At 52.4% G+C, this 130376-nt stretch overlaps 5 protein-coding genes across 14 annotated transcripts in view; 2 read left to right on the forward strand and 3 right to left on the reverse strand.

Moving 5' to 3' along the window:
- Window positions 1-10539: 10539 nt before the first annotated feature.
- LOC101912445 (G-protein coupled receptor 12-like) lies at window positions 10540-13487 on the forward strand. Its single transcript, XM_055818160.1, has 2 exons — window positions 10540-10845; window positions 11924-13487. The coding sequence occupies exon 2, from the start codon at window positions 11926-11928 to the stop codon at window positions 12970-12972; it is 1047 nt and encodes a 348-aa protein (XP_055674135.1). The 5' UTR covers window positions 10540-10845; window positions 11924-11925; the 3' UTR covers window positions 12973-13487.
- A 5911-nt stretch (window positions 13488-19398) lies between these two features.
- Window positions 19399-45956, reverse strand: LOC101912273 (actin-binding protein WASF3-like). 3 transcript variants are annotated; one of them, XM_055818358.1, is made up of 9 exons: window positions 45793-45956; window positions 33864-34022; window positions 32291-32425; window positions 32000-32153; window positions 31546-31663; window positions 31165-31340; window positions 30503-30763; window positions 29690-30072; window positions 19399-29080 (listed from the first exon to the last, which is right to left on the reverse strand). In XM_055818358.1, exons 2-9 carry the CDS (start codon window positions 33994-33996, stop codon window positions 28923-28925), a joined length of 1518 nt encoding a protein of 505 aa, XP_055674333.1. In that variant the 5' UTR covers window positions 33997-34022; window positions 45793-45956; the 3' UTR covers window positions 19399-28922. The 3 variants fall into 3 exon arrangements, with proteins under 3 accessions (XP_055674333.1, XP_055674334.1, XP_055674332.1); XM_055818359.1 differs by lacking the exon at window positions 45793-45956 and adding an exon at window positions 45552-45664 and having other exon boundaries at window positions 31225-31340; XM_055818357.1 differs by lacking the exon at window positions 45793-45956 and adding an exon at window positions 45552-45664.
- An 8078-nt stretch (window positions 45957-54034) lies between these two features.
- On the forward strand, window positions 54035-97040 carry SLC16A2 (solute carrier family 16 member 2). 4 transcript variants are annotated; one of them, XM_055818405.1, is made up of 8 exons: window positions 54035-54380; window positions 80878-81022; window positions 84955-85417; window positions 85873-86016; window positions 86541-86769; window positions 87924-95974; window positions 96209-96337; window positions 96899-97040. In XM_055818405.1, the coding sequence occupies exons 1-6, from the start codon at window positions 54050-54052 to the stop codon at window positions 88142-88144; spliced, it is 1533 nt and encodes a 510-aa protein (XP_055674380.1). In that variant the 5' UTR covers window positions 54035-54049; the 3' UTR covers window positions 88145-95974; window positions 96209-96337; window positions 96899-97040. The 4 variants fall into 4 exon arrangements, with proteins under 4 accessions (XP_055674380.1, XP_055674379.1, XP_055674381.1 ...); XM_055818404.1 differs by having other exon boundaries at window positions 96209-97040; XM_055818406.1 differs by lacking the exon at window positions 96209-96337.
- Window positions 97041-101144: 4104 nt separating this feature from the next.
- Window positions 101145-120886, reverse strand: RLIM (ring finger protein, LIM domain interacting). 4 transcript variants are annotated; one of them, XM_013297832.3, is made up of 4 exons: window positions 120706-120886; window positions 109239-109427; window positions 108307-108390; window positions 101145-107455 (listed from the first exon to the last, which is right to left on the reverse strand). In XM_013297832.3, the coding sequence occupies exons 2-4, from the start codon at window positions 109405-109407 to the stop codon at window positions 105921-105923; spliced, it is 1788 nt and encodes a 595-aa protein (XP_013153286.1). In that variant the 5' UTR covers window positions 109408-109427; window positions 120706-120886; the 3' UTR covers window positions 101145-105920. The 4 variants fall into 4 exon arrangements, with proteins under 4 accessions (XP_013153286.1, XP_055674378.1, XP_055674377.1 ...); XM_055818403.1 differs by lacking the exon at window positions 120706-120886 and adding an exon at window positions 120027-120160; XM_055818402.1 differs by lacking the exon at window positions 120706-120886 and adding an exon at window positions 119992-120160.
- Window positions 120887-126679: 5793 nt separating this feature from the next.
- The window catches only part of LOC129785613 (uracil phosphoribosyltransferase homolog), a 7097-nt gene continuing 3400 nt past the window's right edge, over window positions 126680-130376 (reverse strand). The window contains exons 1-5 of one of the 2 annotated variants that reach the window (XM_055818408.1): window positions 129836-129931; window positions 128918-129079; window positions 128052-128150; window positions 127983-128020; window positions 126680-127367 (exon numbers count right to left, since the gene is read on the reverse strand). In XM_055818408.1, the coding sequence (XP_055674383.1) occupies window positions 127299-127367; window positions 127983-128020; window positions 128052-128150; window positions 128918-129079; window positions 129836-129845 (378 nt within the window). In that variant the 5' untranslated portion in view covers window positions 129846-129931 and the 3' untranslated portion in view covers window positions 126680-127298. Of the gene's footprint in view, window positions 128151-128917; window positions 129080-129835; window positions 129932-130376 lie in introns of those variants that run through there. The other variant, XM_055818407.1, reaches the window with a different exon arrangement.

Below are 130376 nucleotides of genomic sequence, written 5' to 3' on the forward strand. Positions count from 1 at the left end.
CATCCTCCTCCCCAAGCTGTCTGGAAACATTGCCGGGAGGTTGTGTGTAGCACTAAGGCATATGTAGTGTGTAAAACATAAAAATGACCTTGGCACTGGTTTCTGCAGTTGAGACAGCAGGTAGCTGCTCTGGCACATGGCCACCCTGCAATGCCCGGTGTGGGTTTCATGAGGACAAACCGTGCTGGGGCTGCTGGCACCAGGTGCTGGGTGCTGCGGGGTGCCCAGCGCTGCTGCTTACGGCTCTGCAGCTCACCCCCAGCCCGTGCTCTCTGCCGTCATCTCTGCAGCAGTTTTCACCCGTGTAAACTGTGCCTGGAAATAAATAAATTGTGGGCTCCAGGCTGCTGCACAGCCGTGACGCCGGCTTAGCCTCTTCCTGCCTCCTTAATACCTCCCGGTTGTTTCTGCTGGGTCAGAGGCAGCAAGTGTGGGAGGAAAGGGATGTCTCCCAAGCAAAGGGGATGTCCCAGGTTTGCCCCTTGTACCCCTCATCGCTCAGTGCAGGTGGGATGGGTGTCCCCCCTGTGTGGGGCGGTCATGCCCAGGACAGCCAGCCCCAGCTCCCTGCTGAACCCCAGAGCAAGCGGAGCAGTGCCCATCCCTGCTCCCAGGTGCCGTATTGCACCAGCAGCATCACCGGGTCCCCGAGCCACCGAGCCATCGTGAGTCATGCTGCAGCTCAGCACACGCTGCCATCCCCGTCAGCCTGTTTGCAAACAGAGAGGCTGAGAGCCGCTGCCTGGGAAGCGGCACCGCGGGGGTCGGCGGGATGGGGGCCCCAGGAAGCCCCCCCAGCAGTGGCGCAGGGTCTGGGGTCTCCTCCTGAAGCCAGAGCCGTGCCACCAGAGACCAACACGCTGAGGATGACAGCAAAATGGGGGTGTCTGCGCTGGCCCCTGTGTCACACCTGGGCGTGGGGGTGGTGGGGCAGAGCCACATCGCTGTGACCGTGGGGCCAGCATGTTGCCTCATGCAGGTTTTCCCCATTGCATCTCCTCCGGTGACAGCCGTGCCCCCCGATGTCCCTGGAGCTGCTCCAGGACCAGCTGTGTTAGAGGGTTTCTGGCATGGAGGAAGCCGTGGGACCCACAAGGCTTGTGCCAAGCGGCCGACGGAGCAGAGGGCGCGATGGCCCCGTAATTCCCTCTTCAAGGGCATAGTGTTGCCAGCATGAATAATTCCCAAACACTTGGGGAGCTTGTGTGGTTGGGCTTGATGGAGCCATGGCTGCTTGGAGGGCACAGGGATGGCAGGAGGGAGCCTTCCTGGTGCTGTCAGTGCAACGGTGGCAGGAGGGCACCCAAAACCATGCTCTTCTGCAATGCCTGCCGAGAGGCGGCAGGCTGGTACCCAGCAGATTCGGGGCTCCCCCGGTGCCATCCTCCTTTTATATTTCACGGTAGGATTTGTGAAGGGGAAAGGATGCTCCTTTCTGAAACCCAGCGCTGCTGGGAGCCCATTAAGGAGCTCTTCAAACCCCACTCTTGCAGGAGAGAACAAGTACGACCCTTTCTGGAGAGCATGGCTGAGGGCCGGAGGTTTCTCCCCTCTCTCCTTCCCACCATTAAGAGGCACCAAATTCTCTTGATTCAAAGGAAAAAGTGTGAGTGGGCAAGCTGCATCCCCAGCAGGAGCCGTGGGGCTAAATATAGCCCATTTACACAGAATGAGAGCGTTGCGGTGAAACAGCATCGATGAGCGCTATGGTGGTAATTAGCAGTTCCCTAATGAAGAACTGGGAAAGCAGGGGGTGTCCCGGGGGAGAGCAGCGCCTCTGCCAAGCATTGTGCAAATGGTGGGGGGTTACCGATGGCAGCAGGGGTCTGCAGGGATGGGCCTGGCAGAATTCCCCCCATCACCCCTGTAGAAGTGGCCGGGAGCCTCCTCTGGGACTGAACCAGGGAATAAATCCCCCCATCCAGCACGGGAGAGAGGAAGGTGAAGCAAAGGGCCAAGGGTCCGAGCGGGCACCCCTGGGAGGTGCCTGACTGTGGGACGGGGATGCCCCTCAGCAATGACATGCAGCGGGGAGAAAGGCTGGCAAGCACCGAGCCGGGAGGAGATGGGTCCCAGGGACCTTGGCGGCTGGCCTTGGTGACCCGGTGGCCTCATTTCCAAAGGTGACAAAGCCACAGCTCCCCCGGCGCTGCCAATATCGCACTTTTGCAAATGAGGGCACCGGCTGCGTTGCAAAGGGATCAGCCCTGGCACTCCCAGGAGCCGCATGTTTTCCTAGGATATAGAGGGCCCCGGGAGGGATGGGTATTTAACGAGCTGGTGGCAGGGAGCTCATCAGTGTCTCCTTCCATCACTGCAAAGCCACCACAGCCCCTGCAGCTCCCCATTTCCCCGTGGTACCCAAGCCCAATGTCAAGCACTGCACTCATCTGTATCCCTCCCTGGTCCCCGCCACCTCCCAGCCCTGTGATGTCCCCAAACTCAAGCTTGTCCCACACTCGGGGATCTGCCCGGGCATCCCTGCACCTCCACGGCTGGGGAAATAACCGGGCATATCAAACTGTGTCAAAAAGTTAAGAGTGAAGGGGAGTTTGGCCGGGAATTGTTTGGAGTTGTGTTTTTTCTGTCACAAGCAGTGATTAGGGTAACGAAGGGATCCTCTCCCCTCTGGTGCCATCCCTATAGCAACCAGCAGCCTCTTCCCGTTAAACAAGTGACTCATCAAACGTGATTACACTGGTATCAGGGAAGATGATTGTGACTTCTAGCTCTGACAAGAGAGCTGAGTTTCAGGAGAAAAAAAAAATTAAAAATAAGGCAAATAGCTCAAAACTGGATGGGAAGGTGCAGTCCCATGTCTCATCCTTCCCATCTGTCCCACCACTCTTGCCCTGCTTGGGGACTCCCAGGTGGTAAATAAAAAGGCAGATCAGACGCAAACAGCCTCTGCGCTGCGAAGCGTGAATCCCTTGTGGCTTGGTGCTGGCGGTGGGACCGGCACTGCGAAGTGAAATCCCCTGTGGCTCTCTGCCGGCGGGCGGTGGGTGCAGGACATCAGTGACCATGGGGTGACACGTCCCTGGGGCCAGGCACGACCTGTGCCGTGCACCCTGCTTCTGTCTGTGCCATGCATCATGTTCCTGTCCATGCCATGAGCCCTGTTTCTGCCCATGCCACGCATCATGTTTCTGCCAAGGCCACACATCGTTCATCGTTCCCTCACCATGCGAGGGAAACTGCTGCTCTGGTCCCCGAAACTCCCACCAAGACCTACCTCCTCAATCCCTTCAATTTGGCAGGTTTAAAGTATTTGGAGGGTCTTTCCCCACTGCTAGTTCACTACTTTCTCGCTTTCTCTGCCAAGTGCCTTTCTACCATAAATTCAGCGCGGGAGTCTTGGGGGGTGATGTTTCTCAGCCAAGTGACCTCCAGCAGCGCTGTGGGGAGAGGCACAGCACAGCTCTGGGGTAAAGTCCCCAGGGCAGAGGGAAATCCTTTGGGAATAGAGGCTTTCCTGGTTTAAACCCCAGCCTGGAGGATGGAGAAGGCAGATTCCCAGTATATTTAGCAGCTCCCCACTCCAGCTGGGTGTTCGCACTCCTGGAAATGTCTCTTTTACCCTGGGAAAATCCCCTCCTACTGAGACGCAGCTCTGGGCAGTGGTGCCCAAGGAGAAAACATAATGTCCAGAGGGGGGAAAACACCTCCATACATCCAAAATCCAGGTGTGTCCGGCTCAGGCTGAAGGTTGGGATGAGAGCCAGGTTGCTGGTGAGCCTGGGTCCCCCAGCAGCCATAGCCTGCAGCAAGGCTGCCTGCAAATGCCAAATGCCCCCCCATGCCTGGGGACAGGCAGGGACGGTCACCACCCCTACTGAAATATTCACGGGCACAAATGGCATCACCTGCATAATTGGTAAGGGAAGGACCTCACGCCTGCGCCCTGGGCTGGGGGAGCAACCCAGCCTTTCGGACGCAGGGGGCTGAAACCTGCCTTTTCCGTGTTGTTTCTGCTACTAAGAATTTTAAGGGCAACCGGGCATTTTTAGCTCCTTTTGGGACTCATCCTGCTGGGCTGGGCAGGGCTCTGGCTTGGGCACACAGGCAGTGGGAGGGCGGGGGGAGGCAGCATCTCACTCAAGCCCCAGGGGAGCTGCTCCTGTCGGCTCCCGGCTCTTGGCTTTACCCCGTTATAACTCTCCCTAACTCAAGCTGGGTTTTTTTTCCAAGCCAAGCAGTTGCTTTATACAAATTATTTCACTTACCAGCAAGCAGCTGTGACCTTTTTCCAACAAAGTCCTAGCCTACCCCATATTTCAGACCAAGGCTCTGGACCTGGGAAATGTGGTCCCCAGCCTAATTCCAGGGAATGTGCCTGTGCTTGGGAGATGCTCAGTGGGGAGCCCGGTGCCATGACTCCACGTAGGATCCTGTTTAAATGTCAGAAGCCAGAGTTAAAATCAATAAATAGAGAAGACCGGCTGTGCTTGGGCGAGGGGGTGTTGGAGCTGCCTTTTGCTCGACTTCAAAGCTGAGAACTTGTTCCCCGGGTTTTATGAAACATGATGTCCTTCCTGCTCAGCAGGAAAGGAACTGGGGAGGCTGGAGGTGCTTTGAGTGCTGCCGTGGGGGGCTTCTCCCCACCGGGTGGGCTACCTAACGCCCCTCTGTGCTGGTTCATTGGGAGGGATCAGCACAGGGGTTTAGCGCTTGCAATGGAGCAACAAATCCATCCCCACCAGCACGCGGTGGCTGCAGATTTCTTTCGGTGCTGATGTATCATCGGCTCCAGGGCAGCCAATGGCTTTGCTGCATGGACCTGGGACCTTCCTGGTCCTCAGACCTGCATCTTTGCCCAGTTCAAGTGTTACAGTGGTCCCAGTGTGGGTGCAACAGCCAAGCTCCTCCGGAGCAGCTCGCTCCAAGCCTGGTTTTGGAAAGCTCATGTTGGTGGCAGCAGGTGGCGGGGAGACCAGCAGGGAGAGAAGGCTGCCCTGCGCTCGGCTGCAAGACGACTCCAGGTTTTGTGGGCTTTTTAAGAATCTTTCTTATTTTGCTCCTTCCAAACCCACAGAAAAACTTCCTTACCTCTGTGCTGCATCAGGTAACTTAGGTTATTGCTAATTACTAATTATCACAATTGTTTGCCTTAATATTCTGCCTTGCATCCTCTCTCAGTGCACTCTCCCAGTGTTGCCTATGGCTTGATGAATGGCAGCATGGGGGAAACACAGTTACTCCTGATGAGGTAGCCAGCCAGAGCACCAAATTCAGCCTGGGAGAAAGAGGAAAACATGGTGCAAAAGCCCTTTATTTCAGAAAAAACACCCTGCCTCAGAAGCCCTGCTCACTAGAGCTGAGGTGACATATGGCGGCACAGTGCGTGCCAGCAAAGGTGCTTCAAAACGTGTTCCTCTGGCTCAGGAAAGCAGTGAGCTTAAGGATTTGGAGCAAAATTGAGAGGAGAAGTCAGAGTGAGCCTTCAAATCATGCAGGGCTGCTCCTTCCCTCCTGGCACAGCTTGGCATTGCCCCTGCTCGTTTGCCCTGGGGGTCCTGTCCCCGTGCAGGTGCCATTTGGGTCCTGTCCCCGCACACGCACCAGTGGGGTCCTGTCCCTGAGCACGTGGCCATAGGGCCCTGTCCCCATGCCAGCGGGATGCAGGGATGCAGGCTGTCCTCAAGCAGGGGTGGTCCTGGGAGCCCAAACCTGCTGCTGGAGCCTGGCTGGGCCCGGCCCCAGTGATGGGAACCCCAACAGCCCCCTGGGCCAAACCCACCGAAGCAGTTCTGTGCCAGCCGGGGTGCAGCGCACTCCACGTCCCTGCTGTTAGCTGCCCCATGTCCCCTTGGTGCCCGCATTCCTCTGAGGCTGCCGCTAAATGGGGGAGACTCCCAGCAGCGGGATGGCTAATTGCAACAGTGCAGCGAGACACGGTGGCCCCACCATCCCCACCCTGGACGACACCGAGAGAGCTCATTCTGCTGCAGGGAGATCTCACACATCCCCACAGCACGGGGCAGGCTGGGACCTGTGTTCCCTGGTGCTGCAAAAGCCAACTATCCATCCATAGCTCTCGGAGAGGTAAAAATAAGGTTGCAACGGTGCTGCTGCAAGCAGGATGGCAGAGGTCACTTCTGCAAGGGGGGCCCTCCAACGGGCCTGTTCCAGCTACCTGTGAGTGATTTTTCAGCCAAATCAACTGGTTTTTGGCAGAGCCAGATGATTTTACAAGTCAGGCTCCTGCCTGCCTGCCTCCACCGCCTCCACTGCCTGGGTTTGACATCAGCACCTCAACCTCCAAGGCCACCACGGAGCCCAAGTCCTTCCTCCCACCAGGCTGCAGCATCCCAGCCCGGCTGCAGCCCGGCAGCCGAAGCAGCACCAGGAGAAGTCTCCGCTCTGCAGCAGCAGCAGTGAGAAAATGGCCTCATTTCCACCCTGTAGCCGCAAAGATTATGCAAAGCCTTTGAATGTAGGACTTCACGCGCTCTCCAGCGGCGCACGGCCCCCGACAGCCCCATTTTGGGGAGGCTGGCGGGCGCCGCATGCTTGTTTGCCACCCTGATTAGTCAGCACTGCTAATTATAGCTGCGCTTTTCCTTCTTATAGTTCTTCAAGCACCGTTGGAGTAATAGGGAACAACAGAGGCGCTGAAATAAGGCTGTGTCCGCTCGCTGCGGAAAAGATGCCAGTTTAAATACGGGGATGAATTTCCAGCAGCGTGGCTTTGCGCACCCGTCTTGGGGGTCTCCAGGCAATGAACACATGGGATTGCCAGCTCGGCCATGGGATGCTCTGGCAGGAGTGGGAGCTAGGGTGGGAAAATCTTGTGTGATGCAGGGAATAATGATGCTTCCCCAAAGAAAAGGAATAATGCTGATTTTAATGCTTTTAGAGAAGAAAGTGATGGAAAATTGCACCATATCTATTTTATCAAATGTATCCCAGGCATGGTTTTATTACAGCCCACGATGGATAGTGAAGGATGCCCAGACAGGCTCCCCGCACAGTCACAGAGCTGGGGCAGCACCTGGGAAGCCCTGTGGCATTGCCAGCCATCAGCGGTGGCACGGGGCTCGCCGCGTAGCCCAGGGGAACTAAACCCAGCTGCCCGCTGGCTCGGTCGCCTGTGGTTTTTAGGGCATTTCAGTTGCTGTTTGCAAAACCAACACACAGTGGCAAAAATGCTGCCAGACCATCCGCTTCTGCAGATCATTGGCATCGTAGTTAATCCTCTCAGTGAGCTCGGTACCACCCGTTACGTCTATTAAACAGCAGCCCTTGTCCAAACTCCGGTTACCAGCTCTGCCTTGGATGGCCAGGTCATTGGCAACTGCCACCCCATAACCCACCCAGGCATTCGTTAGCTGCCTCTTAAGGCCACCTAATCACCCCACAGACCCGCCTATAGAAATAGCTGCAGTGAAGCAAGTCAGAGATGGGGACAGACATTCAGCGGCTCCCGAGTTCATCCCCTGCCTGCCAGGCAGCCACGTTCCCAGCCACTTGGTTTTTAACCAAAAAACCACCTTTTTTAAGGCAGGATGAGACCCAAGCCAAGCCCTGCTGTGGGTTGACAGCACCCCACATCCCCACGGGGCAGTGCCGGGGGAGGACCGTGTGTGGTGTTTAGCACTGAGCTTCCTCCCAAGGGCCAAACGCCAAGGAGGAAGATGAGAAATGAAGATAGGACACGACAAGGGAAAGCCTTCTCCTTGATGAACGGGATTCCTGGGTGACGATGGTGGCCTCTCGCTGTGTAATTACAGTGTCAGCCTTTTGCTGGTGTCTTTGATTAGCTTTGATTTTTACTCCTCACTATTGAGGCTGTAATTTGAATATAGATAAAGCATACTTAATATATTGTCAAAATGTTCTTGTAGATACCCAGGGAGCTCAGAACATTATATGCAACTATAAAAGGCAGGTGTTCAAATATTACAATTATGAAGTGTAGTAGCACGTCCTCACAGATGCAACACCGCTTGCACTCGGGGCAGCTTGGGAGGTGGTGTGCCTTGGTTTAAAAATGACCAGATAATGTCATTTTTGTCACCAGTGCCTTAAGGACACCACGACACTCCTGGGGTGCCCCGGCAGCCCTGGCACAATTTCCCCTTTCAGACAGACGTGCCAGCCCCTGTGCAGCTGCTGAATCCTGTAGAGTGGTGCCCAGCATAGGCACCGGCTCCGCTGAGAGGGCATCCTGGAATATCCTCCTCGGTATGGGACCAAAGGAAGAGGAGGACAGAGATGTGTCGGCACAGCCCTGAGAGCTCCTCCAGCCCATTTTGCCACCCGGAGGAGAGACCCTGGGTGGGGATGCAGCCTTCAGCAGCCAGCCCCGGGGCCATGGTACCCAGGCGTGGGGCTGCTTGCACAGTGGGACAGCAGCAGCAGAGTTGCGCCTGCTGAGGTTGGGCTGTTTGCAGGGTCCGGGCAGAGCCCGGCTGCAGCACGGGGGAGAGAAGCAGGGAAAGCTTCAGGTTCTTGCCTGTGCCTCCTGGCGTGCCGCCAGCCCGGTGCACCGCTGTGCACATGGGGGAGCACAGCGCCATGAACCCCAAAAAGATTGATCAGAGACATGGAGCCACTCCTCACCGGGCTGTCGCAGGAGGGCCAGCAGCCCCGATCGCTGGGTGAGAAGCCCGTTGTGATGGGTGCACGGGAAGGGGCATGTCTGGAGCAGAGGGGACAATACCTGCCGGGGACTGGCACTTGCTGAAGGATGTAGGAAACACATCCTGGGGTTGTGCCAGACGTGTGGTGGGATGTTGAGGGGAGGAACCAAAGGTGGGGAAGGGAGGCAGCAGGGTGGTTTGGGACTACCAGGGCCAGACTGGGGACCCGGCCATCAACCAAGAGACCCAGGTGTTTGAGAGAACCTCTGCGACTGAGACCACTGGAGGGGTTGAATGCTGGAGGGAACGGGAGGCCCAAGCCAACTGCCGGTGGGACCATGGGGTTTGGGGGTCAGCTGAGACCTGTTGGTGTATGTGTGTCCATGCAAGAGGCAGTTACAGACGAGAGAAACCATGGACCAGACTTGGGTAACTGGGTGTCTGAGGACACTTACTGGGGGGATGCGCGATGCACCTACACGTCCCTGTCCCTGCTCAGCCTTGCTGCTGGCAGGAGCGGGGGGCTGGCACTGCAGCAGGCCCCCTCTGCCAGGCAGAGGATTTGGCAGCATCTGGTGGGGATGGCCCTGCTGCTCAGACCTGCAGCTGCTCGTGGCCCATCAGCCTGGCTGGGCTGAGGCCACCCGCACTTATCTCAGCCTGGGAGCCCTGGGTGGGCTGTGCCCCTGCAGAGCCCCTCGCACGGCCCTCACATCTCCTCTGCTGCGAGAGCTCAATCTGGCCCATCTCTTGCACCCACCTCCTGGCAGAAGCAGCTGCCGATGGGAGTCAATCAAAGCTCCTCGCCCGCCTCCCCTTTCCCAGGCAGTGCGTAATTACTGGGAGCGGGAGCGAATTCATTCAGCTCTTTGCTCAGATTTCCTCCACCCCTTTTCATGCTGCTCATGTCACTCGGCACACAACGGCGCGCAGTCACGCGGCTGGCAGCCCCAGGTAGATGACGATTCCAGTCCCCTGGGACGGGGCTTGGCCTGATTAAGAATCCAGATGCTCCTAACTGGGGCGACTGGGTTCAGCCCAAACCTCTAATATTCACCTAAATATCTTTGCGCATCAGGAGCTGGAAATCCTTCCCAACATTGAGCTCGCTGCACTGCATAGCCACAGTCTGGAAGAGAGAGGGGGATGAAAGAGTAAAGCTGGAGTGTTATGAAACCAGTAGGGAAGGGGGGAGAAGATGTAGCTGAGATACTGTGTATCTGGGAGCTGAGCATCCCTGCTTTGAAGATCCTGCTCCTGTGCTGAATCGTGGAGCCATTTGTGGCCAGAAAAATAATCGTGTCTTTGGGATTTGTTCCTTTTCAGGCTGATCCTTTTCCAAACAGTCAGGAAGGAAGCCTTGAGAGGGGGTGGGTGCCGCAGTGCAGGGAGAGGGACAGACCCCCACACCCATGGTCCTTGGGCTGGTCCCCCCGTGCAGGAGGGCAGGTGCCAGACTGGGCAGCCCATGCGATGCTCCCAGGTGTTGATCCTCCTCATCCTGGCTTTTACGGTGGCTGGAGGGAAGCCCATGAGGGGCGAAGGCTCTGGGGTGTGAAATCCCCCCCGCGGGGGGATGCATCTGCCCCAGCCCGGTTGTGCAGGGCCCCCCGAGCACCCTCGGCTGCCGGCTCCTGGGGGTGCAGGGGAAGCGGCGCTGCCATCCCTGGGTGTTGCCCTTGACAAGCAGGGCAGCCATGCCGCGCCATGCCGGATCACCCCTGTTCCCTTCAGCTCCCCGCATCCCTTGGCACAAACGATAAAAATAAACCTCACCCGGCCGCCTTTGCGAGCTGCCGGGGCCTGGCTGGCGCCCAAGCTGCATCCGCAGGACGCAGGTGCAGAGGGCCCCGACCTTGGGGAGGTGCATCGGGGTGGCGGGAGAGCTCATGAATGAACGCGGGGCGGGTGCAGGCATGGGTGCGTGCGGGTGCGTGCGGGCGCGCGCACCCCCTCGTGCCCGCGGGTGTGGATGTGGATGTGGAGCAGGGAGCCAGCCTTGTTGTTATTCTGATCACAGCGGCTCTGATTCACAGACTTGGATCATGAATATAAGTGAAGACTTTGACGTCAGAGTTGAGATTTATCAGCAGATCCAATGGGGCAGGAATATTAAGTGCAAGTCGATGCCAGCTATCTGCCAACGTTATTAGCAATGCTCGCCGAGGAATGAGGCTTAACACCAAGGACTGGAAGGACTGGGAAGGAAAAAAATAAAAACACGGGGGGAAGCAAGCTGATCCTCGAGCATTAAAGCCAGGTAAAACAACAAGCCCCGGTGGTGGCGGCTGCCCCCCGGGCTGGGCTGCATGCAGGAAGGGGCGATGCTGGCAGCGGGCTGCGGGCAGAGCCCCCCTCCCCTCCTCCGACCTTCACACCTGCCCGGCCCGGGGAGGGGGGGGCAGGATTTACCCTGCCAGGGGGACCGCGCCGAGCAGGGCAGCATCTTGCAGCTGTTGGCAGCTGGCTGGGAGCATCTTGCACCAGTCTCCTCCAAAGGCGGGGAAGGGAGGGAGGCAGGAGAAAGTTAACGCAGGCTGTCCCTCGCCGCTGCCCCCCCCTCGCACCCGCGGCTCCGCATACATGCGGGCTGGCCTATTAATAGTATTTATTTTTACTCACTGCGCGCAAAAAAGAAAGGGCTGCGGGGGGTGCGGGGCGGGGGGTGCGGGGCCTTTGCGCTATAAATAGGCGGCAAAAGGTACCCGCGCCCCGGGGGAGGGAGGGGGGACGGGTGCGCAGCCCTGCGGCTCCTGCGCGGGGCAGAGCGCATGGGGGCTGCGGCCGGCGGCGGGGCGCGGAGCCGTGCCCGGCCTCAGCCCGGCGGGAGCGGCGGGAGCCGGCGGCCGGGGCGCCCCCGGCGCGGGGTGCGTGCGGTGGGGGGTGCGGCGGACCCCGGCCCGGGGTGGGGGGGGGCACCTCCCGGGGAAGCTGCAGTGGGGCAGGGGGAGGCGGCCGGGGATGCGGCGGGCGGGGGCGGCCCGGTGCGGGGCTGCTGCGGGGGGTCCCGGGGCTCCGTGCGGGGTGGGTGGCTCCGGAGCGCGGTGCGGGGCTCCGGGGGGCTGCCCGGGCTCGGGGCGGGGGTCGGTGCAGGGATCCCCGGGCTCAGTGCGGGGCTCGGTGCGGGGATCCAGCGGGGCTCCGTGCCGCGCTCCCCGGGCTCGGTGCGGGGCTCGGTGCGGGGGTCCCCGGGCCCGGGGCGGGGCTCGGGGCGGAGGTCCTGGGGTTCGGTGCGGGGCTCCCCTGCCTCGTTGCGGAGCTCGGCGCCTGTCCCCGCCGCCCGGTGCCCGTGTCCGCCGGCGGCGCCCCTGACCGCGTCCCTCTGCCTCTCTCCCCAGCGATGCTGCACGGCCCCGCCGCCATGGGGGAGCCGTGGCAGCCGCAGCCGCAGCAGCAGCAGCGGCTCCCGGGGCTCGGCAACGGCTCGGAGCCCAGCGCCTGGCCCTCGGCGGCGGGCGGCCCGGGCACGGCGGCGCCGGGCGGCGGCGGCGGGGCCGGGGGGACCGTCAGCCCCTGGGACATCGCGCTGTGCGCCACGGGGACGGCGGTGGCGGGGGAGAACGCGCTGGTGCTGGCCGTGCTGTTCTACACGCCGAGCCTGCGGGCACCCATGTTCCTGCTGATCGGCAGCCTGGCCCTGGCCGACCTGCTGGCGGGGCTGGGGCTGGTGGCCAACTTCGCCGTGCGGTACCTGCTGCGGCCGCCCAGCGAGGCTGCGGAGCTGGGGGCGGCGGGGCTGCTGCTGGCCGCCTTCTCCGCCTCCGTCTGCAGCCTGCTGGCCATCACCGTGGACCGCTACCTGTCGCTGTACAACGCGCTCACCTACCACAGCGAGCGCACGCTGGGCTTTACCTGCGCCATGGTGCTGCTGATGTGGCTGCTGTGCCTGGGCGTGGGGCTGCTGCCCCTCCTGGGCTGGAACTGCCTGCGGGACCAGAGCGCCTGCAGCATCCTGCGGCCCGTCACCAAGGACAACGCGGCGGTGCTGGCCGTCACCTTCCTGCTCCTCTTCGCCCTCATGATGCAACTCTACCTGCAGATCTGCAAGATCGCCTTCCGGCACGCCCAGCAGATCGCCGTGCAGCACCAGTTCATCGCCACGGCGCAGGCCACCTCCACCCGCAAAGGGCTCTCCACCCTCTCGCTCATCCTCGGCACCTTCGCCCTGTGCTGGATCCCCTTCGCCATCTACTCGCTGGTGGCCGATTCCAGCTACCCCGTGGTCTACACCTACTCCCTGGCGCTGCCCGCCACCTGCAACTCCCTCATCAACCCCATCATCTACGCCTTCAGAAACCCAGACATCCAGAAGTCGCTCTGGCTGGCCTGCTGCGGGTGCATCCCTTCCACGCTCTCCTCCAGACCAAGGACATCCAGCGACGTGTGAGGACTGAGCACGGAGCGAGAGGCGCTCCCTTGCTCTCCTCCTCCTCCTCCTTTTCCCCTCTGTTATCGTTTCCTACCGGGAGGAACACCCCGGGCCAGCACATCTCGTTCCATGAAAAGATGGCCAAAAAGAGAAAAAAGGAAAAGGGAAAAAGAAGGGGGAAAGAAAGAGAGAGAGTAGAATGATAATGGTTTCCTTTTAGAAATGTTATTTTCTTACACATTTTATTTTTTATTTAAAAACACAAAACACCAAAAAAAAAAAAAAAAAAAAAAGAAAAGAAAAAAGAAAGGATCCTCGTACGATGGCGTTTGTCTCCTCTCGGGGTAAGGAGCCAGGGGAGCAGAGGGCTTGCCAGCCCTGGCCAGGTGGCTTCCACCCCTCCGGGACATGTCCCATGAGTGGCAGCCACTGGGAGCCACAGGAACCAGGGTGGAAGGGTATTGGTTTTCCCCCTGGCGGGGCTGGTCCCCACATGTGGGGTTGTTGTGCGGGGTGCCCATCCTCCTAAAATCAGGTCTTGCAATGCTATGCAATAATTTGGGATGGGGGGGAGGGGGAGGGGGGGGGCAGAGAGCTTTGGCTCGGCAGGTGGGCAGGGGAGCGCAGGGATCCTGGGGGTGGTGGGGTGGAGGGGACCTTGGGACACACACACAATGTCTCTCTGTTTCTATGTCATCTGTGAAGCACTTTGAGAACCTGTGGGGTGAAAGGCGCGCTTTAGGGGGTGGCTGCTGTTTTGGGCTGTTGCAGGGATGGGGTACCTGGGGAATCCATTCCCCCCCCCAAAAAAAACCCCAAACCAACAAACCAAGGTGACTGTGGGCGGGATGAGGGTTCATGGTGTGCAGGGGGTGACAGCAGCTGGGGCGCCTGCACCCCAAGGCTCTGGGGAGCTGAGGAAGGGCTCCCCTGCCTGGTTTGGGGCCCTGGGGTGATGCACTCCCCCAGCTGCGCTCACTTCCACACTGATTGTTTACATGGGGTGGGATTTTCATCCAAAGACGGGTCTGGGCTTGCTGGGGTCCCCAATGGGAAGCCACTGGAATCACACATGTTATTCTGGATGCTGCCAGTTTTACTTGCTTCATTAGAGAAGCTACGGTACCCTCACATTCCTCTACTGTATCATGTGCTTTGTGGTGTTAGTGAGACCATGATGAAGTGTCCTTTATCTTGTGCTTTCTTTTGGCCGAGAAGTGGAATAGTGCATTCACTTAAAAAGCAAGCAAGAAACCAAGCAACCTTCAGAAAGGTGGCAGGGCTTGGGGGTGAAACATCTTGGGTGGCTTTGGGCAGAGGTGGTGGATGCTCTTCTGGGACCCGGCATGGGAACAGCTCAGTGGTTGCACCAGGATCCCCCCTGCCAGCTGAGCCTGGTGTCCCAAACATGCTGCTCTCCTTTAGAAAGATGCTGTGGTCTCCAGCATCCAAAATGCCACTTTTCAAAGCAGGAGCCAGGTTCTGCCGCACTGTGGGCAAAACCGATGAAGGTTCCTGTCACCACAATCCGACGGCACCTCCGCCGCCAGACCACAGCGTGTGTACACCGTAGTTCCGTGGAAAACAGAAATGTTCTTGCTTTGTGAGGCTGTAGTGGTTACAAAGCCACTTTATGGCTGGATACAGACACAAGTGTTTTCTCTCTGGATCCATGCAATGAATTTCTCGCTCCTCAGAGCTAAGTGCACATGAGAAAGCTATGACTGTCCAAAGTGTGCCTGGGGCTTGGATTTAATGTCTACCTTTGAAAGGTGGCCAGTCTCTCTTTTTTTAAAAAAAAAATTCCTTTCTCTTTTGGATACCTTGGGCAATGGGCAGTAGGCACAATGTCAAATCAGCGTCATTGTCAAATTGATTGTCAAATCAAATATTTAAACGTAAATATATAAGAGAGAGAGTAATATATATAAAAAACTTTTCTCTGCTCATTGTAGTACTTCTGGCTTCTGTAAGCACAGCCAGGTCCCTGCAGTTCCTTAATGTGAAAACTCCAGACAGGTTTAGTTCAAACCATTTTTGAAACATTGTGAACATTGTGAAATGTTTTTATACAACCGTGTCAAGAAGACAGTATTTGTTTCTCTGGGCAGCTCATTTTGTATCTTTAAATGAAATGTAGTATTAACTTACCAGCTCTAGAGAAACCTTGACAGAAAAAAAGTTGCATTTTCTTGGCTTTCCAGTCAATTCCCTATTGCTGAAGATTTTGATTTTAGCAATGTTCTTTTTGGAGTTTAATTGTATCCTTGAAATTTGTCTCAGTTGGAGGGACCCACTGATGAGCTTTGACAAAGGCATACAAGAGCCAGTGGAAAATAATTTTCCCCTGGCCCTCCACAGTAGTAGGAAAAAGATTTGGGATGTGAGGAGCTAAAGCGGAGGATACAGTCCCTGCCGGACAGCTGGGCTGGAGAGGAGGTGGAGATGTCCTCGCTGAAATGCCTGGGGCTCACCCAAGCACATTTACAGCAACTGTGGAAGGAGAACTGCTGCCTGAATTCTGCTCCTTGCACCAAGGAGACTTTTATTCTGCTGCACTAATCCAACTCGCAGTCAGTACCAAGATGTGGCACAAGTATATTGTGTCCTTAGATTTAGTAAATAAATTAAATGCATTTTCTAGGTGTTTTTTCCTTTGCTGTTTTTCCTCTCCTTTTTTATCAGTGGAAAGAGGGGAAACCAAGGAGAAGTGAGGAAGGAGATAAACAGGTATAAGTTCACCTGCCAGGCATTGTGTTGTGGAAATCTCTGACCATTTAACCACACCTTTGCTTTGGTTTTGGTTTTTAGTTTGGTTTTTTCATCAAGAAAATCTTTTACTGGAAAAAGTCTTGAGTGACAATGTTGGACATCAGTGAAGATGTAGGATGTTGGATGTTGGAGCCTCCTGATGCTGGACATCAGGTGAGCTAACTTAAAACCTTAAAATACTTACCAAGTCGGTAATGCTGTGTGCGGGGTGGGAATGCCCTGGGGTTTGGCGTCCTTCAGAGCCGGCTTTGGGATGTGTCTAGTACGGAATACGGGGCCTGGCTTTGGATGAGGTTGTGTTGCCATAAACAAGGAGCAGCTCCCGTGAACGTAATGGTATCACATGTGGATGGGGCACCAATGACAAGAGGAGCACTGGAAAACAGAAAGGGTTTTCCCAGCACAGTGAATCCTCTGTGGATTCACTGTGGATCCCAAACAGCTGCAAACATGGTGGAAAGAGCCAAGCAGCCCTCGTCTAGCTCCTGGGCATCACGAAAAAGACAAAGAGCAACCAGAGTACAACCCATTGCTCTCCATTTTCTGGCATTGAATGTATTCATAAGCCTCCTCCGGCTGGGGTTCTGAAGTCACAAGTCATTAGAAAAGTAGAGGTCTACAAAAGCCATTGCTTTAATTATTGTGCTTTTCAGATGGGCTACAAGGGGACAGTGGTAGTTCTGCGAAGCACAAGGTCTTTAGCTGGTGGAAATTTACATGTGTCCTTTGATTTCCACCAAGCCTCTGTGGCCATGCCAGGTGGGAACCAGACCTGCTTGGAGAGGGCTGGTTAGCTTTTAGTTGGGAAGACCTCTGTGTCCTCACCCTGGCGAACAGCCCGGATCTTGCCATTGTTCCTTCAAAGACTGAGCTTTGAAAATAGCTTTTGATAAAAATGTGAAAGGCCAGCGCCTGGTCCTGCTTACACTTGTGTCACTACTGGAACCTACAGGAGCTGGTCTAGCTCTACAACAGCAGAAACAGGCAGAAAATTGGTGCTGAGCAATTGTATGAGGTATCTAACCAGCCCCAAGCCTATGGCAGAGACCAGCATAGCCAGAGAAATGAATCTGCTGCTTTTTTGGTTGATTTACTTACAGGTTTCTGCTTGCCTTTGGCTTTTCTACCATGAGTTGGTGGCGAGCAGAATATAGATATGAAATATTTTCTGTGTCGGTGGCTGGCTGTTTTGGTCAAGGTGATGAGGGAAGGGCAAAGATGAGAAAGAAAGAGAAAACATTCCTCAAATATGCTGTGCGAAGGCCAGGGATGCTGTTGGACGGGACATAACCACAGCTGCACGGACGCCCTGAGTTTTGTGGAGATGTGCTGGGGTGGGTGCAAGCTTGTGCATTTACAACAAGCCCTTGTCCCTGTCTCAGCATGGTTCAACTGAGAAATTTTTAAAAAAGGCTAATAAAATGTATAGACCCAGCAACAAAGTTGCCTTTTTTTTTTTTTTCTTTTTTCTTTCTTTTCATTTTGTCCTATTTGGGACTTTGAGCTGTGAAAATGTCTCTTTTCAGCCAACTTAATTTCAGTAACCAGCAGTAAATATCTCAAGGATCAAAGTCCTGATGTGGCAGCCACAATTTGCTCATCTCAAACAAAGAGTTGGAATTGATCTTTGAATAAAAACCCAAGAAACCATTACTGTTCTCAGTAGGTGATGAAGTACCTCTTTCTTGTAGAAGCATCAAATTTGGGGTGGGGAGGCCTTAAAAAGCCATTGATCTTGGTAATCGCTTGTATTGATGTGTACTGACCAGCATCGACAACTCACGTAATTGTTTGCAATTAATTAACAGTTCACTTTAATTGTCAGGAATAATTGTTTGATGCACATTGTAATCCTTGTAACCCCTTTCATTCACACACAACTTTTTCTCTTGGTGAGGCAGTCACGCTGCTGTACAGCTGACAGCTTCACTTGGGCCATTTGTACCTTTTCTGTTAACGATGTCATTGCCTGCTGCAAAATCCCCTGAAAGCCACCCTTCCCACTGTCCCTGCAACCCTGGGAATGCAGCTTTCCTATTCCCATTGGAAAACTCTGCAACACAGAGCATTACAGAAATAAAACGGATTTTTGGTAGGGAAGACCCAAATCAGAACGGGTGGTCCAAAACTCTTTTGTCCCTCACTTTGAGGGATGTGAATAAATTGTCTCCAAATCCAAGGGGAAGAGTTGCCTTCACAAACTCTCCTTGGTGTCGAGTGGAACTGTGTCTAAACCGAGGTTATTCCTTCACAATTTGAGCACGCTGCAGCGGGCAGGGTGCTGGATGTCCGACAGCGCATCCATCAATGGATGCTGAAATCACAAGCACAGGTTATGACCTTATTGCAGGATCTGAGAGTTGGAAAACACCTGGCTTGTCCCTGGAAAAGCTCTTTTCCAGCTGGGTGGTATCTGGCTGAGGATGAGAGGCAGTGATGGTCACTGCTGGCAAAGCCAGCGTCCTTTCGCGGCTGCTGCAGCCTGGCCTCTTGGCTCTGCCTCACCTCTCCTCTGCACCGCGCAGTGACAAGGACTGGGTTCCTTCCTGATGTCCCTCATGTGTAGGTCAGAATCAGGCCCCAGGCAGGATAAACAGCATCCTTGCTAGAGAGCGGATCCTCTAGCTTGGAGGGACGGATGAGTTTCTGGTGGCAAAGCTCAGTGCGAGACAGCCAGGCTGGGTGGCCCGGGGCCAGATCCTGCCCTGTGGCCACCAGTGCAGCACTGAGCCGCCCTCCCAAGCTCTGAGGGGCAGGTCAGCCCGGCCAGGCGTCGGGCAGTGTCTGGCAGAGTCGCCTTCAGCAGCGCAGACGGACAGAGTGGGCAGATCACTGCCCTTCCCCATCCTGCCTCCCACCCTCTCCGCTTCCCCAGGAGCAAGGCCATTTCCACAGCCATCAGGACAGCAGCTTATTTTGATGTAAGTGTTTTCATTAGCTTTTTAACTTGACTGGGAAAGTTGATCTCAAAGAAAAATGTACAATTATCATTCAATTATGGTTAAATCAAGTCCCTTCAATGCACTTTAAGAACGAGTGAAAACAAATCAATGCTGTTATTGCACTGTATCTCTATTGTGTATAATATTATACATTCATCTGTAAGAGTAATTTATTTTTATTACTGTAAATAAAACTGTTAAAGTGATTTGTCAAAAGGATATCCAAAAATGGGGGGGAGGGGGTGTGAAATTAAAACATTTTAAGATCTGGGCTCCTGCCCCAGGTATGTGCCATACTGTGCGTGTCTGTGTTTTTATTTCAGCTGAAGCAACTCTAGCACAGGTTTCTACTTCCCCTCACCCAGGGTCTGTGTTTCCACCTGGATTGCGATGAGCTGGTCGAGGATAAGAACTGCTCGAAACATTGGTGGTAGGTTGGGAAGGAACAGCTCCTGCTGCTCGGAGCCTCCGAGCACAACGATGGAGCCTTCTCCCTCAGCAAGCCATCCTCTGCCCTCTGATTACTCAAGCGGTCAGGGATTAAATACCCGTGGGAGTGAATTGATCTTTGAAAGCTGGTTTCTCCAAATGAAGTGTTACAGAGATATCACAGCTTTCTGCCGCTTCTTCTGTGCCCTGGCCTCTAATAGAGAAGGGAGCATCACAGGGCTGATAACGCATAGCAAATGAACCCAGAGAGGGCAAGCCGACAAAAAGCTGAAGCCAAATCTACTTTATCCTCTTAAAATCTTTATTTTTTAATTTTTTTTTTAATAAGCACATGCATAAAGTGTCAACAGTTTGGGATTAAGATGACATTTTTTGAACAAATGTAGTTACAAGCGGTGCTTCGGGTCGTTTCGAGTTTCCTCTCTACACTGTACAGAAGAAAGCTCGTGTTGCGACCGACGCAGTCCCTACCTTTCCATCATCGTGTCACGACAGGCAGAACCCACAACACTGGGGAGAAATACACTTGTTCACACGTAGCAACTGGGTACGGTAGATAGATACAAGCAGCAACATCTACTCACCTATTGACTAAGTGCACATGGTTAAAAGACCCCATTAGACAGTGAACATCTCCTTTTTTAATGTCAACTATATAATAATGGAAATCAAGTTACGGCCTGTAACGGGTGACCCTCGGGAAGATGCCCTTCTCCCGTCAGCTGCTTCTATCAAACAGCAAGTCAAAGGAAATATGGGTAATACTTCTGCCAGTATTAACAAATGAGCCTTTTTGGGGCAGCCCCACCGATGCTGAGCACCCCGGGAAGCCAGCCACAAGGTGCCACCAGGCTGGCACCTCCCTGTCCCTGCAGAGCTGGAGCCAACCTCCGTAAGGACCGGCCACAACCCTGGCTCCAGGCTGTATGCATCATCGGCTGGTGCCAGAAGGGGAGAAAACTGCTTTTAAAATGCTCGGCTCAAGCTGCCTGCTCCCAGATGTTCTGTTTTAGGAGGTCTGGTTGCCCCAGTGCTCCAGGAGGTCTGCCTAGTTTGTATCTGCTGAGTTTGGGTAGTGCAGAGGGGGTTTTGGGGTGTCTGGGGTGCTCCCAGCCCAGCCTGGATTAGCCTTGGTCCCCGGGCTGCCGGGTACAGGGAGCAGGGGATGGTCCTCACCTGCCTTCATTGCCACCCAAAATAATGCTCCACCAGTGCCCGGCCCCAGCCAGAGGTGTTGGTGTCCCACAACAAAGTGGTGACGGGGTTTGTTCCCTCCCTGCAGGCCCACCATGTCCTCTTGGGGACTGTCCCGTGCCAAAGGTGCAACGTTTGCACGTGCACCCGGAGATGTGTGGTTGGCGGAGCAGGTTTTCCTTGAGTTGGCCACCACTGGAGTAAGCTGCTCCCAAAACTACCCCTGCGCAGCTGTGGGGGTAAAAGCCTGTGCACAAGGAAGGAGGAATCCCAGCGGATGCCTCGGGGTCTGGGCAGGTCCAGGTTTCCACCCAGGTGAGGACAAGCTGAGCACCAGAAACGCTTGGAAATGCTCTGCCCTGCCCCAGCTCAGTGAGCCCCCCCACCCCGGGAGCCCCCCGCTCCTCGGCCATGCCACGGGGACCTCCAGAAAAGGCACTTGTGTCAGTAAGGAGCTGCCACACTGCCGTGGCCCCGTGGCTCTCCCAACGGGAACGCTGGCCCCAGCCCCACGCGTGACACAGCCGCAAGCGGAGGAGAGGGAAGCACCAGCAATGCTTCGGCACCAGCCCCAGCTCATGCTGGGGACATCCCATTTCAGATTCCCCCAGGCAAGTCAAGCAGCCCCAAAATGAAGGAAGTCTATTGAGAAGAGGAGCCGTCAGCCCCAAAACGCTCCTGAAAGTGCATTTTGGAGAAAAAGGTTTCTTTTTGATGGGGGTTTTCTTTCTTTTCCCTAATCTGATCTGATCTGAGTTGAAAGGCACCACAAAGAGAGGCCACATTCGTGGAACACTGGCTAGAACTAAAGGTAGACCTGAAACATCTCAGTAGAAAAATAACTTTAGGGGGTGGGGGTGAAGCTTATAACAGTAAGGATTTTGGAGACCTGGCAGGACTGTGCCGAAGATGCTCTTGCTGCCAGCGGGAAATCAACAGCTCCTCAACAGGCACCACAGTCAGGTCACCAGGCTCAAAGTCCACTTTGATTCCAACGCAAGACTTTTATGGTTGTTTTTTTCATGGCAAGAAGTGACTTTCTGTGGAGTAAGTGTTCCCAGCTGAGGCGTCAGGCACACTCAAGCATGGGTAACAGGTGAAAAATATTGGGATTTGAAAAACCTGAGCTAGGGTGGGAGCTTCAGGTACAAAAGCACCTCCCTACAGTGGCAGGAGATCCATCTCCTTCTTGTGCTGTGGGCTGCTGTGCTGTTTGCTCTGTTCCTAAAACCTGGTTTCTTAGGAACTGAGTTTGGCAAGTGGCTGTGGTGATAACTGCTCTGGTTTTTAGTGGCTTGCTGGGAAGCAACGCTGGGTCTGGCCTTCCCTCAGCATCCGGGGGAAAGAGACTGAACTGATTTTCTTTCTGGAAATGACATGTAAGTTGTCTGCTTGTTAGTTTTGTAATGCATGTTTTTTGTTTGGATCCTTCAGCTGAGCTACCCCAAATCAAGGGGTATCTTTTAAATTGTTCACCTTAAGGTACCAGCATGGTTCACATGCTGCAGTCTGTGGACCGTGAGTGGTCTGGAGGAGCAGACTGCTGGAGCTGCTGCCTTCTAACTATTGAAATGTGGCAGTAACAGCTGCCCATCCTGATCTTCTGTGGTTAGTTCCCATCCTTCCCTCTCAGGTGTTTATTCTGTAGCGCAGCTTATTCTTATTGTATTCAAGGGTCAACACCAAAACCAGCAAATGGGCACCAAAGCTAAGGGAGAACATGAGCAGGCTGCCCTGGCTGATGGGCAACGCTCTGGGGCTGTAACCTGCTGGGGCAGATCCAACGAGTAGTAGTGCTGCTGCAACCCCAGAGGGGATGAGGCAGAACTACAAACACGCCAGGTTTGAAGAGATGTCCTGAGGACACCTCCACCATGCCCTGGCCCAACACAGGGTCACAGACAGTGCTCCTTTCTGGTGTTTGCCTACCTGCTTCTCAAAGCCCTCCATGGAGAGCCTCTGTGACCTGCTTCAGGGTTTCTCCATCTTTACCTCAAGAAAGCTTTCCCTGAGATCTGATTCGAGTCCTTTCTGTCACAGCGCAATCCTGTGACTTGTGCTGCAGCCCAACACGGGCACAGAGCACAGGTCTGTCCTCCCCACCGCCCTCCGTGGCTTTGCAGGGGGCTTCACCTACCACAGGGTTTTCCTATACAGAGTGGTGGGAGCATAACCAACTGAAAAATGCCAGTCTATTTTCTTTCTGGTTTGTTTCCTCCCCTTTATACTTGAAGATGTGCTATGCAGCTGAGTGCTAGAACTGCCATGGGGCTGAAAGTTCCCCCAGGGCTAGCCCAGTCCCCTGGCATTGCCACCGTGGGAGAGGTGTGCAGGGAAGGGCTCACTTCATGCACACTTGGGCTCACAAGACCCTGAACACACTGATAACAGCAAATCTAAGCCTGTTCCCAGCAGGAACGAAAGACTAGAGGGATCTCTGGCTGCTGTTCTGGAAGGTGGCACCTGTGGGAAGGTATCTATTGGGAGAGATGCCCGTGGGAGGATGAAGCATCAGTGATCTACCATCATGTAGTGCTATGGAGGTGTCTGTGGCCTCAGGGTCCTGTACCAATGTCAGACATTAATATTGATGTCGCACCAACACTGCCTTCAGGGGATACTGTGGCCAAGTATGTCCCAACCAGGTCTTGCCTGGGGATTGCCCACAGAAAGAGCCCATCCCTTGCTGCAGGCTCTGCCTCAGCCTAGTGACAACACCAGGATGGAGTCCTCCTTTGGGAATATTCTAGTGTCCTCTTCCCACCCTGCTTGTGGGAATGGTACTGAAAGCTTTGGGGCACCCCCCACCCCCAACTGATGTTCTTGACTGTTTGGGTTTTTTTTTTCCTTTCCTCCCCCAGCAAAATGCAGGCATCATTCTTGCCTGGAGAAAGCAAAGCTTGAGTGAATGATCCTAGAAAACCTAGGGTTTGTTAAAGGAAGATCAGATTCGCAAAAAACCCACCCCTTTGACTCTCAAAAAGATCAAAATATTTCAAAGTCTTGGCTTGGGTACAAGTGCCTGAAGGAGGATGCTTTGTATGAGCTTAGAGGCCATGGCATGAATTGCATGGGCAGCTCCAAGCGGTGGCAGGTAGGTGCAACGGTGTGCCTGGGCATGGGTCCTGTCACACGGTCATCCCAGGGGAGCACAGCTGTGTGGGGACTGGGAAAGGCTCACACGGAGGGCATGGTGACCCATTCGGAAACAAAACCAGCATGTCTTGGCACTCCTGTATTTTGCTCAGGCACTTTTGCGTGGGGATAGTGAAGGGACAGGAGAGCCCCACCACTGCCTGTCAGCGGGGGGATGCAGTTGTGGTACTGGTCATGGGGTCACCTAAGGAAGGGACAGCAGTCCTCAAAGTGCTGCTGCCCAGTTGAGGGTAAATTCATGGGCGAGTGAGCATTTGAGGCTTCTAAAGTGCAGTGCAGGTTATATGGTGTTTGCTGTAAACTGTAAACTCCTCAGGACAAAGTCCTTGCCCCCCCCCCCCTTTTTTTTTTTAAAAAAAATACCTGTAAAGTGACATGCCAGCAGAGAAAACCTTACCCTGAAGTAACAATTACTACTACAGGAAAACAGGAATCATGGTGAAAGAAACAGCCTAAGCTCCCCTTGCCAGCATCCCACAACAGGGAGTGCTTCCCATGGCCCTCCATGGTCCACCCACAAGGAAATGGCATGGTGTTCCTGCTGGCCACGCACCCCTGGAAAGCACCATCCAAAATACCACCTCCAGTGCTACAGCCTGCCTCCCTCCGAGGGAAACTTCCACTTCTCGTTAAAGCTGCGGTGTTAATTCAGGTTCTGTTCCCAGGGGAGCGTGCAAAGCCTCTGTTCAGGCTGTTGGGTGTCTTGAAAGGGAGACAGAGATGGAAAAGTTGCTGGGAGGAAACCTGAGGGCTCTTAGGTGAAGGAAGCTCTCTGGAGAAGCCATGTTCAGCCTTACGTCTGTCACCAGAATAAAACCTTCCCAAGATAAAACAGCTGCAAAAGCAGGAGCTCTCATAGGATGTGATGCTTGCTCCTCTCTAGGTGTCTGCCCAGGGTGGAAAGTTAGAAACTAGCCAATCCTTTTTTCCTTCAGGACACTGATCCTCTAAGAGCTGCCAGGCTCAACAGCGAGCTCCAATGTTCACTCAAAATCAAGGAGACCCTGAGGGTGCAAGGCCAGGATGAGTGAACACTGGCAGACTTCCACCAACCTTCATAAAACTTGAGCAAGACCAGACTTCACACCTGATGTAGCCTTCACAGGCAACGACTGGTGTACCACAGGCACGGTGGTCCCCGTAATGTCCCTCTTCAGATAAATCAGCGATTGTCCAAGAGGTTTCTGATGGACCTCAAGGACTGTGGCCTTCTGTTAATATCTCTAAGCAGAACCAAACCAGCTTATTTACTCTTTTGCCAACTCCAGCCCAATTCATTTGCATGCACCCAGAATACGCTTCCCCCTGTTGGCGGTCATATTTATTATTTTTAATCTATGCCCATAAATTGGCAAGTAGGAGAAAGCAGATAAAATGGAAAGAGGAACTCTCGAGAGATCGGTTGGGCTCATTAAATGTTTGGCACTCTGTGATTATCTGTTGGCAATGAAATGCCACTGCTATATTTTAACATGGAACATGAAACCTTAATGTACAGGAGCATCTATCTCCTCAGCCCACTTCTGGTACACTTGAGAGAGGAGAAATTCAATCATCTGCGACCTGGATTGTATTTTTAATGGCTGCTAAGCTAGATAAAATATTTGAATATTCACTTTTATATCAGCCCACGTGAGGATTTGAGCATTTTGGGTTGTGTAATGCAGCATGGCCTATTTCTGGAAGAGTATAAGGAAATAGGCACATATGTACAAAATATCGAGTATGCAGCATATGGGTCAGCCAGCCAGTGTTAATTAGTATTGCACAACCAATTCCAGCGGAGCTAACCCAGCCCAGCCAAGGACTTAGTGTCACTTGTGCTGGATTTCATAGGTCACCTGGGCAAAAAATAGATGAATACACCTAAAATAAAGATGGTCATCCTCAAACACGGCTGAGTCTCCCAAGCAAAGGCACTGAGGATGTTGGCCCACCAGCACAGCTGGCTTTGCAGGAATGGCAGTGTCATGAGATTGGGGTGCTCAGTGCCACCTCATGCTTGCCTGCCTCATGGTGCTGCCAGCAGAGAGCTGGGAAGAGCAAGGTGTGCCATGATCAGACCAGAAATGGGTGTCTCCAGCCCACCCTGACTATACAGGTTACTTCTCCATCAGCTACAGAAGAATCCTGAGCAATGAGCTCTGATGTAGACATCTCACTGGGGAGAGGCTACCTGTGGGATCAGCCCCATCCCTGGTATCAAGATAGCTTCAGTGGAGCTGAGGTGGTTCAGATCCCTGGAAGAGCTGGATTGTGATGTCTTCAAGCAATGGGCAATGCTGGGAGGTTATGGTCCTGCTGACTTGCTTTGGAGTTGAGCGTGCGGAATGGGCTTGGGTTATTGGGGGCTGGGAAGCGGAGAGGATGGTGCAAGAACATGGTGTGAGGAAATGGGGGTGAGCCTTGCTACTTGCACCCCTGAGGCTTCCAGCTGTGCACCTGCTCCGCGGATGAGGCTGTGCATGGGGCAGGCAAGGCCTGAGTTATGTGATTGTCACGCGCTTTTCCACGCAACGGCATTGACCCTGATAGTAGCACGGGTTGACTGACTGCTGCCAGTCCCGAGCATAGCAAAGTTGCTGTGAGGTGACAGGGAAGCAGGGGGCTGCAGGGACAGTCCTGACCTGCCATGCACCAACGGAGTCCTACCAGAATGGCCAGTTTCATGTGACACACACAAAGCAACTAGTGCATGAAAAGAAGGGACTTAGTCTTCTAGGGGCACTCTGCTCTTCTCCAGTTCCCACCAGGATCAGCTCAGCTTTACAGAACTGGGGCAGTCATGGACCTCAGGGATGAGCCAGCCCCGCATGTCCCAGAGCCCCTTCCCTGCCTGCATGTGCTGGTGGGACTCCTTGGCTCTGCCCGAGTGCCGGCGGGGTCCCTGCGGCCGATTCTGCAGCCCTTTGACCCCCGTAACAGGCAGAAGCCCTCTGCTGTTCTCTCTCACAAAGGATTATTACTCTTCCTAATTATCCAAATAAACACTTGCCTTGCTCTTCACATACAGACAGTATTATGGTCACGTCTATTATTAATAACAGGTGACTGCTTAAACGATGCTCTGGATTTTCACAAGCCTTTCTCCTAGCTTGCTCCTGGCCGAGGAAAGCCCACCCCAGGGGTGCCCTCCCGGCTGCCAGCGCCAGGTTGTGGCCAGCAGCTGCTGGTCCTCTGCATCTCAGAGGGTCAGCACCAGAAACGAGAGCTCTCGATGAGCACCCAGCATCAGGAATTCCCTGCTCACCTGTGGCGCATCGTGTCCCCCTGCCTCCTTTGGTCAATCCTGTTTTACCTGGGTGTTGCAGATGAGCTATTCCATGCATCCCATTGCTCTGCTGCCTCTTGCCTGCCCTGCCTGCTCTGCCCTGCCTGCCTGCACAGCGAGACAGGAGATGCCAAGCCTCCCTGCCAGCCTCCCAGCAGGCATGCGTGGGACCCGGAATTGATCCGTACAGCTAATCCCAGGCTGTTGGGTCTTCCTCACGCTGGGAGAGCTTGCCCATCAACAGGCAGAGTGGGACGAGCACCTGAGCACCTTAAACAGCATCAGCGCTGTCGAGATGAGGAATTCTGGGGTTAAATTTGAGGATTTTATTTGCAGTTCCTGCTCTAACAATCAGCCCTGCTGAAGCCAAGGGGATTTTTCCCTAAGGAAAGGGGGGCTGAACCCCAAACCCTTCCCCATCCATCCTTCCCCTCTCCCACACCCACACTGCTCCTCCATTCGAGCCCCCCGCTTGGAACCACAGCTTGCAGCCCAGACCTGGAGATGCTGGAGATGCGGGAGGTGTCATGTCCAAGGGACAAGAGGCCACTTTGTGTCACTCAGTGGAAGGGAGGGGCTATTTCTCAGCAGCTGGGTAGGGGGCTCATCACATCTCGCCACGAAGGGTTTCTTGCTGGGGGAAACGAGCAGATGCCTGGGGCATTGTTCAACACCAGTATTTCTCAGGACGAATTTAGGGATCGGCCTTTGAGCCTGCTGGGTCCCAGCTATATTCTCCCACTTCCTTTATAGGGCTGGTCATTTATGGTCAAAATTCTACCTTTGTAGCCACCAACTACACAGTTGCTGGGGGAGCGGGGGAGGTGGGCTCAGAGCCCAGCTCCTCCCCAGAAGACATGCAACATGGGGACTTGGTTTTCCTCCCTTCGGGGACTGGTGGTATATGGGAACACAAGAGAGGACCTGGGGACACTGTTGGGCAAGTCCACGGTTGGTCCTGGCCCATTTTCTGCTGGTGGGAGCCTCTCCCTGTCTCCGCAGGCTCTTACCCTGACTGTGGTATCTTCCATACTCCCCACCCCTTTGCTCTGCCTTCCTGTGCCTCCTCCCTTTGCGGCTGTGTGAAAAGCCTTCGATGAATCACACCCTATTTTGATGAGCAAAGTGGTATTTTCAGCGCCGTGGTGGGGGCCCCCCTCGCCAGGCTCCCCCAGCAGCGCCCGCCTGTGGGGTAAGGGACGGGGCAGGATCAGGCCAGGGGCAAGTAGTGCCTGGGTCCGAGCTGATCTCAGTTGTACGGGTGCAGTCTGTGGGGCTGCAAAGTGCAAGTTGAGGGTTTACCTAAAAGCAGCATTTTGTCTAATTAATTTTTTTTTTTTTTCAAATAACACTGAAATGGCGTAGCGCTAAGACCAAGGAGAGTTGGGCTTGGGGAAGCTCCCAGGACACCTCTGCTCCTTTGCTGGCAGCCCCTTCCCCCGCCCCGAGGACACCACACATCGCAGCTTTCAAAGCCCAGACAAGCGCTGGGTTTCCCTGCCAGCTGCAGAAGCCTTGCTTTCACCCCTTTCTCCCAGAAAACTGGTCCTAAGGATGGAAACAGGCTCAGGTCACCACCGCCTTGTTCTTCTGCAGGGAGCGACAGCATGATGGTGACCTTCCCGACATGACTGCCACAAAACGTGGTGCGCTGCTTTATGGGGAAGGCGGCTCCTGCTCACACGCAGCTCTCGGAGCTGCCTGACTCTACTACAGGTGCCGGCGGCGGAGCATCCCCAAACCCAGTGCGCGGCCATCGCTGCGCACCCATGGTGGCACCGGCTGTGCAAACAGGCTGCTTCTCCAGGAGCTTCTCGTTAACACGTTTAACATCGAGCTGGAAAAGCACTACTGCCTCTGGCTATCCCTTCTCTAGCAAAGCACACTCAGGGCTAGTCTCTGGTCTTGCTCCAGGTGTAAACCTGGAGTAATCCTATTAACCTGCCTTCAGAGTATTTTGGAAGTCATTAAATGTGAAGGTGCTGCTAATTTCTGGTCTCACTGCCTCCGAGGTGTATCCTACCAGTGCTGCTGCTGCCCGAAGGGTTTTCGACATAGTGTAAAAGCAAAGCTCCTGAATGAGCGGGGCCGCCTGCGCTTGTTGGCATTGACGTTGGGGAAGGTGCCTATACACACCTGGCATGGAGCCGGGGAGCTCCGCGCCAGCCCAGCCCCGGGGCCCCTCAGTCTGACCACTCGTTATCATCCAGCTCGGAGTCGTCGTCGGACTCGCTGTACTCCACTGCGATCCGGCGGGACAGGATCGTCGCCACGTCATTGCCCACGGGTTCTTTTTTGGCCTCTTGTTCCCATTGCTCCTGGACTTTCCGGAGTTGAATTCCTGTGGTCGGAAAGGGGGGAAGGCTTTAGGGGCAATGTGCCCAGCACCCATGGGTGCACCCAATGTGCAGCATCCCCCCAGTCAAAAGTATGGGCTGAAAGGAGATGGCTGCAGCCTGCCTGCAGGAAGATGCATGCGATTACCAAGATATATGAGATAAGAATGAGATGCGTGCGATTATACAGCTATATAATAGAATACAGCTCCTCCTCTGCTTCCACTCAACCTGAAGAGGCTGAACCTTCTTGAGGGTTAAATCTACTGTTTGAGCTGAAGATCTGCAGGAAGGGGAAATGGGAGACCTTGGAGCACATCATCTGCTACAGCCTGGATGGTGGCCACACTCACGGGAGCTGCTGCTCATCCCTGTGGGGCTCCGTACTGCCTCTGGCAATGGGTTTTCCCCACCTCCTGCACCCCCCTGCCCTGCATTTCTTTCCCTCCCCAGGTCCCACCTGCCTGCCACCATCTTCACGCACCACCTGGCCACCTGGGGCTCACCTGGCACTCAGCGAAGCCACCACCACCCAACTCCACACCAAGAGGTGTTTTGCCACAGCACTGGGAACCTGCCCATCCCCCTCCCCCCGCCACCAGCCCCACACTCACCCCTGCGGATGGCTGCCAGCAGGTCGCTCCGGGCATCGCTCATGGGCATCAGTGGGATCTGCGCCTTCCGGGGCTCCACGGCGGGTGCTGGGGGTGATGCCGAGTGCGCCGGAGAGGCGGCAACGGCGGGGGGCCCCGGTGGTGGTGGTGGTGGGGCCACTGGGGGTCCCATGGGGCCGGCCTGCGGCGGAGAGGCAGAGTAGGGGCCAGGGGGTGCGGGGGGCGGTGAGGGTGCGTAGGAGGTGGGGGCAGCCGAGCCGGGGGCCAGGGCAGGGGGAGCCGAGATGGGGCTGTCGAAGGCGGTCTGGGCGGAGGGGATGACGGGCGGCGGGGGTGGTGGGGCGGGCGGCACAAAGTACTCTGCCATCGGCACCGGCTGCGGGCTGCAACAGAAGGGCAATAGCCGTGTCAGCAGCACAAGGAATGATGGCACCCATCACCCACCCCAGGCCCCCGGCTGGCTCTGCTGTGGCTTGGTTTGCTCTGGACCCCCATGTAAGCTCTGTCCCAAGGTCATGGAGTTGGGGGGACTCTGCCAGTGGGCTGGGCTATGGGGCATGCGGTGGTGGGAAGGCAGCCAACACCCCAGGGGAAAAAAAACATCCCCCCCATCCCCCTTGTCCCCTTATCTGGGATGAGGTTACCCCAAAAGTGCTCCTGACTCATTTGGCCTCGGGTTTTGGACCACAGCAGCTGCAGAGAAGGGCTCTCCCCGCTACATCAGCCCAGAAATAGGGGGTCAGGCCCCCCCCCAAGCCCCCCTTCCCCTGGGCATCCCTCTGTCAGAAGAGGAGAGGCAAGCTGGAGTCCTACCCGTAATCCTTGACTAAGTGAGGTCTCGGCCCATTGAGGATAGCCTCTGGGGGCTGCGGCACGTGGGGCTGCTGGAGGCGGTTGAGGCTGTTCTGCCGGCTGCCCGCTGCCGGGCGATAGACGTGCTCCTGGGGGGGGGCAGCCGCCAGCACCCCCTCCTTGTGCTCCGCTGGGGCCAGGTGGGATGCTGGGGCCAGCAGCTGTGCGGGGTGGTTGGGGCTCGCCGGGTACGAGTGGTCAGCTGCATCCGACGCGTAAGATCTGTAGCACAGGAAAACCCAACCGTCGTACTCCTGGGACGGGGGTTGGCTGGGCTGGGGGATGTGGGTTTGGGAGTATTTTGGGGCTGAGACAACAAAACAAAGAATGGCCACAAAAATATAGATATATGAGCAAGCAGAGAGGTAGTGGAGGGGAGGAGGACACAAATACAGCTGAACCAGTCTCTTCCCTTAGCTGCTAAATGGAAAGTGTTCCGACCATCCCAACACCAAGGCTGCTCCTGAGGTCCAGGAGGCGACCCTGGGGGCACCAGCTGTCCATGAAGCTACCGTGGGTTTATGGCTTCTCACCCCAACCCTGCTGTGGGCAACACGTCCCCCCCAAAGACGGAGAAACCAAGGGAGAGCCGGTGAGCTAAATGCATAGTAGGTAAAACCTGCCTATTATCTGGGGACAGTGATCCTTCCGATGACGCCATGTGATAGGGGGATGGTGAGAACCTGTTATCGGGTCGGAACTCTTTATCATACGCCATCATGTTCCACTCCAGGCGCCGGTTGCGGGCTTTCCTCACTTTCTTCACCTCCCGAGTGGAGTCCTCCACCAGCCGCTGCTCCTGAGGGCAAAGACAAGCCACGGCTCCATCTCCAGCCTGCCTCCTCCGGACCATGAGCGGTACCCAGGGAGCATCACCCCGCCCTGCGAGATGCACCCACCATGAGGGCGGGGGAGTGTGCGGGATGCACCAGAAAAGCGACTGGCCCCCAGGTCCCAGGCAGCCCCAGCTCCAGCCCCTGCAGTGTCCCCTGCCTGCCCATTACCTTCTGCCTGCGCTTCTCCTTTCTCTTATCTTCCGTCGCCTGCAACATTTTCTCCTTCCATAAGTTGAAGAAGTAGGAGGGGTCAGTGTAGAATTTGAGGCCATCCTTTTTGTCATCCCTGCCGGGTTGGGAAGGGAAAAGGATTATCAGCCACGGGAAGAGACCCCCCTTCCCCTGCACAGGGGGGTTTGGTGTGACCATGGCCATAAGCTGTTGCCCCACCACGAACATGTCCAGCACAGTGGTCACTACCTGCAGACCACTGTGTGGGGCCACTCATCCCAAGCACCCTACAAAATGGGGATGGTGACACAGCAACTGGAAAAAACAGCCTCTCAGCCCTCGCCAAGCAGCAAATGGGGTGCACACACTGATGCCTCCACTGGAAAGGGTCCCCCTGAATCCCCCAGGATCCCCTTGGTCCCCTCAAGGAGCAATATGCCAGCCACCCTACCTGTAGGGCGTGAGGATGTTGAGCGGCGGGGGCTTGTCGCAGCGCTGGTACATCTCCATCACCGGATTGGGGATGGAGTTGCGAGACACCACCTGCTGGTTCTGCACCGTGGAGCTCTTGAAGGCTTTCCGCATGTTGATGTCCTGCAGTGAAACTGGGGGCACGGGAGGGACAGAGGATGCAGGGGTGGCCTCAGCCCCTCAAACCAGGCATGGCGGGTGGCCTGGCCCTGAGCATGTCTCCCACCCGCTTGCACCCGGCTGTCACCCCAAAACAGCCCCAGCCCCTCACCTTCCTCCACGGTGGAGTCCAGCTGTGTCACCTTGATGACCAGCAGGTCCACTCTCTCCTGCAGTGAGTTCATCCGCATGTAGAAGCTGTTGGCTTCGTTGAACAGCTCGCCGAAGATGTCCTCGGCGTGCCTGCCTGGCAGAGGGCAACACGCACCCGTCAGGGGCACCGGTGGCAGGCAGGCAGCCCTCTCCCAGCCCGTCCCCTGGGCCACCCACCTCCCCACCAGCTCTGCGGGGCTCTCTCCCCAGCCTTGTTCTGTTGGGAGCTGAGCCTCAGCCTCCCCCAGACCTGGCAAAGGGCTGCACGGAGGGAAGGGAGTACAAAGCACCCCCCCTTCTCCTGCCCTCTCCTCTGCACACAAGCATCCTTTTCAGGGCGAGCAGGACCCTCGGGAGGCACTGAACCAGCGCAGTCCGTGCCCCAGAAAGCCTTTGGATCTACCAGGACATCTGCAGCCAAAACCCCACCATCACACCACATGACCTGTGGAAACCCAGCCCTGCAGGTGGAAAACCACGAGCAGGGCAGCAGGGAGAAGCTGTGGTTTGTTTGACTTGAGCAGTTTTTTTCCTGCAGGGCTTGGTGCATCGCTGCGATAGCTCTTTATTCGGGTTATTATTATCACAGGGCTGCGTGGGGCGCCTGGCAGAGCATTGCTGACACCTGCAGGCTACAGCACCCAGCCCAGCACCCCAGCTCCTTGAGGCTTCCTCCAAACCCACGTACCAAACAGCTCCCGAGATCAAAGCGCTTTTGGTATCTGCTCAGCCTGTCACCCAGCTTGGCCATTTGTATTTAATTTCCTTTTTCCCTGGATGAGGTAGCCACAGCCTGAGCACCCATGGGTGCTGCTCATGTGAGATGCCATGCTTCCAGCAGCTCCCTAAATATAGGTTCTATTTTTCTGGGAGTATTTTAGAGAATAATCTAGTTCTGGAGGTGGGGAAAGAGGGAGAGCCTGTGCGTCTCTCTCTATTTTAAGTTGATATTCAGCAGTGAAATAGGTTGCCCCTATTAAACCTTCACACTGGTGTGCACGGTGCTCTCATCCTCCCCTTTTCTGCTGAAATCAGTCCCAGGGCAGGAAGACAGCTGAGGATTTAGACCTTTTATATAGACCTCTCTTCCTTATAAAGCTCTAAGATTAAAAAGAATAGGTTGGGGTTTTTTAATCTTCACCTGACCTTCCTATTTCTGGCCAAGTCGAGAAGCAAGGGGCCCACAAAGGCTTTCCATCCCCCATAGCACAGAGCAGCCATGGGAGCAAAATGGGTCTTAAAAACATCACCAGGTTCCCCCTTGGGGCTTGGCCCTGAGCATCCTCCTTTTAAAATATTTATATTATATAAATTCATATTTATATTTAAATTTATAATTTGTTATTATATATTTATAATTTTTAATATTTATAACTCCCCCTGAATTAGGGATGGCTGCAGTCTGCACAGCCCCTGTTTCTCTGTGACTGGAACTGGACCATAGCATCTCACCAGCATCCCACCAGTATCCCAGCATCCCATCAGCATCCCCCCACCCTGTTGCCACCCCACACCAATTCGCTGTGACTTACTGAGGCTGCCCAGCTGCTTGATGATGGCAGCCAGTGTGCTGTTGGTGACACACTCCAGCTCACTCGTTACCCCCTCGGGAAGAGCCCCCCGGCATAGATGCCGGGGCTCGATATTCCTCTTCACCAGCGGCATGCTGCCGGCGAGCCCTCACGCCTCTCCTGGGCAAAGGAGAAAGGAAGGAAAAAAAAAAGAAAATACCCAGTTTTTACCAATCACTGATTTTTGTCGCTGTTTCCTTTGGCCTCTGCCTGGGGCACTGATCCTGCCCGTGCTGGGCACGGTGGGTGCAGCCTGTGCTGCAGCAGCAGGGCTCTTCCAAGCAGGGGATGCTCCGTGGTGCAAACCTCCAGATGCCAGTGAGTTCACAGATGCCAGGGTGGAGGTGAGGACCATGCCAGGGCCCTGTCCCTGCTGTTGTGCTCTGCTGAAGCCAACGTGCCCGGGGACCCTTTCTCCCTTACCTTCCTGGAGCTGTGCTTAAACTAGGAGCAAACCCCCATGTGCTGCAGCCCTTCAGCCAGCCCTGAAAAGCCTCATCCAAGCCAAACAGTGGCCAGAAGCGAGCAAGCGCTTGTAATGCCATTATTTCCAGCTCAGTGCAAAGCTCTCCGGGGTTTTATCTGTGCACACACTACACCGAGGCAAGCTGCCACCGCCAGCTCACCCCTGCCCTCCACAGCATCCCTGTGCGGCCCCACAGCATCCCTGCGTGCCCCCCGGCTCTGCCGCCGGTCCCACCTGAACTGGGGATGCTTTATTTTCTATGGGGCTCAAGGAGATGTAGGGAGATGCCTGGACCCAACAGCTTCACCTCCGGCGAGAGCACCCGTTGGGAGGTGAGGAAGGATGAAGGATAGGCACAGTGGGGTAGAAGGTGGGGGTGCTAGGGGCAGGTTACCCCACTGATGTAAAGGGCGAGTGATGTGAAACAGGCTGAGCAAGGAGGGGAAAAAAAAAGAAAAAAGGAGCATTTATTAACCATGGTGGTGTCTCCTGGGATGCTGCAGCCTGGGACTGGGACATGGGCAGGCACAAAGCAGGCCGTGACCCCGCAGGCTGGCACAAGAGGGTCTTAGGTGATATGAGCACATCAGGACTCTGCTCTGCTCCCAATGCAAAGGCAAACTGATGGCTTTAGCACTGAAATCACTGTGAATTGGATTTCAGGACTGGAGAGCACGAACAGCCTTCCCAGGTCCTGAATGCAGCAAGCTGAATCCCCCCGTTTCACATCCCAGGCACCCCCAACCACCCCATCTTTCACAAAAACCCTCTGCTTCGGCAGTAAAGGAAAACCAGCTTCTGAGCGGAGCCGTTAATAGCTGGGAGTGGAGCAGCCAGGCACCAACAACGGAGCCAGCAATTCTGACCATGAATGGAGCCAGCAATCTGCAGAGTTCACATTTTTTGGCCCCGGGAGCGTTAGACAGAACAGTTTCCCATTGATAGCAACCGGCCAGTGCTCCCGTCCCCCCACCAGCACCACCAGCTCCTCCACAGTTTTCAAATGCAAATGCAAGCTCTCTCCATGAAAGAGTCCAAAACTTGTTTCTAAATCATTCATATCGAGCTTCCCAAAGGGCCGATTGTGCTCCCAGATCTGTACGTACAGGGGGGCGAACGCTGGGCGCTGCTCTGCCCCAGGGCAATCGGGGCACTGTGGGAAGGACCCCAGCCCTGAACCCTCCTTTGGGTTGCACGATGCTTTGGGCTCAGAGCAAACCACATGTCCTCTGGCGCTTCCCAAAGTCACTGTATATGGATGGCGGGGCTGGTACTGTTCCTGGCTCCCAAAACCCCAAACAGGTTATTTTTCACCTGGGAAAAATGGCACAGAGTTTGCAGGGGAGGCCCTGGATGTCCGCTGATGGATTTCTGCTCTGGCCATGTTCAGGCACCCCCTGAACACCCCGCCTCCCGGGCTGCATAAAGAGATAAGCAATGCTGGGAGATTCACCCCAAGCTTGCTTTGAGCCAGTTTTATGTGTCCCCCCCCAAATCCACACTCAGAGGTTGAGCACCAGCACATCCCCACGGGGGGCTCCCCCCAAGCAGTGGCTGCAGGGACAGCAGGGCGCGGGGCAGAACGGTTAACGAGCTGCTCGGGCCCAGCAATTAGAAACGGGAAACAAAGAGCCATTCTCAGCATCTGCCTGGGACACAGCCACCGGCACCCTGGGCTTTCTGTCCCCACGCAGGGGGCCTGGGAGGAACCAGGGCCATCCGTGCCTGCGTCCCTCATGGGGACTCCAGAGGGGAATGAAAAAAAAAGGATCTGAGGTCTGAAACTTCCCAGCAGGGACAGGCTTGAAGAGGGGCAGAAGGTGAGTACATGGTCTGATAACAGCATTTGAGACCATGCCGTGGGAGAGCATCCCTGGAGAAGAAAGTTCCCTTTAACCTCCCCCACAATAAGCCCTAACAAGACTCAGAGCTTGCAGCAGAAGAAACCAAGGAGGAGTTAGGCACACATTTTTAAGCTAGGGTAGCCAGGACAGGCAACTTTGGCTGAGCCATGGGAGAAGCTGCCTTTTAACCTCCCCAGCTGATGGCTGCTAGCAGGAACCCAGGGATCAGAAACCCTGCCATGCCCTCCTGCGACAGGTGCCACCTCAACCTGCTGGAACAGCATCCCTCATGCACCAGTGGCACCAAACCTCTGACTTCTGGGTTGAAAACCCAACTTTTGACCTAAAACCTGCGACCTAAGGCCTGGCCTAATGCAGGGGATCACAACGTGTTGGGTGGGGATGGGCTACACGGAACCCCACAGGCACCAACCGCATTTCTGTCCTCACCAGTGCATCTTGCTCACACCCACCAAGAGGCCATGCACAAATCCTGAGTGCTGGCAGCTTGGCCTGAGCCCAGTGAAGGGATGCTCAGTTATGCTCAGTGCTGCTTCTGCACATATTTGGGGTAATTTCCAAGGCTTTGAGGGGGTGATTTTGGTGGCAGGTCCTCAGACCTTCAGGAAAAGGCTCCCAGGAGCAGGGACCTGCCAGGCACAGAGGTGCCAGGTGCAAGGGGGAGAAGCCTGAACATGGACAGAGTTAGGCCAAGAGCAATTAATCATTTCTTCCATACACATGGCCATACCAGAGCCCACCTCAGTGCTCAGCACCATGGCCCAATCCACTGTGTGCACTGGGCTTGGCTGTGACGGCTGTGGCACCCCCAGTACAGCCCAGCTGGGCATTGCCAGGCAACCAGTAAAGCAACATCTGAGCAGCTGCAGGGCCAAATTGCCATCTTCCATGGGCACTGCTAGCCCTTGATGGCCCTGAGCAGCGTCACCTGGGACCCCCACCCATGGGCCCAGGAGGTTATTTAAGCTCAGCTAGGGTGCTGGCCTGCAGCCCTGCTCCTGGCCATGCCCTGTTGGACCTCATCCCTGCAAGCAGCTCCTACCCCAGGTGGGTCCCTTAGGTGGGTGCTGGCACCCTGGGCAAGTCCTGGGTTTGGCATCATCTTCAGGGTGGGTGTCCCTGTCCCCTTTGGCTCCTGCCTCCTGGTCACTTGATTCTGGCTGTATCTGGGGCTGCTAGCAGACCCTGCTGCCTGCTCTGCCTGCTGCTCGCTGGCCCTGGGGGCAGTGACGGTGAGCTCCTGCGCTGGGGTCACCCTGGGCTCCCACTCATCTTCCCCTTGTTGCCGCTGGCCCTGCTGCACCCCAGCAAGGGCAGAGGTGGTGAGGCTGGGGCAGCACCTTGCTCACTTAATGTGGGGGCCTTGTCCTTGTGCTGCAGAGCGCAGCGAGGGCAGGGGCAGCTGGGGGTACATCAGTGCTGCTGGCGGGGGAGACTTGATCCAGGGCAGGTGGGATGCCTGGTCTTGGTGTCCATGCTCAGGTTGGACATCAGGAAGGGTCTTCCACCTTGCCGGGCTGCTCCAGGTTTGGTGTAAGGTGTCTGACCCTGCCCAGACAGCCCTGGGCTGGGCTCTGCTGCAGAACACCTGCTCTGGCACGGGGAGTGTGAGAAGGAGTTCCTGAAGTCCTCCCTTGGGATACATGTGTCTGTCCTTGCTGGTGATGGATGCCTGTAGGTGGGATAAGCTCTCACCATCTTGCCCTGCTGCTGCCCTCCTCTCCCACTGCAGCTCAGGAGACACACCAGCCCTTGAGGGTTCGGGTCTTTCTTTCCTCTCTAGCTGAGAGTGCGTTAGGAGACACAGCTGATGGCTCCACAGCTGCAGGGAGACCCCAGCCACAGCCAGCAGTGTTGCCCTGCCCGGCTCAGCACAGCCCCTCTGCTCCCACCTTTCAGCTGCTTTGGGATAACTGTGCAAGCCCTGATGATTCTTCATCTTCAAAGCCCCGCTCAGGTTTAAGTGGTTATACAGGCTTTTCCAACCACCCACAGCAAGGTTTGCTTCTCTTTTTATTCCTCATGCAATGGCCCCGGTTGCTTTCGGTGCTTGGCTGCTCCATGGATGTGGGACTGAAAGGTACAACCTCAACCAGCCAAACCTTCTGCTGACCTGAGCCTTCCCATTTCTCTGCATGTCTACGGGTCGTTGTTGTAGGGTGGGCATCTCTTCTGCTGGGTCTGGGGACAGCAGCCAGGTTCTGGTATTGCTTACATGGACTAAAATCCATGAGGTGTTGCTGTCTCCTGAGTGGAAGTGAAGAGCCCTCAGTGGGATAACGCCAGTGTCAGGCTGCAGGAGGAGAACTGGAGCCACAAACCCAGCAGGAATTTCCTGGAGGTGGAAGGCAGGAGGAGTGGGACAGACCAGGAGCTTCCCCAGAGCCACTGTCATGGTACAGGTACACTGGGGGGGAGCTCTTCCATCACTCTGCCTCTCCCCAGCTGCTGAGAAAGTTGATAACTCTGAATCTTGTTGTACTGGGAAATGTCACTAGTGAAAGGCAGCGGTGACCGTCTCAGCTGTCAGGCCAAGGAGAGACTCGCTGCTGCTGCTGGTAACTAGAAAGCGCCCACTTCTCCCTGGTGCATAGCTGCTTCCTGGGGTAGCACACCACTGTTTCCACAATGCATCTGTCAAAGCTCCTCAGCATCCCACCAAGGTGGTGGCACTGACTCCCCCGAGCTGCCTGTCCTCTGGGACACTCATCGGGCTGCTCAGCCCAGGTCCCCACCATCGCCCTGTCTAGCAGGGGCAGCCCACAGCAGCCAGCACAGGGAACGCAGGCCAGCTCACAGCCCCCTCTGGTCTGCAACGAGCCGTGGCTGCTGCTCATGGCCACAGATCCACCCCAGCATCTGCTGTATCCTACCCAGGCTGGGCATTAGCTTGTGCAGATGAAGCCTTCCAACGGCTTTCCAAACCAAGCAGAGGAGCTTGGAAGGGAACCGCATCCAGCTCGCTGCTGCCCGAATAAATACCAGCTGAGATGCCCAGGCAGGGGAGGTGAGGAGACCAGAAATAAAGTTTACCTTCTGCCCCAAGAAGCTGATTTCTCCCAAGGAACAACCAGCAAATTGAACGCAGCATCCCAACCCCTGGAGCTGCTGGTGCTGCTGAAAGGCAGCCCCTGCTTTCCCAGGTGGCACAAGAGGGCTGGGGGACAAGAGCAGGACTGCCAGCCCCATCCCTGCGGACCAAGATGCTGGCACACAGGTGACCCCTACAGCTGGCCCCTTCCAGATGTCATCCTTCATCTCAGCAGGCATCACATCTGGCAGCTTAAGTCCTTGGGGTCCACCAGGGGCAGAAAAGCAGCTCTTGTTTTGTAAGAGGTCCAAAAAATGGAGTTTCATGTCCTGCCATTGCTCCTTATATTCTTTGCAAGAGCCTTTCATGTACATAACTGTCTCCTCACCTCCACTGCACCCCAAACCCACTTGCCCTCTCCCTCTGAGCAGGGGATTGAGCTGTGACTTGCAAAGCCACGCTGGATTCCTGCGCTGGGGTCCAAAGTGGCCTGAAGGATCATGCATGCTCTGGATGGCTCTGCAAGGAGGAATGGGCTTGATGACAGCATGTTTCTCAGGTGCTGGCTAATCTCCATGAGAGATTTTTGATTTGGTGAGTACCTGATACCTGCAGCATCAGCCCCAGTGCCCTGCTTCATATTGCAGGGAACATTGAGAGAGAAATTCCCCTGCTGCCACCCTCCCTCACCGAGCCAAGGTGGGACAGAAGGCAATTTTAGGGTTTGCTTTCTGTAGCTGGGTGTCCCTACAGGAAAAACCTGGATGGGGAATGGAGTCATGGCAGAGATGAGCCAGGCTGGGCTGGGCACGATGTCCAGCTTGCAAAAACAAATTGGCTGTCGATGTACCTTCAATACCTCATGTGACAGTACTGAAGCATGGCACCCATGCATCACACCTGGATGGCTGGTGAAGGAGCAGCTGAGCTTGTACGAGACAGCCATGGGAAATCTAATTCATCATGTGTCAGATGGCCAAGAAAACCCTGAGCTTGGATTTGGGGAGAACGCAGGCAAGTGTGCAGTGACACAGCCATACCGAAGGCTGGAGTTTGGGTCAGCTCCTCTGCTAAGCCCAGTTCTGGGCCGGGTTTTGGTAAGTCCGTTCACTCGGCCCTTGCAATCGAAGCTCTTGCCTGAGCTGGGCTCCCCAAGGCGCTGCTGAGCCCTGGGGACCAGACGCTGCCAGGAACCGGAGGCTTTTGCAAGGGAGCAAAAGCTTTGGTTGGATGCCAGGAGCCAGAGTAGCACAAAAACCCAGAGTGGTATATTGAAAATCTATTATCCTTGAACAAAAGCTGAAAAAGCTTACAAATGAATATCAAAAGAACAAGACACTCCAGATCTCGCAGTGCCTGTTCAGGATGGCAACCCATGCTCTGGTGCAGGGAATGGCGGGGTGGGGAAGGGCTGTGGGGGCTGGTGGGAGACAAAGACACAAGGCAGTCCTGAAATATTGATAGGAGGTAATAAAAAAAGCTGACTCTGGAGTCAGGAAGAGGACAAGAGGAGGAAGTGACACTCAGTTGGGCTTGACAGTGCTTGAAGGAGCTTGTTCTGTGGAGTTTGGCAAACAGACCTGGTATGGGAGAGGGCTGGGAAGGATCCCTGGGGTGTGCAGTGTTTCTGAGCAGACAGACATGAGAGGTAGCTGCAAAAGCAGCAGGCTTTTGAGCTGTTGATTTGTGGAGCTCTGCCATAGAGCATGCTGGAAATCCAGGCAGGAGGGTTCAAGGAATAACAGGACAAATCTGCAGAGGACAGATGGGGCCACCAGCAGCTACCTAATGGTTGAGGGGCAACATCTGGCTCTGGTGGACCTAAACTCCTGCTTCTCACCCTTGGATGTTTGGCTGATGTGGGCCATGAACAGCCTCGGGAGGGAGAGCAAAGCCTATAGGGGCTGAAGCTTTGGTGTCTCAGGGAAAAAAATCAAACAACAAACCTAGGAAAAACTGTGCAGGTGGCTCTTTGCAATGCAGAGAAAACTGCTTGCTAAGAGCTGGACCAGATCTGCTGATTTACTTCACACAAAATGGAGTGTGATCTGCACTGCAACGACTCGTTGCTCTAATTTACAAAATGCATCTGTGACCACTTTTTAATTTGTTGCTAGCCCAAATGACTGTGAACACTACCAGCATGACAAATGTCATTGCTTTGTGTGAAGCTGATAATCACTCTAGAGCTATTGTCCAAAGGTTAATTAAATATATTTAAACTGGCTGGATCTCAAGCATTTCCCTTGCTTAAAATAAACTAGAGGGCAGATCTTCAGTGAGAATAAACTCACGATTGCACTGAGGCTGATGGGCATGTGAGAAGCAATGCCACTGCCTGTCCCCTCCCTGAGACCTCTGCATCCTGGAGGATTCTGGCTTTACAAATGGGCTGAGGCCACAGAAAGCCTCCCAGCCCCATCCCAAGTGAGCGAGAACGGTTGGCACATCTCAGGTTGGCACATCTCACGGCAAAGCATGGGGTGGCAAAACCCCTCGGGGGCTGAAAAGCCCCTAGGACATGGGATGTTTCTGGCTCCCCATCTTCAGGCTGTCGGCTTGGGGGAATCTGGAAGCTGAGGCTGTGGACTCACTGCCCCCGCAGCACAGATGAAATGAGTTGAGAGGTCTCAGCCCTGACCCTGGGCTGCATGGAGGTGTATTTGCTGTCAGCCAAGAACACGCTGGGGCTGAGCTGCAGGGAAAGGGTCAGGCCCTCCAGCCAAAGGGAGGAGGGAGCTGGATGTCTGGCCGGCCCTGGGGCATTGCTGCCTGGGTTGGGGTTGAGTTGGTGACCTGTGCCCCGCTGGGAAGGCACATCACCCACCCCGGCTGGGAACGCTGCCCGCACCTCTCCTCCAGTCCATCTGCAGCTCCCCTCCTCTGCTAGCTCAGCCAAAGGCAGCTCTACCACGGCTAACAACTGCCAGCAGGCTTCAGCGTGCGAACACTTCACAGCAAAGTGCAACAGAACGTTAAATCACAGCTAAAAATATTCCTGAAGAGTTTTATTAGTAAATGCCACAGTTTGTGTGGAATTTCCCCCCCCCCCCCTTCTACTGCAAAATGTTTCAGCTCTAGGAACAGCACTTGACTAAATTGCCTCTAAATCACAAACGCCTCTGAAGGCTGGGCTCTGCAACGCCAGCCTTCCCCAGAACGCCTCCTTAGGAGGAGGCCATAAATGCAAGTGCCTTGCTACCTTGGGGTTGGTATAAAAAGCTCGTCCTGCTGCGTGTCTGCTTTAAAACAAACAGGTTCTTTAACATGGTGGTTTCTTTTTTATCTCCATGTTTTTTCCAGGTATGCAACTAGCAAATGCTGTCAATTGGTATGTCGGTTTTCAGGCAGTTGTTTTCCCTGGGTTTTCATTGATGTGGGTTTTGGGTTCTGTTGCTTGGTTTCTCAGAAGTGGGGAGCCCTCGGTGCCCCCCAGTCACGGAGCTGCGGGCCGCTTCATCGGGTCCTTCCCATCCCACAGAAGCTGCTGCCAGCCCCGGCACCACCACCACCTTTTGGCTCTGTCTCTGCTGTGCATACAAACTAAATCCATGCAAATGCAGTGCCCCGATACTCTAATGCTGAAGGGAGAAAGGGGTGGAAAAAAAGGTGTGGATGAAACTACGTGTGATCCTCCTCTGTCATCCTTCGGCTGCTCCCTGTGTGGCTCCTGTGCTGGGAGCACCTGGAGCAGCGATGCCTGCCTTATGCGGTGGTGGGAACAGCCAGCCGTACAGATCCCGCTGGCCCAGGAATCATGTGTTGTTTTTAATGACTCTCTATCACCAAAGGAAAATCTTCAATGACATTTTTTTTCCCTTTTGTGCTCAGCTCATTAACAGAAGGAGCGAGCTTGCTCACTGGCAGTTTGTGTGAGCAGGACGCTGCTGAACAAACCAGCCTTATTCTCCCCAATATAGAAGGCGCTTTGATAAACCCAGGAAGCCCTCGGCGAGCGGCAAGGGTCCTTCTGGAAACCCGGCACTCACTGCCTTTGGGAGCAGCCGCAGGACCAGCATCTCCAGCCCTCCCAGCCAGCTCAGATGTGGTTCCCTGCCGAGGCTGTGCTGGGTGCTGGGCAGCCCCTTCCCAGGCTGATGGGGCCACTTTGCTCACCGGTGCTGTACGTGTAGCCCTGCAAAAATCTGGGTGCGACCGGGGGGCGCAGGCACAGCTCCTGCCGAGGAGCTGCCTGCATCCCCTCTGCTCACAGAGATGTGCAAAATGCTGCAGCTCCTGCCCGTGGGGTGCAGCTCAGAGGGTGGCTTTTTGGATGAGCAGCTCTGCAAAAAGCATTCTTGCTTTTTTTTTTATATATATATTTTTTTTTTTTTTTAATTTTAACACTTTTGGCTTGAGGGCTGTTCGTAACTTGTCAAGATCTTGGCATTCGCAGTTGATTTGTCATCCACCATAAAATGGAGGATGAGCATCTTTGGTTCAGAACTGGGCCAAGGGAGATGACAGCTCAAAGCAAAATATGCTTCATCTCGAGTTTTCTCTGTGGGCTTCAGCTCCTCGGGAAAGGAGCGGACATTTGGGGTCTAAGTTGCATCACAGGCATTATGTGTAAGAGCCCTTGGCGTGCTCTGAGTTTGCGTTTGCGACAGAAGAGCATGGTGCACATTAACCTTCTAGCTGCCAGATGAAGTTTTGCTGGACCGATGCTGCCTTCAGTCTCCCCTAATCACCAAGCTGTTCAACCTGTCACAGGGGGATGCTACTGAGATACAGAAATGCCATCAAAATTCCTTTTATTTTTTTTTAATGAAACTAGCAACCTTTCTAAAATTCAGGCAACGAGATGCAGCAAACAAGGGGTGTGCCTTGGCACGCTGAAGTTTTGAAGATGAATTATTAATTCTGCCATTGCCAATCTACCCATACATTCAGGTCCTGTGCTCCCCTCCTCCGGCTCGTGTCCGGCAGCCGGCTGCTGTACGCCAGGCAGCTGCAGACAAAGCAACCACAAAACTACACTAAAAAGCATCTTAATCCATAGGTATTTTATCATGCTGACACCACCACGAGGCAGCAAGAACTCGAGTTTTAAGTGATAAAATTCAAGCTCCCTGCAAGTAGCTGAATCACTGAGCATGGAGGCCCAGGCTCTGCACCCTTGGTGGGGGGTGGGTGGGCTGCCTGCAGCCTGCCTGGGGGGCTGCCCTGGACTGGGGGGGGTGTCCAAAACCCAGTGAGGGCTGGGGGGGTGGGGCATGCATGGCAGGTGCCACCAGGCTTCTACCCCACTTGGCCCTGTCCTCTCCACTTCCCTGGCCCCACAGCAGGCTGCAGCACCTAGCTGCCCATGCCCCCAGCACCATCCAGCCAGGGGGTGATGAGCCCTGCCCTACCCTGCTTATAGGTGCCTCTTCCTGCACAGACAACAGCGGGCCCAGCTTCTGCTCCCCAGTGATGTAAAAATGAAAAGCAGCAGTGGATCCTCTCTCCCGCCCCAAGATGCAAGGATGTAAGGTGATTCCCCCCACCCACCCCAATGGAAGAGTGCAAAGCAGCCTGGTACCCACCTCTCCATGCGGGAATGCAAAGTGACAGCACTCCCCCTGCCATACAAGGGTGCAAGGAGATCTGACCCCCCCCCTTGCAAGGCTCTAAAGCTGATAGGATTCCTCCATACAAGATGCAATGGCCCCTGCTCCCCCCGACCTACACAAGGATGCAAAGAGGTCCAGAACATCATGATGCAAATGTGCTAAGTGGTTTGGGAGGGTCGTGTGTCCAACCCCCCCCCCAAGGTGCAAAGCAGCCTGACTCCCTCCTCTCCATGCAAAGGTGTAAAACGGTGGAGGACCGCCCCCCCCCCCCCCCCCCGAATAGGTGCAAAGTGATGAGGGACCCCCTCACGCAAGGATGCAGAGCAGCTGGACAACTCCCAAGGCAAGGATGCAAAGCGACATGCACCCACCCCCCACCCCCCCATGCACGGATGCAAAGCTGTGGGGGACACCCCTGCAATACAGGGATGGAAAGCGGCCCGGACCCCCCGTGCAAGGATGCAAAGCAGTGGAGACACCCCCTCCCCATGCAAGGATGCCAAGCGGCCCGCCCCCCCCCCCCCCCCGCAAGGATGCCGAGCGGTGAGGGACCCTCTCCCTGCAAGGATGCCTGCCCCCCCCAACGATGCAAAGCCCAGAGGACCCAAATAAAACGGCGGCAAAGCACCTCCGCGAGGGTGTCGTGTGTCCCCCCCGGCAAACTCACACACGCGGAGGGAGACCCCCCACCTTCCCCGAGGCGCGCACATTCCCGCATCCCTCCGCGCTCACCTCCGCCGGCTCTGCGCGGGGCGGGGGCTCCGCGGCGGCCCCGCGGGGCTGTGCAGGGCTGCGGCGGCCGCCGCGCTCCCGCTGCGCGCCTCTCCGCGCCGCTCCGCAGTGCGCGCACGGCGCATGTGCCCCCTCGCCACCGCCTCCGCCCCGCTCCGCCCCGCTCCGCACGGGCGGCCCCGGTGCGCGGGGCCGGGCGGCCCCCAGCGCCCTCCCTTATAACTTTTTTTTTAATAAATACCTAATTTCCCATAGTTTTTCAACCTGGACTTGCAATAAGCTGGGGGGTTAGACCATCCCGATGGAAATCCCTCGGGCGGCGAGGTGAGGAGCTGGAAGGATGCTCCGGTAGGAGGGGGGCGGTTGGAGCATCCTCCTCCCGGGGCTGGCATCGCCCCCGGCTCCTCCGTGCTGGCCCCGCGCCTGGCCCGGCCCCGGGCTCGCAGGTGGGAGCGGGGGGAGCCGTGATCCGGCGGCAGCCGAGGCTGCGAACCGGAGCGAGCAGCTCCTCCCCCGCCCCAGCCCCCTACCGTCACCCACCGCTGGGCACACGGGGGTGCCCCGGGCCCCGCTGGGGCCGGCCCGGTGTGATATCCTCACTGAGGGCGAGGGGACCGAGGGTCCCCCTGGGCACGTTTGCAGATGCCACCCGGCTGGGCCGTGCTGACCTGCTGGGGGCGGGGGGCTGCGGGGGTGCTGGGCTGAGGGGCGATGGCTGAGGCCGGTGGTGTGAGGCTCAGCACCGCTCCGTGCCCGGGGGGACACCAGCCCCAGGCAGCTGGGGGCAGGGGGCTGGGAACTGCCCGGCGGGAAAGGGTCTGGGGGGGCGGCTGGATGTGACCCGCAGGGTGCCCAGGTGGCCAAGGCCAACAGCACCCTGGCTGGTAGCCGAAACAGCATGGCCAGCAGGAGCAGGGCAGTGACCATCCCTCGGCGCTGGTGCGGCCGCCCCTCGAGCCCTGGGGGCAGGTTTGGGCCCCACAGGGCAGGGGGGGCACTGGGGGGCTGGAGCGTGTCCAGCGCCGGGCAGGGGCCAGGGTGGGGGCACAAGGCTGATGGGGGTGGCGGGGGGAGCCGGGGGGTTCAGCCTGGAGAAAAGGAGGCTCAGGGGGAACCTTCTCGCTCTCCACAACTACCTGAAAGGGGGGTGCAGCGAGGTGGGGGCCGGTCTCTTCTCCCAAGGAACAAGTGACAGGACAAGAGGAAACAGCCTCAGGTTGTGCCAGGGGAGGTTTAGTTGGGTACTGGGAAAAATGTCTTCACTGACAGGGTTGTCCAGCACTGGGACAGCCTGCCCAGGGAGGCGGTGGAGTCACCATCCCTGGGGATATTTAAAAAAACCTGCATAGATGTGGTGCTTGGGGACATGGTTTAGGGTGGACTTGGCTGTCCTGGTTTAAGGGTTGAACTCAATGATCTTAAAGGTCTTTTTGAACCTAAATGATTCTGTTATTCTATGCTATTGCCCAAGGATTTTCAGTCCTCTCCTTGGTCATGCCCCTGAGCCAGTGCTGGGCCACGCTGAGATGCCATTTAGTGCAACCACCTGCAAGGGCTTTGTCTCACTGCATGGGGCTCCGTGGCAGTGGGGCTGGAGGTCTGGGGCTGCCATCTCCAGAGTCCCTCTCTTTCCAGAGCCCACGGTGCTGCTTGGCCTCAGACCAGGTCAAAGCCTTCAGCTGGAGCTGACAGAACCCAAGCTGGGTGGTCCAGAAATGCCCCCCCTGCCAGGGCTGTGCCCTTCCAGGCCACTCCAGCCCACACAACCCCCCTGTCCAGGTTCTGTCCATGCTCCAGCCCCGGTGACTGGCCTGGATATTCCAGGCTGGCCAAGGAGTGCCATGAATGACTAGCTCAGGGGCCAGGACTGCAGGAAAACTGCACGGCTCTGCCTGTGCCAGCTGCGCATCCATGCCAGGGATGCCAGAAGAGTCAGGGCAGGCTCTGGTGACCCCCTACCCTCTCCTCAAACCCCTGGCTCTGCCCCTGCCCAACCGGGCAACCAAAGGGCATCTCTGGGCTGGCGGTGCAGCAGAGCAAGGCACCGCACAGAAGCAGCACATTGCTGTAAATCCAGCCGCTACTAGAGGGCAGAGCGAGCCAGGCGAGCCAGGTTTTGTAGCTGTGCAAGGAGCTGAGATGTGGGAAACCGTGTTTGCTTCCCCTTTTCCCTTCCACTAAGGCATGTGGGGGAAGGGGGAGAACTTCAGCAGCGCGAGGGATGATCTGTGACATGGTTTGAGGTTTGGAGTGGGATGACTCACGCTTTGATTTTTTTTTTATTTTTTTTTTCAGAGTGCTCCAGGGCTGGATTAACCCGTATTGGTAAGGAAGGCACTGCGGTAAGCAAGGTGGAGAAAGTGGGGTAAAGCTCCCTGTTCTCCAGCACATCAGGCTCCTGTACCCCCAGCACTGCTGCGACCGCTCCCGGTCCTCGGCAAGGAGAGAAAACAGGAACATCAAGAAAAGAACACAACAGAAAACGTCCTGTATGGTGGTGGTATCCCGAAAGGGACAGCTGCTACCTTCTGCTAACCCGCTAGGCTGGACCTAGGGGTCTGGCCCAAGGCTGTGTCCCATCCCAGTGCCCGTCTCTTTCACAGGCAGCAGCGTAAGGGCAGCTTTAACGTGCTCAGGCAGGTTTGCAGCCTGCGCCAGCCCCGGCCACTGCACCCTCACACCAACCCACCCGTGGGTGCCCTGGGGACCTCCCTCCGCTGGCCAGGGCAGCTTGGCCACTCAGGCTGGCTGCTTTGGATTCAGCCTGGGCTTCCTTGGCTGGCTGTGCTGTCCCCATGCTGGTGCATGAGCTGGTGCTACCCGAGGTGTTTTCATCTCAAAAAATGAAATAAAAGTTTTCCCTGATCCTCACAGAGGCAGAAGCGCAGCCAGTCAGGGTGAGACAGGCTGATGCTCTTTCCAGGACCGACACCACCTTGTCACAGGGACAGGGATTCGGATGACTTGCCTTTGGCCGGGGGGTGTGAGCAGCCCCTCTGCCATAGCCCACTGCATCCAAGGTGAGCTGCCACCCCTGCCTGCCACCGTCCGTCATACCCAGCCCTTGCTTGGAGCAGCTCCGGGGCTCTTTGTGCTGCCAGAGCCGGCAGGAGCAAGTCAGCACGTCATGAAGCTGCAGACTGCAAAGAGAAAATCTGATGGGTGTCACAACCACTTTGGGCCTCAGCCCCAGGAGCCCCCGGTCCATCTCCTGTACCACCTGGGCGAGCGTGCTCACAGCTTGGAGAGCATGGGCAAACGAGCAGGCGGGGTGCCCGGGGTGGCCCATGCAGCTTGGCCATCTGGTTGCCACACTGCAGGGATGGGCAGGGAAAGGCAGCATGCCAGGGAGCCAGGGAGCATAGGCTTTGCTGCTGTGTGTGGGGACCTCTGCTGTCTCACCGCAGCCTCAGAGGGTGGCCAGGCCATGGGTGAGGGGACATTTTGGCAGATGGTCTGTTGATGGGAGGTCCTTGCATATCTTCTCTGCCTCTTTCCGAACTCCACAGGTTAGGAAGTCCTTTTCCTGTGCCTTTTCCAGCGCTGTGGGAGGGGATGCTTTGTGCCTGGTGTCCCTGCCATTGCCAGGGGTGCTGCAGTGTGGTTCGGGCAGGGTGCAGGCAGGCAGCAGCACCCTCAGCCCAGGGCCAGCCTTTGCCCAGGCTCTTCCCAGCTCTGTGCACAGCAGGTGTGGGGGTTTTACCCAAGATTTTTTTTTTCCTGTCCCACTTGTAGGCTGGGTTTTAGACCAGTTGTGCCCTCCTGCTCGAGCTCAGCTGCACGAACCAGCCACACTGATGCTTCTCTGCTCCCAGCGCTGCTCACCCTGGAGATGTTTGCACTGGCTTTGCTCTGAGCCATGGGGCAGGAGCAGGCAGCCCTCCTGGCCAAGCAGCTCGAAGAGATGCTTCAGGCTTGCCACGAACAGCGTGGGGCCAGCCCCGTGCCATGCTGGAGGTGGGATGTGCCCCCCTGCTTCCAAACCGAGGAGCTGATGGGGAATTCACTCTGTCCCTAGATAAATCATGCAATTATTTGTTACCACCACTAATTAAGGAACCACGGGAACAACTTATCCTGCAGGCACAACCAAAAACTTCTCTGCTAGTGATGCCCTGAACATCTCGAGGTTTTAACATACTTGAGGTCAATGATGGCTCCCGCATTGGAGACACCAGGGACAAGTAGGCACGCACCAGCACAGCAGCACTGAGGTAAGCACCCAGCCAAAAACCCTGCGACTCCAACCCTCCATCCCGCTCAGCTCAGCAAGCCAAGCCCCGTGCATCTGGAATCGGATACCAGGAGGCTGCCAAAACCTGGCTGCTCTTTGGTTTGGGTTGCAGACCCTCAGCTGGCGCAGGAGGAGGTGCTGGGTGCCATGCTGCTACTGCCGCACGTGCTCACCTACTGCACAGGCTGCTGCAAGGGGTGAGGTAATCCTGGGTAATTCCTGACTTCCCTGGAAATGCCTCCAGGCCACGATGATTATCGCTGTAATTAGCCTCTCTGATTTTTCTTGGTGTTCTATAAAATATTAATTTACAGCTGGATCCTTGCCTCCTTTGTGTGCCGGCTTGAGCTCTTCCCATCAGCAGAGCACCTCTGGCACCTCTCGCCAAGGTCCTGTGGGGTTACACGGAAGAGCCGGGCGGCTGCTGGCGGCTGGGTGGTGGTTGGGGTTGGTGGCTGTGGCCAGCAGCTTCCACTTCCCACAGCAACACGTTCCTGTAGCTCCTGTTTCAAAGGAAAGATGCAAAACCAGTAAAACACTCACAAAAATGCCCTTCACACCTCTTCATCTGGACAGTGAAGGTGAGCAGGCAGCTAAACCACTCCAGAAGCCCTTTAATACAACATGCATCCACCCCGTTGCTCTGTTTGGGCCAGAAATAGGATTTTTGCTCAACTGCATGGTAAAGCAGGTGGGGCAGCAGCTGTGGCTGAACCAGACCACATTCCCCACCCGGCCTGCAGCTGCTGGAGTGAACATGGTGCTCTGATTTCCACCATTCAAATGAAGCCAAACGTGGGGCTCAAAGGTGCCCTGAAAATCCACTGCTCACACCAGCACTTTTAAGTTGCCTCATTTTTCAGCCAAACAAAGTAGCATCAACTTCAATCTTGCTAACAAGGTGGAAAATGCCATTTCTAGTATTTTGATTCCAAACATTGGGAAGGTGAGGCAGAGAGAGGATGCCATGGCATGGGTTTTGCCTTGGCCAGGTATTAGGGGTGGCAGCCCTGCCAGTGTCGAGGTTGCTCTCCTTTGAAGGCAGCACTAGCTGCACTGCAGGTCCCGGTACTCTCGCTGCCTTCTCACCGTGACAAGCCTTGGGCTCTGGACTCTGCTGTTGCAGCATCCCTGCCAGTGGGTGACTACTGCCGTGTCCCTTCAGGGTGCCCCTGTGTTGGTTATGCCTCTGGAATAATCTATTTGTTGTCTTTGTGAGGCCAGATCTAACAGCTGTCTTAACTACGGCTGGAATCCAAAGGGAAAAGTGTTGCTAATGACGGGAAGGGTGTGTGCCCCGCGTGCCAGTGTCTCTGCTGGGAGCTGCTCACTACCCGAGCTGTTTTCCTGGTACTTTCGGTCAAGCAGCAGATGACGTCAGCGACATTTTGTCCTCACGATGGCCCTACGTGTCCCCGTCCTGCTGTGTAAAACCTACTGAAACAAAGCCAGGTTGCAAAGCCACTAGGATTTTGTATTCTCCTCCAAGGCCACGTCCCGCCGTTGACGCTTCCCAGGGTGTTTGCATAAGATATTTCCATTTGGTCACTCCTCCCCTTCTGCAAAACCAAACACATGCATTTTGTAGCTGCCAATCCCTTTGGCAGAGGCTCTGGCACCACATTTTGGAGACAAGCAACAAGCTGCTGACAGCCATGCTTTGCCCGAGCAACTGGAGGCCCATTGGCTGTGACACAAGGCGCTGCCTGCCAGCTCGCCAGGGTCATCGGATGTGGGTCCTGGAGAGCCTGGCTCAGCCGCAGCCCTCCACCCACCCTTACCGAGCCAGCAGGCTGGGGGCTTTGAGGAAGGCTGTGCTGCAGATGCAGCAGGGTATTTTATCACAGTGCAACCAGGGAAGAGCAGCTTTATCTGTTTTTTCTCCTGGCATTTTGTTCAGTTTGTGGTTAGAGCTGCATCTGGGCATGATGCTTCAGTCTTACACCAGTGAGCAGAGCCGCTTCTGCCTGATGCTGCCAGAGCTTTCCAGGCCGCAGCTCCCTCCCGGCTGAAGCCTCCACCAGCTTGCCCGGCTCAGCCCTTTAACCCCAGCCTTCATCCAGCCCCCACCCCATGATTTTATCCCCTGCCTCACTGGTGTTCAGTCCAGCCCAGAAAGCTGCAGGGATGCCTGACACAGCCAGTGACAGCAAATGCTCTGTCAAGACGCCATGTGGCCAGCGGCCAGGAGAGATGCTGCTCGGTAGGGTTTGTGGGTTTAATATCAACCCTGCTGCTTCCCACTCCACAAGAACCTTCTGCAGTTCCGGAGGGGTGAAGCCTCCGTGAGATGGTGTATGCTATGGCCAGGGGCTCTCCCACCTCTCTCTCTGCTACTTTTAACCCAGCTCCAGCTCTGCTGCTGTGGGGAATCAGCATTTTGGGAGGCAGCTGCCCTGCGCACAGCCCGGGGTAGCCCACCCCCCTTTCCCTCTCAGACCGCAGGGGCTTAACCAAATAAAATCAGCCGGCCAGCAACCTCAGCCGGCCCTGTGGCGGAATAGCGCTGCGGCTCCCCGTGTCGGCAGAGGGCAGTGGAAGATGCTCCCAGCCCGCCGGAGCCTCCCGGCCACGCTGCGGCGGTGGGGATCCGGGGAGGAGCCTGCCGGGGAGGAAGGGCAGTGCAGGCGCAGTTCCTCCGCCGGGGGGGCGGCCCCAGCCCGGCACCGCCGCCGGGTGCCCAGCGGGCGGGGGGGTCTGGGCGGCTCGATCCGAGCGGGAGGGCGGGCGGAGAGGGCGCATCTCCCCCCAGCTGCCCCCCAGCCCGGGTCCCGCCATGGCGCACGCAGGCTGCCGGGAGCCGGAGAGCCCCGCTCCGCATCCCTGGGGCGGGAAGCGGCGGCGGCGGCGGGGTAGTCCCGGAGCTGGCGGGGACCTGCGGGCAGGGGCAGGGCGGCGGGCCGAGGGGAGGTCCGATGTCCCCCGGGGGCTGCGCCAGGCTGGCGACTGCAGCAGCGGGCAAGCGCCTTCCACCGCGCAGCCCGCCCGGTGCCGCTGTGCGGCGGTGGGAGAGGCGGGAGCGGGGGCTGCCCGCGCCCCCCCCGCCGGCTCCGCGCCCCCCCGCCGGCTCCGCGCCCCCCCCGCCGGCTCCGCGCCCCCCCCGCCGGCTCCGCACCCTCCCCGCCGGCTCCGCACCCTGCCTGCGCCCCCCCGCCGGCTCCGCACCCTGCCCGCCGCCGCGCCAGGCGCTGATAATTAATATCCCTGGAGGTAAAGAAAGAGCAGCGTGAGGTTGGGATGTATTATTTTACCCTGATAGGAATCTGACACCGACACAGCCATTAGGGTAAAGAAAGAATAATAACTTAGACTTGGCATATATGAAAGTGGAAATACCTTCAGCGTGTGAAAAGACAGGCTTTAATATATTGGTGGGTTTGTAATTATTTACTGAAAGAGGAGAAAAGGCAGCGCTTACTGCAGAAGGAGACAGAGGCGCGGGAGTGGCTTCCCGCCGGCTTCGCATGGCCACCGCTAGCCGGGCCGGGCTCCAGCGCCGGGGTGGCCACGGGTGACCGGGGCCCGGGGGACGCCTCGCGGCTGGCATCGAGCCACAGCGTCCCCGCCCCGCCACCCCGCATTGCGAGGCTGCCGGGGCTCGGAGCTGCTGTCCCCCAAAACGCTCTCGGGGACCTGCCGGGCCAGGGGATGCCGGCGAGCCCTGTATCCCACCGGCAGGCGGTGGCATCGCCCCCCTGGCGGCGCTGGGCTCTGCCGCCCGCCCTGCTCGCTGCCGCCGCTTCGCGCACCGGGGCGGCGGGGAGCCGCAGCATCACCCCGCCGCGGCCGTCGAGGGCCCCCCTGGCCGGCGGGCAGCTTCGTCCCGCGGGATGCTCCGGCAGCCGGGCCGAGGGGGGGCCGGGGCTCTCCCGCGCCGGGGGGACGGCCGGTGGCTCCGGCGGCGCGGCGGGGGGCGGTGCTGGCGGCGGCCCGCCCCGGGGCTGCGCCCGCCGCGGGATGCGGCGGCGGCGGGGCGGCGCGGCGGCCCGACGGGCGATGCGGGGCCGCGGCCGGGCCCGGGGCCGCCTCTGAGCCCCGCGGGCGGGCGGCGAGCGCGGTCGACGTCGGGGAATCGCCGCCCGCAGCGCGCCGGGCCCCGGGGGGGTGGGGAGCGGCGGGCGGCCCCCGCCGCAGGTAGGGACCGGGGGGCCGAGCGGCGCGATGGAGGAGGAGGAGGAGGATGGAGGCGGCGGAGGGGAGGCGGGGAGTGAGGCTGCGGCAGGAGGGGGCGGGCGGGGGGGCCGGCCGGGGGGGGGCGGCGGGCATGTGGGACCGGCTGCGGGGCAGTCGGGCGGCGGGCGGCGGCCGGAGCGCGGCCGCGATGGCGCAGCGCGGCGAGAAGGGGCCGGCGGCGGCGGGCGAGGGCGAGCCGCGGGCCGGGGCCGGCGCCGGGGCCGGGGCCGAGCGGGGGCCGAGCGGGGCCGCCGCGCCCTTCCAGCCCCCCGAGGGCGGCTTCGGCTGGGTGGTGGTCTTCGCCGCCGCCTGGTGCAACGGCTCCATCTTCGGCATCCACAACTCCTTCGGGATCCTCTACATGATGCTGCAGAACGACCTGGGCGAGGGGGAGAAGGACCCCGCGCTGGAGTTCAAAACAGGTACGGGCTCCCCGGCCCCTTCCCGGCCCGGGCGGGGCCGGCGAGGGGGCCCGGGCGGCCGCTCGGGGCTCGCACAGGCGGGGCGGGCAGCCCGGGTCGGGTCGGCGGGGCCGGGGCCGGGGCGGCTCTGCTGCCCGAGCGCTCCCGGAGGCGGCAGGGCTGCGAGCTCCTTCTGGGATGCGTTCGGCCGCGATCGCTCCCAGCCCCCGCCATCCTTGTAGCCGTGGCTATATTTATCTCCAACAGCATCATGTGTTTCTAAGCTCTTATGTACTCAATTAAAAGTAATTCATCTGAAAAGCACGCCCTTAGCTTCTCCTGCCTGGTGTGTTGTGGAGTGAGGAGAGCAGCGTTGGTGATCAGCTGGTGTGTGCGAGCCACCCCCTTGTATTTTTTATTATTATTATTGGTATCTTGTTGGGGGGGGGGGGGCTTTTGAGCTCTGGGTTTGCCTGCCGTATCTGCCGGCTCGCACCCGGGGGTGGCTGCAAGAGAGCATCTGCCTCACCGACACGCTTCTTCCGAGTTGTACGGCAGTGGGAAAGCTACGTGGGGCAGGTCTGGCAGCGCTGCCAGCACACTCGCACCCAAGCCAGCCAGGGTCTCCAGTGGCTAACCTCCCTTAATAGCAAGACCCACAAAGTGCACCCGGCTGGGTGTTTTGGTAGGACCTACAGGCTCAAGACCATGTAGTGTTGACACGGAGAAAAAGGATGTTTTTCGCTGCAAAGACCCCCCCTGTTTAAGTAGGCTTGGCAGGGGGGCATCAGCCTGCCGGGGTGGTGGCCCCAGTGGGTCCCTGACAGATGCTGGCATCGTGAGGCTCAGCCTTGTCCCACTTCTTGTATCCTCCCAGAGAAGATCATGCCCATCGTCGCGATGGACACCCATGGCCCGCCTTGCTTTTATCGGGCAGGTAGAGAGGCAAGCACTTGGTGTTGAGGGAACCTGCTCGTGGTGGTGTCCTCACCCGGGGTGGGACGTGGACAGCGGTCAGAAGCCAGAGTGGGAGTGTTGCAGAGAGAGGCCGTGCTGCAGGGTGCGTGAGGACCTTCAGGTCTTATTTTGGGGACCAGTGTTGCCTGCATTCCCTCCGTTCAGCTGTCTCATGACTGGTGATCACGACGATGAGCGCACCGGGATGAAATGCATTGCCGGAGAAACGGTGTGATCATGTAATTATGGGCAGTAACGGAGTGCCGCAGAGAGCTGCGGACGTGTGGCCGGTTGTAATTAGGGTGATTGATGGGCTGTAGGAGTGTGCAGTGTGATCCCCAGGAAGCTCATCACGTAGCTCTTGGTTTCCTGCTCCCTGTGATTGTATCTAGAAAGCCTAAGGCAGAGCTCTAAAGGTAGAAGCGTTAACAAAAGAAATTAAATACTGCAAGTTCTGGTGGTTTAAAGGCTCTGTGCCCAAGACGGAGGTTGCAGGAGTCAGCATCTGCCTCTTGCTCCTGCGATCTATTTATTTATGGCTATGACCGCACAGAGACCTTGAAAAAGAAAGGTGTGTGGGTGTGCGAGGTGAACCCGGGCTCAGTAATTAAATTGCCTGGGTGACGAATATATGCATTTTGGTCTGGGTGCTTAATGAAGAGAGGCCGTTCATAACCCCTGCACTGTGTGACACGCCAGCGGAGTGCTGCCTCTGTGCTCAGAGGTTGCGGTGCAGGGGCTCGGGCAGCGGAGGGGAGAGGTGGGGGTGATGGAGCCCATCTGCAGCAGGGAGCGCGGTACCTCGGGGGTTGCAGCTGCACCGTCTGGGGCCAAGGACAGCGAGGTGCGGTGTGGGGCCCCCCTCCAGCCCTTCCTTGCTTCCACCCCTCCCCACTCAGCGTTGCATAATTTCCCCACGGTGCTCGTTTGCGTGCAAACATAATCAGGAAAATATTATAGCTCCTTTCCAAGCGCTAAGTGATATGGCCTTCCTGAAAAGACCGGCGCTGTCTGTTTGTCCTCCAACACTGGTCTGCTCCTGCCAGCTGCAAGCAACAGCCGGGCCCCGGGCCCCCCCTTGTTCCCCATCAAGCAGGAGCAGGTCAGGGGAACAAGGACCCACTCCCTGCTCCAACCAGCATGCGGCCATGGGGACATCGCTTAGCCTTTTGGCTCTGCTCTTAAATCTCCGCTCCGTTCTCGGGAAGGTGGGTTTGTACCAAAGAGGGGGTTTGGAGGCAAGATGGGGAGTAATGCTGTAAGGCGGTCAGGCATCCCTTTAAAAATAGGGTTATGTTTATGCTAAAGCAGGTACTAGTCTGCACTAAACAATAGCCGCCCCAGCACATGGCTATAATTATCAAGGTTTATTTCTTGTTTGCATTGGTCACGTTTTCTCGCGTTTGATCTTGAGAAACGCAGGATCCGCGGAGTTCAGATTTGGGGTCAGGCTTTGAAAACAAACCCTCTCTCAACAATGCATTGAATGCATAGGCTCCTTTGTTTAAAGAAATATACTGCGCTGCGTATGTCAACAAGCAGCACCGGGCTGAGGCGGGCTGGCTGCTGGGACCACCGCGTGCCCCTGCACGGTGGGACACCAGAGCTGGGACTTTTACAAGGCACATTCTGTGCTTTGGGGTTTGTTTTCTTTCGGGGGGAGTGGAGGGCTGGGGGGAATGCTGAGACTGGAATAAAAAAAAACCCCCAAAAACCCCATGTGAGCACTCAGCCAGGAAAAGAAATACTGGTCTCCTCTGCTGGAGAGGTGTTGAGTGATGCTTGAAAGTGTTTGCTGGGAGATGAATGGTGGTGTTTCCCTCTGGTTGTGCAAGGCTCATTCCGGTGACAAGGGAGCCATGGGACACGGCCGCTCCGATGCCAGTCCTGCCAGGTGCAGGCTGACACTGAGCCAAGGGACGGATGAACCATCCTGGCACGTTCATCTTCCCCAGCTCCAAAAGCCAATTTGAGTGGCAGAACAGTCCTGGTAAGCATTAACTGGGCCTTGACCCTCTTAAATCGATGACTGCTCTGCCGCTGCTTGGACACGCTCCCAACCTCGGGAGATGTGAGTGCAAGGGGAGCCTGGGCCAAGCCAGGGCTCTGCCCTCAGCCGAGCAGGTCCCACTTGCACCCAGGGCACCCCAGGGTCCTGGCGAGGGGCCCCACCTGCCCGGGGACTGCCAGGAGGGCAGCACTTCCTAGTGCATCTTGTTCCTTCAAATGCATCCTTGGTGCTGTGCTTGGACATCTGGCAAGCACTGGCAGGGCAGCCTGGAGAGGCATATTGATTTAAAAAAAAATGTTTATCTATCTGTTTCTTCTCCCCTCCTCTGCTTTGTGTCAATATCCCAGCTATAGATTAACTCTCTTTGCTTAATATTTAATGTTCGGTTGCTGGAATTAGGAGCTGCAAGCACTTGGAGGGATGGCCTCAGGAGCTGGTCTGGTTTGGCTGCAGCTCCTCTGAGTGTGTCCATGTGTCCAGCAGCGTCCTCTGGTCTGTGTGCAGGAGCCTGGGGAGCCGGTGCCCCGTTTTAGCCAAGTCACAGGAGCTGGGGAGCAGAGGCTGCTGGAGCGCCCCGTGCCCGGGGAAGCCGGGCTGGTGCATGGACCATAGCCCTTGGCTTATTGTACCTCTTTGTGGCCACAAGGCCAGGGCATAGCTGGTGTCAGTCACCTTTATGCCTGAATTCCCATCTGTTCTGGTGGAGAATTTCTTTGTGACCAGTGATTTCACATCCTTAGGATGGGTGAGCTTAGATGGACAAGGGTGTTTTTACACCAGCATCGTAATGAAGGCTTGGTGGGAAAGAGGGAGTTTGTTTCTTGGAGAGAATAAAGTGTTTCAGTGCTGATAGTGATAGATGGGGAGGAGAAGCCACGGGCTCCTCGCTGGGCCAAAGAAGAGTCCCAGGGTGGGTGAGCATGGCTGGAGCACTAGGCGCTGAGAAGGGAAACCCCAAAGAGAGTGTAAATCACAAGAGGTGATTCTTGGAAATGGTCCCAACTAAATTTCGGCGGTACTCCATGGCCCTAGTGAGACCAAACAGGGGCAGCTGCCACGAAACTGCACTTTATTTAGCCTGCTGTGATAAAAGACATCTACCCTAGGTGCTAGGTTTCGGCTTTGGGGAAGGTGAGGGCACCCTCACTGACACTCTTAAATACAAATTATGATCCGGTGATAGGTCTGAGATGGGTATCTGATGGGTATCATCACCCGGTGCTGGTGCTTGGGATGCTTCCATCTCCTAAAGGTGGTACGGTGATTGTCACCTTCTCACCCAAATCTGCAGGATTTGAGATTTTATTTATGGCCAGGGAGCTGCACTGGCCCCATTTCACAGATGCATTGGCCGAGGGTGCTGTGGACCTTCCTGGGTGCTTCCCTACATCCATCCAGGCTTCCAGCCCTGCTCCACATTTCCTAACCCCACAGAGGCATGCGCTGTCATGAGCAATAGTTATGTAGCCCAGACGAGGATGTAAATCCAGCAAAAAGAGCCCCCCCAAAAGCCTTTTATCACCCAGCCCTGTTGGCTGGGGAGTGCAAAGGGCACTGTGGAGCTTTCCCAGCTTTACTGGGAGTGTCATGCAGTGGGATGCCAGTGTGCCAGTGTGCCAGTGCTGGGCTTTCCCAGCTCAGCTTCTACCTTGTTTGGAGCTGGAGCTTGTGATTGCACGGAAACAGGGGCAAATTTCTGAGGAACTGGGTTTTTGTCGCTTGAACTGAGTGCAAGGTGCCGTGTGAGATAAAGCAGCCTGAAAAGCAAACAAAACACAGCCGTGTCGTTAAACCTGGTTCTTGGGGCTGTCGGGAGTGATTAAGGTTATTAGGAGGCTGGAGTGCTGATTCTAAGGGAGGGTCTTGTTTTTAAAGACTGCAGGGGCCCTCTCAACCAGCACGCTTGACATTTTAGTGGTTTTTAATTTATCTTCAAGTGTCCTCTACCAGCCAGCGAAGGAGATGCTCCAGTCTCGGTTGTATTTCTCGGTGGCCATCATCCTCAAGTGGTGGTATCTCCCGTGATCTTGCTGCAGTATATGAAGAAGTGGTGCATGGGGTTGTGCCCTTGGTTTGGGTTTTTATTTTATTTTTTTCGTCCTTTCAGTTACAAGAAAACAAACAAAACCACCCCACCTTGCGGGGATTTGCTTGTAATTTAAACTAAGGTGCTGGGTTTCAGCTCCATTGTTGAGACTGGGAGGAGGAGGAGGGATTGGAGGGCAAAGGGGGTGGATGCTGCAGTGTGCAGAGCCGGGATGGATGCGGAAGCATGGGGTGAGACACAGTGTGGTGCAGCGCCGCAGGGCTGGGGGGATTAGCAACAAAGGAGCAGTTTCATTTTCCCTTTTTGGGGGAAATCCAGGAGTTTGACAAGTCACCCTTTAATCCCTTTAAAAACCATCAGCAGCTGGAAGCTGATCATCAGCTGGGGCGGTTGACGTCCAGCACCTTAAAATAGACCTGACCCATCAGGTTGGGTGAAACCCCGTAGCCGGGAGGCACCGCTGACCTTGCTGGCAGTGCCCGTTGGGCCGGCTGCACATAGCTCATGCAGGCGTTGTCACCTGTCTCCTGTCCCCGGGGCAGCTCCGCTGGCTCCCTCCCTCCTTATCCCACATGTTACAGACACATCCATTCACAGGGCACATCCAGCTTGTGGGGCGGCACCGTTGGGCACCCCAGCCGTCGGGCACCCCATCCCACCGTGTACCAGGTGAGTGGTGGGAGAAGCCATCTTCCCAAGAGTCTGGTGGTGTGATGGAGACCACCAGGCTGGTGGATGCGGAGCCAGGGCTGACGGATTCCCTGTAGGGTTTGTAGGACTGTTTGGGGAAGGAGGAGTAATCGGGTTTTCCACCATCCCAAGGCTGGTTTTGTATCCTGCAGTGCGATTCCCACTGGGGGCATGGGTGGTGGTAAACAAGGTCCGCTCCTGCCCTGCTGACGGGGAGCTAATCCCAGTGGGATGGTGGCACTGGTAGCTGCTGTGACTGGGGCCATTCGGATCAGTCAGCACTGTCTCAATATAGGGCCTGGGTAACCTTTTGCTTTTTTATCCTGGTGACTCCTTGGGACCTCTGCCAAAGCGGCGTGGCGCGCGTGCCAGCCGTGGAGTGACAGTGCAACTGGGTGAAGCGATGCGCGGGCTGATGGGGACCTCAGTGGCGCTTGGCTCAGTGCCATGGGCACTTGCTCTCACCCCCCCCCTCCACGTGAGTTCCCAAAACAGCCCCCCCCGCCCCTTGTTGGAAACAGCTGAGGCTTCACCCTGGCTCCGTAATTGGGGTTTTTCCCACTTTTGGCCGGCGTCCAGGTGCTGTAGGGAATTTTCTGGCATGTCACCAAATACCTTAGCCTCCCCTGCTCACTTTTTTTGGGATGATGACCCCTCAGGGGTTCCCTACAAGGCGGGCAGAGCACGGAGGAGGATGCCAGCACTTCCCAACTAGAACAGTGGCCCTGCACCCACCCTTGCAGCCAGTGGTTTCCCTGGGGAATTGCTTTTCCCAGCTTTCCTCAACCACAAGCCCGTGTGTCCACGGCGTTGCCATACCTGCTCTGGCAACGAGGGGTGGGAGAACTGGGTACCCCCCATACGCCAATATGACACACATGCAGAAATGCTGCTGCACCCGTTATGGCAGGGATTTGCTGGGGTTTGCCTTCCTCTTCTTGAAGGATTGATTATTCCCTATTGCAAGGGAAGGAGATGCTGCCTGTTGGCATTCATCCCTGTGGAAGAATGCCCGGTGGAGAGGTGTGTGCCAGGCTGGGCATCACCCGGGGGCCCAGCCCAGCTCCCGCACCGGGGCGTTGCCCGTGCCTGCCATGGGCACTGGGGAGCTCGGTTCACTCCGGGCTCTTTCCGTTCATCCACCCCGAGACAGTTGGGGCGGTTGCAAAACCCACATGACGTGTGCTGGGAATTGCTGCAACACGCTCGCAGGCGTGAGCCATTCCAGTCTCTCCCAGGCACCTTGTACAACAGGTCCTGCCAGCTGCCGGTGCAGGCAGGATGCGGGGCTGCCTGCGGCACCCTGCCTGCACCACTGCCTGCACTGCTGCCTGTACCGCTGTCTGCACTGCTGCCTGCTGGTGGCACTGGCTACAGGCAGCAAAGCTCCTGCCCCTGCCTCATCCTCTGTCGAGCAGAGCCGGCGGGGCAGGGATGCAGCTGTGGTGTGGAGGATGGCACAGCCCTGGGTTGCGTTAACACATTTTCAGGCTTTTTTTTCCCCTCTTGCCCTTTTATTTGTAGAACCCTAAAAATTTACCTGATGCAAGAGCCCCCACCCCCAGCACATCCCTTGAGAGACAGAGCAGGGTGAAGCATGGGGAAAAGCCCTCAGGAGTAGCTGCCAGGTCGCAGCCCCATGCCGGTGGCAGTTGCTTCGCCAGGACTCATCTTGGGCATGCCTGGCAGCTGTGCCGTGCCACCCACTGCCCTCTGTGTGAGGAGCAGCTCCGGGTGCTCCGAGCCACCTCCTGGACTCGCTGGCACTGGCAAGAGGACAGAGGTGGCATGCTGGCAAGCTCAGCCCCATCATCCCTTGGCTCTGCACACCCCAGGGGAACTCCAGCCTGGAGGTATCCTGTCCCTTCGTCCCTGCATCCCACAGGGCATAGGCAGGGGAGCATGGTACCACACCACTGTAGCACAAGATCCCGGCGCCGTGTCCCCGTGCAGGCACCTCAGTACGAGATGGAGATGGTATTTTGGGGCTGCCGGTGCTGGCAGCGTGGCTTTGGGAGCATCTGCTCTGCAAAACCCGATGGTGGAGGAGGCAAGCTCACTGGACCCTGTTTCTCCCCATCTTTGGGGCATTTTTTGGCTCTGGGTTTGGATTTAGCTGCCTGGTGATGTTTTTTTGCTTGCTGTCCCTGGTGCAGAGCAGGAGCAGGGCTGGCAGCTGGCCTTGCCGGGGTGGGAAGCTCCGTGTGCTGCTGGAGCGGCATGGGTGCTCGCTGCGTGGGCTGACTTGTTGGGGTTCGCCCCAGGCACACAGCCGGGCCCTCCTCAGGGAGGAGAAACAACCCTCCCGCAGTGCCTGCAGCAAAGGAACCTGCTTTGAGCACCCACCCGTTACCCTGTCCCCAGGGACCAGCTGGGACAGGGACCCCCGGGGCACGCAGCCCCCCCAGCCTTGCCCAGCGGCATCCCCAAAAGCCCCTTTCTTGGCCATCTCACATCAGGCACCAAAACGAAGCTTTTGTTTGCAGCTCTTGGCCTTAATCTGTACGCCTGCAGATCCTGTGCGTAAAAGGGAGATGAAATCCTTCCCTCTTGGGGGGATGTTGCGTGAGCGGGTGTTGGTGCTTGCCAAGGAGTCAGGCGTTTCGGCCGGAGGGTTTGTACAAACCCCGCGTGAAGCAGTGGGAGCTCGCTTAATAAAGCTGGAGCCTGCCGAGGTGGAAATCAAATCTAATGGCAGCTCCTCAAGTGAGGGTTGTGCCTCCTGTGCACCGTCTGAATCGGGTCTGGTGGAAAAAAAATCATCTGTGATTAAAGATTGACGGTAATTACATAATGGGTATGCACCAGATGATGCCCAGACAAGCTCCTTCCTGGGATTTCCCAACTTTTGGAGTGTTTAACTTTGCAATCATCCTAAAGTGCTTCTACCATGGGGGGGGGGTAATTATTGATATTACGGCAGCACCCGGTGCAGTTGCACAAGGCTCAGCAGCAGCACCGTGGCTGCTGGAGCCAGGTTTGTGGGCAAGCTTGCACCTTCTGATAGCCGGGGTGGCTCTGGAGCACAGTCAGGTGCTAGCGAGGGATCTCCCCATTCCATACCCAGCATTGCAACAGCAGAAAAGAAAAAAAAAAAAAAAAAGAGAGGAAAGCTGCTTTTTGGGTCTGTCGGTGAAGCGAGCAGGGCAGCTGGGGCCATGTGCTTACTCTGTGACCAGCCGATGACGAAGAGGCAACGTCAGGATGTTCTTGATGGCAGGCCAGCTATTAATCCATGTATTTTAGCAAAAAACCCAGTTTATTTCTTAAGGTTTGTGTAAGCAATGGAAGCGGGGAGCACTGGGGGTGGGGGGAGCTTGTCTGGGATTAAACTCGCCTGAAAGCCAAGCACGCCAAGCTCGTGAGCCCGGGGAGAGCTTAATTAAAGTCAAAGGAGAAGCGTTTCCAAGAAAATAATACGGGGTATTTAAACGGGATATTTTTGTTCTGGGCCCAGAATGTCTCCTTTCCCTCTTCGGTGTCAGCTTTAATAAAACAAAATGAGATCTCCAAGAAAAACAAATTGGAGCTCTTAAAAGGCGCTGCGGAGATAAAAATCAGTAACACTGTTGCTGGTAACACCTTGGGTTATTAAAACGGAAAGAATGCTAACGATGCGATTTGCATTGGCCTTTCTTGTGGCTGCCCCCGGCGGGAGCCTGCTCGCCCTGGGAGGGGGACATGGGCACCCCTCACCGTGGCCTCTGGGCTGGGGTGGGAGCACAGGGAGCGGGCGGCTTCTCTGGTCTGGCAGATTGGGGCATAGCTGGGAGGTGGTCATGCGGGGGGGATTTTGGAGGGCTTCATGTTCCTTTCCTAAGGCTGGTGAATAGCGCTGTGCTGAAAACTCGCAGGTCAGGAGTGGTGCTGAGGTAAAATATGAAAAAGCTTGAAAAAATGGCAAGAATCAGGATTGAGGGGACACCAAACTTAAAAAAGGAAATTAAATCAGGGCTGATCTTGTTGGAAAGGATGCCATAGCCCAGCGAGCTCTTTCAGAGGTGACGAATATGGAGCAAGAGAAGATGGCCTCAAGTTGTGCCAGGGGAAGTTTATGCTGGGTATTAGGGAAAATTTCTTGACCGAAAGGGTTGTCCAGCACTGGGACAGGAGCCCAGGGATGTGGTGGAGTCACCATCCCTGGAGGGATTTAAAAGACGTGTAGATGTGGCACCTGGGGTTTAGTGGTGGCCTTGGCAGTGCTGGGTTAATGGTTGGACTTGCTGATCTTAAAGGTCTTTTCCAACCTAAATTGATTCCATGAAAATACCCAGCTGGACTTATTATGGCCTGAGGACTGCTGGGTGCGGCTTTGTTCGGCACGCTGAGCCAGCGGGCTGGGGAACAAGGGTCAAGTCCTCTAAAACCAGTGCCCTGAGCTGGCTGGTACAGCTCAGCGTGCCACATCCCATACCGAAGGGCTGCTCTCCAGTGCCCAGGCTGCCGGCAGGCTCTCCCAGCTGCAAGGCCACAGGGTGCTCCCCCGGATTGCTGAAGCAGGGATGTGGGAGGGCTGGGGAGCAGCTGATGACGTAGTTTTGCACTTTGGTCCCTCAACTGTCTGCTTCTACCTTCCTGCAGGCAGAGTGGGTTAAAAGCTGCTCCTTTTTCCTATGGGCTTCCATGCTGGCCAGAGCTGGCTGTCTCCTGGTTGGAAGCTGGCAGATGCCTCCAGTGCCTTCCTGGGATGCCACCTGTGTCTGCGGGGATGGGACTGGTGCGCAGGCATGAGCGTGATGCTGCTGACCCAGCTTCGGGGTGAGGAAGCTGGTGCTGCCAAGGGGTCCTCTCTGCCCATCTGTCTGCCAAGCAGGAAGATGCTTTTGTACACGGTGGCTTTAAAATGCCTGGCATGATGCTGTCTGCCCCGTAAACCCAACCTGGGATGGGGGTGCAGAGGCCAGCTCCTGCCTCCCTGCCCTGCCTAACCCCATCAGATAAGGCAATTACAGTTTATCACTTAATTGGAGAGTATAATAATACCAGAGTGTTATTGAGATAGGACGTTGCCAAGGGATGAATATCAGTGGTGTTGGGTTCTTGGTTTTTTTTCTTTTCTTTTTTCAAAATAAACTCAGTGGGGCCTTGGCGCTGCTGGAGGTGTGAGGTCTTCACAGGGCTCCTCTTGCCCTTACCCCACCGCGGCCCCTGCCTGCGGGGAAATTCAACATCAAATAAAAGCCATGCTGACCACCCCGGTGCCAGGGAAGCTTGCCCACAGTTGGTGAGAAACCAGCCTGTGAGGGGAAAGGGTGAGGACTCACAGGGATGTTGTCGACCGCTTTCTGGATGGCTTTTCCTTTGCACCTTGGGCATGTGGTTTCCATCCCTTGCAGGTTTTTCCTGCCCTGCTTGGCAGTTGCAGGGTGCATGCTTGCCGCTGCACGTGGGCATCGGGCTGATGCTGCGTGGCTGGGTGTCCTGGGGAGGGAGAGCGGGGTGTGCATCCGAAAAAGCCCTTGAACAAGGCTTTTGTGCTCTCGGTGTCATGTATGAAATGATCTACTAGTGCCCCTGCACTGAGATGGGCAAAGGAAAATTTCATATTTGGCAACATTCATATTGGCAATATCCATCTTGCCCAGCTTGCTGCAGCTGGTGTGGGAGAGGTGAGCAAGGTATCAGCCCTGATACCTGGAGCTTTGCTTGTCTCTGACCTGCAGGGTCCTGGTGTTCCACTGTCCCCACAGAACCCTGTGGCCATCAGAGCGGCTACATGCTGCTGGCATCGGGATTTGAGGCGTTTCCCTGCCCAGACTGGACTGGCTGGAGATTTTCTGCCTTGAAAATGGGGATTTTCTAGATCCATATTGGTGTAGGGTGGGTTTCTTGCTAAGGACTGAAGTTTTGCCATGTTTGCCCTGACATCTGCAGGGTGGGGTGATAAAACCTCAGGATGTCTGGGGACAAGGGATGGAGCCACAGCCTTTCAGCTGGGAGAGCCTGGCCCTTGCAATCTTCATTTTGGGAGAGGGCCTTTGTTAGGGGAGATCCATGTAAAATCAAATATGTTGCCCAAAGCTAAGAAATCACGGCAATTTTTTTAATTATTTTTTTTTAAGCTGTTAAACTCTGCCCTGCTTCAGTTCATCAACCAAAGCCTGAACCAAACAGCCCGGAGTGGAGGTACTTCAGGTCCTGATTTGACCTCTGCTACTGGCTGTTAACCCTCGCTCGCCCATCCCAAGCTACATGCCAAGATAAGATTAGCCCAGATAAGATTAGCCCGTCTGGATTTCAGAACCTGTTTCCCTCCCTTGGGGCAGCATCCCTCTGAGCCCAGGTTTCCCAGTCACCCCGTTTTCAGTCCCCCCAGACCCCATTTGTGCCCCACTAGCCTCATCAAGCAAAACAGGCCACAGAAAAAAAGCAGAAAGCATTTTTTACAGCAGGGTGGCGGAGAGTTTTTCTGCCCAGTGAAGGCGATTGCTTAGACTTTTATTGCAGGGTAAAGAGGCATGGAGGAAAATAACACCAAACCAAAAAGCTGTTGGGAGGATGATGCCAGGCAGAGCAGCACAAAAAGCAACGTCTTTGAGGGTTTTAATGTTTTTTCTGCTTCCAAAGCAGGAATTAGCTGTTGCAAAATATCAGGCATTGCTGGGTGATGTTGGCCCCCTGGCCACACGCCGACACTTTTTGCAGCAGATAGCTCTTTCTTTTATCACACAGCTGTGCCGGGGCAAAGCTCAGGCTTTGTCTGAGCATTTGAATTCGGGAGGATGATGAAGAGCAGACAAAGCAGGATGCCAGGGCTGGTGTGCAAGCAGCAGGTTGTTGGCTGGTTTCCCCATTAGTCAGGGCTGGTGACGAGTCAATCTCCTTTTCCATTTTCTTATGAATGAATCAGTTTTGGCTCAGCCCGATGGTCAGACTGGTTAAGCGAGAAGCAGCTGGTATTAGTCTCATTAGCAATGGAGACAGAAGCAAGCCTCTCCCTGGCTCTGCAAATGCCACGTGATCCCCAGCCCGCAGCCACTGTCTCAGTGCCCAGCAGGACTGGCAGCAGTGTGGGAGACCCCAAACCCCAGCTGATGGGGGTCTGGCTTCTTCATCACCCCATTCCCTTACACCTCTGTGCCCCTCCCGGTTCCTCAACACACTGAAGCTTCATGGCCAGGTTGAACCCAGTCGTGCATGCCAACAGGGATCTGCATCCCGTGCCTTCTGCTGTTCTAGTGCATCTCTCCTTGGCCAGTGCCACAGCACAGATCTTTTTCTGGGGGGGAAATATCGGCTTCAGGGTGCCTGTGATTGCTGCTGAGCTGCAGCTGGGGAGCACAGCTCAGCTGCATTTACCGTTCCAGTTCCAAGGCAGCCACAGCTCAGAGTTGGTCCTTGGCCAACAGAAAGGGCTTGACATCTTGCTGTGACTTTGGCTGTAGCAGTTGGGATTTGGGAACCCTTCCTGCCCAGGGCAGGGACCTGGGGAAGGGATGTGCAGGCAGCAGTGAGCTGCAGGCTGCCTCTGCTCGGCCCCATGGTGCAGATTTACCCCGGTGTCACTGCTCTTCCCGTCATTGCTGGCCCATGGCACAGACACTTGGCCCCGTGGTGGCACTCGACACCTCTCCCCCGCGGGGGGAGAGGCAGCCACAGTGCCACTGCCATGTGCGTGTACCAGCTCGTTGCAGCCAAGCCAGGCTTTGGAAGGGAGAGCCCCATGTTGGGGTCATTGCAGAGATTGAGCAATCTGATGGTGCTTCGGCAAAGGGACCATCCCCAGTGCTGTCACAGAGCAGCTGATGGCTGGTGTCCTCCAGCAGACTTCCACGGTCTGGTGCTGGGGCAAGTGGTGGGGTTAGATCCACCCTGTGCTCGGGGCTTTGCATCCCAGGGCTGTCTGTGGTCCCTCACATCCCTCCTTACCCCCAAATCCTGGGCAGCTTCAGCTCTATGCCACTGGAACTGCTTGGCCCCTGCTTTTCCCTTTGCCCCTGGGCAAGGATGGGTTTCATGGGAGAAACTGGAGCTCAGACGCTTGAAAACAGCCTGGGGACTGCAGCGTGTTACCTACAGAAATCCCACACCTGGCACCTGTGGAAACAGTAATTTTGATTCCTGCCCCTATCCCAAAATGCAGTATTTCCATGGAGAGGAAGAGGAGGCTCCCTGGCCACAGGGGCAGGATGTATGGCTTTTAGATCTGAATTGCAGGAGAACCCAAACTTACCCTGTAACCGATAGAAACCATCATTAACCTGCCCTGTTATTTATTCTGATTGCAAAGCCCTTGATGCAGCAAAAAGGAAGGCATTTGTCCGGGGAAGCATATTAATGTTTTACTGGGCTTCAAAACACTTTGCTGCCGAGGCACTTTGTATGGTACGGGCTGTCCCCAGTTCCCCTCGGCCTCGTTAAACATTGCGCGGCTGTGAGGAAGGCTCGGCGTGGCTCTGCCCGCAGCCCTCGTGTGGGCTAAAGCCCTCAGGGGTTGCTTTTTTAATATATATGTATATGTGTGTGTATACACAGATGCACACAGGCGTGTATATATATGCACATGTAGGTATATATGTGTGTGTATGTGTATTATGGATCCCCATTCAAGGTGTATTGGCAGGAGCTGGAGGGCTGGGGGCTGGGATGCTGATGGGAGATGCGGGGCTGGGTACCATCCTGCGCAGGAAACCCCGATGCCTCCTCCGTGGCTTTTCTCCTCCCGCCTGGAGCATCAAAGGGCAGGGCTGGCCCTTCCCGCACCGCGGGGCAGCTGCCGAAGCCACCCAGTGTCTGAAAAACTTTCAAATGAGAGCAGGTCAGCCCAAAGTAACAGCCCATTGGCAAAGGGGTATAACCTGTTTCTTGTTTGGGGGGGTGGGGATTAAATAAAATAGAATAGCACTGTTCTTTAGTTTCCTTTAGCTATCAGATTTGCTTAATTACAGCATAGTCTATTTTCCTGAGATATCCAGTTGTTCTGAAATGTGTGCTTTAAGGTAAGGAAGCTCCAAGAGACTGAAATCACATGGATATTTTACCCCTCTTGTGGCCTCTGAATGTTTGGTTTAATGACGATACGCAAGTCTTCTGTCCTTTTGGGACTTTTTTTCCCCCACCGGTAGGCTTCAGGAGCACTATCCCAAGGTGTCAGTATCCCAGGGGAAACTCTCTGGCACTGGAGGAAGAAGTAATTGCCTGATGGCCACCAGGAGAAGAGCCCAGCTCTTCCATCATGGAGCCCTCTGGCCACCTAGACGTGGCTGGGGCAGCCCGAGATGCCGTGGCTGCGTGCCCGCTCGAGAGCTCTGCTCAACCTGCTTCCAAACAGCTTTTCTTTGTTTATTTTGATTTTTGAAGATATGTGCTCAACAGAGGAGACTCCCCAGTGGATCCCCCACTGTGGTCAGTCATCACCTTGTGCTGTCCCTTGCACTGATGGGGGGGTTGGGGCTGGGGCTGAGCTTCGGGGTGGTGTAGTGGGAGAGCCCAGGTGAAGAGGCCATAGCAGGGAGGTGTTATCCTTTGTGAACAGAGCTCGAGGCAAAACAACTTCATTGTTGACTGGCACAGCCTGGAGAGGGGCCTCCCTTCGGAAAGCACCCGCAGCAGCCGCTGCTGCCGCCTAGATTTTCCCTTTCATACTTCTAGCCCCGTGCAGAGTCTGGTATTGGGCGGACTTGTGTCTTCAGGGAAACCGGGGCCTTGTTGGGTGTAAGCAAATAGGTAACATAACTGAAATATTTTGGTAATATTTGGGTGGGCGGCTCTGCTCGGGTGCCGGAGGGGAGGCATCGCTACCTCCCCAGCGCTCTGCCTTTTGGGGTGCTTGCCCCAGGGGGGCTCAGGCTGAGGTTGCCACAGCATTTTTATCCCCTGGAGCCTGGGGGGTGCTGGGGGATGGTTAGAGGCTGCGGGGTGGCTGGAGGGAGGATGCTGCCGTGCAGCACCATGGCGGGGCAGAGCCAGCAGTGCCAGCGGTGCACGTGGCTGCCACTGGGAGAAACATGGGGGATGCTTTCTTCCAACCTCACTCATCCTCGGGGTGCCCCAGCCTTGGCCAATGGGTGCTTGGGAGATTTGACTCTTCCCACGCCATCCCCATCCCCCCAGAGGAAGGCTGCTGGCAGGTCCCCGCCCTGCTCCCCACAGCACATGCGCCCAGCCAGGGCACAGCTCTGCTCCCCAGTGCTTTCCAAAGCATCAAACAGCCTTCAGGGTTCACAAGACAGTGGGTGGCTGTGGGCGGTGGTGAGGACACCCCAACATGGGGCTGGGGTGATGCAGCCACTGGGGGTGGCAGGAGCCATCCCTCCCCGCGGGGCTCCCCTGAGCTGGGTGTTTTGGGGAGCTGCCTATACAGGCTTGGGGTGCAAAGTGACAAGAGCCAGGCACTGTATTGCACTGGAGAGGAGGGGAAGGGACAATTAATTATTAATCGGTCCCCAAGGGGGATGTGGGAAGGTGTCTGCACTGAGCACCACACACTGGGAAAGGGTTGGGCCGCCTGGGAGATGTGGCGGGGAGGAGGGGGCATGATGTGCAGTGCTGAAGCCTGGGCTGGGGTCATTCCTGCTAGAGGTGGGAAGGTGCATCACTGCCTTCAGCTCCCTGAAAAGTTGCAAAAAAAGGTCATAAAGCTATTCCCTCTGTCCAGCGAGGGACAGGTTGCAAAGTGATGCTTTGGAATTTTGCAGCAAGGAAGGTGTTGGCTGGGAGAAGTCCCTGGAGTGCAAGAAGATCAGCTCTGGTCTAGGGGAGGGTCGGAGATGCCCATCACCAGAGAGTTTGGAGAAAAGGCTGGGCAGAAGTCTGCCAAGGCTGGGAGGAGACCATAGATGCTCTGCAATGGCACCTATTTGTCTGACACATGGTGGCTTAAGTGCCTGGGCCAGGTGAGACACTGTGGCCAGGGTTCCCGGGTTTGGTCTCAGGCACGCTGTGGCTCTCCCCTTAATGGTCAGGGCTGGCAAAGGGCTGGAAGTGTTTTTCGCTGGAGTATCCCTTAATTAACTGGAAGGGAAGGCTGTCAAGCACCCAACTCGGGGTGGGGTGGAGAAATCTCCATGAGCCTGTGACCAGCCCAACATTTTGCCCCCTTTTATTTTTCCCAGCCTCTTTGTTTTCTCTTGAAAAAAGGGTGTTTTTCTCTCTCCTTCCATTTAACTGCTATTTATTTGCTGGTAAGTGGAAGGAATTCAGCTGGGATCAGCCTGGCTCCTGCCAGCAACTGGAGTTGAAAAGTTTCTGGGGGGGAGATGTAAGAGCAGAGCAGGGGGGTTGTTTTCCACCCACCGCCAGTCCCCGCTCTGTGGGTCCCTGTGTCACAGCCAGCCAGGTTGGGTGGGTTTAATTCTTCTCTTTTTACTGGGATGTTGACAAGTGCCTGTGGGATTTGCGGAGGGAGGAGCATGGACCCGGGCCGGAGGGTTTCTTCTCGCCATTAATGGGAAACAGAAGATGGCTCAGGAGAAATTTGGCAAAGAGGGAAGCTTTTCTGTCTCTTACAGCTTGGAAAAAAGCATCCTTTCTCACCCCAGCCTCCCCGCAGAAGGCGGAGGGTTCCCAAACACAGCCCAGGCAGGGTTTGCTGGCGGGGGGAGAGGAGACAGACAGTGCCCGGTGATTTCACAAGGGATGGAGCAGTCTTGGGCCACCAGCCACGTTTGGGGAGCGGTACCCAACCTGCCTTCTGTCAGGGGCTGAGGGCTGTCCCACCTTCTCTCTGAGGCATCAAGGGGTTGGGATGCCTCAGGTGCTTTCACCTGGGCACATTGGGAGTTTCTGGGGTCCTGCAGCCATGTCTTGGGTATAATGTCACCAGGTAGATGGAGATGAGATGCCAGCAGGGTTTGCACTGGGTGTAGGCACCCGTAGGGATGCACACAGATGCCGTGCCTGGCCGGGAGATGAACCACTGACCTTGGCATAAAGGGCCCTGTTGGCATTGTACCCTCAGCCCAGCCTGCGAGCTGCGGCGCTGCTTTGCTGTCTGCTGTGCCACGCGCTGGCCAGGAGCCATGAGCTCTGCATCCCGGCAGGGTACCACAGAGCCAGCCGAGCTGCCCTGAGCCATGGAAATGCCATAACAGCCACGTGCATGGGATGGCTGGCAGGGTGCTGGAGCCCAGGTAAGCGTGGGGCAGGGGGTCAGGTGCCCCCAGAGTTGCCCTCCTGCCCTTTTGGGGTTTCAGGGGTCCCCCCAAAAGTGGCAGCACTTATCTGGGTCCCAGGCTGGGAAGTGGTGGCTGGTGCTGGCTGGCCATGTGCCCCAGTGCAGCTGGCCCAGCCCTGGCGCCAGTAGCAGGCTTGGAAGGGCTGGCAGGCTGCCCCTCACTTTGGTCATGCCCTCACAGGTGCCCACCCACTTGCATCCTCCCTGCCCTGTTTGCAAACATGTTTTTGCCTTGGGTGGTCGAACATGTCTTGTGGAGCGGTCTCTTGGGGCTGGTGGTCTCCAAAGGAAGATAAAGCAGTGGGGTGAATTCCTGAACCTCCACAACCCCTGTCTCCCAGATGCACTGTCCTCCCAGTTGTCTATGGGCTGCAGGAACTGGTTACCAGTATGAGTCTACCAGTTACCAGAAGTGGCTGTGGTATGGATTTGGAGGAGATGACACATTTTTGGGCTGAGGGCAGGGGAAGGGTGGCCCCACTGCCCTGTTGAGGAGAGGAGGATGGCCATGGCAAGGTGTGAGTGCTGAGCTGTTCCCAAGCTTGTACAAGTGACTGGAGGAGGTTAATTATAGCCAAAGCCCAGTGAAGTTTGGTCAGGTCATGGTTTTTTTCAAAGGCTTAAAATTTCAGACGTGCAGCAGCCAGTGGCTGGGATCATGGCTGACCCACACTGTCCCACTGGAGTTAATCATTGCTGTTGGCTCCAGGACCCACCTGGCTTCGGCAATGGGAACTGTTTCCTCAAGAACACAGGGTGAGGAGCCAGCACATGGAACCCCCAACCTTCCAGGGTGCACTGGGCTGGGGAGAGCCAGGCCCCCTGACCCTCACCATAACCCTGAGCCTCACCCAAATCCTAACACTGACCTAGACCCAACCCCTAATCCTGATCCTGACCCTGACCCTCACCCAGACCTTGACCTTTTGTTCTCCCTTTCACTTTGTAAGGTAGATACTGTGTTTGTTGCCCTCTTGGAAGCAATGTGGTCACCCAGAGAGGGGCAACCTGGAGCAGCCGCTTGGGAGCCCTCGCTCTCACCACTCACTCCGATGAGGGGCACTGTGCTGCTATTGGGGCTGGACTGGGGAAAGACCTGGTCAGCTTTGGTCACCCAGTCCCAGCTGGGACATCCCTGGGAGATGCTGGTCCAGCCCTGAGCTGCTATGCTAGGAGATGTGGCCATTGCACGCCAGGAGTGTGTAAATCCCAAATTGCTCCAAAATAAGCCCAGGAAAATAAGGCCAGACACTTGGGGTCTGGCCCCCATCTGCTTGCCTCGCCGAGGGTAGGGTCTCCAAAATGGGACTGGGGACTGCTGGTGGTTTCCCCAGTGTGTTTCCCCCACCCTCCCGCTGCTGAGCTGCCAGATAAACATGGGCACTCCTGTCCTTCGGGTGTCACGCTGCATTGCAGGGGTGACATCCGAGGGCCATCACAGGTAGGGAGAAAAAATACATTAAAAAAAAGGAAACATGGAAAAAATCAGGAGGAAGGCCTGGGTTTGGCATCGCACGTTCGAGTGAGTGCTGGGAGCTGTGGGGCAGCTGGACCCCAGGCTGGTGCCTGCAGTGCTGCGCTCGCTGCTGGTCTTCCTGATGCTGGAAGGTGGCTTTTTATATATATATATATATATATGTATAAAAATACTTTCTTCTCCCTGTGGGTGTGTTTTGAAAAGGGGCTTGGGAACAATGAGGATTAACAAGCAGATAGAGAATTAAATGCAGGGTTTGAGTCTTCAAATGTGTGCACATTTCTGAGCGCATGTTTGTGCCAAGATAAACTCCGTCAGGAATAAACATCATTTTACATGAAAGGCTAATTACAGATTGGCGCTCCGCAGGTGGGAGGAGGGAATTTTCACCAATTAAAATGGAACTTTTCTGTTTTTCATAAAATTGGTGGATTAAAACACAGCCAGGGGCTGGTGAGGTTGACAGTGTGATGGAAGGGGGGGATGCTTGGCCCCGGGATGTGCTTTTTTTCCCCCCAGTACTAAAGAGACTCTGCCAGTTCATTTGGGCAGGAGCTGCTTGAGGGCACTGGTTTTAGCCAATAACAGTTGAAACCCAAGAGCTTCCCTCAGGGCGTGCAGCACTGGGCTTCTCACCCAGGGAGCTGGGACATGGGCAGGCTTGGTCTGATCCAGCATCACTTGGAGTCAGCCAGCCTCAGGAGGGATTGGGGTGACAAGGTCCCCAGCCTCCTCAAGGATGTAGATCATGGAAAGACACTTGGATGGGACATGGTGGATGGGCGCCCATGTTGGGATGAAGTTGTTGCAACTGTAGCTCCTATTTGTTGAGTAACTTTAGTGTGTGGTAGGTGAATCATCTCGCAAAAATTGTATGCCAGAAGGCGATGCAGAGAAGAAAAACCTTCCCAGCCTGCTGAGGGGAGCTCTGGGAAGAAAACTCCAGGCTGGGCACATGGTGGGTTTCAGCTGCAGAGCACATGCTGCCTTGTTGCTTTTGGATGGGTTTCACAAGAATTTGCATTTCTGGACCTGCTCTGGAGCCTCAGAGGCCGAGCGGGAACTGGGCTGTGGATGGGGAGGACGTGCTGCGGCTCAGACACGAGCTTGAACGCCATTTTGCTCTAACCAGGGTCGGATTTTATGGTTTTGGAATGAAATGATGCAAAATGTGTCTGAGGCTGAGTTTCTCCGAGATGTTCCGCGCATGAACCTCAGGCAAACACTCTTGTGCCTGCTGCTTGCCAAGTAAAACCACAGATTTGTCTCCATCTCTACTTAATGTGGCCGCAGGGCAGCTAATATTGGGACTTTTCTCTCACATAAGCTGGTATCTGTCACTTAGTGGTTACAGGAGGTGGCCTGGGCATCATGTCTTAAAAGTCCCCTGCGTCCTTGAGAGTGAGGGAAGGCAGAGAAGTCCGATCAGGAGAGATGTGGTGTTTTTTTAAAAAGCGAAATACATTCCCAGCCTGCTGTGCTCCTGAACCAGTTAAAAACTGATTTTTTAAAAGTCCTCTAAGGCACAGACTGGATGGATGCTTGCTGGGTCTGGTCACTGAGAAGCTGTTGCGTTATCCATGGTCATGGGACCATGCCGTGACGACAGTAGCTGCCACTTCTCCTACGACATTCACATTTTTCCTTAGTCCATCCTAATACTGCCAAGAACGGGGCACTGAAAGGGTCTTAAGTCAGACCTGGCCTTGAATAATTCCATTTATTCCAATTTTCAGGCTGTTGTGGAATTGTTTTCAAAAAAAGGGAGGGGGGAGACGTCAGTCAAACCTGATAAAGGAGGACTTTGTTCTGAAGCTTTAGGGTATGGTACCAAGCAGGACTTGCTATACAATTAATGAGTTTATCTGGCTTTTAGCTGCACGTGATGCACGGTGGCTGCCACCGCACCGCTCCACCACCACCTCTCATCCAGAGGAGCCTGGCTTCTCCCCAGCTTCACTTTGCTGCTCCTCAGCTTCGCTTTGCTGCTCTTTAGCTTTATTTCCTTTCCTGCCGTGCATCGTGGTGGCCTCCTCAGATGTGACTTTGTGTCTGCCTTTATTGAAGCCTTGACCAACCCTCCCCGGCATGGGCTCGGTCTGCAGGGGGTGTTGAGCACATGGGGCCAAGCCGTTGGGGGTGTTTCAGGCTTTACTTTGAGTGAGCAAGAGGATGACGCAAATAGCTTTGTAAGAGCTGAAGATAAAACAGCTGCTTCATTTTCGCTGCAGATGTGCCGTGGGCGGCACACATTAGCTCCGCGGGGCGGGGGCTGCAGCCGTCCGCTTCCCCACAGTGTCTGCGTGGGCAGGGCCACCAGGTTCCTTGGGCTCCCAGGCCACCCGAAAAGGGAGTCGGGGGGTGCTGGGAAGGGCTTGGAAGACGTGTGACAAGGTTTGCCATGCTAGTGGGGCTTCCCTGACGCCCAAAAACACGAGTCCAGAAATCACTTATTTCTTGGAGGAGTGGTGCAGCTGGGGAGTGGGAGGTGGATCACCTTTGGCTGCCCCATCTTTCTGAGCGGTGCTGAGTGCCTGGGGCAGGTGACCCTCTGCAGCATGTCCCCGTCCCCTCCAGCGGCCACCCGGTCCCAGCCGCGCGGTGCGAGCAGGAGAAGCCGCGGGAAGCGAGGGAAGACACTTCCTCCAGCGGCGGATCTGAGGTCACCTCCTGGCCCTTGATCCCTCCAGTCCAGGGTATTTGGGTCAGCGGGGAAGCACAGCTGAGAGCGACGTCCCTTCCTTCTTTCTCCCTGGAGATTAATTTTTAAAGGAACAAATAGGCTTGGCCACAAGTGCGACGCAGTACGGGTTTTTTAATGATGTTTTTTGGAACAATGAGCTAAATACCATGGGGGTTTGGATCTGCGTCTCGGAGCAGTGATGTTTTCCCGTGTTGTTTTTTCTCACCTTCCTGCGCCCACCTTGCTCTGCTCTCAGAAATCTTTTTCTGCTCAGGAAGATATCGTCAAGGAAGGAGCTTTTCATCCTTTTGGGATGGCCTTGCTCAAAAGAAAGCTGACCTGGTGTCTGGTGCATGGGACCCACCTGGACCAACCCCGGGGTCCCTGCCCACCTCTTGCTGCCATGAACACGTGGCCATGGTGCTCACAGCCCTCCGTGGCCCCTCGGCATCGCCAGCCCCGTTGAGGTCCTGACCCACATGTGCCAGTCCTCCTCTGCCATGGGGTCCCCAGCAGCATTGTCACTCACTGGTAGGAGGACGACCTGGTGGCCAAGGCACACGCAGTCCCAGAGCTGCTCCACTGTGGGCACAGCTTGATGATGCTTGGCTGGTGAGCAAATGGGTCACCTCCTCAGTTTTTACTCTGTCTTGAGCCCAGAATGAGTGGTGCTGGGGAGGAAGGCTTGGCTTGGCCATGTTACCCACATCTCCTGCACCACTGTTACCCTTGGAGGTCTTCAGCCATGGCATTCCCCTGTCCGTGTTGAGGCCAGATTGCTTTGGCTCTGCCACAGGCCAGCAGTTCGGCGATCTTGGTTAAGTCAAGGTGGGAAGGAGCTATCTGCAGAGCTTTACCCTGGGTGATCATGCTGTGGGAGGGCTGCTGGTGGGATGCTCTCCTCGGTCAACCTCTGTGCTCCAGCCATGGAGCTCTTCCCATACCCCAGAGCATCTCCAGGACCACCAGGAAGGTCCCATCAGCTCTGGAGGAAGCCAGGGCTGCAGGTGGCCTGGGCTCAGGGGGCAGCTGGGGCTGCTGCTGTCCCCCAGCCCCCTATGGTGCTGCCGGAGAAAGTGGAGAGGAGTAGGGGGTGTGCACCTGGGGGGTCATGGCTCTCCAGCTGCTGCTTTATTGCCCTCAGGAGGGGCTGTGGGTGGGAGCAGGGTGGCAAGGATGTGGCTGGCTTTGGTGTAACTCGTAGTGCCGAGCAGGGTCAGCGGAGAGGTGGCTATCGGGGAGGGACAGCACGTGTTGAGCCGCCTCTAATATAGCCAGCCCCCAGCTCAGAAGTCATCTTCACTCCCCCTTGCAAAAGGAGAGTACTTTAAATGCCCTTTTTTTTTTTTTTTTTTTTAACTGTAAAACTGTTTTCTGAAGCGTGTGGTGTTTCTGCATAGGCATCCCTTGCGGGGGGATGTCTTTTGGCTGTCGCCAGCCTGGCCGCCCCATGGCACCCAGTCAGGCAGCTCCAAACCCGCCCCCTTCAGTGGGCGCTCCCAGGGGGTGGTTGGACTCACGGCACCTTGAGACTCGATCAAGTCTTAACCCGACTCCTGTCCAAGTTCTGCGCAGCTCTTGAGCTCCTTCCAACCCCATCCTCAGCTGGATTCGCTCCATCGTTTCTTTTAGGATCTGCTTGATCGCACTCACCGCTGATAAGGCTCAGTGCCTCTTGTGGGGGCTTGTCTTTGTGTGCTTCAGTATCTCACCCAGGTTATCAGCCACATGGGGTTGTGAGGTGTGGCCGGGCTAGGAATTAACCATCTCATCCAAACCCCGTGGAAATCAGAAGCAAAGATTCCCCGTTTTTTTCTTTCTTTCTTTTTTTTTTTTTTTTTTTTCCTGTGGGCTTTAAATCAAGTCACAACTTCTCCAGCATCGGAGGAGCTGCCGAAGGGAAGCCCTGACTCAAGCTGGTTCAGCCCTGACTGGTTTCCACGGGGGGAATGGCTGCCTCTGCCCTTCATGTCAAGGAAAGTCCAGGAGAAGCTTCACTACTGCATTACACAGATTGCCAAAAACAAACCCTTCATCCCCTGGGGCGGTTCCAGGCACTCTGGCTCCGTGTCCAGAGTGGTGGGTTTGGGGCTACACTTCACCTGAGCCCCATTTTTTCCCCAACTCGTGGTTTTCTGCCACGGCTGCTCCCCAGCCTTGCCCTGACTCAGGTGGACGGCGATAGCTGCTGTCACGCTGGGACAACACGGCGGGGACAAAGCGAGTCACCAGCTGGCGGGGGGCTGTGTCCCTGTGGATCACAGCGGGGCCGGAGCCGGGGCTGGGGCGGCTTGCTCCTGCCCCCAGATTTTGCCGAGGTTTCCTTCCAGCGCTGGAGCTCGCCCAGCCCTCCCGGCTTCCCAGGGCTTCGCTGGGAAGCGCTGGGAAGACAAAACCCCGCTCTGGAAGTGAGGCTATTGTTCTTACTAATTTTAACTTGATGTTCTTCCCCAAGCCTATTTTTATTCATTGCTTGTGGTAAGCCCTTTCTCTAAGGTAGAGCAATTTGCCACGGGACTCTTTTTTTTTTTTTTTTTTTTTTTTTGTGTGTGTGTGTGTGTTTACCGATTTTAATTGAGTGATATCTCCTTTTTACAAACCCAAAGCTGGAGGAGCTTTTAAGCGCCCATTGCTGAGCCTTTCGCCCTGGGTTTGCTTTGATCTCTGCAGGTGAGTGTGCATTTGTGGGGCCAGAGATTGATACTGCTTATTTGCATGTAAATCTCCGGGTTATTAAGATCCGAATCTGGCCCTTTAAATTTAATACTTTGCTTTATGCTTTTATTTCCGCGTTTCTTAAAGTAATTTCCAAAAATAACAAACTTCAAACATGACGGGACCATCTAACGTTTTACTGCCTTGGCTGGAGTAGAAGGAACATTTCTGGAAGTATATTATCCAATTTAACGAGCCTTTCCCATCTTGGCTTTGCTCCCACCCTTCACCCCCTCTTGGAGTTGTTTTGGACGGCTCTTTGGAGCTGTGCCACCTAATCCCATTAGAAGGACTTTCATTACACTGTGCCTTGTGTTTATAACCAAGAAAATCAGCCGGAGAGGGGGGTCCTCTCCCTCTCCCTCTCCCTTGTGCATTTCGCCTGGTGTTGAGACAAGAGCCTGGCGAGTCCCACAACGTTCCCGCGCAGCCCTTGCTTTTCTTTTTCTTGCTCCACTCTGCATTTATTAAGAAAGACTTTGGAGTAAATTGGGTCCTTGCAAACTTATAATTAATTTGGAAGGGTCAGTTCTTCCCAAGCTAGTGAGGGCTTCTTTGTGTGGTCCATTTTGAAAGCCAGAGGTTGGAGAGGCTGTTATATAGCCAGGATTTGCTTTTAATAGGGACCTGGCTATTTTCTGAAGATCTCATGGCTCTTGAAGTTTGGGTTGTTTTTGTGCGGGGCTGTGCTAAAAGGGTTTGCAGAGCGCTTGGTTTGGGTGCAAAAAAAATCCCAACAACCCTAAGAAAGGAATAAAAAAACCAAGCACATGTCCTGGGGTCTGTGTGGGGCAGATCATGCTTGCTAGCCTAGAGCCAGTGCCTGGAGCTGGGAGATGCTCCACGAGATCCCTCGGCTTGGGTGCTGGGTAGGGCTGGGGGCCCCTTGTCTGTCCATCCATCCTGCCCTGCCTCGTGCCCCTCCGAGGGACCTCTTGCTTCTCCTCAGAGCTGTTAGACTGAGATTTTTTTCCTTACCACATTGCTTTTCTTGAAAGCCTGCCTTTCCTCCCAAAACCAGGCACAGAAACCATTAAAGAGAGAAGGTGGAGGGCAGGGAGAAGATGACAGGGTGAAATAATCTGTGAATAATAAAATTTTCTGAAAAAAGACTGACGGACAGACAGACTGTGGTTTTCTCCAGAGGTGGGTTGGGAGGAAACATGAGATCACGGTCCTTCTTGTGCATCTCCTGGCAGGGCCTGGGGGATAATCTAACCTGGCCCAACCCGCGTGTCTCCCATCGGCTCAGCTGCAAGGGGAAATCCCGCTGAATGTGGGACAAGTGGGAGGTGAGGCAGCCCTGGCTCTGGGCGGGGGGCAGCAGTGACGGGTGAGTGGGGTACCTGGAAACGCAGAGCTCTATGTGACATTAGGAAACTCTTCATAGCCAAAGCCAGGGAGCAGAGGGCTCTGGGGAGCTCAGGAGGCTTTTGGCTGTGGAGATGTCCCCTGTGGATGAGGCATCAGTGGAGGCATCATTACATGCAGAGCAAGGGCCGTTGGAAAAAAGCGTTGAAAGCTGGGCGGCTTCCCTAGCACACGTGTGAACCCAGCGGAGGGGAATGAAGGGAAAACCTGGCTGTGCCGCTGTCACACGGGCCAACAGCGAGACGCTGCAGATCGCACTCCATCCGTGATGCCGGCAGGCAGCATGGGTGGTAACTGTGTTACTTATGAGCTGTGCTGTTAATTAAGGGTGTGATGGGGCTGCCTCTCTGCCGAGACTGCCTTCAAAGCTGGGGCTGGTCCCTGACTGTTCCCTTCCTGGCCCCCGTTTGATGTCCCACCCTGACCGTCGCCTTTCTTCTCTCTCTCCCTAGCATGGGTCGGCTCCTTGGCCATGGGCATGATTTTTTTCTGCTCTCCCATCGTCAGCATCTTCACCGACCGGATCGGCTGCAGGACCACGGCAGCCTCGGGAGCTGCCATCGCCTTCATTGGACTTCTCTCCAGCTCCTTCACCAAGTAAGTCTGCAGAGAGGCCATCCAGCCCTTCAGCGAGCTCCTCTTCCTCATTTTCCCTGCAACCCCCCTCCCTACACATTGCTGCTGCCTTTTGGGGCACAGCAGGTGGTTTCCATCCCGAGGAGAGATCTCCTGGCATCCCTACAGCCCACGTGCAGCCCGTGTGTGCTCAGCCTGTTTCACTCCAAGTTGAACCAAGTTGTTCTTTTGTCCTTACATAACAAGAGAGCGAATTTTACCTGAGTGAGGGACTTTATTTTATGAGATTTCAGCCCTCAGGTCCTTCATTTGATCTTTAAAACAGGCAGCAAGAAGTTGGCACGCTCCTTGCAGGCAGCTCCAAAGAGATGCTTGTGGACAAAACAGTTCTTTGCAACTAATTTCATATTTGGTACTGAAAGTAAATTAATGTTAAAATAATATTTGGTGGGTTACACCTAGCAAGAGGGAGTTTCCATGCAGGGCAGCTGGGGAGAGGGATGCGGATGGGGTTTGGAGCAGTTTGTGCTCTTCCCGTGCCGGCTCGGGTGTTTGCAGCATGTGGGGCAATTGCTACTCCTCGTTTTCCACAGCTGATCCTGTGCCAATGAATTTCTGCTGGGAGAAGCTTGCGATGTGCATTTGGATGACAGGTGTACCTGATTTGATATGAGAGTCTTTCCAACCCAAAAAATCTTTGTGGGAACAGAAAGAGGTCACCTCTGTGGTCCTTTATGCGGCTCTTGTTAGGTGGAGTGTCGAAGGCAATATGGAGACACACTCCAAAGCATCATTTACCCCAGTTTTTCTGAATAGCTTTGGGTTGGATTTCAGTTCAAATCAATATTGTTTTAATTAAAATGCTTCAAGAAGTGGGATTTTTAAAGCCAAGTACACAGTTTCCCGGAGGGCGACTTGCTTGCGCTGTGCTTCTCCCGGCCCACCCTGCCTGCACAGGGCAATGGGATGCCAGCTGCCTTTGACCTCCATCAGCGAGAGCCTCATGCTTGCCCCAGCCCTGATTCCCTGTGGATGTGTGCTGTGTGATGGGTCCCCGAGTCCCCAGCTGCAGGACCCCCCCTGTTACGCTGGGAGGGGGTCACAGCTTCTGAACCACCTGGCAAAGCCCCAGGGACTAGGGCAGATTGCAATCAGGGCACTTGGGATGCTAAAGCCGTCTTGGTCTGCGGCACAGGCAGTGGCGTGGAAGGAACCCTTCCTCCACAGATGCCACCCCTTTGTATTTCAAAAGATAATAGTTATCGGAGAAAGTACAGTTGGTCCTGAGGAAAAGTATGCCCAGGCTCCTGGCAGTGAGCTCGCAGGCGCTTCCCATGTAATCTTGCTTTCCTTCTAATCAGCAAGGCTTGGACTTCCCCCCACCCCCCCTTTTCTAAAGTGTTTGTGCAAAAGAAAAGAACTCTGGGGACCACATCGCTGCCAGTGGCTTGTTATGTTGGGCTCAAAAAAAAATTAAAAAAAAAAAATATCAAACAGCACAGGCAGAGAAGAATATTTTATCCAGGAGAGCTTCAGAGCTGAAATCCCCGTTCGCTGCCTTCTCGCTCTCAGTTCACATTCCTTTGGCTGCCTTTAAGGGAGCACAGAGCCCCTCCGCAGCTGGACCGCAGCGAGGGACGCTGCCTGCGGCACAGCCGAGCTGGAGCCGGAGGAAGAGCAGCAGCGGGGCTGCGGGATTTTGGCACTGCTCCATCTGGATGGAGAAGGCCAATCCCGAAATTTGGAGCTAGCGGCTCCTGCTCGCCCAGAACAATGGAGAAGCCTTGTTTTTTTGTCCCCTTTGCCAACTCCCCCAGCTGCAGCTGGAGGTGACCCCCCCCAGTGCCGGCTGGGCTACACGCACCCGATTCTCCAAAAGTGGTTTGCTTTGTCCAGGCGGAGCCGCAGTGGTCCCAGCACTGTGCTGAGATGATCCAACCCCCCCAGCTGCTCAGCCTGCCCAGCAGGACCCCAGCGCCCAGCTCACGCTCAGTGCCTCCTACTCGCAAAACATTGGGAGTTTTGTATGGAAAACACTGAACAAACAAAATCCACTGAAGAGCAGAGCTCTGGGGAAGGCTGAAGTTTTCTGGATGGGGTGGAGGGACGGCTTTTCCTCTCTTCACAGTCTTGCACCGGGTGTCCCCTGTGCTCGTAATCAGCTCTTATGCGCCCTTAAGAAGGGAGAAATCCCGCTTCACCTTCCCCTCGGTTTTAGGGGGGATATGTTAGCGTGAGGAGTGGGAGGTGATGGCCAGTTCAGCAGGGCTGTCTTCATATGCCCCCCAATGCCTCCCCAACCCTCCTCTTCTGCACCATTAAGTGTTCTGTAGTGGGATTTGAGTCCCTTTTCACCTGCCTCTCCTTCCCCGCTGCAATTTCTGCCTGGTTTCTCCCACAGAGAGAAATCCCCCAACCTCTGCCAGCCGGGCTGAGCCAGGGCCGTTTGCATGGTGAGCTGTAACTGAGAGGCAGCCACTGAGCGAAACCTCCTCGTCCCAGGAGACACCGTTATCCATGTGAGACCTCACTAGCCGAGGGAGACAATACCACCCTTCCCACCGGAGAGCAGCTTGGCTGATTCCCAGCGAGCAGGGTGGGAAATCCTGGATAAAAAGCATGGCCAAAAGGAGCCCCGTCTCATGCAGGGGTGTCTTAGCGTCAACAGGGAGCAGATGGGAACCGCAGCATTTGTCTCCACTTATCCACCACATCAGCTTAGCGGCACTACCAAAGCTGGTGTGACCCAGCTGAGATGGCTGGGGCTGGTGCGTGGGCGGCTGGAGACAGGCTGCACAGCCCAGCTGCTTGCCTGGCTCCTGCAGAGGGGCTCTGATGTGGCTTCGTTCTGGAGTAGCTGGAAATCGCCTTTCATGACAGTCATTTGTCTTTGAGCCACTGGGTACAGCAAGCACGTTCTGCTTTCTGCTTGGCTAGCTAGAGAGACGAGCGCGTAATGGAAGAAATGATGTGCTTGTAAATGTTTTCTCCACTTCAAACTGCTCCATTAGATCTGGGCTGCCGTCTCCTTGTTCACTTCGTGAACAGCACTCACTATTTCACAAGTCCTTCTGTGTGTTGGAGTAAGGACCCCGTTTGTGCAGCATCACTTGCCGGGTGAGCTGCCCAAACGTTCCCATTGCCGTCTCCTCCCATGCAGCATTTTGTGGCAGACTTTTGCAGCTGAATGTATTGCACAGGGGTGAAGAAAAAAATCCTTCATCTGGAGAGAAACACAATGGGCTATTTGCACCGCCTAACTTTAGGCTCCTTTCTCAGCTGCTTCTATTGGGAAAACTGGGCTGGCAGTTGGGAAGCAGCTCCTTCCAAGGGCTCTCAGGACTTTCCACCTGTTCTGTAGAGCAGCCATTTTGCTCCCTCCTCGAGTGCAGCCACCAATGTAAGGTACAAATGAGTTCTATTAACTGTCTAATTGAAGCTCCCAGAGGAGCTTAAAGAAGAGCAACTTAATTAACCAGCCTGAAGCCTGGGCAGAAGTGCAATGTTTCCTTCCTAAGTGCCTAATAACCAGCAGGGTTGGTGCCTTCTGCTTTCAAACACTGGGTGCAGAATGTTTTCAGTTAGTCCTTTCAGTGGGAAAAAAATGGATTTCTAGCTAAAAATAACCCACCCTGCCTACCTTAGAAAAATCTTGCTTGCTGTAATTTAAAAACCATTCAAGTTCGGTCAACTTCCCAAGGAGGGCATCTCCTCTATGCAGAAAGCACTGCCCAGCTAGACTTCATTTTCCCAAAGATTTAATGTGCCAGCTGTGAAATGAGGATAATCCTTGCTTTGGCTAGGGAATAAGCTCCTCAAGGTCAGACTGTCTGTGTAGCACCTGTGGTATGCGGGGCCTGGCTCTTGACTCCAGGTTTTGCAGGACCATGGGGGTGAAGGCTCCCTTACCTCTGCGTAACGTAACCACCTCAATGTGGTTTTTTCCCCACTAGGTCTCTGGAAGTTCGTTATTTCACGTACGGGATCCTCTTTGGCTGCGGCAGCTCCTTTGCCTTCCAGCCCTCGCTGGTCATCCTTGGTCACTACTTCAAGCGCCGCCTTGGCTTGGCCAACGGCATCGTGGCCGGTGGCAGCTGCCTCATCTCCGTGCCGCTCCCCTTCTTCCTGAAGATGGTTGGGAAGGCCATTGGGCTGGCGCACACTTTCCAAGTACTCAGTGCCTTAATGCTCATCCAGATATTCTTGTCCCTGACCTATCGGCCCATCCTGCCGCCTTCTTGTGACTCTCAGCACGATGGGCAGGACAAGCTGGGCAGCCGGAGCGTGCGGCAGCAGTGCTGGTCCCAGACACGCAAGTACTTTAACTTGAGGGTTTTCCGGAGAAAGACCTATCGGATTTGGGCCTTTGGGATTGCTACTGCTGTGCTGGGATATCTCGTACCTTACATGAACCTGGTAAGAGCCTTGGCTGGGACTGGAAGGGGAGGGAGGTCCCTTGGCTCGGGGTGGAAGGGTTCCTCCATGCGAGCGCGGGGGAGGTGGGGAGGTGGAGGCAGGCAGTAGGGACAGAGCCACCAAAAGCTGCGAAGCTAAGAAACTGCTGCAAGCACGTCCTGTAAACAGGACTAGTGGTGGGAGGAGACAGCTTTTTGATGCCTCTGTTGCCCTCTGTGCCAGGGTGGGCAGGGCGGTCGCAGCTCCTGAGGACCAGCATCGCTAGCAGGAGAGGCGGGGGCTGTACGGTCTGGGGCGGGTGGAGGCGGTGTGTGCAGGTCAGCGTGGTGTGGGTGTGGGGGTCACACAACCACCCCAGAGCCATGAGCCCTCTGCGGGAAGCCTTGTGCCTTCTCGGGATATGAGAGGGATTAACTTACTCGATTCACGTCCTTGTGTCCTTCCCTCCATCCTAGGTGAAATACGTGGAGAAGCGATTTCAAGAAACCAAGAAGGACTGGATCCTCCTGGTTTGCCTCGGGGCCATGTCAGGGCTGGGGCGCTTGGTTTCAGGCCGTATTGGTGACTGCATTCCCGGGCTGAAGAAGATTTACCTGCAGGTATGTTGTGTCCAACCCACCGCGTAGCTGCTGGCGGGTGAGGGGACAGCACCCCTAAATCAGTGTCCACACTCTGCTTAATAACTGGCAACCACAGATCACAAATCCTTTACTGACCATTACCTCACACCCTTGTCTGCTGTTAGCGAAGACAATTTATTGTAGAAGGGTTACAGAGATCTCGTTACTCACTTGACCTGAGGTCTCAGTGTTCGTTCAGCAATCCAGCTCTGTGGTCCCAACTCCTCCCAAACTGCTGGACACCCTCTCACCTTCTTGTGGTTTTTGAAAAACAAACTGCTGAAATCTAGCAGCTAATCCAGCAGCTAATCCTTCCTAAAGCTTCTTAAAAGGTTATTTTGAAGGGCCTCTCCGAGACAAGAGCAGAGGATGGATGGCATTGCTGGGTCCAGAGGAGGGGGCAATGTCAGTGACTTGTTCAGCGTCATCTTCATGAGACAATTCCTGCTGCACATCCCCACTCATCCTGCACCCCGCTGACATGCCCACTTTTGTCTCCCCAGGTTGCATCCTTCATGCTGTTGGGCATCCTGTGCATGATGATCCCCCAGTGCCAAGGGTTTGAGGGCGTCATTGTCATCTGCCTCTTCCTCGGCCTTTGTGATGGCTTCTTCACCACCATCATGGCCCCCATTGCCTTCGAGCTGGTGGGGCCCATGCAGGCATCCCAGGCCATAGGGTACCTCATGGGGCTGATGGCTGTGCCCATGACCGCGGGTACGCCGATAGCAGGTTGGTAGCACCGCGGTGCCGGACCTGGAGCCAGCTGTTGGGAGGGAGCAGATGCTTGTAGAGGCTTTCACCCATGGTGGTAATTTGGCATGAGACCAGACATACAGTTTTGAATTTTATGGCTTATCATGTCACGTGGGGGTTTCAAGTACAGAGGTAGCATCAGTCCATACTACGTCCTGTAGCATTTCAGGGCCTTTCTTCAGGCTGATGAAAGATGACCAGCAGGGGAACAGTGAGAGCAACCCAAGATCACATTAACTGAATTCTGTTTGAAGCCGAGCTAAAAATTGGCAGATACCAGTTTTCTAGAAGTCCTTTTAGATATCTGGGGACTAATTGCCAATCGGCGAGTTCAGCCCCTGGACTGTTGAATAAGCTAAAGCTGTATAAGCACCTCTGATCTTTCTGCTTCTGGCAGCAAAATTCAGTTTGACGCCCTTGGGAAGGAACGTGGGGCTTGCAAACGTCTCACTGCGAGGGTTTGCTGGGCACGGGGCTGGCTGAAGGGGCTCGTTCCCTGGCCGTAATCCTCAGGCAAACGTCTGTGCAGCAGAGAACTCAGAGGGATTTTCCAGTGCCAATAAATGGCGATGTGTTATTCTCCAGGGATGCCTGGCTGTGTCAGAACTTGCCGAGCTAACAAGTGCAGAACCTCATTGGTTTTTAAGGGATCGGTTAGTTTGGAACTGGCAGCATGTATTTCTCAGCCGACATCCCCATGCCGATAACGTACCTGTAAACAAAGTGGGGCTTCCAGGTGGAGGCAATCCGCAGAGGAACAGCCCCTGCCTGCTTTTCCTATTGCCTCCTGGCCGGGAAGGCGCTAGGAAAAGCCACCCAAAATGTCTGGTTGTTTAACACTGTCTCAGCCTGCATGTGGGGTTGTTTGAGCTGGGTCTGGTTGTGTCCTGCTCTGGTTAAACACGGAGCATGGCTGAGGCTTTCCTTCTCAGCTTCTTCGCTACACCATGTTGGCTGTTCACATCCTTCAATCCAGGGCATTAAAACTCCAAGGAATGCCATGGAAAAAAAAGATTGTTTTAAAAACCCAAATCTCCGCAATTCTGGTGGTTGAAGCAAGTTGCAGCTCTCACTTAAGGGAGCAGACAAGTCAGACTGACATGTCTATAACCACTGTTGTTCTCTTTCAGGATACCTCAATGATTATTTTGGGAATTACGACGCGGCCTTTTATTTTGCCGGAGTCCCCCCCATCATCGGTGGCTTGGTGCTCTCCGTTGTCCCGCTGGTCCATCAGAGGATGCTGAAGAAGCAGCGCCTGGATTCTGGCAAAGACAAGATGCTGGTCTCGGAGGCAGTGGTGAATGGGGAGCTGCTGCCCGGCTGCCCTGCCTCCGAGGCACACATGTGACGCCTCCCAAGCACACGTGTGACGCCTCCAAAGCACACATGTGATGCCGCTCGCCACACTGTCGCCACCAGCAGCCTCTCCATAGCCCAAGCACAGGCCCTTTTCTAGATGGACCATGATTCTAAATGATCGCAGATGCACTATGTTTGTAAAGGAAAAAAACAAACAACAAAAAGTTCTTCTAGTTAAAGGCTTTTAACTAGCAGAAACGCTCTTTTTCAGGACAGTTTTGATTTCAAAGCCACCTTTTTTTTTTCCTCTAACCCATTTTTCTAAGGAGAACTCTCACCAGGATTCAAACTTGATCGATCTCCTGCTCCTCTCCCCAGTTTTCTATACATCACGACAGAGGTTTACAGCTAATTAATGCCTTTCTGAAGCAGGTGGAGCTTGTTGCACCTTGCAGCTGTCGGTCCTTCTCCTCCGGTGTCATGTCCAAGCCAGGCAGCCACCTTCCCGTCCAGCACCAGAGGCTGTTTGGGAGCCAGCAGCTCTGAAGGAGGAAACACTGCTTTAGTCCGATGCACAAACCAAATAAATGGTCGGCGAGTCCCGCTTTAATCTTCTCTCCTCTTTTTCTGCTGCTCTCCCACACACCCAGGGAGCTGCAGCTGGGACGATGGGGAGCTCATCCAGCTCGGGGGCTGCCACCCTCATCAGACGGAGCCACGTGGGAGCATCCTTCTACAAAACATGCCTTAAAAATGCCTGGACAAGACCAGCAGGTCCCTTGGCCACTTGCTGCCTCCGTTTTTTCATCCAGCAACTAGCGATTGGGCTCCTGAGGTACAAAGGAGAGGGGCAGCTCCCAGCGCAGCCCACGGCGGCTGGCTCTGCAAGGTGAAAACCGTGGCCAAGCCGATGAGTCGGGCGTTTGGGAGGCATCAGGGCACGCAGCGCTGGGACAGAGCCCCACGTGGCATCGTTCTCTCCGTGCTGGGCAGTGGCTTCGCTGCTGGGCGTAGGGGCACCTGCAGGTGCAGGGATGCAGCTGGCTCAGGGCACAGGGTGTCACCGCTCTTTTGCGGGGCCAGTTGTGTATTATGCAGCAATAACCACGAGTCAGTATTGGCGGGGGAAGCCCAGCGTTTCCAGAAGGTTTAAAAGCCCCGGCAGTGTTTAACTTGTAGCTTGTGCATTGCTGTGCAGGGTCAGTGCCATCCCTGGGGGGAAAGAGCTCAAGAAAATCACCCAGCCCGTGGGTACCCACCACACAGAGTGAAGGCAGAGCTCAGCCTTGTGTAGAAATTAATCATCTCCAGGCTAATGAGCGTGGCATCGCTAATGAGCATGGCACAGAGCAAGGGAAGTCCTCCTGCCCCGGTGGGTCCCCGAACGAGGTGCCGGCTGGGACCGGGGTACCTTTTCCTGGGAGTAACAACCCAGGAGAGAGCAAGAAACAAAGCTCACATTCATCCTGGCTGCAAAACCATCTTTCATTGGGTTTTCATTTTTAATTCACCTACCATTAAAAAATGAGTAGCCTAAAGAGGGACGTGTGCCATGGGAATCATCCCTTGGTCCCCAGGCAAGTGTGGGGGTTTGTAACACCGAGACAAATCTTTGCTGTGGAAACTTGGTTTCAGTGGCGGCCCCCTCCCGCGGGCAGCAGCGGGACCGTTGTAAATAGGCTCAGGATCCTGCATGCCCCTCTGGCCCTGTTTGTAATCTGTGTTGGCTAATGCATTGTAAGGTCTTGTGGTCTTGTGGCCCTTCTGTCCCCGTATGAGCCAGAAGTTTAACTGGTGTGTTGTGACGTGTCTGTTTATGACTATAAAATGAGATGTCCCGTCATCTCTTTCTTCAATACACTTTCCTGTGACTGTTATTACCCTTCGTTGGCCGTATTGCATCATCTGCTACGGCTCTGCTGCCCCGGGGCTCGGTTTAGGGCATGCATACACCCATACATTGTGGGGAGCCGAACCACAGAGCCCTGGCTCCAGCTGCGGTGGGATCTGCCAGGCTTAGCCTAGGGCAGGGCATTAAAGTGACGCTTTTCAGGTGGGAGTGTTGGCAGTGAGGCATCTTCAAAGTCACCTGACAGCTGAAGGGAAGAAATGTATTGCTTCGTAACTTCTTTTGTGAGTTTTGGGGCTTTTATTACATCGGGGGTTCTTTAAATCATGTTTTTGACCTTAATGTCCCCCGAAGGAGAGATTATGAGGGATTTAAATTCAAGAAGTAGCTTCTTCAGAGCAGCAAGAGGACCAGCAGAGCTGCCTCAAATCCATGTCTGGCCTGAGCGAGTGGCTGCATGGCAGAGCCCTCTGATGACTGCACCCAGCTTTGCACAAGACTTCGTTGCGGTAAAACCTCTCTGGCTCATTAGGCAATTTTTGGTTCTAATCCCAAATTTCTACAGATTTCCACTTGCCTTAAATGCTGCACCTGCCTGCAGAGGTCTTTGCCCCGGGAGGAGCCTGCATCCAGTGCAATGGATATTTAATGCTGCAGTGGCATCAGCCCAGCTCTGTGCCAGCCAGGAGCCAGTGCTCTTCCCAGGGGGGATGGTGGTGCCCACATCTGTCCCCCCTGAGTTTTGGTCTTTGCCCTCAGCTTTTATTATCAACTGTCTAGGAGATTTCGAGTGACGAGGTGCATTCAGGGCCACCCGAGTTTGGTTGAAGGAATCCATCCTTCATCCTATCCTGATCCAATGTCTGGTACCAGCCTCCCCAACCCACTCTCAGCATCTTTTGTCTGGTTGAGATCCTGCCCTTGGTCAAGACGAGGGCAGATCCTGCTGGGGGGAAGGTGTGTTTGAGCAACAGCAATGAAAGGTTCACCTCATCTGCAAACACAGATGGGAACAGGAAGGGCAAAGGTTGGAGCAGTCTGTCAACATGAAGAGGAGTATTTTGGGGGTTGTTTGTCAGCTAAATGCTGCTGATCTGTGTGTGGTTTGTCCCTTGAGTATCAGGCAGCTTGCAAGAATTTTTGCAGACTCGTGGCATGGCATGTGGGAGGTGGGATTGTGGTGATCTATAAACAGGGAGAACTTGCACTGGTCTCCAAAACATGCTTTTAGCCTGTTGTAGTCTGGTGCTATGACACCACATAGGTCCCTACCTGTTGTGAAAAAAAGCTTCATCCCCAAGCCCCTCCTGCTTCTTCCCATCAGGGTTCGCTCCTCCTGGCCCAGCACATCCATGTCCTCCTCTGGGCAGGCAAGGGCTGAGCAGGGGGCAGCGTTAATGGCAAAAACTACCTTTTACTCAGATTTCTAATTAAAAACCCAAAAATTCTCCCTCTGCTGCAAGTGCTGGGCTGTGATTCCTGCCCTGCTCCCTTGCTGCGGCAGGGGAAGGTGGAGCCTGACACTCCAGGCTTGGCCAGTTTTGGGAGCCAGCGAGGGCACTGGAGTGGGTTGAGTCCCTCGGGTGGGAAGGGGGTGGAAGGGGTTGGGGAGGGCCCAGCTTTGCCCCATGCCCGGGGTGTTTGGAGAGCTGCAGGCGTGCGCGTAGCCTTATGTAAGTGTACAGCAAGCAGGGGACGTGTCCCAGCAGCGCCCTGCTTGGGGCTTGGCTGGGGCTGCCTCTCTAGATCTTTAGCTTGAGGGTGTCCAAAACCAAGTTGTTGTCTTTTCTTCTTTTTTCTTTTTTTTTTTTTTTTTTTTTTTTTCCCTGCTGCAGAGTGAGGCGCTGGGTTTAACTCCTCTCGCTCTGGCTGTGGGATGGAGCGGGACAGCCCAGCCGAGCTGGGGGGGCGGTTGTCCCAGTGACAGGAAGGCTAGCAGAGCAGCAGCTGCAGGAGCTGCCTGGGAAGTGCCATGATTCATGGCTTAGAGCTTTTGTGAGTTGTGAAACCAAGCTGGAACAATCTGCGGGAGCTGCTTCATTGCAGCGTGCCCTGCCCTGAGGTCCTGCAGCCAGGGCAGTGCACGCTTCGAAGTCGCATAGCTTAAATTCAACAAATTCCGGGCACTCGTGGAACGTTTCCCAACATTTCCCCGCTGTGGAAGCTGTGGGAAGGCCACAACCTAATTGCCATCAAAGCTTGAGGGCTTCTGCAGGTGTGGTGCGGTACCGTGGGATTTGGGGACCCCCAGTTTCAAGACATTTTGGCTCTGCCTCCCACCACGGTGGTAGTCTGGGGCTGCCAGTTTGGCTGCGCTGGCAGTTGAGGAGCTCTGTAACCCTCCAGGCTGAGCTGCCTGGGCCAGAGGAGCCAGGACAGGGAGGTGGCCTGCAGCTGGGCAAGGACATTCCTGCTCTCCCATGCATGACAGTGCCACAGGGACATTTTACACGGCAATAGAGGGTCTCTTTTGGCGTTGGTACGTTGGTGCTAAGAGCGATTTGCTCTGGGCAGTCTGATTTGGTGCTGAGGATCACATCTACGCTTGCTTAGATCATTCTGGTTCAGCATCTCAGGAGGCTTAGGGTGGATCTTAACCGTGGCTGACATCTGCATCTATAGGTGGCCACGCCATCCTCAGAGTAACAACCTGAATAAAAGTGAACTTGGCCCAAATCCTCTGGATGCAGAGGGGGACAGACCGAACCGAGACCCTTGCCGTCCCTCCGTCCTTCACTGCAAACTGTTACCAGCTTTCACATGCCTCTGTCCCCAACAGTTTTGTTTTGGGGGTTACCTTGGTTATTTTAGCTTCAATAATTTTCGTGCTGGCAGTTTGCTTCTCCTTATCCAGCTGGAAGCAGACAACTGGAATGACTTTGAACGCCCCAGCTCCTTTGCCAAGGCAAGTGGGGCAGCCCCCTCCCGCTGCCAGAGCTGCTGCCTTTCTGCCACAAAAACCTGCACTCGGGCAGCTCTTTTGGGTGCTTTTGCTTAAATCTCAGCTGCCCTTGTAACTTGTGGGGAGAAGGATGTGACTGACCAGTGCTCCTGAAATACTCCTCCAATGTTCTCTGTGTAATGCCGGGTGGGAATGGAGCTGGCGCTGTAGAGGGGCTCCACCAGCAAGCAACGGAATAAAGCTGTTCCCTTTCTTTTCGAGAGCCCTTGGAAGGAAAGCAGCCGTGGGGATGGATGGAGCTGCCATCCCTGCGCAGCTCTGAGTGGGCTTTGCAGCTGAGCCCTGGGGGTGGCTGCAGGGGTGACCTTCCCCATGGCCAAGGGGCGAGCATCGCTCCGGGCGCTGTATCAGCTTGGCACAGCAGCTCTGCAGACTTTAGTCCTGGTGACAGCGAGGTTATTGCTGGGCTTTGGCGGGCTTATCCTGCACAACCCCTTTTGTGGGTGTTTTGCTGTTTTATTTTTGCAGATGTTGCAATGCCCTTAGTGCTCCCACCAAGGACGGATGCTGCGAGCGGCTCTGCATCTCCTCTCCCACCACAGCCCTGCCACCGTGGTGGCAGAACACCAGCACCGCCGACCGCAGGAGCGGGGCTGGGGTCCCTGCTCCCGGCAGGGGCAAGGCAGGAGAGGAAAGACACAGTCCCTCCCATTTTCTGCAAAACATGGCTTTGGAAGGAGGTTTTGTACCTCTAAAGTTTCTCCTTTTTTTGTAACATACTTCCCAACACTCACCCTGCGTCCACCTCCAACTGGCAAGGCAAGTGTAGCTCTTAACTGTAGCATTAGAGGCAAGACTTATTGTCTATTTTACTAAGGAATGAAGCTTTTTTTTTTTCTTCTTTTTTGTACATTTTTAATTGTGGCGTGTAATACAAGTTGTTTACTGGAGCAGGTTTTTGTGTAGCGTTGATGCTCTGCTTCTAGCTGGTGATGGCCAGATTGCCTGAATGCACTTGGGTTCCATTCAAATCATTTTGGGAAAGAACACGACTTCTCGAGGCCTGAACTTTCCCAGCATATCCCATTTCAGCCATTTGAACCTGTTCAAGCCAGAGACAGGACTTTTCTGGGGAGGCTGAGGGCAATTAGGAAATTACCCCGTGCTCCCTCCCCTGCCCTGAAATCCAGCAGGACGAAGCCAAATATTTGCTTTCGGATGGGTGGATTTTGGAGCTGATTCCACATAAGAGCACCGAGGTGGAGGCTTGAATGCTGGCCGTTTCGGGTAACCCAGGAGACGGCTTTTTTTAAAGCAAGACCTCCAAGCCTGCTGCCATCACCCCCCAGTCAGTGGATCCCGATGCCGGTCAGTGGATCCCGATGCCGTGCCTTTCCCCAGCCCTGCTGCTGTCCGGGGCTGTCCTGGGCGGCATCAGCTCCAGCACCGATGGAAAAAATCCTGCCCACGGGTTTCCAGGGCAGGACGCATTGCTTTGCCCTGCCGATGTGCTGGTGATGCTCACCCTCGTGGTGTCTGTACCTACTAGAAAGACTCAGCAGAAGGCTGCAAGCACCATCAGTAGCTTTGCAACCCCATTTTTGGTTTTTTCCCTGTGCTCCCAGCTCTGACTCAGCAGGAGCCGTGCATGGCTCTGCACTGGGTCCTGCGAAGTGCCCGGGGCTGCTGGGCGCCCTGGGCAGACCAGCAGAGCCAGCAGCCACTCAATTCGATGCAAAAGTCAGACCCTGAAGTCTAAAATTATTCCTTTTATTTTTTTTTTTTTTTGACATCTGCTCCTTGTAAGCGATTTATATTCCCTTAAAATTTTGTATCTGGAAGTAAAGTATTTGAATGTGTGTCTTAAATGACTATCCTTTCAAAATGTGAATTTCTGATTGTTGGTATACAAAAACAAAAACCTACCCCATATTAGCACATTTTTGTAATTAATGTTTTATGAATGTTGTTTAAAAAAATTGTGTAGAATAAAACCAGTTTAAAAAGAAAAGAGGTCGGTGCTGTGTCTCACCAGGTTTCCTCTCCCCGTGGTGGGTTGTGGGCACTGGCCCCCTGGCAGCTTCCCGGCTGCTGCCAACCCTCTGCTGGGTGCCTGCCCAGGGTGTCGAAGGAAAAGGGGCCAGAGAAGTGGCAGTTTAACGTGGGAATTATTTGTATCAAGTCTTTCATATACCTTGAGGAAAGACTTTGCCGAGGTCCTGGTGCCTGACTGGGGGGAAGAGCTTTCTGATGCCATGCAGAAGGGTGAGAGGAGGTAGAGGGTGGTCCTTGTCCCACTCAAGACATTGAAAACTGAAAATCATAAAGAAAGAAACCCCTGAGAGCATGCTGGTGACCAAAGTGGTGTCAGCGGTCGGGGTGAGCCCCCAGCGACCTGGACAGGTTTCCTTTCCGCTCCCCTGGGCACAGCTTTGGGGCTGGCTTTTATCAGCCGGCATCTTCGGGGGGCTGTGGCTCACCGGCGTCTCTGCCCCACAGGGGCTCTCACACAGGGACAGCACCAGGGCTGGGTGGGTTTTGTAAACTTACTATTGTTAGTATTATTTCTTCCTTTTGGCAGCAGTTTGGGGGCACGGTGAGGCCTTCCGGGTATTAGTGCTGGTCACGGGAGAGCTAATCTCTTTTTGTCAATAAGAGCAGTTATGGGGGGGTTGAGGGCGGGAGAGAACAGGGATGATTATTTGTAAGTGAGGTTATGGTGGCTGTGAGACACTGAAAACAAGGCTTTTACCAAGGACTTTATATTAATGATTTGTTTATGCTCCGCGCTTTAATTGACATTAGATGAAAGCTGACATATGCATTAGTTTTATATAGCTCGGGCTTTTTTTTTTCTCTAATGTGCATCTCAACCCTTTTTCAAGTTGAGGATATTTACTACAAATAGTATTTAAAAAAAAAAAAAAAAAAAAAACAACAAAAACCCACCAGGAGATAAGAGATGGTAAATAGAGATTCAAAGGGAATGAGGCTACAGCAAGGGTTTCCTCTGGAGGACTTCGTGCGGTGCGTGCAGGGACAGAGCAGGAGCGGCAACGCTGCAGCCCCATGCCGAGAGCAGAAAGCACCGTGCAGACACCTGGGGCTGCACAGCCCTTCATTTACAGGTAACAGAAAAAGCAATGCTCGCCTGGTATTACAACAATCTTCTTGGGATGGCTGCAAACTTGGGAGGGGACTTGGGAGGGTGTGATAAAAGGGGGCTGCACGCCCACGGGGGCACCCGAGAGGCAGTGGGGGGGAAGCCCCTGCCTGGCTGCTCCCAGCACCCCCAGGAGCATCAGCTCACCGTGGCCCATCTCCACATAAATAAATCCGTACATCTATATCTCTCTCCATAGGTGTGTTTGTGCATACGCCCGCTGGGAATCCCCGCTCAGCCCTGCTGCTGGCTGAGCCTGGGGCACGGAGCAGCAGCCGCCCTCTGCCAGGCTGCTGGATCCAGCCCGAATACACGGAAAGCTGAAAAAGTGAGGGGAAAAAAAAAAGGATTTTGGATCAGAGAAAAACCCTGAGTTTTTTGAATAGAAAGGCTGTAAACTAGAAAAGACCAAACCCAACAACAACAACAAAAAATAATGAGGTTTTCATTACTGTAACGCAATAGTTAAGTATTTCTATATATAGTCATACATTAAAATTGAAATACTATGGATTAAAACAAGCTGATTATATATGTTTACATTTGCACTTACAAAATGCAAAATTCATGCTTTATATATTAAATATGAACCACATGTCAACGTTTTATATTAGTTTGAAAGTTATAAATTGAATATGGTTTTAGATATGTATATATGAATGACATATATGATATCTATAGTTGAATTTAGTCATTTTTTTAATTTATATATCTACACACACATACATATGTGTGCGTTGGGTGAGGCTGACCGCCTGCAAGGGTTACTGGGCGCTTGGAGGCCACGGGTGCATGCTGTGCCCAGCCGCTCTGCCGCTCCTCTCCCCACGGCTCTGGGCTGGGCTTGTTTTTTAAATTGTCTTCTTCTCCATCTGTTTTCTTTTTGCAGGACTTAAGCACTATAATCCTTAAAAAAAAACACCAACCAGTCAACAAACCCCATCTGCAATTTCCTTTGAAGGACTTGAAGGACGCACGGATGAGTGGCAGCTTTTTTTCTTCACCATCTCCAAATGCAAAGTTTTCCTAGAGCCATTGCTTTGCTGCCATTAATTAAAGCAATAATTGGGAAAAGATCCCTTCCCAGGGCTGTTCAGCTGCACCCAGGCTTGGCAGGGCTGCTGGGGGGGCTGTGGCTCAGGCAGCTGCGGGGGGCACGGGGCTGGGGCGTCATGGGACCCTGTGCCCTGAGCGTGGGGTGTGGGGGCTGGGATGTGTCACCCAAGGGGGAAGGAGCCCACGCAGGGTGCAGTGGGGGGCTGAGCGCTGGGGTGAGCTCAGGATGTGCTCCTTTCCTTCGGGCTGGATTGTGGGGGCTTTTTTTATTGCAATATGGGAAACCGCTTTAATACTGGCAGCAGGGCAAAGCAAGGGAGGAAATGATACATATGCTTAGATCTAAGGCAAATACAGCACAGGGGAGAGGGGGAAAAGAGAGCAGTAGAGCTGTGTGGCTGGGAGGGAGGGGAGAGCCCAGGTTCCCTGTGGTGCCACCGACACTGACCATGCAGCATCCCTGCGGTGGGAGGCAGCCCGAGCCCACCCGACGGTGCGGGAACGGAGAAACCCGTTGGGCTGCAAGAAGCGCTAATTGCTTTTGGACCCGCTTGCTCGTGCATGCTTTATCCTGGCCGAGGCTTGGGGGTATGCTTTTTTAATGCTCTTTTTTTTTTTTTTTTTTTTTTTTTTTTGGCACAAGAGCTGCACTAAACAAGTCTCTCCCAATCACCTGCAGCCCCAGTCGATCCCACACTGGAAACACAAGCAGTGTTCATGGGCTTTTTCGGCAGGGTTGTGTAAACAGCTCCTCCCAGGGCTGCGGGGTGGGGTACGAGCGGGGCCCTGTGCCTGTGTCCCCCGCCGCCCTCGCAGGCTCCAGCTATTGTTCTGCCTTGCACCTCTTCCGCCCAGGATTGGGATTTTATGGTTATAAATCTGTTGTCATCTCATCTGGAGAATTGTTCAGCCCCGGCATACGTGGCCAACACAGCATCGCCTCCATCAGCACCTGTGAGCCACCCGCTCGCCCCCCAGGGCCCTGGACCGTGGTCCCCAGGGCTCTCCTGGACCCGCTCTGCATCCTCACAACCAGACCCCCAGGGTCCTGTGCTTTTGCTCCCACCAGTATTCTTCTTCCACCTGTGCTGATGTTTTTACCAGTCCCACTGAGACAAGCACAGTTCAAAAGCCTTCTCTTTTTTTACCCTTCCTTAGTTTTCCTTCAGTTTAATTCACCTCTTTTCCTTTCCTTCCTCTGTCCTTCATCCCTTTCCATCATTTCCCAGCACTTGTCTTTCCCTCCTGGCCACGCCGCACACACGGGGCAGATTGGCCCAGCAGCACCAGCAGCACCAGCAGCACTGCCCAGATGCCAGCCAACAGTTCGCAGCGTCCCCCCCTCCACACAAGGATTTCAGTTTATTTAGATTTATCTTTACAAATTAAAACAAGACCACCCCAAAGGTGCCAGTAGCAAAGCCCGAGTCATTCTCCAATTTATTTAGGATTTATTTAGTTTATTTAGAAGTCAGCAGCACCTACAGAGATTAAACTACTTCCACTGCACATTTTCCTGCCTTTCACCTGCCTGGCGCTGCCCCCCCCCCCCCCCCCCCCCCCCCCCGGCCTTGGCTGGCAGCGAGTGATGCTCAGGGCAGGCACGCAGCAGTCCCACCTGCCTTCATACCTTGGCAGAGATCCCTGCTCTGGGGTCAGGAGATGAACCCTGTGGGCTCCTGAAATAGCTTCGTTTCAAGAGCTTTCACACCCATCATGCCCTCCGGCAGCAGCAAAACCACCAGCCAGCCCGCGGGCAAGGTCTGGCTTTGCAGATGCAGGGCAAAACGTGGGGTTTCGGTCTGGGGCGGTGTCGTCAGGGCCGTTTCAGTGCTGTGGAAGGAAAGACTAGAGCGGGTATTAAAGCCAAGAAACTAAGCCAGGCACTTTGTGCTTCGTGGCATTTCATACGGGACCCAGCCCAGCAAGCAGAGCCACCGCTCCAGAGCAAAGCAGCACCGGCCTCAAACTTTCAGCCTGGAGAAATCACATTCTGTAAGTCCATTCCAAGAAATCAAAGCAGTACAAAAAAAAAAAATAAAAAATCATTGCTGCTAGTACCCAGGAGCCTGGCTGGCTCTGCTCCTGGCACTGCACGAGGCATCGCTCTGCCGGAGCCACCGGGAACCCACCGCAGCCCCCATCCCGCTCCCACCGCACTGGCACAGGGATGCTGCCTTATAAGCTTTTTCCATGAAAATCCGAGACCCTGCTGGCGTAGGGTGCCAAAACTCAAGAAACCCTCCGCAAATACGGGATGACTCCTATTTTCTGAAGTAATCATTGCTGAGGGGACTTGACGCCTGGATTTTCACATGCTTGGCTTAACAGGGGATTTATTCAGGGGAACAGTTGGAGCATGCAGCATCAGCATCTCATTAACGTCAGAGACAATGCCCCTCCAGTTTAAGACTAAAAAATGGCTTTAGTTTTCCCTATGTAACTTTATTGTAATGGTTTAGGGAGCCACAACAGAGCTGAGTTCAGATTCATTATATTAAAAGCCCTGAAACAGGTTCAATCACACTTGAAACAGCTGGGAAGGGCGAGCGAGCAGCAGAGAGCCTTTGCTCTTCTCCCTGCATCTTTCCAACCACTCGATCCCACTGAGGAGCGGCCAGAAGAGCCCTCTCGGAGGTGAGAAGCCCCCAAATGCATGGTTATTGCTGCACCCATACAACCATAGAATAATTTAGGTTGGAAAAGACCTTTAAGATCATCAACCCCCATCGCTCTGGGATGGACAGGTTTGCCAAATACAACTTTTCTCCTCCCGCCCAGCAGCAGGACCAGCAAAGCAGCCAAACACATTCTGCTGTGAAGGTCTGGATCTGCCATGGAAATAGACTCCAAAGGGAGGTGCAGGGCAATGTAAAAGGTTACAGGGTTTAAGCACCGAGAGGGAGGAAAAAGGTTATATAAAGTTTTACAGGCCAGAACAAAGACCTCAAATATATTAAAAGAAAACAAACATAGGGATGAAGTCAGACATGAACATGCCTCAAGGTTGGTTTGGACTCTTTAAGCAATTTGGGGGTTGATGGACAGTTTTTAAAGAACAAATACAGGGCTACCCCAACCGAAGGACTTCCTATGGGGAGATGTGGGGCTGGAGTCGGCGACCCAGCAAAGAGCTCCTGACACAGAAAGTGTGGGAACCACTTCATGAATGAAGTCACTGAAATAAAAGTTAACATTTGTGTTAAAGACTCCATTTCAGATTGAACTGTACACCTGCAGCGCAAGACAGACCACGGAGCTCGAGGGAATGGGGAAGACTCCACCTTTATCTAAGAGCTCTCCCCACGGAGTGAGGCTGGAGTAGAATCCCGACCTGACGCACGCTTGGAGAAGCCACGACTTTCCTCCGCGCAGAACAAGAGCATCACTCGCGGTGCTGCCAAGCATCGGCCCAGCTGCGATCCTGTGATCCTGCTACCCACCGCCCGCCGTGGCACCCAAAGCGCCGGGCGCTGCGTGTTCCCGAGCTACACATCACCTTCCTACCCCTTCCCTTCCCTCCATGCCATTACGCTCCTCCCGGGGAACGCCTCCCGCTTCCTACTCGAGGAACGGAGTTGAGGTGAGGGAAGCGCTGACAACAAAGATAGCTTCCCACGCCCTAAAAAATTTCCTTCCCACTCAAGTATTTGCACGTACATCAGCTACTAATTTTAGGACCAAGCTCTTTGCCGTACGTGAGAGCACCTTGTGCAAGCCAAGTGGGTTTCTGGGGAGACTCAGCCCTGACAGCCCCAGCACCGATGGGCACCCACAAACGTCACAGCGGGACTCGAGAGACAACTTGCCGACACTGCTTTGGTATCCCACGTTAGCCACTGATGGATTTACAGAAGTCTGGGACATCGTGAGATTTATTGCTTCAGTTTTATGTACTAAGGAGCAATAAATTCTTCCGAGAAGTTAACTCTGTACCATTCCAGCTCTTCCGTTTCTGACCAGCCTCAAGGAAAAAGGTGTAGAGAGGAAATAAATCCCTACCACATCCACCATCGTTTCCTCCAGCGCATTCCCACCATAAGAAGAATCAACTCAAGGAGTGATGATCAAGCACAAAATGAACACTTCATGCATTTTATTGAGTCTATTGAAATTTGCATTATGACATCTTACATAGGGAACACTCCTCCTAAATGTTAGCTATCAAATCTGGTCAGACTGTTGTCCAATGACCTCAGAGTACCATTTTGTATTAAACAAGTCCAGCATAAACAGATGTAAAGCACTGTACAAAAAAAATAAAAAAAATAATAAAAAAAAGGAAACCTGTTACATTCTCAGGTGAATTCAGGGCTTCCCAACCAACAGCCTTACTAGCAGATAATGAAATTCAGGAAGGAGTCTCAGGTATTTTAGCTTAAGGGAACAAAACCAGATAAAACAACCAAAACAAATTCAATGGTATGTTTCCCTAAGAAAAATAAAAATAAAAATAGATGCCTCAAATCAAGAGGTTGGGAAGCCCTGGTATAACACATGCACACTTTTTTTCTTTTTTAACATAACTTGTATGTACTTGGGTAAGTCACCACTGATTCTGTCTCTTCACTCTCCTTCTTCCCTCCCTAGTCAAGGACAAACAAACAAAAAGCCTAGTGTACGTAAGGGCTGGAAATATTTCTGAATTTGTTATAAATTCCCTGAAGGTGGCTCCAAGCCAAGCCTCATCCAAAGCACCTCCTGCTGGAGAAGGCAGCGGAGCAGGCAGATGCCTGTGCACCTCCTCAGCTCCACGCTCCCGTACAGACCCTTCCTCCAGCACCGCGGATGACTGATGAGAAATCCCAGACACCAGCGACATGAATGTACACGCTCCCGCAAAGGATCCCAACCAAGAGGTAAGGCTGTGGCTAAGCCGGCAGGACGCACTCTGTGCGGCAGCGCGCCGGGGAAGCTGGCGCCGGCAGACTCGGCACCCCCCTCGCCGCGCTGCTCCAAGCCCAGAGCGCGGTGGTCGCCCCCAGCTGCATTCCTCTTCGCGTTATTATGAGACCACCGGGAACCTCCTCTTTGTGTAGGCGACTATTTCAAGATAAACATGGACTGCAGATATACCAGGGAAACAGTCCCTTGGACTCCCCGCATTTGCATAATCCAGACAAGTGAGGGGAAACTGGAATGACAGTCATTATGGTCCATTGTGCCAACTTCGGTGGGAAATCCATTCGTTGGCAAGTTGACACAATGGACAATTATGGCTCCTTCAAAGCCGGTAAGGTATCACGGCGGTGCAGCTGCCAGGCCTGCGCATCAATATTTCTCGCTAAACTTTTGAGTCATTTCTATGCCTGCAGTACCTACACTAATCAAATAATTTCTAAAACAGGTCAATTAACTGCCTACAAGTCCTCTGCAAAAAACCCCAACTTGTTCAACGAAATCAAAAAGTGCACGTGAAAGGGAAATCTAACAAACAAATGACTCTTCACAGTCTTTTTAATGGATAAAGCCCCAATTTAAAAAAAAAAAAAAAAAAAAAAAGCATCCACCACTCTGTATCGCTTCACAATCTGAGTCAAACTATCAAACACACTCTTACATAAAAAATGCTGTGCATTCTAGGTTTTGGCCTTGTGACTGCTGTAATTGCTCTGTGCAGAGGCCCTGCGGGTACAGGTCTGTCCTGGCAGAAAGGAACGAAGCTCACACACCGGGCAGATACTCACAGCAGGAGCTTGGTAGTTCGCAGCTTGCAAAAGCCACCACCACAGCGACTGAGGCAGGCAATTACAAGGGACCTCATTCAAAAAATAAAGCAAAGCAACAGCCTTCAATGCAAAAGAAACCGCGCTGCTCCCGGGCTGGGGACAGCCCCGCCGGCGCTGCAGGAAGGCCGAGAGGCTCCCACACGGTGGCACTGCGAACCAGGCAGCTGATGCAACACCGCTGGCTGCCTCCTCAGACTCCCAATTTCTGTACAACCATGCCTTTGAAAATGGCAAAACTAGCCGGTTTAACCCTTCATACAGCTACAAGCACCAGTGAAGTGGCTGTATCCCTCTTGTAATACCAGGAAAGCATAAACTGAGGGAAGTAGTAAGTATAAACACTCAATACCAAAGTGATTCATAAACCATAAATTAGGCTATCTGTGAACCTTGTTAAATTACTTTTTCATATTTTGTTAGCAACTGAAGTGTTAATATCGGCTTTTCCTAACTCCCATCTAACTTTAAAAGAATAGAAATTGAATTACCACAGAGGCTGACAGATGACTCAGCTACATCAAGAGGTCTTTGCCGTATCAGCGATTTAATTTCCACCAACAAACCCCAGCGCCTTCAGCACGCTCGGCATCGGAAAAGGCATATAAAGCACTGAGAACGTTCAAGGTCTCCTGAACTGAGATGAAATTATTTGTTCTTGGTACCATTTGGGAAACCTCCAACATTTTATTAGTTGCTATTGTTACAGAAAGATAAATGTTAAGGCATGCCACTATTAAGCTATAACAAAACTGTAAAGTTGATTCTACCAACGTGAACAGTTACTGGAAACTCAGAACATTAAAAAGAAAGCTATGTTGAATGACACATATCACAGCCGTGCTTCACATTCATTAGCACTAGTGGGCTCCTTTCTTTCTGGTCACCAGCTTTAGTCCTCCAAGATGTACATCAGACTTTCAAAATCTAACATGGTATTCACGTAGAGAGGGGTTTCTTCCTTCTAATTCTATGCTCCAGTAAGTCAGTAAAGCTACTGGAAACCGAAACTGATACCATGTATTTGCTACGTGAACGCTACTGGAAGAAATGCAGAAGTGTCATTTTATTGAGGAAATTTTGGCAGAGCCCAGCACCTGAAATTAAGAGCTAACTTCCAGTTTTACAGTGGTGCATGTCAGAGGGAAAAATTCAAAACCATGAGCTTATTTATTCTTCTGTTCAAAAAGAATACAGGTATTCCCTCTGCCACAACGGCGTGTCCCACCAGGAGGAAAGCAAGCTCCATAGCCAGTCAGGGTTTCCCACTGAACCAAACACAAAACGCACACGCAGAAAAAATCCGGAATTTTGGGACATCGTGGAATCCTTAACTAGCTGATGAGATGTTAGAATGGCTTAGAGCAGAGACTATAGTTTATGCGACCACCACTATAAAACACCAAAAATGTGGTTTAATTAGGAAAAAAAGATAGGCCAGCTTTGGTTTTGTCATCTGAGGAACAAGCAACATTTCCCATATAGCCAGCAAGAGCAGTCCATATCCCTTCCTAACTACTGCCCTGGAGTTGAAGTAAATACTGCTTTCCCTGTTGCACATGTAAGCTAGAGGATAAAAAAAAAAAAATATCATTAGAGAATAAAACAAAAGAATAGGTCACTGAGGGTGAAGGATGTTTTCCCCTGACACTGATGAGAGTTTAGGTACTTTTTCCAATTCTCAATTTCAGTATGCCACATATATAATATTAAAAGTATATTAATTTTAATCTGTCCAATCATCTATCCAATGAGACTATTGAGTTCATTGGGGTTTTTTTAATGGTATTCTTAGAATTGGCTACACATTTAAGTGCACTCCCATAATCAATTACGATTTTCAAACAACCTAACACACTAATAATCTGTTTTCCAGTTAATACTTATCTTTCTGTGGCACTTGTGTCACAGGCTACCAACACCACATATATCAGCATGTTCACTCAACAGATCCAGAGGTTACTAACAGTTGAAGCTGGCGGGGAAGAAAAAACACACACCCCCCGTCAATACTTGTCTGCTGAAGAGTTACACAGCGTTGCCTCAAAAATGGAAAGTGAAAGCTGACAGAAAACCGGGGCATAAACCTCACTGAACAAACTGGTACATACCCATTTGTGCAACCATACCAAGAAATAACCAGCCATTAGAACAGTTTCTAATTTTTATCGTCTTTTCCTGGTGGCATTACTGAGCCAAAACACTGCAATTATAACATTTAATTTCCATTTTTTTAATGCAATTAAGATGTCTAATTCAACTGGTTTTATATTACAGTAGCTGTTCACATAAATAGTACAGATATGCACTGCTCTTGACAGGTACACAGTTACAAAAGCAGCTCTCTTGTATTAGTTTGCTCTCTGTGTGGTGGGTTTTGTATGAAAAGCATTCTTGATTTCTAAGCATGATACAATTTTAATTCTTAATGCGTTAGTACAACAGTGCATTGGAAAAGTACTGAGCTTCTACAAAAAAGCTTTACAATTTTAAAACAGATTTTTTCTTTTTATTTAAACAAGCATAGGCAATTCTTATATTTCCACAACAAGATAAATATCCCAATTAAGCTAACAGTTCACCCTACAGCGTGCCATAGTGATGGGGAAAGGGCTAACATTAGTGTTATTTACACAGACATGTCCAATATTAACCCAGTATGAAATTAAAAGTATGTTGAAGTGTGCAATTAAATTCAGTTTTCAGATAGTTGGATTTCTTGCAAAAATTCCTCTGCGACTCATGTACGTTTAGCTGGGATGACTTCTTGAAGAATTTCTCATAAGCACAATCTTGAGGACAAAACGTTTATCGGACTGGGATGGCAGGGGCTGGCTGGGTGGGGGAAAGAACTTGATACTCTTCACAAAGAACAAAATATTTTTAAGTGGGTAGATGTCTTTGGACACGTGAAATATAACACCCAAAACTGACTAGATCTTGAAAACTCTAATTAAAGAAATTTTCCAATTTTAAAACTTGAATTGAGAGAAAATGCTTTCATGAGGGAAGATTCACTCCAAGTCATTACTATACACTGAGATACCACTCAAAAAGTGGCCATAAAGGAAATGACTTCTTTGCCCATCACTATCACACTAGCTGCTTGGCCATAAATTTAGATCTCATTTAGACAACACTCTCTCTGTTACCAGAAGCTAAGACTGCTCTGCGACAAATGGGACAAGTGGAATTTTCTGATAACCAGCGATCAATGCAGTGGACATGATACTCGTGTGAACAAGGCAATTTACGGAGCTTGTTGCCTTCCGTGTACTCTGTAATACACACACTACAGGTTTTCAGAGCATCGCTCTCACCAAAATTCCTCATCGCTAGGTTGTCAATTTGTTCTTTGGTGAGTCCTCTCGGTTGGTCATCATCATCTTCGTTTAGTAGGAAAAATTGTGCTAGGCTAAGGAATGGTAGAGAACCACTTTCTTCAAAAGTGACCGATCCCCTTGTATTCCGACCTTCCCGTCTGGCACCAGACGTCGAACCACCTTCATTACCACCTTCATACACCTCCCCTGAGCCAACATCTGTATTTTCATTACTTGAAGTAGCACCACCTCCGTTCTGTGGCTCAGAAGCATCCACGTTCTGATTTGGAGTTGGGCCACTAGGATCTGCATCACTATCACTATACATAAAGTAACTCAGCTCTCCGAAGCCTGTCATTATCTGCCTTAGCATGGTCTGAATAGCAACTGATGTAGTCTCACTCAAGCCTGTGTTTAAGATCCTACGGATAGGAATCCTAATGGTACTGACATAAGTTCTCACTCCAGCCCGTTCTGAACGTGAAAACGTGCGCCTAAACCCTCCCCGTTCACTTTCGTAAGTGACTGTGTTGTTAGGTGTCTGGGACCTGGACCGCGTTCTGTTGGCTATGCTGTCTCTCTGCCGATACTCTCCTGGACGAACTCTTCTCACCTGAAGATCAAGTACTATAGTAGGAGGCCTCTGCCCAGGAGTTGCAGACTCACTGGTGCCGTTAGTTTCTGAAGAACCTGCTGCTTGAGGAACAGGTCTTGCTTCAGGGGTTGAAAACAGAACTGCATTTTCACTTGGCATCTCAGTCCCCACTGTATGCTGCCTTAACGTCACATGCTGCCTAGTTCTAGAGCTTCCCTCAGCTTCATTCACTGAGGAGTGGTCAAGTGTTTGAGATGATGTATTGTGATGAGACCTGCGAGGAGGCTCACTCACTGGATTAATAGGTGACCTACTTCTATCAGTCCTAGCCCGTGTTCTCCGCTGTTCTGGACTCCTACTTCTTGCTCTCCTCTGCCCTCTAGGAGGGGAAGCTTCCTCAGTTGTTAGCTCCTCTGAAGTGCTCCTTTCTGATCCAGGCTGTCTTACAGATGGTGATTCAGACCTTGGAATTTCAGAGTCACTTTGGCTGTTTTCCAAATCCTCCCCACTGGAAGGCTCTACAGATGGCTCATTCTCAGTTTCTGGATTTGTGTTCCCATTATTACGGTTGACATTTATTTCCAAACTGAATCTGAAGTCACCACTATTTGGGTTAGTCCGGCTCACTGCTCTCCAAGACTGGTTTCCTCGCTGCCCACTTCGTGTTGTATTTCCAGTCTGTCGGACTGAATTAAGCCAGTCTATTATAGAATCTCCATTTGAAACATCTTCTGCGGACTCTGCACCTGCGAAAAAGACAGGGAACTACCAAAATTAGAGTACTGAGCTAATTTTGGAGCCATCTTTTCCAAGAACATAATTGCTTGGTTTAACAAGTGACAATTTAGAAGCACATAATCCTACCGAGTGTTATTGTGGTTTCACACATAGCATCACAATTCTTATCTACCAGAGCTCTTTTCAGGGAGCAGGAGTGGACATTTTTTCTAATAGGTACAGATAGGCTGCAGCCATCACATCGCAAAACAAGTCAAAATAACACACATTGTTTATCATAAGTAAACGGAAAGCCACGTTTCCTGTGTCATAACATCAATATTCTGTGTTTTCCCTTCTAAACAATTAAGTGATCTATCGACCCCTAAATAGAGAACTAAGTTTGTCTTGACCCTTCACTTAAGAACTGCTTTATAGCAAATCTATCTCACTAAAGAATGAACCCCAGCGGTAAGCTACAAGCTTCCTCCATCAATCTCTTCAGAAGGGTGATAACGAAAGCAATACACCATCTTTGGAAGGGAAGAATGGTGAACAAAAAGAGGGATTGCCAAAAAGCATCCCAGAAGGGAGCAGACAGAAAGGCAATCTTAAAAAAAAAACCACAACCCAAACAAAAAACCAAACAAAATCCCCACAAACCTAAATGCAACTTTATCTCGATGCAAGTAGCAGATGTATTATGAGTGAAATCTGTCCCAGACTGACCTCTGCAGCAGATATCAGATATAACGTTCACTTAGTTTTGAAACAAAGCTGACCTTGCACCTGCCTAGGTTTAACTTGTTCCACTCCTGCACTCAAGTTAAGGTCCGTATGGGGTGCTAAAGTTAAGAGTTTTCACAAATACTGTATATACCTCTATTCTCATCACTGTTTTGCTGTGGTGGACCTTCTTTAACTTGGTGTAGCCTTCTCAGCAACTCTTCTTCAGTAATTTCACCTTAGAAAATAAGCAAAATTTTCCAAAAATATTTCCAAATCATATGTATGGCAAGCATTATCAAAAGCTTCTAAAGAAGGCACAAGCCACCGCTTGTCTTTTTTCTAAATAAATCCTGCCATAATGAGACTGCCAAACAGGTTGCTAAGGAGAAGTTCAGACACTTCAGCACCATTGTCCCAAGTAAGCTTTGCTGAAGCTAAAAGATCCAAGTTTCAACCTATTCAAGACAGATGTGCTTTCTGGTTCTGTAACCTCCACAACTTAGCGGCAATTTTCATCATCCGATACCAACTGAATGGCTGTCCAGAGTAAAATATTTAAGGTAACACCTGCACATCACGAGAAAAAAGGCTTAAATTAGTTGAAGTAGTGTTTGAAATTAGAACCGGTTTGAATTAGGTATCATCTTATGAAGAGTCAATTTAAAGCAGGAAGCCAATTGAAAACTGACATAAAAATGCCCACACAGAACCTCACACCAGACTACTTATCCTTGTTACAAACACACCTCACCAGCACAAAATTTTCATACGATGCTTACAAGAGATTACTTTTCGATCAAAAATGTCTAAGGGTCCGTAACTGGAACTGGGTCAGCTCCAGGTGTTCCCACAGAGTTGTGCAAACACTAGACTTTTGTATTTGATGAACCCACATCATCCTAACTACCTCTCCACCAGTCAGGGGACTGCTCAGATTTGGGTACGTACAAATTAGTAAGAATGCATCATGGAACACAACTGCAGCACACAAGCTAAATGGGTGAAACAGTTTCAGGAGAACAAAAAATGACAAATTGCCTACAAGCAATTCTAATAAGATGTACATACACAAGCATTACCTACCTGGTGTTCCTAGCAAATTGTTATCTCTCATAAGCCTGTAGTCCTCTTCACTCAGGTTGTTTACAAACTGATAGAAAGCTTCTTCTCGATCTAACCGATCTAGCTGACTCTGACGTTGTGCTTCTGATTGATCAATATTTCCTTTATCACTAGAATCTGAACTTTCCATCTTGATGAGTGGAAGAGTACCTAAAAAGAAGAAAACAAACCTTCATACAATATAGTGAAATACGGCACGAAATTTAGACATGTTTAACCTGTACTATGCTCTCCATTGTTATCCTTAAATTTTGCGGGGTGGAGGTGGGGAAGAGTAGTTTGCTAATGAAGCTTCACTTAAGATGAGGTGCAGAACCACAGGGATCAAAAACAAAGTACTTCTCAAAGCATGAACCTCTTCAAGAAGTACAAACAAAACCTATGCCCATCATTATCAAATACTCAATAAAGAGGCAAGTGTTAACACATGGAATATCATCAGCTGTAAGCCTTAGTCCATCTTTACACAGTCGAGACTCTGCTTTTTACCATAAAATATTCCTAATACTGCAACTATGCCACAAAGCATGCCTTACAGTGCCATACAACAGTACAGTACATGGCATAAGCCACCCTTGACCATGTTCTCCAACACTAAAAGAACACGGGATTATACGTTCATCGCTTCTGCCTGCTAGAAGAAACGTCCTCTTCACCATTCAAATGAATTTTAACAGAATGAAGGGGTTATGAAGAATTCAAATATGGAAGACATAAGATGCTATGGAACACTATGTGTGCAACAAACCAAAAAAGCCCATTTGTTTCCTCGTGCACTGGGCTTGCATGGTGAGGTTTTGGTAGCAGGGGGGCAGGCTACAGGATTGACTTCTGTGAGAAGCTGCCAGAAGCTTCCCCCATGTCCGACAGAGCCCACGCCAGCTGGTTCTGAGATAGAGCCACCACTGGCAGAGGCCGAGCCCATCAGTTACAGTGGGAGCACCTCTGGGGGAACACATTTAAGAAGGGGGAAAAAAAGTGCGCAAAAAAACCTGCAGCCGAAGAGAGCGAGGCCATGCGAGAGCATCAGTGCTGCAGGCACCTGGGTTGGGGCAGGGGGAGGCGGGGTGGGGGTCCAGGCACAGGAGCAGAGATCCCCCAGCGGGCTGTGCCCCCCAGCCCACAGAGGAGCAGATACCTTCCTGCATATCCACCAGCCTGGGGAAGGCCCCACAAGAGAGCCGGGGGATGCCCACAGGGGGCTGTGACTCGTGGGCAGCCCGCACTGGACCAGCTCCTGGCAGGGGAGAGGAGCCCAGGCTGTCCTCGTCTGGCTCACAAGCTTTTCATTATATTTTCTCTCCCCTGCCCAGTGGGGAAGGGGAGTGACAGAGTGGCTTTGGTTGGCACCTGGTGTCCAGCCAGTGTGAAACCACACCTCAAAAAAGGAAAAGGATTTGTAAAATCAACTTTAGTTTCACGTCAAGAGAAGAATTTGCTTCCAAGTTTTAACTTTTACTGAATTACTGATGTTGATGACTAAAATTTCCAAGACAAAATTCCACGGTGTATATGTATACCAAGGATAACTACTGCTATAAGGAGCAGTCTTCTACATTGCATATTTTTTTAATGTGATCTTCTCCTTCTATTGTTTTTTACTCAGATGAGATCCTCAACAATGTCTCTTTCTCAAAAAAAAAAAAATTAACCTATGAATGTCATATCTATATTTGATATTGTAACAAAATATATGCAAATGCAGGAGACATTCTGGCACTATTTGTGCCATGCAAATATATCAAATGAAGTTAAAATAATAACTAGTTTCCTTAATCACCATGCCTCCCTATTCACAACATCAAGAATTTTCCTGTACAACTGGTAGAATCTAGTTACTCAGAGAGGTGATTAGCAAGCTAATCCTCTGCATGCTAAAAAGCTCTGCAATAACATTCCCCATCAGAAAACATTCCTTTCATTTAAACCATACTTCATGTGACATGAAAATACTGGAAGAATAAAGCTTTTCTGCTTCTCACTGGAAAATTTCCAACACTTAGACATCTGTCTAGTGCAAAAAGCATCTTTTTTTGGTTTGTCAGCACAGCTGTCAAGTCAAGACTGCCCACAGTTTACATTAGTGCTTCTCCACAGAAGAGCAGCACTGCATGATCTCCAAGGGTAGTTTATTTCAGCTGCTATTGTGAAAATTAAAGTGCACTGACAACCTCAGTGTGTAACAGTAGAAAAATTCCACAGGATAGGACTTCTCATTATTGCAGAGTTGCAAATTAGAAAATAGCTACTCCAACCCTCTTTGTCTTGAATTCTGATGCAGTAGAACTTGTTTTTAAGTTAGTCATATTAAGGCACAAATGACTTGTTGCCACTCAGTAATAGAGCGTGCGAGGCTACTGGTATTATTTGGGTCTGTGAATTTCTGCCATTTTACAGTTACTACCATTTCAAATGGAAGCCTATCAGCTTTCTCTGCATTGCTAAATCTCTGGTGCAATCTAAAGACTCCATGGCCTGTCTGAAGCCCTGCACACGACGTGTTGTCAAACACACCAATAAATTAAACCATTCACAGTAAAAGTTGTGCAATAGCTGCAGCAGGTATGTTCAATTCTGGGCTCAGGCATGAAATCTGTATGCCCTTCAAATCTCAGACATATTTCTAATGAGAACATAGCTTACTTGAAATTCAAACAACTTTTTACAAGCTTTCTGTAGCAGAATTATGACTCCAAGTTACTTCACCTAAATATATATTCATTCTCGAGAAGATACTAGAAATACAAGGACAGCTGCTTTTAAAAGAAACATCTGAATAAAGCCTCAAGTAGAGTGAGAGACTTGCATCTAAAATAAAACCTTGAAGGATACATTAGTTCTCTGGGGATAAACACCAAAATCCCAAGCAGCACCTCTTTTTTTAGGACAATGAAACAAAGTTGACAATAAGATTAAGTCTGGAGATGACACCGGGTTAGGCAGGAGTGCTGACCTGCTGGGGGCGGGGGGCTGCCGGGGCGCTGGGCTGAGGGGCGATGGCCAAGGCCGGTGGTGTGAGGCTCAGCACCGCTCCGTGCCCGGGGGGACACCAGCCCCAGGCAGCTGGGGGCAGGGGGCTGGGAACTGCCCGGCGGGAAAGGGTCTGGGGGGGGCGGCTGGATGTGACCCGCAGGGTGCCCAGGTGGCCAAGGCCAACAGCACCCTGGCTGGTAGCCGAAACAGTGTGGCCAGCAGGAGCAGGGCAGTGACCGTCCCTCAGCGCTGGTGCGGCCGCCCCTCGAGCCCTGGGGGCAGGTTTGGGCCCCACAGGGCAGGGGGGGCACTGGGGGGCTGGAGCGTGTCCAGCGCCGGGCAGGGGCCGGGGTGGGGGCACATGGCTGATGGGGGTGGCTGGGGGAGCCGGGGGGTTCAGCCTGGAGAAAAGGAGGCTCAGGGGGAACCTTCTCGCTCTCCACAACTACCTGAAAGGGGGGTGCAGCGAGGTGGGGGCCGGTCTCTTCTCCCAAGGAACAAGTGACAGGACAAGAGGAAACAGCCTCAGGTTGTGCCAGGGGAGGTTTAGTTGGGTACTGGGAAAAATGTCTTCACTGACAGGGACACTACAGCCCAGGATGTAGTGGAGTCACCACCACTGGAGGGATTTAAAATACGTGTAGATATGGCACTTAGGGACATGGTTTAGTGGTGGACTTGGCAGTGCTGGGTTAATGGTTGGACTCGATCTTAAAGGTCTTTTCAAATCTAAATGATTCTATGGTAAGAAAATAAGGAAATGTAGTAAGATGCTAAGAGACAGGAACAGCATAAAGTTTTGTGAAATGTTTTCCCCCAAACAACTGCCACCTTGGTATTTATTGACTTTAAAACACATACACTGTCTCCATAAAGATGGCAATATTAACAGTTTGTAAGCATCAGACTAATTCTGCAACAGCTTTTTTAAAAGAAAAATCGCACTATACGCACAAAACATGACATTTGTTTACTGCTTATGCTTTGAAATTTTCCTTTTAACTGCAAATTCTAGAGCTTGCTGGCACCTTAGCTATAGAATGTCTATTTGATTATAAGACCTTTGCTCATTCCATTCCAGAACACGAAGAGGCACCATTCTTGGTCAGGGAATAAACAAGAGCCAAAACAAGTGAAGTGGGGGGAAAAACCCAGATAATCTCCTCTTTACCCACAGACTGATGTACACTTCAACAGGTGATCCTTTAGGAAATACTCAGAATAAGTCAGTCAGTCTCGCTATTTCCAGGTTTGCTCCTCTCTTCTTGTCCATCATCTCCTATCTTCCCTCTTAAACCATAAAATCAGCTATTGGTCAAGACTGAAAAGATGCTATTGCTAAGAAAAAAGCCTCAGAGGTGGGATCTTGAATTAAGACTTTAATTTACATTAGGAATATTTCTACTAGTGACAAACTCACTGTATTTCCCCTTTGCAAGTTACTGTAACAGATCACGCCAGCTCACTGTACCCCAATTTTAAGCTGTTTAGCTTTGATATCCTAGGAAACCTATGAATCTATATGGGATGTTTACACTGATGGAAAAACAGATGGCACAAACACATAAATGCACATCGATGCTTTCCCCCCTACCTTACTGTTGACAGCAAATGGGACAATACTCTTCAAACTAGAGCTCTGATATTATAACCAGTGAATGGATAATAGGATTTCTACCCCAAGGCTTCTGCTACTTTCTGTCTCTTCACTGTCCACTCAGCTATACGTCCACATTGTCCACTTTAAGCTTTGCCTCCCAGCCTGCTGCACAGCACTACATTACCAGACTGAACTTACTAGAATATTTAGACTACTACTGCCTCAGCATGACTCCATAGATCCCATCTGGCTGTACAACAGGATTTCCGCAGTGGCACTTACTATGTCATCTTGCTCCTATTTCAGCATGGTAGAGAACACGGCAGAAAACTTGAAAATCTGTCCGTCATTCAGGATTCTGCTCTCAGCTCATGCACTACAGAAAACTGCCTGGCTTAAGAAGCTGACTACAGTAACACAGGGAAATCTGATGAGAGAAAACTAACAGGTATATATTAACACAAGATAACCAACATCTGATTATCTAATAAGCAGCTATGCTTCAACTCTTTCTTTCTTCCAGTGGTTTAGTTCAACTCAAAGGCTTTGTTCTTATCCAAGTTAAAAGATTCAGAATTTCCTTCTTTAGTCCTTCCTCGTCAGCACTGAGTTGACAAAGGGTGGGGAAGGTCATACCTATGAGCAGGAAGTTCAGATCTGTTGGTTGTTGCTAACTTCACCGAGATATTCAGCAATGCAAACCTCTTTATGGGAAAATGGGGGGAGGGGGAGATCACCTAAAAGTTGCACAAAACAAGAGAATCACAGCTAGAATAAATTATTTTCTCTTTTACAAAAAAAAAATATTCTTTAGCAGCTGAATATCCAGACATATTAACTACAGTGAATTCTTAATTGGTGTTCCCATCCTTCCAGGAGTCAGCAAAGTATCTTCCCTGCAGTTATGCTTCAACAATCTCAGAGGTTTCAGAACACAACTGACTAGTTGTCTCTCCACTGCCACTGGAGACTGCAGGAGTAAAACCAGTAAGCCCACAAAAGGTATTGTTTGTTACATTCCTTTATTCAAAAGGAAGTAATGTCATGCTCTTTTAGTACTATATATTCCTTCAATAATGCAAAGTTAAAGTACAAGAAATATTTTACGTTTTCCCTTAAGCCACATCATGTGTAAACTAAATGCAATCAGTCATGAATTTATTACTACTTAAAAACAATCTAGTGGGCCAACAAGGAGTGATAAAACACTTGCCTTGTCCATTTACCTTCAACAGTAACATTGTGTATCTCCACACTGCTTAGCACTTACGGACTACAGAATTCTTCCCAGAGTACTAAGAGACATAAGGCACAGTGATAGATCACTAGCTCTTCCTCCTTCAAAAACGTGTAGTATCTCCTGACATTAGTTATCTGTACCAAATACCAAGACACTACCTTAACCTGCATTTCTGATTTTTTAAATAAAAAATAATACATAAAACATTAGAACTCTCATTAAACTAACCAGGTAAAACTTAGAAGACCTGACAAACTCAGAGATCGCTCATTTGCAGAGTTAAATGAAAAAGCAGTACCTTAAAGTTGTATTATTCATTAAATTTATGGGCAAGTCTGAAATTTTAACAGGACAAAGGCACTGAACTAAACTGCAGAAACAATGCAGATGCTCATGAGCTAGCTGTGCAAAAGTTCTCTCTCAAATTCTCCCCATCTAGGTGTTACCAGTATTTTCAACGTTACATGAGAATTCGTAGTACCCTATATGTTACCTCATGTCCCAGCAACATAGTTAGTACCTTTGTATGAGCAAGAAGAAAAAAAGATGATGGTAATATGAGTTTCATTGATGTGCTCAGCAGAAGGCTAATTTCTCATTTATGATTCATAACCTCATCTTAATTAGGTACTTCAACCAGAGATCACCTTCCTTCCAGTCTGCAGAAATTATCAAACCCTTCAACTAAAAGAAGTGACTCAGTAGTGGAAGCCAGAAATACTTATTTTCTGGTTTGGTTGTTAGAGATTAACTATTTTTTTTCTCCCTTGCCTTCACTGAACATACCTCAAAGGCACTTTAGCTCTACAGCAGAAGTACAACACAGCTGCCTGTTCAAAGCGCTTTCCATGAACTCTGACTTCAGCAGCTCTAACATACCATCCCGCTTGGCAGGACCAGCCCCAGCCAGCAGTCTCTCCAATTCCATTTCTCAAATGACACACAAACAGCAGCAAGAACAGGCAGTTCTGTTACCCTGGGTTCTTTAAGCGCAAACAGAACAAACTTCCTGTGCAGTATTCATCTGACCCACCCCACCTCCCAAGTACTAGATTTTCCTAGAAGAATTAAAAGTTGAAAAATAGTTTCCATGCCAGTCACTGTCCAATTTCTCAATCCCCAAAACTAGCAGAAAGTAAGACATTAAAGAAACTACATTTTCATCTTAAATATTTCATCATTCAAGTCTGCAAGCTCAAAAGCAGAAGCAAAAACTGTCAGTGAATCCTACCATTAAAGGAAAAAGATACCATAAAACAGTGAAATGAAACAGTTACCTATTTGCATTATACATGGAGCTTCATTATGTCAAGTTTGGTTTCTCTTCTTTTTGTGCAGGTGCACAAGTTTCCTTTTGTGATCACATCGAAGTCTTTGATAGCATAGGTACAATTCACTCATCTACATCTTAGATGGTAACAAGTAACAAACTTTCCTAGTTTTCAAAGTGGCATCGTGAATTTTGGATATACTCTCTTTTTTTCCCCTGCTATTTTTGCTTTATACTGACACCACTCTGAAGAACAATAGATCTATGCTCTTACTAGATTTCTGCTAAACTTACCACAAATTTTAAACACTCAAGAACTCCCTGTGTCCTCTTTGCCTCAAAAAAATATCATGGAACATGTACCACTTCCAGAAAGCTGAAGGAAAATTTTGTCTTCTATGAAGTGTGATGCGTGAACAGCTATAAAATTTAAATGCCAGCTTAACAAGGACTGTTAAACATTGATTCAGCTATTTCACTACACCAGTATGTTTCAAAGCAAAGGCCCTAAAACAAGATGTCATTCTGAACATATATTTTAAACAACAGACAGCAGATAATACTTCTGCAGAACAGTTGCAGAAAATTCCACACGATAAAAAAAAAAAAAAAAAAAAAAAAAAGGGGAAAACATTTCAACGGAACCAGCTGTTGGGATGAAGAAGAGAAAAACTCTTAGGTATATCAACAGCTCCTGAGAAGTCAGAAAAGTAAAGAAATCAGGGTACAGAATCTCAAGAGTCCTACAGCATCTAAGGCAGAGTAGCCATCTTACTGCATAAATTCCCAGCTCAAAGAGATCTAGTTAAAAAAGAAACTAATGACAATTTTGCAATGTCATCTTCTGTCTGAAAGGGTAGAGATTAGCAATTCCAGAACACTGAGAGCATGTGGAACTCATGTGGAAGACGAAGCTCTTAAAATAAAATGCCGTAAGAACTGCCAAAATGCAGAGCTTCACATTTTATCACCTGCACTTACTAAAACAACACTTCTCACATACAAATTGAAAATAAAATTAAGACAGTACTGCCTTTTACCCTCAAATTCAGAGGGTATCACAGAAGAGAAAGCTTAGCAGCATATACAAGGTGTAACAAGTTTCCAGCTCTGGAGTCTCATGAAGCGATGCTCTCTTCCTCCAGAAGTGAGCTTCCTGCTAGGTCAGCAAGCAGAATGCCCACTCTGAAGCTCAGAGGAAGAAGTAATGCTGCGCACAAGTAACCAGCATTGACACTGAAAGACAGCAGTATACACAGGACTGACACCCAAGGAAGCTGTACCCATAAAACTACACGATGACCATCATTTAGTGTTCTGATTTCTAAAGAAACAGAACTTATGGTTGGCTTAGTGCTTTCACCAACCAGAACTCACTGAATTTCAATTAAAATAGAAAAACCCATCTTTAAATTTACTACCAAATCTCACTCTCGCCACAAAACTGCCAATACAACTACTACTGAAAGTAAAAGGCTGATAAAACAATGACAATCGCTACAATCATAACCCACACAGGAATTCTGATACATGGACTTTTGTTGTTGTTGTCTACTGCCTAACAAATGTAGAAGTGAAAAATAAAGCAAAATTTATCTGAAGTTAACTGTATATCTGTAAGACTAGAATTCCATTACTGATGACACACTAAAGCAGGCAAGCTCAAACATTTTAACAAGACTACATGCATATACATCTTGCATACTGAAATTAAGAGTGCTCTAAGCAAAATGTTTTTAAGTTACAAAATCAAGAGAGAACGTGCGGTTTCCTGCATATTCAGTTATTGTTAGATGATTTTACGAGACTGTGAGCTCCACAGACCTCCTCGAGTAAAAAGCTGAGCTTCAGCACCACACATCAGCAAAAAGTTGCTAGCGAGTACCTCGTTAATACAAACCTGAACAGTTTGAAGGAGATGCGGGCTTGTGCGTTCAAGACCTTAACTGTAGCCAGGAACATGTGCAAAATCAAGATGGAGTCTCTGTGATGCTTCTGGCTATCCCTACTCACCATACAAAGGTCCTAACTAAGTTAATAAAACTGCTACACTGTTTAGAAGTATTCTTTTTGAGATGTACAAGGCCATCATAAAAATATTTTGAAGACAGAGACATGCATGTTTGGGTTTATCCCTTCAAGATTAATTTTTGCAAGCTCAAGCGTTTCTAAGTTTTTATCAAGACTTAGATTATGTCACAAAACCTTGGATAAATATCCAATAATCTTGTTTGGATTTGAATGTTTTAATGCATGGAAACAGAGTTCTCTACAAAAAAATTCAGAACAGCTTAGTAAGGTGTAAAGCTATATTGAATTGGACTTAACTGTAATCATTAGAGTCAAGTATATGAAGTCATAACATTGTGTTATGGCTGTGGAAAAAAAAAAAAAAAAAGTACACCACCTCCTCTGCAACTAGAAGCATTCTACTAAGACCAAGGAACCTATTTTGATACATTCCTACAGGGAAGAGGAATAAAAGCACAAGTTAAGCAGGTATGTTAATATACAGGTGGTTTGAAAACATTGCCATTTAAGGTTCATGCTATCCATTCCTCTAGAAAGACCAGTGCAAATAAATAAATTTTAAAAGACAGACATATAGTGCAGACCAAACACTTGTAACACTTTTCCAGTACATCTTGGCTTGTCTATGAATTCAGTAATACGGAAACCAAATTTGACACAGATGACAACCACTACATGCTTGAAAAATGCTGGTGTGGTTATTTCAGTGACTAACATTTATGTAGTCAGAATTGCTGATGAGGAGAACAGTGTAGAAGTTATGCTTTAGTGGTCTAACATAACAAGAAGCCCTTAATTTTACAATGTGTGGTGTGTTTTCCCTTGTCAGGAGCAGGCAAGACATAATTCCAAACTGTAATTCTTTTAATTTCAAAACAGTAAACCTGTAGAGAATACAGTCAGTTTAACTGCTAGTGACCACTACAACAAAACTAAGCATCTGACACTCAATTAAGATAATTAACTGCATAAGAAGCAGTCAACTATTTTTAAAAAAAGACTTGACAATTCACTGCAATTAAAATTCAGGGACAAATTGGTGTCAGAGCTTCTTTAGCATTTTGACAATGATTTTCAACTCGAAATTAACTAGTACTGCCAATATGGACAGTCAATAAAATTCAGATGTGTGCCAGTACTACTGGGTTTGAATTCTTGTTTGAATCCTCATTTACAAGCTTCTATCCTCCCAAGAAATGGTGAGATAAACAAAACTATTATTAAAAAAAATATGAATCTGTATTTTTTGCTGTGAAACCTTCTGTCAGACTCCTACTACACACTAAAAATCAAGACACATAACAAACCTTAATAGCTACATTACATATATATATTTACATACAGCTTAATATTGTTCCCCCCTTAATGCAGATCACTGAAGATAAAGTAACACATCTAGCTAGACTTCACAATGGTTTCAAATCACAGTAAAGAGAATCTTTAAATGCCTACAACAGTATCAAAAAGGGAAGGAGGAACTTCCACAGGAAAGTTAAAGTGACAGAGCAAAGACGACATGATTAACTGGAAAGAAACTAACAGAATAGGAATAACAAACATCACAGGTTTTAACAGGTCACAAGCTGGTCGAGACCCTTACAACAGATACAGTGAGATATGAAGAGTTCCTCTTGCCTGTCTCCCACAACACGGCTTCTTATCTCACGGGAAGAACAGATCGAAAACACCGTCCTGAAGAGCTGCGGTTCCTTAAGTAGACACTGAACAGTACTGCCAGGCCCACGGTAATATAACTCGCACACACCCTTCACCCCTCCAAAAAAGAACTAGTTTCGATTCCTCCTCCAGCCCCAACAGATACCTGGAAGGTGGGGGTCCAGCAGCCCTGCCCGGGGGGGTGGAGCATAAACCCTCCCCCAGCTCCAAACGGAGGAGCAGGTTCGACCCGCTTCAGCGGGAGGCCCTGCCACACGCCCCAGGAGAAAGAGAAAGAGACCCCAGTGACAGAGCCCGGTCCATCCGGAGGAGACGGGGGCCGAGGATCCTCGCAGCGCCCGGGTCACACCCGCGCTCAGACCGCCATCACCGCCCCCAGCTCCATCACGGCACCCCGCTCCGCCTCTGCCGCGGGGCGGTTTCGGCCTCCCGAGCCCGGCAGAGCCAGAAGCCGCCTGCCCTGCCCGGGACCCCGCAGCCCGCACGGCGGGGACCCAGAGCTGGGGCTGAGGGGCCTCGCGGCCCCCGGCTGCCCCCGGCTCCGGGCGGGGGCCGCAGGCGCCGCCGCCTCCCCTGGGCCTGGGCCTCTCCCTTCTCCGGGCCATTTTGAGAGTCCGCCTCCAGCCTCAATACTCACCGCCCGCCGCCGCCGCCCGCCGCCGCCTCCCCAGCTCTCGGTCCGCTGCTCTCCCCGCTCCTCAGCGGGCTCAGTTCTAGCTCGTCCCGCTCCGTCCGTCCCCAAACAGCCGCAGCGTCGCCCGCCCTCCTCTCTCAGGCGGCCATTTTCTGCTCCATTGTTACCAAGGAACGGGAGCCCGGAAGTGGCCACCGACAAACGGAAGTGAAGACGCACGCGCCTCTGCGCAGGCGCTGCCACCGCCTCCGGCGTGGGGGGGTGAGCGCGGCCCAACGAGAGGAGCGTGGAGGACCGCGCGGCTAGAGCGGCCCCAGTGCCGAGGGGGCGCCGCCATTTTGAAGAGGGGCAAAGGCCGGGGGTTGTGGCCGGGTGGTATGGAGGAGAGGTGGCTGCTGGGGGTCTTCACGGCCACCCCTCAGCCCACGGCCTTCTGGGGCTCCGGGGACATGTGGAGTGTCTCAGGGCTCAGCTGTGCTCGCCTGCGGTGCTGTTAGGGCACAGCAGCAGTAGGGCCATGTCCCCACAGGAGCCAGGCCTGGCGGTGTGGGGGCCATCTCACATCACCTCATGGTGCGCACAGGGCAGAGGTGCTGGCGGTGACCGACGTTTCCAAAGGCTGAGTTGAAAATTGGCAGTTAGTACTGGTGGCTGTCAGTGGGGACATTTGCCCTCCTAAACCGTGGCAGAGTTTCCTGCCTCATGCTGTGATTTCTTTGCTGCCTAACCTGGTGTTGTGTATTAAAGACAACTGTCACGCCATGCAAAAGCAGAGATCCCGCTTTTCCAATGTGAGCCTTGCGTAACTGAGCACCAGACTTCCCATGTTCTTTAAGGCCTGTTCTTTGGTTATTCCTTTCTGCAGTTCTTCCCCTCTCACCACTGAAACTATAAACGGCAGCTGTGTCTGTCTCCCTCATGGCAGTCTGGCAGAGAAGTGAAATCAGGAATCAGTAAGACATAGTGGGAAGAAAACTGTGGCTGAAAAGATACTGGAGATAACTGGGAGAGAAAAAAATATGGTCTCAGTTTTGAACCCAAGGGGGCTTGTGCCATACCGAGTATCAGTGCTAATTTAAGAAGAGGAAAAGTTAAAGCTCAGCAGACTTGCCGCCCATAAAGAACGGGAGGGATTCCCACAGAGTTTTGAAAGATCCTATTTTAACGCTTGAAATGTCTACCTTGCAAAGGACTTGCAAGGAATTCATCTTCACTTTCAAGCAAGATCCCATACATAGAGAAAAAAACATATTTCTGAGCATTTACATGGTTTCAGGAAACCCACAAGAAACCTTTGTTTATTCTTTTGGCAGTTTATTATAATAATAGTGAGATTACCGTCAAGTTCAGGGGTGGGTTGCATTTAAAGATTGTTGAAACTGTTGCATAGGAAGATACAAGCCTGGCTTCTAATGTAAATGAAGTCCTTTTATATAGTCACAGTCTAAATTTCCCCCTTCGGACTTGAGAACTCTACAGTGTGTGTGCTAGAGAGAATGGAGGGGTCAGGTACAGGGAATATTTCTCATCAGTTTTACTTGCCACAGCATGGGACCAGGATATTTCTCATCAGTTTTACTTTTCACAGCATGGGACCAGGAAAGGAAGTAGCTTAGAAACTTATGGGACTGAAGTCCATGATGCCAAAACCATTAATAATGGAGAGCAGAAGCAGTCCCAGTTTCATACGGAGCAGATGTAGGCTCCCAACTATATTTTTCTTGAAATAACGGGAACATAAAGCATGGAAGTTTATTACAGCTGCAGAAGGTGATACTTGATACAGCATATAGCCGGAGTGACAGTGAGGTAGTACCTAATGCAGCAAAAAACTTGCTTGCGGAAGGTCAACCTGTTTCATTTTTAAAAGCAAATTGGAGTTGGGAGACTGAGTTTAAATCAGATCAGTCCTTTGCATCATTGCTGCAATATAGATCCTGCATTACAGTTGGATTTACTGTAGGGTCAAACCATGACCTAATGTCGCTGGTTTGACTGTTCAATGTGAGTAAAATTGAAAAGTTAGGATGAGTAGATTTAATGTCACAAAGCAATTTTGCAGTTTTAGTGAACCAAAATATTTGCCATTGGGAAAAACTGACTTGTTCCTGACCCATGACAAACAGATCTTTTTATGTAGACAGTGCTCCTACCTCTGACAGATGCCAGTAGTTGGAGAAATTATATCCCCTGAAGAGAGATACCCTGTGGCTGAGTGTGTGTGTACACTTTCATTGTTGGCCAGACATCTTTGAAGCAGGCAAAAAATTCATTCCATTGTCAAACATCGATAATTCAGGGAGCAAATGATTGGCACACAATCGATCCACTTTATCATGGAAAGCCTTGTGCTGACAATTGATAAGACAGCCACCAGGTGTGAGTATTGGCAATTAGTAAATCAGCAGGACATCTATCAGAGTGCTCCAATGGCAGACCTCAAAGAACTGAAGAAATAGGAGGTGATGTGACTGCGGCAGAATGATTTATGCATGAAAGTGAATCCTGTCTTTTCTCACTACCTTTTCTGAATACCAGGCAAGGTCAAAGCAGCATAAAAGTGGCTTTGTTATACACCAGTAACCTAAGCAGAAAAATGTTAGGGAATATTGAGCAAATGGGAGGTGGAGCATATTCTGCTATTTGAACAAAGGGATAAAATCACGGTTTGTGCTCCTGGAACAGCTTTCAGTATTTTATGACATCTGGCAAGTAATTTTGTTTGTTTGTCTCTTTCTTTCGCCCTCAATGAAATATTTTTAATTGATTAATCTTACCAAAAGTCTTGAAGATCATCAAATGGCAAGCAGCAGAGGACTCAAACATGTTACTGTACCTCTGTGGGTGAGTTCAGACGTTTCAGGCAGATATTTGCCAGTTTGCTGGGAGATGAACACTCAGTGATGTGCAGAGGTGGCAGCTGGGTTCTGCTGATTCATGCCTCACTTCAGTGGTAAAAACCTGTAGCTGAGGTCCAGGGCAGACAGCTAAGGAAAAGTACCTCCCTTGGTGTGATTTGGTGGAGCTTATTTGTCAATGCCCTCACAGGGTTGATCAGGTGCAGAATAAGCTCTGATATTTCAAAATTGCTTAGTGGATTTCAGTATCCAGTTGACATTAATAACAATTAACGGCCTGTGCATACATATCTCCTTAACAGCTTTGAAAAAATAGGATTGGTGTAGCAGTGTATTTCAAAAAGCTTACAGGAGGAAATGTATTTGCAGAGAGAACTTGGGGAAAAATAGGGAAAAAAATCCAAAATCTATATCAAAAGTATGGTGTAATTCGTATATAAGTGTTTTCAATTTGCTGATGTATGTATAGCAAAGGAGAATTACAACACTTTTCCATGGTAAGTTTAATGTTGTTTCCTTCAGTGAGGGTAAATAAATTTGCTTTAAATCCCTCAGGGTCTTAAAAACTGGTTATTTGCTATGCTGTGAAGATGAGAAAAATGTTGTAATTTTTTTTTCCTAAAAGATATTAAAATAGTTTATTCACAGTATAGATAAGTAATAAACCAAATGCAGTGAGGTGAGAAAAATCTGAATCTCCTGGGAACTTCTAAACCTGAAGCAAAAAAACCCAAACCAAAACAAAAAAAAACCACCCACAAAACTCCGATCCTTATATACTCAAAATATTAGCAGACCCAGGTATTGAGCGGGCAAATGAAGTCAATGTACGGTAATGTACCAGCCCAGAACAAACCCGAGAGGAAGCCTAAGGATATAACAGTTCCTAACAGTCTAACTTTGGTCTTTTCTCCGTCTGTTCTGGTGGGGAGAGAACCCCATATTTATGCCTTATACAACAAAGTATTTTCCATCCAGCTGGTTATTTTTAAATCAGTAGGTCTGGCATGCTAGAGTTTTAAAGAGCTGGAGAATAATTTTGCATCTTAAAGGGTCGTTTTTAATAGTGTCCAGTAATTTGCTAAATTCTGATCTATGTCTTGTTTGTCTGGCAGTGCTGTGCTCTTGGGAGAACTTACATACTCACTTACATCCCTCCACATCCATGCTTTTCAGTTCCAAGCCTGTCTGGGGAGCAGGCAGAATCATAGAATTGTTTAGGTTGGAAAAGTTCTATAAGGTCATCAAGTCCAACTTGTTAAAGTCTAAGTCTGTCTTAACTGTTTAAATCTACCAAGCCCAGCACTGCCACAAGTCCACCACTAAACCATGTCCCTAAGTGCCACATCTACACGTCTTTTAAAGACCTCAAGGGATGGTGTTTCTACTACTTCCCTGGGCAGGCTGTCCCAGTGCCGGACAACCCTGTCAGTGAAGACATTTTTCCCAACACCCAACCTAAACCTCCCCTGGCACAACCTGAGGCTGTTTCCTCTTGTCCTGTCACTTGTTCCTTGGGAGAAGAGACCGGCCCCCACCTTGCTGCACCCCCCTTTCAGGTAGTTGTGGAGAGCGAGAAGGTTCCCCCTGAGCCTCCTTTTCTCCAGGCTGAACCCCCCGGCTCCCCCAGCCACTCCCCACAGGACTTGTGCTCCAGCCCCCGCCCCAGCCCCTGCCCGGAGCTGGACACGCTCCAGCACCTCAATCCTGTCAGTCTAACCCTGCATTTCTAATGTAGATCCTGTGGTGGACCTTAAGCGGTATTTGATGAAAGATGGCAGCAGAATTAATTACCATATTTCTGGCAAAATATGTTCTGGAGGGGGATCTCGAGAGGAAGGTGGCAGCTGAACACAGTAGGGCACGTCTAGGAATTCAGCACCATCAGAAGTGCTGCTTGTGCCTTTTAAAACTCTAAATTCCTCATATATAAAACCAGGAAGATGATCTGGTGACTTTCATTCTGTCAACTAAAGCATATTGTTAAGACAGCAGGATCAGAGCTCTCGCTGAAACCATGTGGATTTACAGGAATTTCCTGAGCAGGTTCTTGTATCTGTTCTGGGTTTGGTTCTGGTTGCAGCCACGTCATTCTTTCTGTATTTCTCTGACCAGCAGCAGCAGCAGCAGCAGCAGCAGCAGCAGCAGCAGCAGCGCTGCCTACAAGGTCTGCAGGCAGCATCCCTGCCTGCCGTCGAGCTGCAGCGCTGTTCCTTAGGGAGTATATAAAATCAATTTCTGTCTTCTAATGATGGCTAAACCAGATGTCTTTGTGATATCACACGCAGCTATCCAGCTCCGATTCAGAAACGGCTGTGAAGGTTTCCAAGGAACTTACTCTTACTCAGTAACCTTTCCTGTAAGGAGTTATGGCTGGTCTTTCCCTTTCCTTACGAGCAGCTCAGCCTCACTCGGTTATAACTAACACTTGTCCAGGTCAGAACAGTAAATAGTTTGATGGCTTCAGAACCGCTTCAGGTCAATATTCACGCATCAGGTTTTTAAAAGCTTCAGGATGAAACTTGAAACAAATACAGAAGTTGTGTCAAAATGAGGCAGGACCAAATGTGGAGAAAACGTCCGTCTGAGTGACGGAACAAGCTTCATTTGTTCTCTTTTGCGTACTTAAAGGAGATATCCGTATGCTGCGCCTGGCGTTCGTGTTGTTGGTGCCGCGTTCCCGTGCCACAGAATAGCTGGGCAGGTTCCTCTGCATCCCGTGATTAAAGCCGAGCGCAGAAAGCTGCAGCGAGAGGTGGGTGTCCAGGAACACGGTGTCCGTGGGGCGCTTGCTGAAGACATTACGCGTCTGGGTTCTTCAAGGCAGCATGGAAATGAGCAGTCAGATCCCTGCGGGGAAACAGTGTTTCTCAAAATACTGATGCTGAGATCTTTGTGCTCGGTGCATTATTGCAGCTGATGCCGCAAACGTAATTGCAGATGGCCTACTAAGGAGCACACAGTTTTTCCAATTAGTATTTTTGGCCTTTAAAAAGGCTGTTAACTAGAGATCTGGGCAGTGTAAAAGCAGCAATTTTGTCTGCACGCCCTGCTACCTGCGGTTTTAAAGCCTGGCTGCTATTTACTTTTTAAATTGACTTTCTTTTCCCCTTAGCTTCTGAAAGAAGGTCTCATACAAAGCATATGATAAATGCAAGATGTGTAAAGTTCTGTTCAACATGCTAGGTAAATGCACTGGAAAACAGAAATTCCTCAGGCTGTCTGTACTCACTGCTGCAGGTAACAAAGGAGATGAAGCATTCAGCTGAGTGTATGGTAGGGTTTTTTTAACTTGCAAATAGCTCTTTAAGGGGTAACATTCATTTCCACTTTCATTGGTGCGGTCTGTAAGATAGGTCTGTATGATGCATTGTGGAAAAGGCCCAAAGGATTTCTCTCATGAAGTTTACTGTCAGTCTCTATCTAGTTAGGTGCTGTAAATCCAGTTGCACCCAAAAAATTCAGGCTATAGAAGAATAAATAAATTAAAGCAGAATGTGTAGCAATTTATACAACCCCAACATTGAGATGCCTGACTTCGTCATGACAGAGTGCTTTCTTACTGTACCTGAGCCAGTGTCCAGGCAGTAACTGACCAGAACTGATCTAAGTCAGGTATTTACCCCCTCTGGCCAAAAAAGATTTTAAAATATGCCCTTAACCAACTCAACAATAATAAAACATAGAAAAAACCCCTCTTGTGACATCATACAGTCAAACTCGTTTGTTCCGAGTCTGTCAGTCCGTTCCAAAATACTTCTGTCCAAAGTGTGTTGGTGCAACAGGATGAAATTCTGTAGTTAAGTGGTTGTCGTGGTTTAAACCCAGCCGGCAACTAAGAACCAGGCAGCCACTTGCTCACTTCCCCAGAGGGATGGGGAGGAGAACTGGGAAAAAGGTAAAACTGGAGAGTTGAGATAAAAACAATTCAGTAATTGAAATAAAATAACATAAAATAAGTAAAGAAGAATAAGAACAATTGTCATGAAAAGGAGAGAGAAGAGGAGAGGAATAAAATCCAAAGGAACAGAGCAAAAAAACCCCAACAACCAACGCACAATACAATTGCTCACCGCCCGCTGACCGGTGCCCAGCCAGTCCCCGAGCAGCGATCGGCCGGCCCTGGCCAGCTCCCCCTGGTTTATACACTCAACATAATGTTCTATGGTATGGAGTATCCTATGGCTAGTTCAGGCCAGCTGTCCTGGCCGTGTCCCCTTCCCAATTTCTTGTGCCCATCCAGCCTTCTGGCTGGCAGGGCCTAAGAAGCTGAAAAGTCCTTGACTTAGTGTAAACATTACCTAACAACAACTAAAACCATCAGTGTGTTATTAACATTATTCTCACGCTAAATCTAAAACACAGCACAGCACCAGCTATCAAGAAGAAAATTAACTCTATCCCAGCCGAAATCAGGACAATGGCGATCTCTGGAAATTCCTGGATGATGGATTTGGCACCTTATGAGAGACGGCAAGTGCCTCAACTTGCCCTGAGGTGTGGAGAACAGGCTTAGCAGGATAATGACACTTGGTTGTACGCCATGTTCTACAAGAACTTTGACAGCCTCAATGACAGTATTACCAGTACCTAAAAGGGGAAAAAGCGAGATTTTTATTTCTCTTTTCCCTGGTGGAAGAACTTGTCCTAGGCCATCCAAAAATATCCGTGTTAACACTGGGGTGTGGCCGAATGATGATATTGTCCTTTCCCACTGGAAAACTATCACCTCTGCATGTCTTAATTGTAGAAAACTTTGGTCTCCTGCTGAAGGAACTTCATCTCTACTCTGAAACGGCCAACTCTGCCAGGTTTCAAGCACTGAAGTCGGTGGATTTTATTAAAGCCCTGAGGCAAGAAAGCTCATCTAAAATAGTAAAATAGCAATTAAGAGCTCTATGTGTAGAACCAGAATTAAATCATCGACTGAAAAAGTTACTTCACCCTGACAAACTCCTTACAACATTTACCAGATATTTTTTTTTTTTGGTAGTATTAACTAAAGTAATTTACTTCTAGGATTACAGTATTAATCCAAAAATGTCTTTTAATAGCATGAGAAAGATACTGTTTGAGTCTTTTCTCATGGCAAAACTTTAAAAATTAAATGTGTATCATGTCTTAATGTTTCTACCTTTCTCACAAACGCAGGCATGCCCAAATGATTTGCTCCGCATTCGTGCTGGTGCAGGCTGACTAGTATGTATTCTGGCACAGCCCGATAAATTCCCTGCTATGTCACCTAAACCAAGCAGAAAACTTAATCCAAGCCCCCGAAATTTGGAAGTTTGCCTTTACACTGAGCACACTTGCTGTTCGGATGAATCTAGCTGTACATAATGAGGAAAGGCACTTACTTAGTATTGGGTACATAAGAAGAACCTTTCTCCTGTAGATGTCTGGTGGAAACTTAGCGTAGTACACTTTGGCTCTTTGAGTCTCCTCATCGCTCTGTATCAGGATTTTTCCTATGCGGATTGATCTACAGCAGTCTCGTAAACCTTGTTCCATTGCCTCTCCTCAAAATGAGCAGCAAAAAAACCCCCAAGAACAATTGTTACACGCTGAGAAATGGCACAACTGTAACATGCTGCAATTAAATAAGACAGCCCCAATACTGCATTGGTGAAGAGTTCTAAAAAAGGGGATTTTTTTTCTCAGTTCTAAGTGTTAAAAACACCTGAAGTGATTTTCCTTTTTTTCTCTGTTCTGACAGAAAACCGAGTCTCCTTGATGTTACACAGCTCCTGGGCATTGGTGTTTCCACACACCAGTGCTCAGCTCTCAGAGGCAGGAGCTGGAAACGTCAAAACAAACGTCTGGGGTTTGGAGAACGTCTCTGAGCTCTGCCCAGAGACAGGGGGGTGCCAAACGTAGCGCTGGAAGCTGTGGAGCCGCTGGATTTTACATCACAGATACCAAGGTTTGTTCCACAGCACTGGGCAAAACAACAGTGACTCTGCCCCCACCGAGCGCGGCTGGTTTGGAGACCCCTGTGAGCAGAAGTGTTGGCGGCAAACCAGGGGGGGCAGCCGGCCTGGCCTCTGCCCTGCAACGGCCACGTGAAATCTGCTGCGGCTCTTTGTCTCCTCAAAAGTTAATGGAACGTACTACTCGGCATTTGTGGTCAAGGATACCTAAGCAAGAGTAACAACTGGCAGGTTTGGGTAAAGCTCTGCTGCAGAGAAGTGTTGTTGCACAGTTTTGTAAGGAAGTTGCTTACAGGTTTCCAAAACGTTTAATTTGTGCCCGTTCAACAACCAGGATCTGCCTACCACTTCTCATTATGCTGACTCCGCAGTTTCCCTTTTCAAATCTGACTCCTTCATGCTTGTGTCCTGTTGGAGTGGTCGCAAACAAGCACAAGCCTGCCTGCAGACGAAGCGGCAGAGGTACTGCATTTTGCAATAAAGCAGGGCCCTACAAAAGGCTGTTAGAGGTTGAACCCATCTGGGGATGGGAAAGAATGGCCTTTACTGGAGCAAACGTGGTATGTCTGTCATGCTGACAGCAACGCAAAGCAAAATAGAATGATGTAGGTAAGAGGCCTTGCTAATAAATCATTTCAAGAAGATACTGTAACGTTATGAAGAATAGGCTTTGTCAAGTTAATCGGTCGCTTTCCTTACGTCATTGTTTAAAGCACTAGTGCTGATAGAATAAACCTTCAGGTAGTAAGACATCCGATCATCTCTTCAATGATATTTTGATTGAGAAAGAGGAACGGTGTAAGTCAAAATGACAAATATTAATTGGACTGAAAACTAACTGATAGGTAAGCAGAAGCATCACTGAAGAAGGTATAGCTTGCTTCCT

This window comes from Falco peregrinus, chromosome 13 (genome assembly GCF_023634155.1).
Source record: "Falco peregrinus isolate bFalPer1 chromosome 13, bFalPer1.pri, whole genome shotgun sequence".
Lineage (NCBI taxonomy): Eukaryota > Metazoa > Chordata > Aves > Falconiformes > Falconidae > Falco > Falco peregrinus.

Excerpts from the sequence above, each read along its gene's own strand:
- SLC16A2 (XM_055818404.1), top strand. The coding sequence starts at position 54,050 with ATGTGGGACCGGCTGCGGGGCAGTCGGGCGGCGGGCGGCGGCCGGAGC. Across the intron at positions 81,023-84,954 it reads CTCTCCAGCTCCTTCACCAA|GTCTCTGGAAGTTCGTTATT; the intron begins GTAAGTCTGCAG and ends TTTCCCCACTAG. Across the intron at positions 86,770-87,923 it reads CGCGGGTACGCCGATAGCAG|GATACCTCAATGATTATTTT; the intron begins GTTGGTAGCACC and ends GTTCTCTTTCAG.
- LOC101912273 (XM_055818358.1), bottom strand. The coding sequence starts at position 33,996 with ATGCCGCTGGTGAAGAGGAATATCGAGCCCCGGCATCTATGCCGGGGG. Across the intron at positions 31,664-31,999 it reads AACATCCTCACGCCCTACAG|GGATGACAAAAAGGATGGCC; the intron begins GTAGGGTGGCTG and ends CCAACCCGGCAG. Across the intron at positions 29,081-29,689 it reads GCTGGCAGCCATCCGCAGGG|GAATTCAACTCCGGAAAGTC; the intron begins GTGAGTGTGGGG and ends TTCCGACCACAG.
- LOC101912445 (XM_055818160.1), top strand. The coding sequence starts at position 11,926 with ATGCTGCACGGCCCCGCCGCCATGGGGGAGCCGTGGCAGCCGCAGCCG.
- RLIM (XM_013297832.3), bottom strand. The coding sequence starts at position 109,407 with ATGGAAAGTTCAGATTCTAGTGATAAAGGAAATATTGATCAATCAGAA. Across the intron at positions 108,391-109,238 it reads CAATTTGCTAGGAACACCAG|GTGAAATTACTGAAGAAGAG; the intron begins GTAGGTAATGCT and ends TTATTTTCTAAG. Across the intron at positions 107,456-108,306 it reads AAACAGTGATGAGAATAGAG|GTGCAGAGTCCGCAGAAGAT; the intron begins GTATATACAGTA and ends TCTTTTTCGCAG.